General features: G+C 49.4%; 2 protein-coding genes and 1 long non-coding RNA gene across 4 annotated transcripts; 1 reads left to right on the top strand and 2 right to left on the bottom strand.

Moving 5' to 3' along the window:
* Positions 1 to 82,639: 82,639 nt before the first annotated feature.
* On the top strand, positions 82,640 to 114,125 carry LOC121004295 (5E5 antigen-like). The gene is made up of 2 exons (XM_040436459.1): positions 82,640 to 82,911; positions 112,508 to 114,125. The coding sequence occupies exons 1-2, from the start codon at positions 82,640 to 82,642 to the stop codon at positions 114,123 to 114,125; spliced, it is 1,890 nt and encodes a 629-aa protein (XP_040292393.1).
* A 398-nt stretch (positions 114,126 to 114,523) lies between these two features.
* On the bottom strand, positions 114,524 to 140,846 carry CACUL1 (CDK2 associated cullin domain 1). 2 transcript variants are annotated; one of them, XM_040434607.1, is made up of 9 exons: positions 140,657 to 140,846; positions 134,474 to 134,600; positions 134,308 to 134,410; positions 132,006 to 132,101; positions 124,398 to 124,500; positions 118,437 to 118,526; positions 117,539 to 117,677; positions 117,083 to 117,126; positions 114,524 to 114,831 (listed from the first exon to the last, which is right to left on the bottom strand). In XM_040434607.1, exons 1-9 carry the CDS (start codon positions 140,796 to 140,798, stop codon positions 114,797 to 114,799), a joined length of 879 nt encoding a protein of 292 aa, XP_040290541.1. In that variant the 5' UTR covers positions 140,799 to 140,846; the 3' UTR covers positions 114,524 to 114,796. The 2 variants fall into 2 exon arrangements, with proteins under 2 accessions (XP_040290541.1, XP_040290542.1); XM_040434608.1 differs by having other exon boundaries at positions 140,662 to 140,797.
* LOC121003053 lies at positions 124,509 to 125,621 on the bottom strand. The gene is made up of 3 exons (XR_005779407.1): positions 125,404 to 125,621; positions 124,861 to 125,373; positions 124,509 to 124,787 (listed from the first exon to the last, which is right to left on the bottom strand). It is a non-coding gene; the product is annotated as an uncharacterized LOC121003053 (long non-coding RNA).
* Positions 140,847 to 144,179: the final 3,333 nt, after the last annotated feature.

Below are 144,179 nucleotides of genomic sequence, written 5' to 3'. Positions count from 1 at the left end.
TACACTCAAGATATACCATGCTCAGGGGGGCACTTCCATCTATGACTCACCCACTGCGGCAGAGGAGGCTCTTCGATCTGCTCCCAAACCTGAGCCACCTGAACACACCGGCTCGTCACGGAGGTCGCCGCTGCGATCTCAGAGGAAATTCACTGGGCGCCAAAGGAGGGGCCGCTCGCTGAGAAAATCAGAAGGAAGATCCAGAAGCGTCAGAAGACGGGAGTCAGATCCACAGGAAAGATCCCCTCATAGATGAACTGCTTCTCCCTAATATTATAGGGGATGTTGTGCCGGGTTAGTGGGCGAGGGTGAGCGGGGAAAATGAGAAGGTTTGATGCCGTGCTTTGTATTTATGTTCTGTACTGTTGGATGTTAATGGGTGAGAAGTTTAGTTAGACCTGGGCCACAAGGTTTAGTGGTATGCCGAGGAGCTCACCATGGTAGAAAAAAGAGAAGTCCTTACCTAGATAGGGAAAAGACTCTATATACCTGGCCTGTATATCCACGTTCTCATCCTTAATCTCGCTTAGTCAAGGTATTCGTAGTTACTGGTTTCCCCCTGTTTTTGTTCCTTCCTCCCCTTCCCTGCCCTATCTCTTGGGGGTTTTTGTGTAAGGAATAGTGACAACCCAGAGCTGCGATGTAGATACTCTCCTGGAATGTGAAGGGGATGCGATCTCCCCAAAAGCGTTCAAAATTGTTGAGACACCTGATGTAGTCCTACTTCAGGAAACTCATTTAGAGGAAAAATATTTTTTCTGACTGCAGAAGCTCTGGGTTGGACAAATATATGGTTCCTCAGCCAAAGATCACAAAGCTGGTGTACTTACATTGCTTCATAAGAATTTTTCTGGGAAAATACTATCTGAGGCGCATGATGAGGTTGGTAGATGGCATAGGCTGTTAATAGAACATGAGGGCTCTCAGTATAGTATACACAATGTTTATGCCCCAAATGGAGATAACAAGTCATTTTATGCTCTCCTAGAGAAAAGGTTGCACTTAGATGGGGCTCCCAATCTTGGGAGGGGATCTTAACACGGTAGCTTCCATTCAGGAAGATCGCAGGAGAGCAGACGGACAGTAAGCGATCAGAGAACCTCGGATATGATCCTGCAACCATTCTGTAACGGTCACGTACACACACACACACAGGGGGGAGGATAGTGACCACTGCGCTCCACCCTCACCCCTGACCCTGCCTACTTGCCTCACAAGTCCTGAGGACAGGGGACAACTGGACGGCAGTCTCTAACTTAGGATACGTGCGGGAAGGACAGACAAGACAAATAACGGATAGTGAACGGACCGGGTCAAAACCAAGAGGACAATGCAGTACAGAGGGATAAGCAAAGAAAGGTCAGGAGAAGTCGGGGTCATAAATACCAGGAGAGTCGAGAAGTACCAAAGGAGTCCGCAAAGAATAGTCAGGTGGAAGCCGAGGTCAATATACCAGGAAGGATGCGCAGTACAGGAGGAGCAGGCAAAGGATCGTCAGGGAACAGGATCAGGTAAGTACACAGGTATCCAACAACTGCCAGGAACCTAAATTAACAGGCAACCTGTGGCCAGCAGGCTGCCTGTATTTATAGTGGGGAGTGAGGGTCATGTGACGTGGCCAGTGTCACATGACCGACAGACCAACCAGTTGAGCACCAAGTGATCAGCTCGGCGCCCAAGGCAGACCTAGGAGCAGGGAGCCTCCCAGCTAGCAAAGCCGCCCTGGGAACGAGGTCAAACACAGATCCTCGCTCCCGAAGCTAAGCAGCAGGTCTGCGGCTGATGAGAGACACATTTCTCTTGCTTAGCGGATAGCTGATTCTCCCTCAACACCTCTAATACTTGTTTAACATGAGACACATGGGATTCGAAGTCAGGAGAAAATATCAAAATGTCGTCAAGATAGACAATAACAAATTTACCTAAGAACTCCCTAAGAATGTCATTCTTGAAGTTTTGGAACACAGCTGGGGCATTGCTGAGTCCAAAAGGCATCACTTGATATTCAAAGTGTCCTACCGGAGTATTGAACGCCGTCTTCCATTCGTCTCCCTCCTTGATTCGGATTAGATGGTATGCCCCTTTCAGGTCAATCTTAGAAAACCAGGTTGCCCCCAGAACCTGGTTAAATAAATCCGGAATCAATGGGAGGGAGTATCTATTCTGGATAGTGATCTTATTCAATTTCCGATAATCGATACAAGGCCTAAGACCACCATCTTTTTTCTTAACGAAGAAAACCCCCGCCCCCATAGGAGAGACAGAAGGTCTAATATGCCCTTTACCAAGGCTCTCCTTAATATAATCTTCCATGGCCTTGCATTCGGGCTTAGAAAGATTATAAATTCGCCCCTTAGGAAACGTGGCCCCCTCTACTAGCTCTATAGTACAATCATAAGGTCTATGGGGCGGTAGAACCTCCGGGGTTGGTGATGAGAATACATCAGAATATTCCCTAACAACAGTGGGTAAAGTATCAGACTTTACTGAGATCCCAGCCTGTACCATGGACAAGCACGAGTCACACTTAGGCCCCCATCTCACCAACTCCCCCTTGGACCAATCAATTGTGGGGTTATGTAGTCAGAGCCAAGGCAACCCTAGTACCACCTCAGCCGGTAGGTTCTCCAGGACTAAAAGGGAACATCTCTCTGAGTGGCACACACCCACGGTTAGAGAAATCTCCGAGGTACATGAGCTCACCGTACCACCAATAAGAGGAGTAGCATCAATAGCCATGACATGGATAGGAGTTGGTAAAGCAAACATTGGAATACCCAATCTTACAGCGTACTCAGAGTCAATAAAGCTGGCCGCTGAGCCAGAATCAATCAAGGCCTTACCCGGCCATTTATCTACCCCCAGAGAAATCGTAATGGGTACCGAAAGCTTACATTTAGAAAAATCAGGGTGTACCTGGTCTTTAGGTTGCCTTGCCTTAGGAGACTTGACAGAGAGGACCTTCTTAGGACACTGGTTGATCCAATGGTCAGGATCTCCACAGTATAAGCATTCTCCACGTCTGCGGCGAAGATTCCCTCGGGTCATGCCAACCTGCATTGGTTCCTTGGTGGTGACCTCAGCATTGTCTCTGGGATAGGCCTCTGGCTGGACCACCATCTGGGAAAAGAACTGTTGTTCCTGTCGTCTCTCTCTAACCCGTCGGTCAAGTCGGACAACAAGGGTCATCATCTCCTCTAAAGTCTCTGGAAGTTGATAACTGACTAGAAGATCCTTTAAATTATCAGACAGACCTGACCTGAACTGACTCTTCAGGGCTTGTTCGTTCCATCCTGAGGGGACACACCACCTTCTGAATTGGGTGCAATAATCCTCCGCAGGTAGATTGCCCTAAACCAGTGCCTTTAGAGCCGTCTCGGCTACTAGAGCCTTGTCTGGTTCATCATAGAGGGTACCCAGGGCCTGAAAGAACCCCTCCACAGAAGTTAAACAACTGGCGCCAGCAGGTAAAGAGAACGCCCAGTCCTGGGGATCACCCTGTAGTCGTGAAATGATAATGCCCACGCGTTGACTCTCGGGGCCAGAGGACACAGGGCACAAACGGAAGTAAAGTTTGCAACTCTCCTTAAAAGAGATAAACTTCTTCCGGTCTCCAGAAAAGGGTTCTGGGAGCTTAATCTGGGGCTTAAAATGCGGACTGGAGGCCTGAGGAGTGGAAGAGCCTTGCCCTAACTCAAAAGAACAGAGTTTTTCCCCTAGTTCCTGCACCATCTGCGTCAGATTAGAGACATGGTCAGTCCGGGTTACCAGAGGATTCATTATACAGTGGTTATTGGGCCTGTTAATCTGTAACGGTCACGTACACACACACACACACACAGGGGGGAGGATAGTGACCACTGCGCTCCACCCTCACCCCTGGCCCTGCCTACTTGCCTCATGAGTCCTGATGACAGGGGACAACTGGACGGCAGTCCCTAACTTAGGATACGTGCGGGAAGGACAGACAAGACAAATAACGAATAGTGAACGGACCGGGTCAAAACCAAGAGGACAACGCAGTACAGAGGGATAAGCAAAGAATGGTCAGGAGAAGCCGGGGTCATAAATACCAGGAGAGTCGAGAAGTACCAAAGGAGTCCGCAAAGAATAGTCAGATGGAAGCCGAGGTCAATATACCAGGAAGGATGCGCAGTACAGGAGGAGCAGGCAAAGGATCGTCAGGGAACAGGATCAGGTAAGTACACAGGTATCCAACAACTGCCAGGAACCTAAATTAACAGGCAACCTGTGGCCAGCAGGCTGCCTGTATTTATAGTGGGGCGTGAGGGTCATGTGACGTGGCCAGCGTCACATGACCGACAGACCAACCAGTTGAGCACCAAGTTATCAGCTCGGCGCTCAAGGCAGACCTAGGATCATGGAGCCTCCCAGCTAGCAAAGCCGCCCTGGGAATGAGGTCAAACACAGATCCTCGCTCCCGAAGCTAAGCAGCAGTTCTGCGGCTGATGGGAGACCAAGTGCGCCTTCAGCACCCCGTTACACATTCATGTCCTCCACTCGACTACGGGATATCTGGCGCTTATTACACCCGGGTGACAGGGAATAAACTCATTTTTCACACGCCCATCAGGCATGGTCTCGAATTGACTATTTACTTACCTGTACAAGTACAACATGTAGGGTCCCCGCAGCAGAGATACACGAGTTGGTTATCTCTGATCACTCACCCATTTCTATATGTTTGCAGAATTCCTACCCAAGGGGAGCGGATTTTATCTGGCGTTTTCCTTTGTTCCTGGCTAGAGTTGAGTGGACACCTGGATGTTCGGGTTCGACGAGTTCGACCAAACTTGAAAAGAAAGTTCGGGTTCGGGACCCGAACTTGACCTGAACTTGACCCCGAACCCCATTGAAGTCAATGGGGACCCGAACTTTTGGGCACTAAAATGGCTCTAAAATAGTACTGGAAAGGGCTAGAGGCAAAAGGCATCGAAATGTGGTTAAGAGCATGACAACTGTTCTGCAAACAAATGTGGATAGGGAAATGACTTAAAATAACATAAAATACAGAAAAATTAAAAATAACAATCTGGATCTAGGAGTAGGAGGTTGAGGAGGCGGTGGATGGGTGGATGTGGCGGTGTAGGTTGACGTGGCGGTGTAGGTGGAAGCGGCGGTGAAGGAGGAATAGGTAGCCAACACTGATTTGTGTTATTTTTTATTTTTAAATTGGGGAATCCCCCAAAATATTGGGACATATAACAAAATAAAACAAGGAATAAGTGCACTTGACTTGAGTACAAGGATGGATGGTTGAGGCCGGTATAAATGTCTATTCTGCACAAGGTACGGACAAGTCCTGTGGGATCCAGGCCTGGTTCATTATAATAAACGTGAGCTTGTCCACATTGGCTGCGGCCTGTGATAACGCTCTCTGCTAAACACACGTTCACACTATACACTGGCTGCAGGGCAGGTCAGCACCTCCAAGGCTGACAAAGCTTCTCCACATGTTGGCCATGCTAACCCTGCCTTCTCAGGTGCTGGCGGTGCCCCAGCTGCGTTGGCGACCTCTTCCTCCTCCTCTGCCTTCGCCTTGTGCTTCCACTGTGCCCCCGCTGTCAGGTGGGAATGCCATCATCAGCGTGCGCTTGTAGTCGTGCATCTTCCCATCAGTAACAGATATTTTCACTAAATTTAGTTCCCTGTCAGCAATGCAGAGCAGGGGTTCATTCACGGCAAAAGGGGGTTCATGTCACCCAGCAATAGAACAGAGGATTCTGAGAGATTTAGGCCCCTGTCACCCAGGCACAGCAGGGGTTCATTCACGGCAAAAGGGGGTTCATGTCACCCAGCAATACAACAGAGGATTTGGAGAGATTTAGGCCCCTGTCACCCAGGCACAGCAGGGGTTTGTATACGCCAAAAATGGTAAAATGTCACCCGACAATTGAAAATAAGATTTTTTTCAGTTTAGGGCACTAAAATTGGCACTTTTTTGCATTAAAATGGCTCTAAAATAGTCCTTGAAGAGTCTAGAGGGATGTAAAAGGCAGTAAGATGTGCTTAAGAGCATGGAAACTGCCTGCAAACAAATGTGGAAAGGGAAATAACTTAAAATGAAATAAAATAACAAAAAATTACAAATTATTGACCTGCAACTCGGAGGTTGAGGAGGCGGTGAATGTGGTATTGTTGGTGGAGGAGGAGGAGGCAGCCAACATTGTTTTTTTTATTGGGGTAGGTAGCCCCCAAAATATTGGGGCAAATAAAAAAAAAGAAAACAAAGAATCATTGCACTTGACTTGAGTACAAGAATGTATGTTTGATGGTGGTATAAATGTCTATTCTGCACAAGGTACGAACAAGTCCTGTGGGATCCAGGCCTGGTACATTTTAATGGACGTGAGCTTGTCCACGTTGGCTGTGGACAGGCGGCTGCGCTTGTCTGTGATGACGCCCCTGTCGTGCTGAATACACGTTCAGAGAGTACACTGGCTGCAGGGCAGGCCAGAACCTCCAAGGCATACAGGGCAAGCTCTGGCCATGTGGACAATTTGGAGACCCAGAAGTTGAAGGGGGCAGACCCGTCATTCAGTACGTGTAGGCGTGTGCACACATACTGCTCCACCATGTTGGTGAAATGCTGCCTCCTGCTAAGACGTTCCATATCAGCCGGTGGTGCTGGTTGTTGTGCTGACAAAGCTTTTCCACATGTCGGCCATGCTAACCCTGCCTTCTGAGGTGCTGGAGGTGCCCCAGCTGCGTTGGCGACCTCTTCCTCGTCCTCTGCCTTCGCCTTGTGCTTCCACTGTGCCCCCGCTGCCAGGTGGGAATGCCACCAGCGTGCGCTTGTACTCGCGCATCTCACGATCACGCTCCAGTGAGGGAATTAAGGACGGTACGTTGTCCGTGTAACGGGGATCCAGCAGCGTGGCCACCCAGGAATCAGCACAAGTTAGAATGTGGGCAACTCGGCGGTCGTTGCGGAGACACTGCAGCATGTAATCGCTCATGTGTGCCAGGCTGCCCAGAGGCAATGACAAGCTGTCCTCTGTGGGAGGTGTATCGTCTGTGTCCTCTGTATCCCCCCAGCCACGCACCAGTGATGGCCATGAGCTGGTCTGGGTGCCACCCTGCTGTGAACATGGTTCCTCCTCCTCCATCTCCTCCTCATCCTCCACCTCGTCATCCTCCAGAACTGTGCCCTGGCTGGACAATTGTGTACCTTGGGGTTGTGGGTGCAGGAACCCACCCTCGGAGCCACTTGGGAATGACTGGCCAGAAACCCTATGAAATGATCCCTCTTCCTCTTCCTCCTCCTGTGCCACATCCTCTTCCATCATCGCCTGCAGCGTTTTCTCAAGGAGACATAGAAGTGGTATTGTAACGCTGATAACGGCGTCATCGCCACTGGCCATGTTGGTGGAGTACTCGAAACAGTGCAACAGGGCACACAGGTCTCGCATGGAGGCCCAGTCATTGGTGGTGAAGTGTTGCTGTTCTGCAGAGCGACTGACCCGTGCGTGCTGCAGCTGAAACTCCACTATGGCCTGCTGCTGCTCGCACAGTCTGTCCAGCATGTGCAAGGTGGAGTTCCATCTGGTGGGCACGTCGCATATGAGGCGGTGAGCGGGAAGGCCGAAGTTACGCTGCAGCGCTGACAGGCGAGCAGCAGCAGGGTGAGAACGCCAAAAGCGCGCACAGACGGCCCGCACTTTATGCAGCAGCTCTGACATGTCGGGGTAGTTTTTAAGGAATCTCTGCACCACCAAATTCAGCACATGCGCCAGGCAAGGGATGTGCGTCAAACCGGCTAGTCCCAGAGCTGCTACGAGATTTCGCCCATTATCGCACACCACCAGGCCGGGCTTGAGGCTGACTGGCACAAACCACTCGTCGGTCTGTTGTTCAAGGCCCGTCCACAGCTCCTGTGCGGTGTGGGGTTTGTCCCCCAAACAGATACGTTTTAACACTGCCTGCTGTCGTTTCCCCCTGGCTGTGCTGAAGTTGGTGGTGAAGGGGTTACGCTGACCGGATGAGGAGCCGGTAGAGGATGAGGAAGCGGAGTAGGAGGAGGAAGCAACAGGAGGCAAACTGAAGCGCCCTGCAATCCTCGGTGGTGGAAGGACATGCGCCAAACTGCTATCCGCCTCAGGCCCAGCCGCCACTGCATTTACCCAGTGTGCTGTTATGGAGATATAGCGGCCCTGACCGTGCTTACTGGTCCACGTATCCGTAGTCAGGTGCACCTTGCCACAGATGGCGTTGCGCAGTGCACACCTGATTTTGTCCCCCACTTGGTTGTGCAGGGAAGGGATGGCTCTCCTGGAAAAGTAGTGGCGGCTGGGCACGACGTACTGTGGGACAGCCACCGCCATAAGGCCGTTAAAACTCTCCGTCTCCACCAGACGGAATGACAGCATTTTAAAGGCCAGTAATTTAGAAATGCTGGCATTCAGGGCCAGGGATCGCGGGTGGGTAGGGGGTACTTCCTCTTCCTCTCCAGCGTTTGGGAGATGGAGAGCTGAACGCTTCCGTGGGACATTGTGGAGATGCTTGGTGACCCAGGTGGTGGTGGTGGCAGATCCTCTGCGGGGTGGCAGGTGGCACTGTCACTCCAGAGGTGGAGGAAGAGGCCACGACTGCAGCAGAAGAGGAAGCAGGAGGAGTCAGAGACCTTTCTTGGTTTTTGAGGTGTCTTCTCCACTGCAGCTCATGCTTTGCACTTAGATGCCTGGTCATGCAGGTTGTGATCAGGTTGAGAACGTTTATGTCTCGCTTCAGGCTCCGATTGCACAGCGTGCAAACCACTCGTGTCTTGTCGTCAGCACATTGTCTGAAGAACTGCCACGCCAGGGAACTCCTTGGAGCTGGCTTTGGTGTGCTCGGTCCCTTGCTGCGGTGGGCAGTAGCAGGCGTACTGTCTAGAGGACGGCCGCTCCGCTTTTGCACCCTGCTCCCTCTTCTGCTGTGCTGGTGGCTCTGTGCGACCACCGCCTCTTCCTCCGAACTACATAGGTCACTCGCATGACCTTGATTCCATGTGGGCTCGAGGACCTCATCGTCCTCCACATCATCTTCCACCCAGTCTTCACCCCTGACTTCCTTGTCGGTCCGCACACTGCAGAAAGCCCCAGCAGTTGGCACCTGTGTTTCGTCATCATCCGAGACGTGCTGCGATGGTCCTCCCATGTACTCATCCTGAAAGATAAGTGGTTGGCCATCGGTGCACTCAATCTCTTCCACTTCTGGGGCAGGGCTAGGTGGACGGCCCTGGAAAACCCTGCTCACAGAGTCATCAAAAAGCAGAAGAGACTGCTGCATGACTTGGGGCTCAGACTGCTTGGCTGATGTGCAAGGGGGCGAGGTTAAAGACTGATGGACATCGGCTGCAGGTGCCAACTGTGGTCTTTCAGCAGGAGACTGGGTGGGAGACAATGTGAAGGAACTGGATCCACTGTCAGCCACCCAATCTACTATCGCCTGTACTTGTTCAGGCCTCACCATTCGTAGAGCCGCATTAGGCCCGACCAAATGTAGTGTCCCACTAGGTAAATGTGGGCACTGCACAAGGGTCAATTGGGTCACGTTGTTCTCCACCTCCTGTGGAACAGTGGCATTGTATTTTACATCACATTTTAATGTGTATTGCTATGTTTTATGTGCATTTTTCCTGTTTATCTGTGTATCAGGCCTGTTAGGGTGTAGTTCCACCTCCAAGACAGTAGAGGGAGCTAGGGAACCCCTAATATAAATAGTCAGGTCCTGTTCAGGGAGAGGGTGTAGAGTCAGAAGTGAGTGTGGACTTTAGCTAGGCAGCAGCTGAAGTGAGCTTCTGACATGCAGCTAGACAGCCCAGGCTTCTAGTTGTCACCAGGAGAAGAGTTACCTCCTGAGAAACCTGCAGTTCCTACCAAGTACAGTACAGAGCAGAGCAGAAGTGTTTCCAGCCAGACAAGAGAGCTGAAGGGCAGAAGGATCTATCTAATGCAAGGAGATATATACCTGAGGAAGTTTATTTACCAAGGATAAAGCCACCAATAGGGCATACAGGCCTTGGGATCAAGACAGACAGAAGTTCTGAGGAATAGTGCACAGGATTTCTGAGGAAAAGGTGCAGCCTGATCTGTGAGTGTGTTTAACCCTCTGAGTATCTTGCAAGAACATTGTGCCTGCCATATATAAAAGCCTGCTTGTGATTTGCTACTGCCATATGGAACCTTGCTAAAAGACTGTAAATAGTTGAATGTTCCAGTAAAAGAAAGTTTTGGTTCACTACAACATCGTGTTTCTCAATTATTCCTATCATCAATCGGTGTGCCACCGTTACCGGCACTGGCTTCACGAATCTTAAAGGGATCTTGCCACTGGCACATTAAAACCTGCAACACCCAGGGCACCTCACCTACCACCGGCCTGGTCCCTATACACTGAGAGTGCCCCAGAGGACATCTGTGCCAGCCTCTCCATCACTGCTGTACGTTTGCCCAGGGTTCTTCATAAACTGTGAGTAACCAAGAGCAACCCTCGTTTGCCTATTAACCGTGACCTCACCATCGCAATACCCTGCAGGACTGCGTACTGCACAAATACCGCTGCAGGTTCTGTCGCCTACTCGCTCCTGAGGAAGGGGTTTCACTTGTGCGTGTAGCTGGTACAGATCGACCACGTCCTCTCCCTGCAACAGGAGCTCCACCAGCAGCACCACGACCGGGGCCACGTCCCTTATTTGACGCTCTCCTCATTCTTTGCATTCACCCACCAAACTAACAGATTGTTTATGTCAGGCAACAATGTAACCGCCAATAGTCAACAATTAAGTTCACTGAGAGTAAGGCAGTGACGGGGTCATAAAGAGGAAACATTTCTTGAGGTCACACAGTGTGACAGGCGAATTTTATACAATTACTTCACGTTCACAAAAAATGTTAATTTGTCAACCAACAATGTAACTGCAGTATTGCCTGGTTGTATTGGACTGTCAGAAATGCAGCAAATGCCCCAGATGTAGTATCTTGCCCAAAATGGGTGTTTTTTTTAAACCCAGAATATAACTGCAGTATTTAAGGCTTGTATTTGACTCTTCACAAATGCACATATGCTGTGCTGGTGCACAGATGCAGTGCTGGTGCACTGAGCTTGCATAAAATGGCCGCCGCCGCCCACCTAACTAACAGACGGATAAAAGTTATTTTTCTCTGTCACTGGGCTCAGGGCAGGGTAAAAAGATTGTGCCCTGCACCCACACAACTAAATCTATGTAGATCGCTGAGTTCAATTGGAGTTCTGATAACAGATTCTGTCCTATTCTCTCCCTCACAGCAGCAGCATCCTCTCCCTACACTTGTATCAGCGGAGTGACGTGCAGCGCTACGTGACTGCAGCTTATATAGAGCCCGGGTCACATGCTGCTCTGGCCAATCACAGCCGTGCCAATAGTAGGTATGGCTGTGATGGCTTCTAAGGGCACAAGAGTTAAACGCTTGTTGTTTTCAAAAAGTGCCATTAACTCGCCGAACACCGAACCCCAACTTTTACTTAAAAGTTCGGGTTCGGGTCCGGGGTCCAAAAATCCCAAAGTTCAATACGAACCCAAACTTTAAAGTTCGGGTTCGCTCAAACCTATTCATAATCCCTCCAGCATAGCTCTGTCAGATTACTAGTTTGGCTCTGGAAAATGCTTAGTCATTCCCATTGACTTGTATTGAAGCACAATTTCAGTTTATAGCAGCCATAACCAGCAACATTGTTCCTTTAAGGCACAATTTGTTAGCTTCCTCCTTCCGGGACATCCTAAAACATTTAATGTGAAAATGGCTTAATGTAGCTTAATATACCATAATGTGCCTAAACATCAATCAGTTGCCTTGAAACTTTGCACAACCTAAGATTTCAGCTTCCTAAACCTATCCTGGAAGTTTCATGGATTTTGGCTACCCAAAAGGCAAATGAGTGACATTAAGCTTGTTTTTTTGGGGAGCTTAATGTGGCTTAACGTACAAAAAACAACTCAGATGTTAACCAATTTTCCCCAGACTTCCCATCCTACTAGACTCTCTCTATGCCAACATATTCTGAAGATTTGGGGTTATTTGATAAAAACATACCAAAAGTTAATCACATGAAACTATTTTATTCCTGGACTGGACGTGGTCAAGCATTCCAACGCTTTGTCAGCTGTTCGAGGGCAGATCGCTATTGCAAATCGTACGTGCAGGAGAACTGATCTGCCCTGGAGCAGCTGTTCGGTCCTAAAATGTCAGGTCTATCCGACTTTGTTAGTGGAAAGTGAGATCGCACTCAGAGTAAAGTACAGGTGACATTGCAGGACCGATCAAGTAGAGGTATATTGGTTTTGGACACTATTTTCTCGATGATAGGAATGTGCATACTTATCATACTTATTACCCCCACTGCCTCCTCTGCAATGGATTTCTCATGAATTCTTCATTCCAGATGGTGCTTTCTATCATCTACAGGGACATGCCGAAAGGTTATGGATACGGACTGAAGTTTTCCTCCAAGATCCACTATTGTGTTTTGGTTTATATAGTTTAATAAATAAAAAAAAATTGTCTTCTTGTAAAACTGAGTTATTGCAATATGAAGGTAACGACAGAAAACAAGGGATATGAAGTCATGTCCCCAAAGTCATATTTAAAAAAAGTAATAAATAAAGTGTGCTATGTTTTTACTAGAAGCACAGATTTTTTCAGGATTTATTTAAATAGATAAGAGTCTTATATTATGTAAAGTTTGGGGGAAATTGGTTAACATCTAAGTTGTTTTTTTTTGTACGTTAAGCCACATTAAGCTCCCCAAAAAACAAGCTTAATGTCACTCATTTGCCTTTTGGGTAACAAATATCCATGAAACTTCCAGGATAGGTTTGGGAAGCTGAAATCTTAATTTGTGCAAAGTTTCAAGGCAAGTGATTGAGGTTTAGGCACATTATGGTATATTAAGGAACCAGTGCTTAGTAGGAGAGACTCTGCCAGTCTGCAGATAGGGACCAGTGCTTAGTAGGAGAGACTCTGCCAGTCTACAGATAGGGACCAGTGCTTAGTAGGAGAGACTCTGCCAGTCTGCAGATAGGGACCAGTGCTTAGTAGAAGAGACTCTGCCAGTTTACAGATAGGGACCAGTGCTTAGTAGGAAAGACTATGCCAGTCTGCAGATAGTGATCAGTGCTTAGTAGAAGAGACTCTGCCAGTCTGCAGATAGTGACCAGTGCTTAGTAGGAGAGACTCTGCCAGTCTGCAGATAGGGACCAGTGCTTAGTAGGAGAGACTCTGCCAGTCTGTAGATAGGGACAAGTGCTCAGTAGGAGAGACTCTGCCAGTCTGCAGATAGGGACCAGTGCTTAGTAGGAGAGACTCTGCCAGTCTGCAGATAGGGACCAGTGCTCAGTAGGAGAGACTCTGCCAGTTTACAGATAGGGACCAGTGCTTAGTAGGAAAGACTATGCCAGTCTGCAGATAGTGATCAGTGCTTAGTAGAAGAGACTCTGCCAGTCTGCAGATAGTGATCAGTGCTTAGTAGGAGAGACTCTGCCAGTCTGTAGATAGGGACCAGTGCTTAGTAGGAGAGACTCTGCCAGTCTGCAGATAGTGATCAGTGCTTAGTAGAAGACACTCTGCCAGTCTGCAGATAGGGACCAGTGCTTAGTAGATAAGACTCTGCCAGTCTGCAGATAGGGACCAGTGCTTAGTAGAAGAGACTCTGCCAATCTGCAGATAGGAACCAGTGCTTAGTAGAAGACACTCTGCCAGTCTGCAGATAGGGACCAGTGCTTAGTAGGAGAGACTCTGCCAGTCTGCAGATAGTGACCAGTGCTTAGTAGGAGAGACTCTGCCAGTCTGCAGATAGTGATCAGTGCTTAGTAGGAGAGACTCTGCCAGTCTGTAGATAGGGACCAGTGCTTAGTAGGAAAGACTATGCCAGTCTGCAGATAGTGATCAGTGCTTAGTAGGAGAGACTCTGCCAGTCTGCAGATAGGGACCAGTGCTTAGTAGAAGAGACTCTGCCAGTCTGCAGATAGGGACCAGTGCTTAATAGCAAAGACTCTGCCAGTCTGTAGATAGGGACCAGTGCTTAGTAGAAGAGACTCTGCCAGTCTGCAGATAGGGACCAGTGCTTAGTAGGAGAGACTCTGCCAGTCTGCAGATACCGACCAGTGCTTAGTAGGAGAGACTCTGCCAGTCTGCAGATAGTGATCAGTGCTTAGTAGGAGAGACTCTGCCAGTCTGTAGATAGGGACCAGTGCTTAGTAGGAAAGACTATGCCAGTCTGCAGATAGTGATCAGTGCTTAGTAGGAGAGACTCTGCCAGTCTGCAGATAGTGATCAGTGCTTAGTAGGATAGACTCTGCCAGTCTGCAGATAGGGACTAGTGCTTAGTAGAAGAGACTCTGCCAGTCTGCAGATAAGGACCAGTGCTTAGTAGAAGAGACTCTGCCAGTCTGCAGATAGTGACCAGTGCTTAGTAGAAGAGACTCTGCCAGTCTGCAGATAGGGACCAGTGCTTAGTAGAAGAGACTCTGCCAGTCTGCAGATAGGGACCAGTGCTTAATAGCAAAGACTCTGCCAGTCTGTAGATAGGGACCAGTGCTTAGTAGAAGAGACTCTGCCAGTCTGCAGATAGGGACCAGTGCTTAGTAGGATAGACTCTGCCAGTCTGTATATAGGGACCAGTGCTTAGTAGATAAGACTCTGCCAGTCTGCAGATAGAAACCAGTGCTTAGTGGAAGAGACTCTGCCAGTCTGCAGATAAGGACCAGTGCTTAGTAGAAGAGACTCTGCCAGTCTGCAGATAGGGACCAGTGCTTAGTAGGAGAGACTCTGCCAGTCTGCAGATAGGGACTAGTGCTTAGTAGAAGAGACTCTGCCAGTCTTAATATAGGAACCAGTGCTTAGTAGAAGAGACTCTGCCAGTCTGCAGATAGGGACTAGTGCTTAGTAGGAGAGACTCTGCCAGTCTGTAGATAGTGACCAGAACTTAGTAGGAGAGACTCTGCCAGTCTGCAGATAGGACCAGTGCTTAGTAGAAGAGACTCTGCCAGTCTGCAGATAGGGACCAGTGCTTACAAGGAGAGACTCTGCCAGTCTACAGATAGGGACCAGTGCTTAGTAGGAGATATTCTGCCAGTCTGCAGATAGAGAACAGTGCTTAATAGAAGAGACTCTGCCAGTCTGTAGATATGGAACAGGGCTTAGTAGAGGAGACTCTGCCAGTCTGCAGATAGGGACCAGTGCTTAGTAGAAGAGACTCTGCCAGTCTGCAGATAGGGACCAGTGCTTAGTAGAAGAGACTCTGCCAGTCTGTAGATAGGGACCAGTGCTTAGTAGGAGAGACTCTGCCAGTCTGCAGATAGGGACTAGTGTTTAGTAGAAGAGACTCTGCCTGTCTGTAGATAGGGACCAGTGCTTAGTAGAAGAGACTCTGCCAGTCTGCAGATAGGGATCAGTGCTTAATAGAAGAGACTCTGCCAGTCTACAGATAGGGACCAGTGCTTAGTAGATAAGACTCTGCCAGTCTGCAGATAGGGACCAGTGCTTAGTAGAAGAGACTCTGCCAGTCTGCATATAGGGACCAGTGTTTAGTAGAAGACACTCTGCCAGTCTACAGATAGGGACCAGTGCTTAGTAGAAGAGACTCTGCCAGTCTGCAGATAGGGACCAGTGCTCAGTAGGAGAGACTCTGCCAGTCTGCAGATAGTGACCAGTGCTCAGTAGGAGAGACTCTGCCAGTCTGCAGATAGGGACCAGTGCTTAGTAGGAAAGGCTCTGCCAGTCTTCAGATAGTGACCAGTGCTTAGTAGAAAAGACTCTGCCAGTCTTCAGATAGTGACCAGTGCTTAGTAGAAAAGACTCTGCCAGTCTTCAGATAGTGACCAGTGCTTATTAGGAGAGACTCTGCCAGTCTGTAGATAAGGACCAGTGCTTAGTAGAGGAGACTGCCAGTCTGCAGATAGGGACCAGTGCTTAGTAGAAGAGACTCTGCTAGTCTGTAGATAGAGAACAGTGCTTAATAGAAGACACTCTGCCAGTCTGTAGATAGGGACCAGTGCTTAATAGAAGACACTCTGCCAGTCTGTAGATAGGGACCAGTGCTTAGTAGGAGAGACTCTGCCAATCTGCAGATAGGGACCAGTGCTTAGTAGGAGAGACTCTGCCAGTCTGCAGATAGGGACCAGTGCTTATTAGGAGAGACTCTGCCAGTCTGTAGATAGGGACCAGTGCTTAATAGGAGAGACTCTGCCAGTCTGCAGATAGGGACCACTGCTTAGTAGATAAGACTCTGCCAGTCTGCAGATAGGGACCAGTGCTTAGTAGATAAGACTCTGCCAGTCTGCAGATAGAGAACAGTGCTTAATAGAAGACACTCTGCCAGTCTGCAGATAGGGACCAGTGCTTAGTAGGAGAGACTCTGCCAGTCTGTAGATAGAGAACAGTGCTTAATAGAAGAGACTCTGCCAGTCTGCAGATAAGACCAGTGCTTAGTAGAAGAGACTCTGCCAGTCTACAGATAGGGACCAGTGCTTAGTAGAAGACACTCTGCCAGTCTGCAGATAGGGACCAGTGCTTAGTAGAAGACACTCTGCCAGTCTGCAGATAGGGACCAGTGCTTAGTAGGAGAGACTCTGCCAGTCTGCAGATAGGGACCAGTGCTTAGTAGGAGAGACTCTGCCAATCTGCAGATAGGGACCAGTGCTTAGTAGGAGAGACTCTGCCAGTCTACAGATAGGGACCAGTGCTTAGTAGAAGAGACTCTGCCAGTCTACAGATAGGGACCAGTGCTTAGTAGGAGAGACTCTGCCAATCTGCAGATAGGGACCAGTGCTTAGTAGAAGAGACTCTGCCAGTCTGCAGATAGGGACCAGTGCTTAGAAGGAGAGACTCTGCCAGTCTGTAGATAGGGACTAGTGCTTATTAGGAGAGACTCTGCCAATCTGCAGATAGGGACCACTGCTTATTAGATAAGACTCTGCCAGTCTGCAGATAGGGACCAGTGCTTAGTAGGAGAGACTCTGCCAGTCTGTATATAGGGACCAGTGCTTAGTAGAAGAGACTCTGCCAGTCTGCAGATAGTGATCAGTGCTTAGTAGGAGAGACTCTGCCAGTCTGCAGATAGTGACCAGTGCTTAGTAGTAGAGACTCTGCCAGTCTGCAGATAGGGACCAGTGCTTAGTAGATAAGACTCTGCCAGTCTGCATATAGGGACCAGTGCTTAGTAGAAGAGACTCTGCCAGTCTGCAGATAGGGACCAGTGCTTAGTAGGAGAGACTCTGCCAGTCTGTAGATAGGGATCAGTGTTTAGTAGGAGAAACTCTGCCAGTCTGTAGATAGGGACCAGTGCTTAGTAGAGGAGACTCTGCCAGTCTGCAGATAGTGACCAGTGCTTAGTAGAAGAGACTCTGCCAGTCTGCAGATAGGGACCAGTGCTTAGTAGATAAGACTCTGCCAGTCTGCAGATAGGGACTAGTGCTTAGTAGATAAGACTCTGCCAGTCTGCAGATAGGGACCAGTGCTTAGTAGAAGAGACTCTGCCAATCTGCAGATAGGAACCAGTGCTTAGTAGAAGACACTCTGCCAGTCTGCAGATAGGGACCAGTGCTTAGTAGGAGAGACTCTGCCAGTCTGTAGATAGGGACCAGTGCTTAGTAGAAGAGACTCTGCCAGTCTGCAGATAGGGACCAGTGCTTAGTAGAGGAGACTCTGCCAGTCTGCAGATAGGGACCAGTGCTTAGTAGGAGAGACTCTGCCAGTCTGTAGATAGGGACCAGTGCTTAATAGGAGAGACTCTGCCAGTCTGCAGATAGGGACCAGAGCTTAGTAGAGGAGACTCTGCCAGTCTGCAGATAGGGACCAGAGCTTAGTAGAAGAGACTCGGCCAGTCTGCAGATAGAGAACAGTGCTTAATAGAAGAGACTCTGCCAGTCTACAGATAGGGACCAGTGCTTAGTAGATAAGACTCTGCCAGTCTGCAGATAGGGACCAGTGCTTAGTAGAAGACACTCTGCCAGTCTGCAGATAAGGACCACTGCTGAGTAGATAAGACTCTGCCAGTCTGCAGATAGGGACCAGTGCTTAGTAGAGGAGACTCTGCCAGTCTGTAGATAGGGACCAGAACTTAGTAGGAGAGACTCTGCCAGTCTGCAGATAGGGACCAGAGCTTAGTAGGAGAGACACTGCCAGTCTGTAGATAGGGACCAGTGCTTAGTAGGAGAGACTCTGCCAGTCTACAGATAGGGACCAATGATTAGTAGGAGAGACTCTGCCAGTCTGCAGATAGGGACCAGTGCTTAGTAGGAGAGACTCTGCCAGTCTGCTGATAGGGACCACTGCTTAGTAGGAGAGACTCTGCCAGTCTGCTGATAGGGACCAGTGCTTAGTAGATAAGACTCTGCCAGTCTGCATATAGGGACCAGTGTTTAGTAGAAGACACTCTGCCAGTCTGCAGATAGGGACCAGTGCTTAGTAGAAGAGACTCTGCCAGTCTGCAGATAGGGACTAGTGCTTAGTAGAAGAGACTCTGACAGTCTGCAGATAGGACCAGTGCTTAGTAGAAGAGACTCTGCCAGTTTGCAGATAGGAACCAGTGCTTAGTAGGAGAGACTCTGCCAGTCTGCAGATAGGGACCAGTGCTTAGTAGGAGAGACTCTGCCAGTCTGCAGATAGGGACCAGTGCTTAGTAGGAGAGACTCTGCCAGTCTGTAGATAGGGACCAGTGCTTAGTAGAAGACACTCTGCCAGTCTGCAGATAGGGACCAGTGCTTAGTAGGAGAGACTCTGCCAGTCTACAGATAGGAACCAGTGCTTAGTAGAAGAGACTCTGCCAGTCTGCAGATAGGACCAGTGCTTAGTAGGAGAGACTCTGCCAGTCTGCAGATAGGAACCAGTGCTTAGTAGAAGAGACTCTGCCAGTCTGCAGATAGGACCAGTGCTTAGTAGAAGAGACTCTGCCAGTCTGCAGATAGGGACCAGTGCTTAGTAGGAGAGACTCTGCCAGTCTGTAGATAGGGACAAGTGCTCAGTAGGAGAGACTCTGCCAGTCTGCAGATAGGGACCACTGCTTAGTAGGAGAGACTCTGCCAGTCTGCAGATAGGGACCAGTGCTCAGTAGGAGAGACTCTGCCAGTTTACAGATAGGGACCAGTGCTTAGTAGGAAAGACTATGCCAGTCTGCAGATAGTGATCAGTGCTTAGTAGAAGAGACTCTGCCAGTCTGCAGATAGTGATCAGTGCTTAGTAGGAGAGACTCTGCCAGTCTGTAGATAGGGACCAGTGCTTAGTAGGAGAGACTCTGCCAGTCTGCAGATAGTGATCAGTGCTTAGTAGGAGAGACTCTGCCAGTCTGCAGATAGTGATCAGTGCTTAGTAGAAGAGACTCTGCCAGTCTGCAGATAGTGATCAGTGCTTAGTAGAAGAGACTCTGCCAGTCTGCAGATAGGGACCAGTGCTTAGTAGAAGAGACTCTGCCAATCTGCAGATAGGAACCAGTGCTTAGTAGAAGACACTCTGCCAGTCTGCAGATAGGGACCAGTGCTTAGTAGGAGAGACTCTGCCAGTCTGCAGATAGTGACTAGTGCTTAGTAGGAGAGACTCTGCCAGTCTGCAGATAGTGATCAGTGCTTAGTAGGAGAGACTCTGCCAGTCTGCAGATAGTGATCAGTGCTTAGTAGGAGAGACTCTGCCAGTCTGCAGATAGTGATCAGTGCTTACTAGGAGAGACTCTGCCAGTCTGCAGATAGGGACTAGTGCTTAGTAGAAGAGACTCTGCCAGTCTGCAGATAGGGACCAGTGCTTAGTAGGAGAGACTCTGCCAGTCTGCAGATAAGGACCAGTGCTTAGTAGAAGAGACTCTGCCAGTCTGCAGATAGGGACCAGTGCTTAATAGCAAAGACTCTGCCAGTCTGTAGATAGGGACCAGTGCTTAGTGGAAGAGACTCTGCCAGTCTGCAGATAAGGACCAGTGCTTAGTAGAAGAGACTCTGCCAGTCTGCAGATAGTGACCAGTGCTTAGTAGAAGAGACTCTGCCAGTCTGCAGATAGGGACCAGTGCTTAGTAGAAGAGACTCTGCCAGTCTGCAGATAGGGACCAGTGCTTAATAGCAAAGACTCTGCCAGTCTGTAGATAGGGACCAGTGCTTAGTAGAAGAGACTCTGCCAGTCTGCAGATAGGGACCAGTGCTTAGTAGGATAGACTCTGCCAGTCTGTATATAGGGACCAGTGCTTAGTAGATAAGACTCTGCCAGTCTGCAGATAGAAACCAGTGCTTAGTGGAAGAGACTCTGCCAGTCTGCAGATAAGGACCAGTGCTTAGTAGAAGAGACTCTGCCAGTCTGCAGATAGGGACTAGTGCTTAGTAGAAGAGACTCTGCCGGTCTGCAGATAGGGACCAGTGCTTAGTAGAAGAGACTCTGCTAGTCTGCAGATAGGGACTAGTGCTTAGTAGGAGAGACTCTGCCAGTCTTAATATAGGAACCAGTGCTTAGTAGAAGAGACTCTGCCAGTCTGCAGATAGGGACTAGTGCTTAGTAGGAGAGACTCTGCCAGTCTGTAGATAGTGACCAGAACTTAGTAGGAGAGACTCTGCCAGTCTGCAGATAGGACCAGTGCTTAGTAGAAGAGACTCTGCCAGTCTGCAGATAGGGACCAGTGCTTACAAGGAGAGACTCTGCCAGTCTACAGATAGGGACCAGTGCTTAGTAGGAGATATTCTGCCAGTCTGCAGATAGAGAACAGTGCTTAATAGAAGAGACTCTGCCAGTCTGTAGATATGGAACAGGGCTTAGTAGAGGAGACTCTGCCAGTCTGAAGATAGGGACCAGTGCTTAGTAGAAGAGACTCTGCCAGTCTGTAGATAGGGACTAGTGTTTAGTAGAAGAGACTCTGCCTGTCTGTAGATAGGGACCAGTGCTTAGTAGAGGAGACTCTGCCAGTCTGCAGATAGTGACCAGTGCTTAGTAGGAGAGACTCTGCCAGTCTGCAGATAGGGACTAGTGTTTAGTAGAAGAGACTCTGCCTGTCTGTAGATAGGGACCAGTGCTTAGTAGAAGAGACTCTGCCAGTCTGCAGATAGGGATCAGTGCTTAATAGAAGAGACTCTGCCAGTCTACAGATAGGGACCAGTGCTTAGTAGATAAGACTCTGCCAGTCTGCAGATAGGGACCAGTGCTTAGTAGAAGAGACTCTGCCAGTCTGCAGATAGGGACCAGTACTCAGTAGGAGAGACTCTGCCAGTCTGCAGATAGGGACTAGTGCTTAGTAGAAGAGACTCTGCCAGTCTGCAGATAGGGACCAGTGCTTAGTAGGAGAGACTCTGCCAGTCTGCAGATAGGGACCAGTGCTTAGTAGGAAAGGCTCTGCCAGTCTTCAGATAGTGACCAGTGCTTAGTAGAAAAGACTCTGCCAGTCTTCAGATAGTGACCAGTGCTTAGTAGAAAAGACTCTGCCAGTCTGTAGATAGGGACTAGTGCTTATTAGGAGAGACTCTGCCAGTCTGTAGATAAGGACCAGTGCTTAGTAGAGGAGACTGCCAGTCTGCAGATAGGGACTAGTGCTTAGTAGAGGAGACTCTGCCAGTCTGTAGATAGGGACCAGTGCTTAGTAGAAGAGACTCTGCCAGTCTGTAGATAGAGAACAGTGCTTAATAGAAGACACTCTGCCAGTCTGTAGATAGGGACCAGTGCTTAGTAGGAGAGACTCTGCCAATCTGCAGATAGGGACCAGTGCTTAGTAGGAGAGACTCTGCCAGTCTGCAGATAGGGACCACTGCTTAGTAGATAAGACTCTGCCAGTCTGCAGATAGGGACCAGTGCTTAGTAGATAAGACTCTGCCAGTCTGCAGATAGAGAACAGTGCTTAATAGAAGACACTCTGCCAGTCTGCAGATAGGGACCAGTGCTTAGTAGGAGAGACTCTGCCAGTCTGCAGATAGGGACCAGTGCTTAGTAGAAGAGACTCTGCCAGTCTGCAGATAGGGACCAGTGCTTAGTAGAAGAGACTCTGCCAGTCTGTAGATAGAGAACAGTGCTTAATAGAAGAGACTCTGCCAGTCTACAGATAGGGACCAGTGCTTAGTAGAAGACACTCTGCCAGTCTGTAGATAGGGACCAGTGCTTAGTAGGAGAGACTCTGCCAATCTGCAGATAGGGACCAGTGCTTAGTAGGAGAGACTCTGCCAGTCTGCAGATAGGGACCAGTGCTTAGTAGGAGAGACTCTGCCAATCTGCAGATAGGGACCAGTGCTTAGTAGAAGAGACTCTGCCAGTCTGCAGATAGGGACCAGTGCTTAGAAGGAGAGACTCTGCCAGTCTGTAGATAGGGACTAGTGCTTATTAGGAGAGACTCTGCCAATCTGCAGATAGGGACCACTGCTTATTAGATAAGACTCTGCCAGTCTGCAGATAGGGACCAGTGCTTAGTAGAAGAGACTCTGCCAGTCTGCAGATTGGGACCAGTGCTTAGTAGTAGAGACTCTGCCAGTCTGCAGATAGGGACCAGTGCTTAGTAGATAAGACTCTGCCAGTCTGCATATAGGGACCAGTGCTTAGTAGAAGAGACTCTGCCAGTCTGCATATAGGGACCAGTGCTTAGTAGGAGAGACTCTGCCAGTCTGTAGATAGGGATCAGTGTTTAGTAGGAGAAACTCTGCCAGTCTGTAGATAGGGACCAGTGCTTAGTAGAGGAGACTCTGCCAGTCTGCAGATAGTGACCAGTGCTTAGTAGAAGAGACTCTGCCAGTCTGCAGATAGGGACCAGTGCTTAGTAGATAAGACTCTGCCAGTCTGCAGATAGGAACCAGTGCTTAGTAGGAGAGACTCTGCCAGTCTACAGATAGTGACCAGTGCTTAGTAGGAGAGACTCTGCCAGTCTGTAGATAGGGACCAGTGCTTAGTAGAAGAGACTCTGCCAATCTGCAGATAGGAACCAGTGCTTAGTAGAAGACACTCTGCCAGTCTGCAGATAGGGACCAGTGCTTAGTAGGAGAGACTCTGCCAGTCTGTAGATAGGGACCAGTGCTTAGTAGAAGAGACTCTGCCAGTCTGCAGATAGGGACCAGTGCTTAGTAGAGGAGACTCTGCCAGTCTGCAGATAGGGACCAGTGCTTAGTAGGAGAGACTCTGCCAGTCTGCAGATAGGGACCAGTGCTTAGTAGGAGAGACTCTGCCAGTCTGTAGATAGGGACCAGTGCTTAGTAGAGGAGACTCTGCCAGTCTGCAGATAGGGACCAGTGCTTAGTAGAAGAGACTCTGCCAGTCTGCAGATAGAGAACAGTGCTTAATAGAAGACACTCTGCCAGTCTGCAGATAGGGACCAGTGCTTAGTAGGAGAGACTCTGCCAGTCTGCAGATAGGGACCAGTGCTTAGTAGAAGAGACTCTGCCAGTCTGCAGATAGGGACCAGTGCTTAGTAGAAGAGACTCTGCCAGTCTGTAGGTAGAGAACAGTGCTTAATAGAAGAGACTCTGCCAGTCTACAGATAGGGACCAGTGCTTAGTAGAAGACACTCTGCCAGTCTGTAGATAGGGACCAGTGCTTAGTAGGAGAGACTCTGCCAATCTGCAGATAGGGACCAGTGCTTAGTAGGAGAGACTCTGCCAGTCTGCAGATAGGGACCAGTGCTTAGTAGGAGAGACTCTGCCAATCTGCAGATAGGGACCAGTGCTTAGTAGAAGAGACTCTGCCAGTCTGCAGATAGGGACCAGTGCTTAGAAGGAGAGACTCTGCCAGTCTGTAGATAGGGACTAGTGCTTATTAGGAGAGACTCTGCCAATCTGCAGATAGGGACCACTGCTTATTAGATAAGACTCTGCCAGTCTGCAGATAGGGACCAGTGCTTAGTAGAAGAGACTCTGCCAGTCTGCAGATTGGGACCAGTGCTTAGTAGTAGAGACTCTGCCAGTCTGCAGATAGGGACCAGTGCTTAGTAGATAAGACTCTGCCAGTCTGCATATAGGGACCAGTGCTTAGTAGAAGAGACTCTGCCAGTCTGCATATAGGGACCAGTGCTTAGTAGAAGAGACTCTGCCAGTCTGCAGATAGGGATCAGTGTTTAGTAGGAGAAACTCTGCCAGTCTGTAGATAGGGACCAGTGCTTAGTAGAGGAGACTCTGCCAGTCTGCAGATAGTGACCAGTGCTTAGTAGAAGAGACTCTGCCAGTCTGCAGATAGGGACCAGTGCTTAGTAGATAAGACTCTGCCAGTCTGCAGATAGGGACCAGTGCTTAGTAGAAGAGACTCTGCCAATCTGCAGATAGGAACCAGTGCTTAGTAGAAGACACTCTGCCAGTCTGCAGATAGGGACCAGTGCTTAGTAGGAGAGACTCTGCCAGTCTGTAGATAGGGACCAGTGCTTAGTAGAAGAGACTCTGCCAGTCTGCAGATAGGGACCAGTGCTTAGTAGAGGAGACTCTGCCAGTCTGCAGATAGGGACCAGTGCTTAGTAGGAGAGACTCTGCCAGTCTGTAGATAGGGACCAGTGCTTAATAGGAGAGACTCTGCCAGTCTGCAGATAGGGACCAGTGCTTAGTAGAAGAGACTCTGCCAGTCTGCAGATAGGGACCAGAGCTTAGTAGAGGAGACTCTGCCAGTCTGCAGATAGGGACCAGTGCTTAGTAGAAGACACTCTGCCAGTCTGTAGATAGGGACCAGTGCTTAGTAGGAGAGACTCTGCCAATCTGCAGATAGGGACCAGTGCTTAGTAGGAGAGACTCTGCCAGTCTGCAGATAGGGACCAGTGCTTAGTAGGAGAGACTCTGCCAATCTGCAGATAGGGACCAGTGCTTAGTAGAAGAGACTCTGCCAGTCTGCAGATAGGGACCAGTGCTTAGTAGGAGAGACTCTGCCAATCTGCAGATAGGGACTAGTGCTTATTAGGAGAGACTCTGCCAATCTGCAGATAGGGACCACTGCTTATTAGATAAGACTCTGCCAGTCTGCAGATAGGGACCAGTGCTTAGTAGAAGAGACTCTGCCAGTCTGCAGATTGGGACCAGTGCTTAGTAGTAGAGACTCTGCCAGTCTGCAGATAGGGACCAGTGCTTAGTAGATAAGACTCTGCCAGTCTGCATATAGGGACCAGTGCTTAGTAGAAGAGACTCTGCCAGTCTGCATATAGGGACCAGTGCTTAGTAGGAGAGACTCTGCCAGTCTGTAGATAGGGATCAGTGTTTAGTAGGAGAAACTCTGCCAGTCTGTAGATAGGGACCAGTGCTTAGTAGAGGAGACTCTGCCAGTCTGCAGATAGTGACCAGTGCTTAGTAGAAGAGACTCTGCCAGTCTGCAGATAGGGACCAGTGCTTAGTAGATAAGACTCTGCCAGTCTGCAGATAGGGACCAGTGCTTAGTAGAAGAGACTCTGCCAATCTGCAGATAGGAACCAGTGCTTAGTAGAAGACACTCTGCCAGTCTGCAGATAGGGACCAGTGCTTAGTAGAAGAGACTCTGCCAGTCTGTAGATAGGGACCAGTGCTTAGTAGAAGAGACTCTGCCAGTCTGCAGATAGGGACCAGTGCTTAGTAGAGGAGACTCTGCCAGTCTGCAGATAGGGACCAGTGCTTAGTAGGAGAGACTCTGCCAGTCTGTAGATAGGGACCAGTGCTTAATAGGAGAGACTCTGCCAGTCTGCAGATAGGGACCAGTGCTTAGTAGAAGAGACTCTGCCAGTCTGCAGATAGGGACCAGTGCTTAGTAGAAGAGACTCTGCCAGTCTGCAGATAGAGAACAGTGCTTAATAGAAGAGACTCTGCCAGTCTACAGATAGGGACCAGTGCTTAGTAGATAAGACTCTGCCAGTCTGCAGATAGGGACCAGTGCTTAGTAGAAGACACTCTGCCAGTCTGTAGATAGGGACCAGTGCTTAGTAGGAGAGACTCTGCCAGTCTACAGATAGGGACCAATGCTTAGTAGGAGAGACACTGCCAGTCTGTAGATAGGGACCAGTGCTTAGTAGGAGAGACTCTGCCAGTCTACAGATAGGGACCAATGATTAGTAGGAGAGACTCTGCCAGTCTGCAGATAGGGACCAGAGCTTAGTAGGAGAGACACTGCCAGTCTGTAGATAGGGACCAGTGCTTAGTAGGAGAGACTCTGCCAGTCTACAGATAGGGACCAATGATTAGTAGGAGAGACTCTGCCAGTCTGCAGATAGGGACCAGTGCTTAGTAGGAGAGACTCTGCCAGTCTGCTGATAGGGACCACTGCTTAGTAGGAGAGACTCTGCCAGTCTGCTGATAGGGACCAGTGCTTAGTAGATAAGACTCTGCCAGTCTGCATATAGGGACCAGTGTTTAGTAGAAGACACTCTGCCAGTCTGCAGATAGGGACCAGTGCTTAGTAGAAGAGACTCTGCCAGTCTGCAGATAGTGACCAGTGCTTAGTAGGAGAGACTCTGCCAGTCTGCAGATAGGGACCAGTGCTTAGTAGGAGAGACTCTGCCAGTCTGCAGATAGGGACCAGTGCTTAGTAGGAGAGACTCTGCCAGTCTGCAGATAGGGACCACTGCTTAGTAGATAAGACTCTGCCAGTCTGCAGATAGGGACCAGTGTTTAGTAGAAGACACTCTGCCAGTCTGTAGATAGGGACCAGTGCTTAGTAGGAGAGACTCTGCCAGTCTGCAGATATGGACAAGTGTTTAGTAGGAGAGACTCTGCCAGTCTGTAGATAGGGACCAGTGCTTAGTAGGAGAGACTCTGCCAATCTGCAGATAGGGACCAGTGCTTAGTAGATAAGACTCTGCCAGTCTGCAGATAGGGACCAGTGCTTAGTAGGAGAGACTCTGCCAATCTGCAGATAGGGACCAGTGCTTACAAGGAGAGACTCTGCCAGTCTGTAGATAGGGACCAGAGCTTAGTAGGAGAGACTCTGCCAGTCTGCAGATAGGGACCAGTGCTTAGTAGGAGAGACTCTGCCAGTCTGCAGATGGGGACCACTGCTGAGTAGATAAGACTCTGCCAGTCTGCAGATAGGGACCAGTGCTTAGTAGGAGAGACTCTGCCAGTCTGCAGATAGGGACCATTGCTTAGTAGATAAGACTCTGCCAGTCTGTAGATAGGGACCAGTGCTTAGTAGAAGAGACTCTGCCAGTCTGCAGATAGGGACCAGTGCTTAGTAGATAAGACTCTGCCAGTCTGCAGATAGGGACCAGTGCTTAGTAGGAGAGACTCTGCCAGTCTGTAGATAGGGACCAGTGCTTAGAGGGAGAGACTCTGCCAGTCTGCAGATAGGGACCAGTGCTCAGTAGGAGAGACTCTGCCAGTCTGCAGATAGGGACCAGTGCTTAGTAGAAGAGACTCTGCCAGTCTGCAGATAGGGACCAGTGTTTAGAAGGATAGACTCTGCCAGTCTGCAGATAGGGACCAGTGTTTAGAAGGAGAGACTCTGCCAATCTGCAGATAGGGACCAGTGCTTACAAGGAGAGACTCTGCCAGTCTGCAGATAGGGACCAGTGCTTAGTAGGAGAGAATATGCCAGTCTGCAGATAGGGACCAGTGCTTAGTAGGAGAGACTCTGCCAGTCTGCAGATAGGGACCATTGCATAGTAGATAAGACTCTGCCAGTCTGCAGATAGGGACCAGTGTTTAGTAGTAGAGACTCTGCCAGTCTACAGATAGGGACCAGTGCTTAATAGGAGAGACTCTGCCAGTCTGCAGATAGGGACCAGTGCTTAGTAGGAGAGACTGTGCCAGTCTACAGATAGTGACCACTGCTTAGTAGATAAGATTCCCAGTCTACAGATAGGGACCAGTGCTTAGTAGGAGAGACTGCCAGTCTGCAGATAGGGACCAGTGCTTAGTAGAAGAGACTCTGCCAGTCTACAGATAGGGACCAGTGCTTAGTAGGAGAGACTGCCAGTCTGCAGATAGGGACCAGTGCTCAGTAGGAGAGACTCTGCCAGTCTGCAGATAGGGACCAGTGTTTAGAAGGATAGACTCTGCCAGTCTGCAGATAGGGACCAGTGCTTAGTAGGAGAGACTCTGCCAGTCTGCAGATAGGAACCAGTGCTTAGTAGAAGAGACTCTGCCAGTCTGCAGATAGGGACCAGTGCTTAGTAGGAGAGACTCTGCCAGTCTGTAGATAGGGACCAGTGCTTAGTAGGAGAGACTCTGCCAGTCTGCAGATAGGGACCAGTGTTTAGAAGGATAGACTCTGCCAGTCTGCAGATAGGGACCAGTGCTTAGTAGGAGAGACTCTGCCAGTCTGCAGATAGGGACCAGTGCTTAGTAGGAGAGACTCTGCCAGTCTGCAGATAGGAACCAGTGCTTAGTAGGAGAGACTCTGCCAGTCTGCAGATAGGGACCAGTGTTTAGTAGGAGAGACTCTGCCGGTCTGCAGATAGGGACCAGTGCTTAGTAAGAGAGACTCTGCCAGTCTGCAGATAGTGACCAGTGCTTAGTAGAAGAGACTCTGCCAGTCTGCAGATAGGGACCAGTGTTTAGTAGAAGAGACTCTGCCAGTCTGTAGATAGGGACCAGTGCTTAGTAGGAGAGACTCTGCCAGTCTGCAGATAGGGACCAGTGCTTAGTAGAAGAGACTCTGCCAGTCTGCAGATAGGGACTAGTGCTTAGTAGAAGAGACTCTGCCAGTCTGCAGATAGGGACCAGTTCTCCATAGGAGAGACTCTGCCAGTCTGCAGATAGGGACCAGTGTTTAGAAGGATAGACTCTGCCAGTCTGCAGATAGGGACCAGTGCTTAGTAGGAGAGACTCTGCCAGTCTGCAGATAGGGACCAGTGCTTAGTAGGAAAGATGTGAACCGAGAGCAAGGCAAGTGGTTTGACTCTGCCACCAGAAAAGAGTGTGTACGCAGAAGTCAAGATTAAGAAAACTGCATTTACTATAAATTAATAAAAGCAGGTTAACAGTAAAGTTACAGAGGTAAAGACAAGCAAAATCTTCAAAACAGTATAAACAATACAAGTTAAACACTGCAACAATTTTCACCTTTGTTGTGTCCGTATTCGCAGTGCGGACAATAAGAAATAATAGTTCCAGAAACTGTTCCTAACTGACCCTAACTTTCAAGCGGGTGCGCACCCCCCTTATCCCAGTGGTCCAAGTTTACCGCTTACAGTTTGTGGAAGTGCACGGTGGGGCCCGATGTCGTCCTTTTCCTTTAACCAGCGCAGGATCCGCAACAAAGAAGTCCTCCTCAGCAGGCCGGAGAACCAATTGAATATAATCCAGGGTTATTACAGTTACTGTCCGGTACCTCGACAGCACTCTGAGTCTCTTTACTGTTTGGGGCAATCCACACAGCCCAATGTCGGCTCCATAGGTTAGTTGCTGCACACAGTCCTTTCAACTTGGAATTACTAAATGCACTGTTTCTTTATACTCCATCCGTCTCTAGACTGAAGTTCACACAGCTTGGCCACACAGGGAAGTCCTTTAGTATCTCCACACTCGTCTTACACAACACAGAACTTGTTTTCTATCTTGCCGATATGGCGGCAGCTGCAGTTCAAGTCACTCTTCCTCCTTCTTCCTGCTCACACTGAGGCAGGGTGACATCATAAGGGGCGTGTCACTTCAACACTTTGCTGCTGCGTTAAAGAACTAGTATCACAGTAATACACTTTCTCTATGGTAAATTCCAATTGTAATTGGTCCTATGCTGCCATCTATTGACCAAACGAATACTGTAGACATTTTACATAAAATTTTAACACAGTTTACCAGGATAATGAAACTTAGAGACATTACATGACTGTTTCTTATATATTCCCCCCCCCCCCCCCCCCACTTTAAGATTGGCAGTCCCTGCCAATGACTGAATATCCAGAGGGCTGTACTCTTATACACTGCGTGCAGAATTATTAGGCAAATGAGTATTTTGACCACATCATCCTCTTTATGCATGTTGTCTTACTCCAAGCTGTATAGGCTCGAAAGCCTACTACCAATTAAGCATATTAGGTGATGTGCATCTCTGTAATGAGAAGGGGTGTGGTCTAATGACATCAACACCCTATATTAGGTGTGCATAATTATTAGGCAACTTCCTTTCCTTTGGCAAAATGGGTCAAAAGAAGGACTTGACAGGCTCAGAAAAGTCAAAAATAGTGAGATATCTTGCTGAGGGATGCAGCACTCTTAAAATTGCAAAGCTTCTGAAGCGTGATCATCGAACAATCAAGCGTTTCATTCAAAATAGTCAACGGGGTCGCAAGAAGCGTGTGGAAAAACCAAGGCGCAAAATAACTGCCCATGAACTGAGAAAAGTCAAGCGTGCAGCTGCCAAGATGCCACTTGCCACCAGTTTGGCCATATTTCAGAGCTGCAACATCACTGGAGTGCCCAAAAGCACAAGGTGTGCAATACTCAGAGACATGGCCAAGGTAAGAAAGGCTGAAAGACGACCACCACTGAACAAGACACACAAGCTGAAACGTCAAGACTGGGCCAAGAAATATCTCAAGACTGATTTTTCTAAGGTTTTATGGACTGATGAAATGAGAGTGAGTCTTGATGGGCCAGATGGATGGGCCCGTGGCTGGATTGGTAAAGGGCAGAGAGCTCCAGTCCGACTCAGACGACAGCAAGGTGGAGGTGGAGTACTGGTTTGGGCTGGTATCATCAAAGATGAGCTTGTGGGGCCTTTTCGGGTTGAGGATGGAGTCAAGCTCAACTCCCAGTCCTACTGCCAGTTTCTGGAAGACACCTTCTTCAAGCAGTGGTACAGGAAGAAGTCTGCATCCTTCAAGAAAAACATGATTTTCATGCAGGACAATGCTCCATCACACGCGTCCAAGTACTCCACAGCGTGGCTGGCAAGAAAGGGTATAAAAGAAGAAAATCTAATGACATGGCCTCCTTGTTCACCTGATCTGAACCCCATTGAGAACCTGTGGTCCATCATCAAATGTGAGATTTACAAGGAGGGAAAACAGTACACCTCTCTGAACAGTGTCTGGGAGGCTGTGGTTGCTGCTGCACGCAATGTTGATGGTGAACAGATCAAAACACTGACAGAATCCATGGATGGCAGGCTTTTGAGTGTCCTTGCAAAGAAAGGTGGCTATATTGGTCACTGATTTGTTTTTGTTTTGTTTTTGAATGTCAGAAATGTATATTTGTGAATGTTGAGATGCTATATTGGTTTCACTGGTAAAAATAAATAATTGAAATGGGTATATATTTGTTTTTCGTTAAGTTGCCTAATAATTATGCACAGTAATAGTCACCTGCACACACAGATATCCCCCTAAAATAGCTAAAACTAAAAACAAACTAAAAACTACTTCCAAAAATATTCAGCTTTGATATTAATGAGTTTTTTGGGTTCATTGAGAACATGGTTGTTGTTCTATAATAAAATTAATCCTAAAAAATACAACTTGCCTAATAATTCTGCACTCCCTGTACGTAGAGTGGTAATGTACCGTTGTATGGCAGGCCAAATAAACTCATCCTGCGCATACCGAACAGGGGGAGTGCCAGCATTTGGTCTAGTGGTGCGTCTTAGAACCACTGGTATACTCTGGGGTGCTGTAGCCATAGGCTGAGAAGGACCAGCAGACTCCGCACCAGAGGGGGCACAGGCTGGGGGCACAGTAGTCACAGGTGGAACATCCTCAGGAGTAGGGATTGGCCAACAATCATCCTCATCATCGTAAGCCCATTCCACACCACCAGTCTCTGACTGTGGGACCTTGTTGACATTATCAGTTCCATCACAATTTGCTTCTTTAGATTGACACAGGCGCAACATATTTCTGTGAAGTACTCGGACACAATCAGTTCCTTCCTTCTGGATTTCGTACACTGGCCCATTTGCATACTTGCGGGCAACTACATGATACGGCACAGCCTCCCACCTGCTTTCCAATTTTCCTTGAGGCTTCTTGACACGTACCAGCACCAGGTCACCTGTCTACAATGGTGCCCTTTGCACCGGGGTCTTATCAGGATGAGAATTTTCTTGCAGACGCTGCCGCACCAATCGATGAACTGTCTCAAGTCTTTGCCAGTGTGCCCGCACCCAGGAGGCTGGATCTCTTGGAGGGAACCCATCCACATAATTTAACTGTAACTCTCCGACACTTCGCCCAGATCGTCCAAAGAGGAAAGTATAAGGAGAATACCCTGTTGTAGAATAGACCTGATTGTTATAGGCCCACACCATCTCAGACAAGAACTGAGGCCACTGTAACTTCTTGTCCTCCTCCAAAGTCCGCACCATCTGTAGCAGAGTTCTATTGAATTGTTTGCAGGCTCAGTTTCCTTGGGGATGGTATGGAGTCGTGTGCGACTTCTTTATCCCGTAGATACGTTGAACCTCTTTCATCACATGTCCCTCAAAGCAAGCCCCTTGGTCAGAGTGGATGCGTTGTGGACACCCGTACACTCGGATGAAATCTTGGCATAGGGCTCGAGCTGCCGACTCAGCAGTCTGGTCCTTGGTGGCGGACACCACCGCAAATTTGGTGAAGTGGTCGACCATTACGAGACAGTACTGGTGCCTACTGTTGGATGGGCCCACCATTAGGTAGTCTATCATGACGATCTCCAAAGGTTCCTGGGTCACTATGGTTTGCAGGGGAGCTCTTTGTTTTATCGCCTTATGGATCTCACAAGTTCGACATCTATGACATACTTCTTCGACCATTTGACGGAGGCCTGGGCAGTAAATCAGTCGCTGTAGCCAACGAAAGGTCTTCTCATGACCAAAATGTCCATTCTTATTATGAGCCTCAAGAGCCAATGATTGAGCCAGTTCACTAGGCACTACGATTTGGTAACGAATGTCGATTTCAGAAGGTAGATATACCTTTCGGCATAGCACTCCATTTTTCATCTCTAACTTTTCCCACTGACTCAGGACTGATAGCATTTCATGTGTCAGTCGTTCTCTTTCCTCTTTACAGGGCTTCTTGCATTTCTCAACACACTTGATCATTTTCGCCAGCCCCTCATGGGCCTGCTGTATTTGCACCCATTCCTGTCGTGAGGGGCCAAAGAAAGGAGCCGTTTCGGTCCCTTCCACTGCACACTGCATAGCAATGACCAAGGCTTGTGAAAATCTGCTGAAGTCAGGCACCTCCACATGCTCTAATTTATGATCCACGTCTCCGCTGGGGGCCTGGGTAGTCACCCTAGAAAGTCCATCGGCATTTTGGTTCTCTGTTTTGGACCGATACTTAATGCGGTAATTGAACTTAGACATTCGGGCTATCCACCTCTGCTCCAAAGTCCCGAGCTTGGCATTTTCCAGGTGAGATAATGGGTTGTTATCAGTCAGTACTAACACTTCAGCTCCGGTCAGATACTCAGAGAATTTCTCAGTCATGGCCCATACCAGTGACAACAGTTCTAACTTAAATGAACTATAATTGTCAGGATTTCTCTCATAATCTCGCAAAGATCGGCTGGCATACGCTATGACACGCTCTTGGCCATCCTGGAACTGAGAAAGCACCGCTCCGAGACCATACAGGCTTGCATCCGTATATAGCTGGAAGGGCAAGTGGTAATCAGCATACGCCAAGATTGGGGCCGTTGTCAGAGCATCCTTCAATGCCTGGAAGGCGTGTTCTTGTTCAGGGCCCCATTTCACGGACTGGTTCTTCGGACCCCCGGAGGTGCCTCGTAGGAGAGCATTAAGTGGTGCTGCTACCCTAGCAAAGTCCTTAATAAACTGTCAATAGTAGCCGGCTACTCCCAGGAACGCTCTCACCTCTCACAGGGTAGTCGGTGTCGGCCAATCTTGAACAGCCGCTATCTTGTCCCTCGACGGCCTTACCCCTTCTCCTGATACACGATGACCCAAGTAATCAATTTCAGATTGGAACAACCGACATTTACTGGGTTTCAGTTTGAGCCCATGTTCCTGCAATCGTTGAAATACTTGTCCCAACTGGTGGAGATGGTCCTCAAAGGTTGCAGAGTACACTATAATGTCATCCAAGTAGATGAGAGTGAACTCAAAGTTGAAGTCACCAAGACATTTCTTTATCAATCGTTGAAACGTTCCAGGTGCATTTGTCAACCCAAAGGTCATCTGGTTAAATTCGTATAGTCCCATGGGTAAGATAAAGGCTGTCTTTTCCTTATCTTTCTCGGCCATTGGCACCTGCCAATACCCACTAGCCAGATCTAGCGAGGAGAAGTACCGGGCTCTTCCTAGTGCCGAAAGGGACTCCTCAATCCGAGGTAAGGGGTAGGAATCTCGTACGGTGCAGGTGTTCAACTTTCGATAGTCTACGCAAAACCGAATGGATCCATCTTTCTTCCTTCCATCTTTCTAGTACCACTGGAGCTGCCCAGGGACTTTAGCTTTCTTGAATGATCCCACTCTGCAGCATCTGGGTCAACAGTTCTTTCACCTCCTGATACATCTGTGGAGGAATTTGTCGGTAGCGCTCTCTGATTGGAGGGGTGTCTCCTGTGGGAATCTCATGGTAGATCCCTGTTGTACATCCAAAATCTTCAGCATGACGTGCAAAGGTTGTGCGGTTTTCCCATAACAGTTCATCTACCTTCTGTAACATCCTGAAGTATGTCACTAAACTTCTGTTCCCCTGCTTCATAATGTTAATGTACATGTGTCTTACCATCTTGTGTAATTTAACTGTGTATGGGCCAAAATGTATATTTTTATGCCTGTTATATATATATATATATATATATGCTGTAATTCTTAATGTACACCAGCAGGTGGCAGCAGTATGCAGCAGGTCAGAGTTAGTATCTAGCCTGGAACAGTCCATTCCAGTCTAGTCTCCCCTACATAAGCAGAAGTGGGATGTCCCATGTGAGCCAGGATACAGGAGTCCAGCCGTACTATAGGTAGGAGACTACACAGAGACATTATCCCCCTCTGGCATTCCTCACCTGGTACGTGAGCCTATAACATCTTAAAGGGCCCTGCTACAGTACCTGCGCAAGCTGCAACTGGCGTCACAAACCTTTTACATATATAAACTGACCCACTGCATAGCATTCCCACTGACCCAGTGTCCTGCTCATTGCACTTCCGGATCTGTTCCAGAGAACACGAAGAAGTCTCTATCTTCATCTGTTCTCGAATTGCACCGCCATTCCATTTAGGGGTGGGGTTCTCGCCTTCCCCCATAGACACGGTTACGGTCCATTCACCTCGTTCAGCCGGCCTCAACTGCATCGGGGTCGCTTTCCTCACTTCCTCCGGAGTCACATAGAGGTTAGCCAGCAGCCTTCCTGGGGCTAGGTCTACACTCTGATCCTGGGTGTTCACACATCGGAGGGGTACTCTCCCATTGGACTACTGCCAAGGAACGGGCTACTAGTGGATCAACACTTCTTCCGGCTGTTGGCAGTGGCTCTATCAACACAGCTATGCCCTCTAGTTTCCTACAGGTGCCTACAGGCATGGACACTATCATCTCCCGTCTGGGTGGCAACGTAACTTTTGTATGCAGAGGGACTGAAACTCGAGCAAGAGGACACTGTGCATCTGAACTTTTCTGTAAGCCACATGTTCGGACCAGCCGCTGGAAGGCCGTTTGAGTAGGCCGATGGCTAGTGGTTTCTCTCCAATAAACGTGACCTTTCTTTTCAAAGAGAATCTGATCCAATTCTTTTAACACATTCATCCCCAAGATGACAGGGACCTTTACTACATGCGACTCCTGTACCACCACAATGCCTTTCTTGCCTAGCTCTTGGCCACATAATCTGACATTCATCCCTTCCACTCCCACCACCGGGACTGGTAACTGGTTAGCTGCGACCACTCGTATGAATGTATGGGGATCATATTTCACATGTTGCTGAAAGTACCGTTCGTAACAGTCTCTACTCAGGGTCGTTACTTGGGAACCCGTGTCAATCATCCCGGTAACCGGAATACCTTCCAATTCTATCTGTATGATGGGACTTGCAGCGATCAGGTCCTCTTCAGGGCATTCTCCCCTCATAGTCTCCTTCTCAGTTTCCCCTACATGGGGCTTACCGAAGGGGCCCAAACCGATGGCCAGAGCGACGGGAAATACGCTGCTGGGAGTGTGGACGCGTGGGCCACATTGCTGCTAGATGTCCAGAGCAGCGACAGGCTTATGACAAGCTTATCAGTTTAACGGCGGTCTCTCATAAGCTTGTCGCTGCTCTGGACATCTAGCAGCAATGTGGCCCACGCGTCCACACTCCCAGCAGCGTATTTCCCGTCGCTCTGGCCATCGGTTTGTGCCCCTTCGGTAAGCCCCGTCGGTCTCTCCTGAGAGTTGTACTACATTATTGGGACCCCTTCGGTAGGTCCTATCCTCATCCCTCCAGCGGGGTTGTGGGTGATTCTGACCTTCTTGGTGTGAACGGCCCACCCCTTCGTCTCTAGTTGTCTGGAGGCCTGCAATTCTCATAGAATTCTCATTACAACTGGTTTGTAGGTGTTCCATTTGCTTTTGCAATTTCTGCATTACTGTAAGTATCTCTTTAACTGTCCCTTTTTCCACTGTTTTTGGGCCAGAGCTACGACAATGCCCCCTGCGACAATGTAACTCCAACTGCGGTCTGAGGCTTCTGAGCCATACTATTGGCACGTGAGATGGCCTCTACCTGTACGTCATGAAATTTAGCATCAGTCTCCCGTCGTATAAAGTCCTGCATAGCAACAGTCAAACTGCCATCACGGATCCCCAGAATAAACTGGTCACAGAGTGTCCGATCAGGGTTACAGAAGGCTGGTGAGCCCCCTCTTTCCTTCCCTTGAATATCTCGGAGCAGTTCTTGTCGGGCATTTGCATACTGAGGGAGACTTTCATTCTCCTTTTGTACCCTCTGGAAGAACCGGGCCTGCAGGGACCCCAGCAATGCGGTTTCTCCATGGATAGTTTATAGAATCTGGACAACTTGCTCAAATGTCTGTCTTTGTTCAAATGGCCGCAATATCACTGTAGTCTTAGCATCTCCTTGTAACGTCAATATGGCTAGCGCTACTAGTACTTCTGGTGCGGTCTGGTACATGCGCTGTACCATTCGTATCTGCTCTGCCCACACACTCACAGACATATTATTGCCATCAAACTTTGCTAACTGACTCATTACAGCCCCTGCTGGCATTCTTCCTCCAGCACCATCCCTCCTAACGGGTGCGTCGCCGTCCATTCTGGTAGGCGGATCCTGCCGACTACGCCAATTTGTGAACCGAGAGCAAGGAAGGTAGTTTGACTCCGCCACCAGAAAAGAGCGCGTACGCAGAAGTCAAGATTAAGAAAACTGCATTTACTATAAATTAATGAAAGCAGGTTAACAGTGAAGTTACAGAGGTAAAGACAAGCAAAATATTCAAAACAGTATAAACAATACAAGTTAAACACTGCAACAATTTTCACCTTTGCTGTGTCCGTATTCGCAGTGCGGACACTAAGAAATAATAGTCCCAGAAACTGTCCCTAACTGACCCTAACGTTCAAGCGGGTGCGCACCCCCCTTATCCCAGTGGTCCAGGTGGACCTCTTACAGTTTGTGGAAGTGCACGGTGGGGCCCGATGTCGTCCTTTTCCTTTAACCAGCGCAGGATCCTCAACAAAGAAGTCCTCCTCAGCAGGCCGGAGAACCAGTAGAATATAATCCAGGATTATTACAGTTACTGTCCGGTACCTCGACAGCACTGTGAGTCTCTTTACTGTTTGGGGCAATCCACTCAGCCCAATGTCGGCTCCACAGGTTAGTTGCTGCACACAGTCCTTTTAACTTGGCTTCACTAAATGCACGGTCTCTTTGTACTCCATCCGTCTCTAGACCGAAGTTCACACAGCTTGGCCACACAGGGAAGTCCTTTAGTATCTCCACACTCGTCTTATACAACTAGGGTGGCCAGACGTCCGGTTTTAGGCTGGACAGTCCGGTTTTCTGGCTCCCTGTCCTCCGTCCGGCGCAGTGCCTGGACGGACACAGGGATGTCCTCCTTTTCAGTAGCTCATGTCTCAGACAGCAGCAGTGCAGCACTGTGCTGTCTGAGCGTGAGCTGCAGCAACTGACCGAGGCTTCTCTCACCCCCAGCCAGTCACTAGAGCCGCAGATATGACTCCCTGTGGATGACTGAGGGGGAGAGAAGCACCCTGGCTGCCCCCGCTCACCTTCCATTCACAAACTTCTTCCCTCTCCTCCCCCGTATTTTTTCCCCAGCCGATGGTGGGGGCATGGCTTCATGGGCACAGGGCGTGGCTTTGTGGTTTGGAGGCATGGTTTGTGTCATTGTGGGAGTGGTTTGGGACATTGTGGGTGTGGTTTGTGCCGGTCCGGCTTTCTAGGTTGAAGCCAGTGGCCACCCTATATACAACACAGAACTTGTTTTCTATCTTGCCAATATGGCGGCAGTTGTAATTCAAGTCTCTCTTCCTCCTTCTTCCTGCTCACACTGAGGCAGGGTGACATCATAAGGGGCGTGTCACTTCAACACTTAGCTGCTGCGTTAAAGAACTAGTATCACAGTAATACACTTTCTCTATGGTAAATTCCAATGCAAATTGGTCCTATGCGGCCATCTATTGACCAAACGAATACTGCAGGCATGTTACATTAAATTTTAACACAGTTTACCAGGATAATGAAACTTAGAGACATTATATGACTGTTTCTTACATATTCTCTGCCAATCTACAAATAGGGACCAGTGCTTAGTAGCAGAGACTCTGCCAATCTGCAGATAGGGACCAATTCTTATCAGAAGAGACTCTGCCAGTCTGCAGATAGGGACCAGTGCTTAGTAGGAGAGACTCTGCCAGTCTGCAGATACCGACCAGTGCTTAGTAGAAGACACTCTGCCCGTCTGCAGATAGGGACCAGTGCTTAGTAGAGGAGACTCTGCCAGTCTGCAGATAGGGACCAGTGCTTAGTAGGAGAGACTCTGCCAGTCTGCAGATACCGACCAGTGCTTAGTAGGAGAGACTCTGCCAGTCTGCAGATAGGGACCAGTGCTTAGTAGGATAGACTCTGCCAGTCTGCAGATAGGGACCAGTGCTTAGTAGAAGAGACTCTGCCAGTCTGCAGATACCGACCAGTGCTTAGTAGGAGAGACTCTGCCAGTCTGCAGATAGGGACCAGTGCTTAGTAGGAGAGACTCTGCCAGTTTACAGATAGTGACCAGTGCTTAGTAGAAGAGACTCTGCCAGTCTGCAGATAGGGACCAGAGCTTAGTAGAAGAGACTCTGCCAGTCTGCAGATAGGGACCAGTGCTTAGTAGAAGACACTCTGCCCGTCTGCAGATAGGGACCAGTGCTTAGTAGAAGAGACTATGCCAGTCTGCAGATACCGACCAGTGCTTAGTAGGAGAGACTCTGCCAGTCTGCAGATAGGGACCAGAGCTTAGTAGAAGACACTCTGCCCGTCTGCAGATAGGGACCAGTGCTTAGTAGGAAAGACTCTGCCAGTCTGCAGATAGGGACCAGTGCTTAGTAGAGGAGACTCTGCCAGTCTGTAGATAGTGACCAGTGCTTAGTAGAAGAGACTCTGCCAGTCTGCAGATAGGTACCAGAGCTTAGTGGAAGAGACTCTGCCAGTCTGCAGATAGGGACCAGTGCTTAGTAGAAGAGACTGCCAGTCTGTAGATAGGGACCAGTGCTTAGCAGGAGAGACTCTGCCAGTCTGTAGATAGGGACCAGTGCTTAGTAGGAGAGACTCTGCCAGTCTGCAGATAGGGACCAGTGCTTAGTAGGAGAGACTCTGCCAGTCTGTAGATAGGGACCAGTGCTTAGTAGGAGAGACTCTGCCAGTCTGTAGATAGGGACCAGTGCTTAGTAGGAGAGACTCTGCCAGTCTGTAGATAGGGACCAGTGCTTAGTAGGAGAGACTCTGCCAGTCTGCAGATAGGGACCAGTGCTTAGTAGGAGAGACTCTGCCAGTCTGCAGATAGGGACCAGTGCTTAGTAGGAGAGACTCTGCCAGTCTGTAGATAGGGACCAGTGCTTAGTAGGAGAGACTCTGCCAGTCTGCAGATAGGGACCAGTGTTTAGTAGGAGAGACTCTGCCAGTCTGCAGATAGGGACCAGTGCTTTGTAGAAGAGACTCTGCCAGTCTGTAGATAGGGACCAGTGCTTAGTAGGAGAGACTCTGCCAGTCTGTAGATAGGGACCAGTGCTTAGTAGGAGAGACTCTGCCAGTCTGCAGATAGGGACCAGTGTTTAGTAGGAGAGACTCTGCCAGTCTGCAGATAGGGACCAGTGCTTAGTAGAGGAGACTCTGCCAGTCTGCAGATAGGGACCAGTGCTTAGTAGGAGAGACTCTGCCAGTCTGCAGATAGGGACCAGTGCTTAGTAGAAGAGACTGCCAGTCTGCAGATAGGGACCAGTGCTTAGTAGGAGAGACTCTGCCAGTCTGCAGATAGGGACCAGTGCTTAGTAGATAAGACTCTGCCAGTCTGCAGATAGGGACCAGTGCTTACTAGGAGAGACTCTGCCAGTCTGCAGATAGGGACCAGTGCTTAGTAGATAAGACTCTGCCAGTCTGCAGATAGGGACCAGTGCTTAGTAGATAAGATTCTGCCAGTCTGTAGATAGTGACCAGTGCTTAGTAGGAGAGACTCTGCCAGTCTGCAGATAGGGACCAGTGCTTAGTAGATAAGACTCTGCCAGTCTGCAGATAGGGACCAGTGCTTAGTAGGAGAGACTCTGCCAGTCTGCAGATAGGGACCAGTGCTTAGTAGGAGAGACTCTGCCAGTCTGTAGATAGGGACCAGTGCTTAGTAGATAAGACTCTGCCAGTCTGCAGATAGGGACCAGTGCTTCGTAAGAGATACTGTGCCAGTCTGTAGATAGGGACTAGTAAAGAGCGTCCCCAGACTATCTTGTTCGTGACCGTACCGGACATTTTGATGTCCGTCTACCGAACCTGAACACAGATTTTGGCGCCAAAGTCTTTTTCCGGGTTCGTTGTTTGTACTTACTTTGTACATAAAGCTTTTTTAAAGGCTGCAGCTAGGCCTGAAACTATTACTCGATTGAATCGAGTAATTCGACACCAAAAAATCATCAATGGACATTTTTAGCATCGAGGATTTCTTTGTGTCATGTGACCACGGAGCGGGAGTGAAGCGCTTGCTATTACTTACTGCTGAGTGGTCACCCGCCGACACGTACCGCGCTGCACTGGATCCTGAAACATCGTCAGTTCATAGTCCACGTAAGCTTGCACTATGACCTGACGCAGTGTGATCTCAGGATCCAGTGCAGCGCCCGGAGAAGGAGGCGCTGTGGAGCGTCGCCCCTACAGGAAAGGTAAGTATTTTATTTCACTGGCGCTGGGGACATGGCACTGAAGGGGGACAGCCGGCAATGGAAGGCATGGACGGGCAGATGGGAGTGGGGGACATGGAGGGGCTGATCTGATGGGAGTGGGCGACATGGAGGGGCTGATCTGATGGGAGTGGGCGACATGGAGGGGCTGATCTGATGGGAGTGGGCGACATGGAGGGGCTGATCTGATGGGAGTAGGCGACATGGAGGGGCTGATCTGATGGGAGTAGGCGACATGGAGGGGCTGATCTGATGGGAGTGGGCGACATGGAGGGGCTGATCTGATGGGAGTGGGCGACATGGAGGGGCTGATCTGATGGGAGTGGGCGACATGGAGGGGCTGATCTGATGGGAGTGGGCGACATGGAGGGGCTGATCTGATGGGAGTGGGCGACATGGAGGGGCTGATCTGATGGGAGTGGGCGACATGGAGGGGCTGATCTGATGGGAGTGGGCGACATGGAGGGGCTGATCTGATGGGAGTAGGCAACATGGAGGGGCTGATCTGATGGGAGTGGGCGACATGGAGGGGCTGATCTGATGGGAGTAGGCGACATGGAGGGGCTGATCTGATGGGAGTGGGCGACATGGAGGGGCTGATCTGATGGGAGTAGGCGACATGGAGGGGCTGATCTGATGGGAGTGGGCGACATGGAGGGGCTGATCTGATGGGAGTGGGCGACATGGAGGGGCTGATCTGATGGGAGTGGGCGACATGGAGGGGCTGATCTGATGGGAGTGGGCGACATGGAGGGGCTGATCTGATGGGAGTGGGCGACATGGAGGGGCTGATCTGATGGGAGTGGGCGACATGGAGGGGCTGATCTGATGGGAGTGGGCGACATGGAGGGGCTGATCTGATGGGAGTGGGCGACATGGAGGGGCTGATCTGATGGGAGTGGGCGACATGGAGGGGCTGATCTGATGGCACTGGGCGACATGGAGGGGCTGATCTGATGGGAGTGGGCGACATGGAGGGGCTGATCTGATGGCACTGGGGGAGTGAAGCTGAAGGCACCAGAGAACAGATGCACTTGGGCTGATCGCACAGGGGGGAAGAAAGGGTGTTGGGGACTGATGGCAGGCGTCTAATAAGTTTTTATACTCCAACGGCTGATTGCCAGTTACCAATATTATCACATTCTGATGACACATACAGTATTTTTGGGGCCAGAAGGCTATTAAGATTACAACATTATTTGCCAAAAAGGCTCTGCCTAAAGAGCAGGAAAAAGTGGCCGGTATTAATTGGCGCGGCCGATGGCGGCTATTGAGCTATAAATCAGAGAATGGCAGTAACTATCACAATGCACAAAGTTACACTACAAGCCACCGCCGATAAAATCCACTAAAACCAATACCGATTGTTGTCATACGTAGTGAGTATTGCGGGGGATTAGCTCTCTTCAGGGGTCATTCTCACAGATATCTTCGCCAGACACCAAGTTTAAGGTCCAAACACGGTGCTTTATTGCGGCACATCCGCGTAAACATAAACAGTTATACAAAATAATAAACACTCGCCCGGCTGGGCCCTAACTAAACATAACCTGACTCACCTAAAGCACCGTTCACACACGGTCAGAACATATGGCTTTCCCAGCCCAATGTCCATCAGCCTCCTGGCTGTACAGAGCACCGTTCACACACGGTCTCAAGTCCAGTACCTTTATGGGGGAGTGTGACCCGGTAGTCCTCCCGACTCCGGCCTCGTGACCCTTGTTGAGGGTCTGAACGTGGGCATAGCAGTATAGGGAGAGCTGTTAGGGATTGTCAGGAGGTGACCTTGATCCCCAGCTTCTCGCCTAGACACTTGTTTGTTTATTTTCTGTTTATCTGGTATCCTGTCCCCCGTGACATTATAACCCGCTAATACTTTGACTGCCATTTCTCAGCGGTTTTGAGATGGAGTCAATTGATGCGCTAGTTGATTGCATGCAGGGATTATCTCTAGAGGTTGCAGATCTGCGTAGTTCGGTCACACGGTGTCAGAATGCTCTGGCATCTGGTGCAAGTCAAATTTATGGGGAGCCTAAGGTCGCTCTCCCTGATAGATTTGCAGGGGGTGTGGATGACTTTATCCGCTTTAAAGAGTCATGCAAGTTGTATTTTCGGCTGCGTCCAGCTTCGTCTGGTGATGAGAGTCAGAGGGTAGGGATAATCATTTATCTGCTTAAAGGGGACGCGCAATCCTGGGCCTTTTCTCTGCCGTCCGGTTCTCTGGCCCTCCGGTCGGTGGAGGAATTTTTTAAAGCCTTGGGATTAATTTCTGATGACCCAGATCGGGTCTCGATGGCGGAATCTAAATTGCGTAATTTATTACAAGGTGAACATACTGCAGAGGCTTACTGTGTTGAGTTTAGGAAATGGGCTACCGAGTCAGAGTGGAATGACCCCGCGTTACGTAGTCAGTTTTGTCAGGGGTTATCTGAGAGATTGAAAGATGCCCTAGCCTTTCATGAGTACCCGGATACATTGGAGAATGCTATGTCTTTGGCAGTACGGTTAGATGGACGTATTAGAGAGAGGTGTAAAGTTCCATCCGCACAAGGGATCCCTTCGGTGAGTGGTTTCGTCTCACCTGCTCCCCAGGGTAATATGACATGTAACTCTGGGGTAGGGGAGGAACCCATGCAGCTGGGTCAGGTATCTTTCCGTTCTGGTAGTAGAGACTTTAGGAGGTTGCATAAACTATGTTATTACTGTGGAAAAAGTGGTCATTTTATTTTTGCTTGTCCTTTAGTTAAACCGCAGGTTGATGAGAAAGAATCACAAAGAGGTTTACTTAAAGAAAAAAAAAAAAAAAAAAAAACATCCCTGACTCTTGGTAGTGTGAATCGAGTGGTGGAGCAAGCAGGTATGCAAGCTCCCTGTAATACTCGTTTTCTCCTTCCAGCTATGGTGGCGCTAGACTCAGGAATTTTTTGTTGTTGAAGTATTCATTGACTGTGGTGCTGCGGTAAACCTTATTGATTTTCTTTTTCTTCAAAATCTGGGTCTAAGTACTTGCACTTTAGAAAGAGAGATTCCGGTTTTCGCAATTGATTCTTCCCCTCTTTCTCAAAGGAGTCTCACTCATATTGCTCATGGTATTATGTTAAGGGTGGGTGATTTACATGTTGAGATCATGTCTTGTTTTGTCATGAAGGACTTGCCCGCTCCTATAGTCTTAGGGTTACCGTGGTTGACAAAACATAACCCAATTATATTATGTAGTATGAGACTGGCACTCCCTCGCATGGAAATAGAGCAATAGTAATAGTGCCAATTAAAAATTCCCTATCATGGAAGAGGCTAAAGACGACTGTCAGTCTCCCTCGGACTGGGGCTTCATGCAAGACCTCACCTCGTGGGGTATCACTGATGATAAGAAAGGTGAGGAATCAGCCCAGAACTACCAGAGAGGAGCTGGTCAATGACATGAAGAGAGCTGGGACCACAGCTTCAGAGGTCACTGTCGGTAGAACACTACTCCGCCATGGTTTCAAATAATGCATTGCACGGAAGGTTCCCCTGCTCCAGTCATCACATGTCCAGGCCCGTCTGAAGTTTGCCAATGACCATCTGGATGATCCAGAGGAGGCCGGGGAGAAAGTCATGTGGTCAGATGAGACCAAAGTAGAACTTTTTGGTCTAAACTTTACTTGTGTTTGGAGGAAAAAGAAGGATGAGTTGCATCCCAAGAACACCATCCCTACTTTGAAGCATCATGCTTTGGGAGGGGGCTTTTCTACGAAGGGGACAGGACGACTGCACTGTATTAAGGAGAGGATGAATGGGGCCATTTATTGTGAGATTTTGAGCAACAACCTCCTTCCCTCAGTCAGAGCATTGAAGATGGGTCGTGGCTGGGTCTTCCAACATGACAACGACCCGAAGCACACAGCCAGAATGACCAAGGAGCGGCTCCGTAAGAAGCATATCAAGGATCTGGAGTGGCCTAGCCAGTCTCCAGACCTAAATCCAATAGAACATCTTTGGAGGGAGCTGAAACTCTGTGTTGCTCAGCGACAGCCCCGAAACCTGACAGATCTAGAGGAGATCTGTGTGGAGGAGCGGGCCAAAATCCCTGCTGCAGTGTCTGCAAACCTGGTCCAGAACTACAGGAGACGTTTGACCTCTGGAACTGCAAACAAAGGCTTCTGGACCAAATATTAACACGGATTGTCTCAGGTGTTCAAATTCTTATGTTCAGCAGTGAAAGATAAATACACTGCTCAAAAAAATAAAGGGAACACTTAAACAACACAATGTAACTCCAAGTCAATCGCACTTCTGTGAAATCAAACTGTCCACTTAGGAAGCAACACTGAGTGACAATCAATTTCACATGCTGTTGTGCAAATGGGATAGACAACAGGTGGAAATTATAGGCAATTAGCAAGACACCCCCAATAAAGGAGTGGTTCTGCAGGTGGTGACCACAGACCACTTCTCAGTTCCTAGGCTTCCTGGCTGATGGTTTGGTCACTTTTGAATGCTGGCGGTGCTTTCACTCTAGTGGTAGCATGAGACGGAGTCTACAACCCACACAAGTGGCTCAGGTAGTACAGCTTATCCAGGATGGCACATCAATGCGAGCTGTGGCAAGAAGGTTTGCTGTGTCTGTCAGCGTAGTGTCCAGAGCATGGAGGCGCTACCAGGAGACAGGCCAGTACATCAGGAGACGTCGAGGAGGCCGTAGGAGGGCAACAACCCAGCAGCAGGACCGCTACCTCCGCCTTTGTGCAAGGAGGAACAGGAGGAGCACTGCCAGAGCCCTGCAAAATGACCTCCAGCAGGCCACAAATGTGCATGTGTCTGCTCAAACGGTCAGAAACAGACTCCATGAGGGTGATATGAGGGCCCGACGTCCACAGGACGTTTGGCATTTGCCAGAAAACACCAAGATTGGCAAATTCGCAACTGGCGCCCTGTGCTCTTCACAGATGAAAGCAGGTTCACACTGAGCACATGTGACAGACGTGACAGAGTCTGGAGACGCCGTGGAGAACGTTCTGCTGCCTGCAACATCCTCCAGCATGACCGGTTTGGCATTGGGTCAGTAATGGTGTGGGGTGGCATTTCTTTGGAGGGCCGCACAGCCCTCCATGTGCTCGCCAGAGGTAGCCTGACTGCCATTAGGTACCGAGATGAGATCCTCAGACCCTTGTGAGACCATATGCTGGTGCGGTTGGCCCTGGGTTCCTCCTAATGCAAGACAATGCTAGACCTCATGTGGCTGGAGTGTGTCAGCAGTTCCTGCAAGACGAAGGCATTGATGCTATGGACTGGCCCGCCCGTTCCCCAGACCTGAATCCAATTGAGCACATCTGGGACATCATGTCTCGCTCTATCCACCAACGTCACGTTGCACCACAGACTGTCCAGGAGTTGGCAGATGCTTTAGTCCAGGTCTGGGAGGAGATCCCTCAGGAGACCGTCCGCCACCTCATCAGGAGCATGCACAGGCGTTGTAGGGAGGTCATACAGGCACGTGGAGGCCACACACACTACTGAGCCTCATTTTGACTTGTTTTAAGGACATTACATCAAAGTTGGATCAGCCTGTAGTGTGTTTTTCCACTTTAATTTTGAGGGTGACTCCAAATCCAGACCTACATGGGTTAAAAAATTTGATTTCCATTTTTTTATTTTTGTGTGATTTTGTTGTCAGCACATTCAACTATGTAAAGAACAAAGGATTTCAGAAGAATATTTAATTAACTCAGATCTAGGATGTGTTATTTTTGTGTTCCCTTTATTTTTTTGAGCAGTGTACATTCTTTATAAATCATACAATGTGATTTCCTGATTTTTTTTTCCGTAAATTGTGTCTCTCAGATGGGAATGCACCTACAATGTGAATGTCAGACCCTCTATGATTTCTAAGTGGGAGAACTTGCAAAATCGCAGGGTATTCACATACTGACTTAATAGGATGGAAGAATTTCCTCCGTCTACTGATACCTACCCAAATCCCCTTTAAATAATCACGCCAACACCTACTTGCTTGGTAAAATGACCATGACGGCCAAACTTTATTATTCCACACATTAAAGCAACATCTTTCACCATATAACATGAATAATAATAACAATAATAACAGCAGGCACTTCTTAAACATCCCTCAACATTATCACCTACTGCACCGTACCAAGGATCCTGGAGGGCTACCCAAACTAGCAGTATCCTCCTTCACCGCCTCACCTCGTACTTCAAGCTTACCCTTGGCCGCACTCACCGACCCAAGGGCACCAACTCCTTGAAGTATACCAGTATCCCTCCTGTAGGCCTTGTAGCCCAAACAGGAGCCCCATCCTCGGTATTAACAAACCATATGAGATGCAGGCTCCAACATGTCCTGCATCTCTTAACCATTGAATTGCTCCCCCAGGATCCCATATCAAGCAGCCACAAAACGACCACCGGTGACACCTCACCTGTGGGCGTCCCGCCATACCTTAAGGGCAGTCTCCAAACCCTCCTGAATACCCAATGCCCACATGTCTATGCCAACGTCATTCAGGTGCACACCATCCTCTCTCAAGAATTGAGGCGACGCCGCCTCCAATTCCCGGTGACGCACTACCAAACCACCTTGCCTGCGAACAAAACGCCCCACCTCCTTATTCAATTTTGCCCGGGCTTTATTGATACGCTCCACCGACCTGGCCAACCGCCAGCTACGTCTCGCAACCACCTCTGACCAAACAATCAACAAATCCGGAAAATCCGACAATAAGCGCAGCACATCCAACTTAATGTCCCGGATCACATCCCGAGATCGCCTAACACCCAGATCGTTGCCCCCAACATGGAGCACTAAGATATCCGGCGGCCGATCTAAAGTGGCATTAACCTGAATTTCAGGCAACACCCGACCCCAAAGTAGCCCCCTCAACCCAATCCACCTGATTACCAACTCATCTGCCGGGAAACCCAATTGGCGTCCGTTCCGCCTGACATCCGCACGTAAGGCCCCCCAATGGACGTACGAGTGCCCGAAAATCCATGCCAGACAAGGCGCTGCCCCTGTAACAAAAAATAAACATATCATAACAGATCCATAACACCAACATGTTTCACTCACAGAAGACCCGCCCAACAGTCCTTCATAAAAGATGAGGTCGAATATATGATTGAAAACAATCCGACTCCCAGCGACCAATTCGCTTGATAACATCTTCACCCAGCCCCCACCTGGCCGCTTCAGTTGCTGCCCCAATCCGAAAGGAGTGGGAAGCATAATCATTAACAGGCAAACCCGCCGCCAACAAACACTTCCTAAAAACAGATATGAATTGAAAGCGAGACAACCGCAACCCGTCCTGATGAACCAACAATGCACCCGATACATCCGGCCGCACTCCCAGATATTCCTCAACGCAGCGCACTGGACAAAGTACCGACCCCACCAATTGCCGAAGCCACAAAACCACACCTCTACCTTCCTGATCAGTTTTAGACTTGCGTATTACGCACCACAAACTGCCTTCCAACAACCGTACATCTTCCAACAACAAACCTCCACCACCCGAGCGACTAGCTGCCACCAATTCAGAAATACGAAACGCTCCAAAAAAGGCTAGCGAAAAAGCAGCCCTAAACAACAACACCTCAAATGCCGACACACAAACCGACTCTGCCCTCCCCCACAACAACTGCAACACCGCAAAAGACACTGGCCTTCTAGTGTCCCTCCGAATCAACCCACGACGGTAACCCTTCAATGCCTGCCGAACCCCAAAACACTTAGAAACATCCGCCAGACCCCGCCAACGCAACCAGAAAGCCACAGCCGCAACCCTCTTTGACACCACCGAGAAAGACAGACCTGCCGCATAACACGAACCCACCCAAAAAACCAATAACGTCCGGAAATCATCATCCGAACTACAACCACCTACCTGCTCTATCAATTCCTCCCACAAAACCCACACCGCCGAGTAAGCCGCCCACGTACCTCTACTGAGCGACTGCCTAATCAGGTCTGCTGACACCCCAAGGCCACGCTCCAGAGCCACCGGGGACAGGGTAACCCCCGAACTTCGGCACCCGGCGCCAGGCTGCGAAAGCGATCCCACTGGAAACGAGAAAGGGAATCAGCAAGTGAGTTATCTACCCCAGGAACATGCACGGCAACAAAACAGGCATTCAGCCGCAAACCCCTCAACACCAAATGCCTTAATAAATTCAACACCGGCGGAGAGTTGGCTGTCTGACTATTAATCGCCTGCACCACACCCATATTATCACAGTAGAAACGCACCCGCCGATTCCTAAGCCATTCCCCCCACAACTCCGTAGCCAAAACAATAGGGAAAAGCTCCAACAATACCAAGTTGCCGAGGACACCAGCCCGTCTCCACTCTTCCGGCCATGCCTCCGCACTCCATTGCCCCTGACAAAAAACACCATATCCACCCGAACCTGCCGCATCCGAAAACAATTTCAAATCCACACTACTAATCGCCTCTTCCATCCACATAGACCGCCCATTATACTCCCCAAGAAAGCTCTCCCAAACCGCCAAGTCCTCCTTTACCTCAGCCGGTAACCGTAAATAATGAAACGGTGCAACAACACCCGCCGTAGCCAACGCCAGCCGCCGACAAAAAACCCGTCCCATCGGCAAAATACGACAAGCGAAATTCAGTTTGCCCAAGACCGACTGCACCCGCTTGAGCTGGACCTTTTTGGCCCTTCGTAGGAAGACAACCTCAGCCAACAAATCAGACACCTTGTTGTCAGGTAGCCGACACTCCATGGCCATACTGTCAATCTCAATCCCCAAAAACGTCAATACAGTGGAAGGACCCTCTGTTTTGTCACCCGCTAAAGGGATCCCAAACCTAGCCGCCACACGCTCCATCGTATGCAACAGAACAGCACACACCCTAGATTCAGCCGGACCTAAGAACAAAAAATCGTCCAGGTAATGCAATACTGAATTCCACCCAGACTCCTGTTTCACTACCCACTCCAAAAACGAACTGAACGATTCAAACAATGAACAAGAAATTGCGCAGCCCATCGGCAAACAACAATCCACATAAAAACAACCCTCCCATTGGAAACCAAGTAAATGCAAGCTATCCGGGTGGATGGGCAACAACCGAAAAGCAGCCTCAATGTCCGTTTTAGCGAGCAAGGCGCCCTGCCCGAAACGCCTAACCCAACGCACCGCCGCATCAAACGACGTGTAGGACACCGAACACAACTCATCAGCAATCCCATCATTCACAGACCCCCCTTGCGGATATGACAAATGATGAATCAACCTAAACTTATTGGGCTCCTTCTTAGGCACCAAACCCAACGGGGAGACCCACAAATCAGGCAAAGGACGCTCCTTGAAGGGGCCTACAACCCTGCCCGCCACAACCTCCTTCTCAATCTTCTCCCTTACCACACCCGGATGGCGCAATGCCGAGTTCAAATTCCTATCCGATACACTCGGCCCAACTAAACTACACGGAATCACGAAACCTTCCGTAAACCCTGCCAACAACAACCGAGCCACCTCCCTATTTGGATACTTCCTTAAATAGGGGGCCATCTCTTCCACCCTCACCGGCGTCACCCCTCTTCTGCGTAGCCTCGGGTCCCTTACCCCTCCCTCGCCGGAAACACCGCGACAAACTGTGGGAGCCACCGCAACCGGAGCACTCATGCTTGTACCGGCAGTCTGACAAGAACCTGCAATGTCCTTCATTATACTGCCAGCAACAACCCTTTCTACTTCCTCCTTGCACCTCCGAGGCCGAGGGACCCCCGGCCGCTCCCCGAAAGGGCTGCGAACCTCCCCTAGGCGCCGCCATCAGCCGCATCCAAAGACCAATGTCCTTATGATCCCATCGTATGCTGGGCCTGACCGCCTTCCGCTGCCGGAACTGCTCATCATACCTGAGCCACGCCACACCCCCATACGTCCGATGAGCCTCCCCTATCGCATCCATATAGCAGAACAGTGCAGAGCAATGTTCTGGCGATTTCTCCCCAACCACGCTGGCCAGAATCGCAAAGGCCTGAAGCCAGTTCTGAAACGAACGCGGAATCAATCTATACCGCCTCCGTTCTTCCTCCTCTTTCTTACTCTCATCAGGTTTACCCCTATCTAAATTAAATTTCTCCAACGGAAGCAATGAGAATATTTCCACATATTCATCCTTCCAAATCTTGTCCCTAATTTCCTGCTTCAGGTGAGCCCCCAGCGGCCCCTCAAAACACACATATATCTCCCCCTTCGCGGCATCCGCCAACCGAACTCCATCCCCCGCATCACTACTAACACCCGCCACCGCCCCTGAACCTGAGGCCTGCGAACCAACAGCGGATACATTCACCCCGGAACCACCATCACCCTGCACCGTCCCCTGATCCGACGCCCCCAACGCCTGAGCGGACCCCCAAACTGACGCCGGAGAGACAGGAGCCCCGATCCCCAGCCGTGAAAGCAAAGACAGCATACCCGACAGTACCTCCCGAGCTAAAACATCCGCCCCCCCCCCCCACACTATGCTGTACTGGACCCCCAACCAGCATCTGACACGACGTCATCTCACCTGGCCGTCCCCGGATGAATCCTCCGGCAGCCGCGGATCCGCTCAAAGACACTCCCACCGGCGTGCTTGCTCCGCAGGGCACGGCGACATCCAGACTGGAAATATCTCTCCCGCCTGCCGTGACGTCCGCTCCCGGATCCAGTTCTCCCTCCTCCAACTGCGACGCCTCCCCCTCCAGCAGATGACTAGAGGGGAGGGTAATGCTCCTACTCTTTGATGTATGGGCCCGATCACTCGGCCGCAGGCTGTCCATTCTTCCTGCTTGCAACAGAAGAGGCTCTGCAGCAGCTGCACTGCAAGCCGTCTCTCCCTGCCCCTGCTCCAGGGGCAGAGCCACAGTATTCCCTTCATTAACAATTAGGGTGCAATGACGCCGACCCACCACTAGGGGTCGCGACGCATCCACTTCAACACCGGCTCCTGCGCTCTCCCTGGACACCTCACACATCAGCTGCCGGCCTGTATCCATCCGCCGCAGCGCCGACACCTCAGACAATGCAGCCGCACGAAGGCCCGAACCGGAAGACGGCCCGGCCGCACTGCTTCCTCCAGGATCAGGTAAGGCCCTCCTGGCTCGCTCCCCGCGCGGAGCATCTCGCGGGGATGCCGCCGCAGGCGATGCCACTCTCCCCCGTGTAACATGGGAAACAGGCCTGGGACGAACCCGGCCCTCTCCCGCCGGCCCGCCACGCGATCCCGGATTCCTCCCGCTGCGCCTGAGGGCCAGACCGGCTACAGACACCTCAGACCGCAGCGGAGGGTCCCTGGCGGGGCTCCTAATACGTCGGCGGACCCGAGGGGTGGATTCAGGGCTCAAGCGCTCAGGGGGGACAGATCTCCTGGCCCTGACAGCGCGAGCGGACGCGACCGGAGGCGGAGGGGGGGGGTTAAGAGCAGCCTGGATGGTCTGCTGAAGAAAATCCATACCGTGTAACTCCACCGCAGCCCTCACCGACGCCAAAAGCTCATCCATGGAGGCCATGACCACAAAAACTCGCTGGCTCAAGCAGGCAACTGACCAGTAGCCCCTCCCTCAGTTATTTATATACAGCCCGCGAAATTACCAGCTCCCCCCACTCCGTCCAGCAGACCAGCCCCCAACCATACACCAACCCAGCATCATTAACCCCTTACTAGCCTACAGTCTTCCCCCTAAGTCAGTACGCCCTGCGCTATGTCTGCGCCTCGCTCCGTTGCTATTATTCTGTTCCTCACTGTATTAACGGTGACTCTAGAGTATACACCACCAGGCGCTCCTAGCCATCAGCCAGTGCACCATGTATATGTATAGTCCCCTTGCACGCCAAGTAACAACACGTAACTTTATGGTTCACCTCGGGTTTATCCTGGGAAGAGGATGTAGCTCCTGCAGTGATGATGTTCCAGGTGTATCACGTCTCTGTGTGTAGGCTGCACTTGTTGGAGGAGGCTTGTCTTCTCACAGCAGATGATCAGCTCTCTGCTTCTCCGACTCTCCACCAGAACTTTTCCTCTTCCTACGATTAATGTCCAAAATGGATGCAAGGTCTTGCCCCTAGATGGCAGCAGAGCACCAGTAATGGCGTTGGAATGCACAAGTCAATAAGGTTTTGAAGGGGGTTTGCCACTATGGAACTTGTACCCCTTACAAACTGTCACACCGTGGCCCATAGCGACCAGACACAGAACTGACGGACACGTGGAAAAAACAAACAGAAACAGTGTTGGCTTCTTCCCCCGCCGCCTCTTCCACCTACACCACCACGTCCACAGCCTCCTCAACTTCCTACTCCACTAGCTTGTGTGCTACTCACTACTCTGGCCACCACAGGTACATGCTCTCTCTCCATGGCAGCTTGGTAGACACTGGAGAATGTCATGTCGACTGCCATTCGGGTCATCTCTTGCAGCTTGTCCTGTAGGGGCTTGTCGGAGAGCCCCACTATGAACTGGTCTCTCAGTAGCTGGTCCACTTCCCGGAAGGCTTCCATGGCCTCTGGATCTCGCCGCTGTATTTCATTTAATGTCTTCTGTAGGGCATTGGAGAACTGCATCAGGGTCTCGCCCTCTGGCTGTGGTCGGTTGAACTGCACTACTTTAGCACGCCCCCCTGGGCTCTCTAGCAGGGAGAATATTTTCTCTAGGATGTCTCTCTTGGATACGGGCCTCACGACCACTGTCCGTCTGACGTCACCCTCTAGAGTACCCAACGCAACCTCTGCCCGCAGCTCGGGGGTCAAATTACACATTTAACCGCACTTTGCACCCTTTCTGTCCAGCCCTGCAACGTCATGTTTTTACCGTCAAATTTTGGCAGATGACGCAACAGCGCCCCCACGGGAATGTATCCTACTGGGGCGGGCATGGCGTTGGGGGCAAGCTCGTCTTGCGCAGGCGCACCCTGAGCTGGGTCCTGATCCGGTGACATTGGTGCCGGGGGAAGGTCTCCCTCCGCGTTCCCGTCCATAATGGTCGCTGTATCCTGCCGATTACACCAAATTATAAGCCGTGTACCGGGGTCGGCTCCCCAAGATACAGCAAAGTCACGAACGAAAAAAGAAACTCTGACAACAGCTTTTTAAAACAGACTTTTTACTGTAACAGGATATCAAACACAACCCAAAATGCAGTGAACATAAGTTTAGATTACATACACTCAGCCCGGAGGCTGAGACCCGTTTGTTGCACAGAACAGCGCCCTCCGATGGTAGCCGGGAAACACTTAAACAATCTACCTACTGAGAGCACAGCTAACTGTCACGGCGGACAGGAACTCAGATACACAGACAACCAAATTCACAAGTGTCTAGGCTAGATGATGGGGACATCCCTGAGATGGTAAAAGGGGAGAAGGGGCAGAAGACACACAAATAGCCTAGACCGCAAACAACACAAACAGAAATCAAACTTATCTGAGCTGGAACAGACAATCCTTCCTTCCTTGAATCCAAGGCCAGACTGAAAGCTATAACCCGCACGGCCCTCTGGGATTGAAGGCAATTTAAGCCAATGACCCCACCCAGAGCACCTGAAGGAAGGCAGATCCAGCATGATTCCAAAACAAACAAAAGGTTAGACACGTGCTGCCAATCTGACAGACCTCCGCACACCGTCTGAACAGGGCATGACAGTACCCCCCCTTCTACGGGTGACCTCCGGGCACCCTGGACCAACCTTATCAGGGTGGGCTCTGTGAAAAGCCCTAACCAGTCGGCTGGCGTTGACCTCCAGTGCCGGAACCCACTTCGGGGCCGTATCCCCTCCAGTGTACCAGATACTGAAGGGAACCCCGAAGAACTCTAGAGTCAAGAATCCTGGAGATCTCGAACTCTAAATTCCCATCGACCAGAACAGGAGGAGGGGGCAATGGCGATGGTTCCACTGGTCTCACATATTTTTTCAATAATGAGTCCCAGAAAAGGTACCAAACTGAGGATGAAAACCATATGCGCCAAAAAATGGCGACTTACCCGTGGATTCCTGTCTACGGTTATTCAAAGCAAACTCCGCTAAGGGCAGGAATGAGGACCGGTCCTCCTGATTTTCCACGACAAAGCACCTCAAATAGGTCTCCAGGTTCTGATTAGTACGCTCCGTCTGACCATTCGACTGTGGATGGAAAGCCGAAGAGAATGAAAGTTGAATGCCAAGTCGAGAGCAGAACGCCCTCCAGAACCTGGAGACAAACTGTGTGCCCCTATCAGAAACCACATCCGAAGGAATACCATGCAATCTCACGATATTGTCAACAAAAATTTGCGCAAGAGTCTTGGCATTAGGCAGACCAGTTAACGATATAAAATGAGTCATCTTGCTAAAACGATCAACTACCACCAAAATTACTGTTTTCCCCGAGGAACTCGGCAGATCCGTAATAAAGTCCATGGACAAGTGCGTCCAAGGACGAGACGGAATAGACAAAGGAAGTTGTGAACCACCCGGTCGAGTATGAGCAACCTTAGATCGTGCACAGGTCTCACAAGCTGCCACGTAATCCTCAATGCTCCTACGTAACCCGGGCCACCAGAACCTCCGGGACACAAGGTCACAGGTGGACTTACCACCAGGATGTCTGGCAAGGACAGTATCGTGATGTTCCTTGAAAACCTTGTATCACAGTTCTTCGGGAACACCTCCATCTCCAATTCGGGGTACAGAGCGGAAACCACAACCCCGTCGGCCAAAATCGGAGCAGGATCCTCTGAATCACCTCCCCCAGGAAAACTGTGAGACAATGCATCTGCCTTGATATTTTTGACCCCCGGACGAAAAGTGACAACAAAATTGAACCTGGTAAAAAACAGTGACCATCTGGCCTGTCTAGGGTTCAGACGCTTGGCAGATTGTAGGTAAGCCAAATTCTTATGATCCGTATAAACAGTAACGGGGTGAGAAGCCCCCTCCAACCAGTGACGCCATTCCTCAAAGGCCAATTTTATAGCCAGCAACTCTCTATCTCCCACATCATAGTTCCTTTCGGCGACCGAAAGTTTCTTGGAAAAGAAAGCACACGGGACCCATTTGCCAGGAGAAGAACCCTGCGACAGTACCGCTCCCACCCCCACTTCTGATGCATCCACCTCCACCACGAATGGTTGAGACACATCGGGCTGCACCAGAATGGGAGCAGACGCAAAACACTCCTTAATAGTCGAAAAGGCCTGCAATGCCTCATCCGACCAGACAGAGACGTTGGCGCCCTTCTTTGTCATATCAGTCAGAGGTTTAACAATGGTGGAATAGTTTAGAAAAAAAATTCTATAATAGTTAGTAAACCCCAAAAATCGCATCAAAGCTTTCTGATTCTCTGGTCGGTCCCAATCCAGAACCGCCCGGACATTTTCGGGGTCCATACGAAAACCAGAGTTGGAAAGCAGATAACCCAAAAACGGAAGCTCCTGCACAGAAAACACACATTTTTCCAATTTGGCATATAATTTATTCTCCTGAAGGATCGTCAAAACCTGTCTCACATGATCCTGATGGGTCTTCAGATCAGGAGAGTAAATTAAAATGTCATCTAAGTAAACTACCACGAACCTCCCCACCAAGTGATGGAAAATGTAATTGACGAATCTCTGAAATACCGCTGGCGCGTTCGTCAACCCAAAAGGCATCACCAGGTTCTCAAAATGACCCTCGTGCGTGTTGAAGGCCGTCTTCCACTCATCCCCTTCCTTGATTCTGATCAGATTGTAGGCCCCTCTCAAATCCAACTTGGAGAACACCCTGGCACCAACAATCTGATCAAAAAGATCGGAGATCAAAGGAAGGGGATACGGATCCCGGACCGTAATACGGTTCAATTCCCGAAAATCCAAACACGGTCTCAGCGATCCATCCTTTTTCTTGACAAAGAAAAAACCTACTGCCACCGGAGACTTAGATGGTCTAATATGACCTTTTGCCAAACTCTCGGCGATATACTTTCGCATGACCTCTCTTTCAGGTTGGGAAAGATTGTAAAGTCGAGACTTTGGCAATTTAGCTCCTGGGATGAGATTAACTGGACAATCATAGTCACGATGAGGGGGCAATTCCTGAGCCCCACCCTCCGAAAAGACATCCGCAAAATCTGAGAGATACTGAGGTAAAGCCGTAGTGGACACCCCAGAGATAGATGTGCCAAGACAATTCTCCGAACAAAACTCTCCCCAACCAATGATTTGTCTTGCCTGCCAATCAATAATTGGATTATGTTTTGTCAACCAATGTAAACCTAGGACTAAAGGAGCCGGCAAATTCCTCATGACAAAACAAGAAATAATCTCAACATGTGAATCACCCAACCTCAACTGAATACCATGTGCAATATGAGTGAGACTCCTTTGAGAAAGAGGTGAAGAATCAATTGCGAAAACCGGAATCTCCCTTTCCAAAGTGCACGTACTTAGACCCAGATTTTGAAGGAAAAGAAAGTCAATAAGGTTTAGCCCAGCACCACAGTCAATGAATACCTCAACAAAGAATTTTCTTGAGTCTAGTCATGGCTGGAAGGAGAAAACGAGAATTACAGGGAGCTTGCATATTTGCTTGTTCCACTACTCCATTCAAGCTTCCAAGAGTCAGGACGGTTTCTCTTTCTTTCATATCATCACGTGATTTAACAAAAGGACAAGCAAAAACAAGATGGTCACTTTTACCACAGTAGTAACATAGTTTATGTAATCTCCTAAAGTTTCTCCTACCAGAACGAAAAGATATCTGACCCAATTGCATGGGTTCCTCCCCTACCCCAGAGTTATAAGTAATATCACCCTGGGCAGCAGGTGAGACAAAACCACATGCAGAAGGGATCCCCTGCACGGAGGAACCCTTACACCTCTCTCTGATACGTCTATTCAACCGTATAGCCAAAGACATAGCATTCTCTAGAGTATCCGGGTATTCATGAAAAGCCAGGGCATCTTTCAACCTTTCAGATAACCCCTGACAAAACTGACTACGTAACGCGGGGTCGTTCCACCCCGACTCAGTAGCCCATCTCCTAAACTCTATGCAGTAACCCTCTGCAGTATGTTTACCCTGTAGTAAGTTACGCAATTTAGATTCTGCCATCGAGACCCGATCTGGGTCATCGTAAATCAATCCCAGGGCTTTGAAAAATTCCTCCACCGACCGGAGGGCCAGAGAACCAGCAGAGAAAAAGCCCAGGATTGCGCGTCCCCTTTAAGCAGAGACATGATGATACCAACCCTCTGACTTTCATCACCTGACGAAAATGGACGCAGTCGAAAATACAATTTGCATGACTCTTTAATGCGGATGAAATCATCCGCACCTCCTGTAGATTTCTCGGGAAGAGCGACTTTAGGCTCCCCACCAATTTGACCTGCACCTGATGCCAGAACCCTCTGACACTGTGTGACCGAACTACGCAGATCAGCAACCTCTAGGGATAATCCCTGCATGCGGTCAACCAGTGCTTCAATTGACGCCATCACAAAACCGCTGAGTAATGGCAGTCACAGTATGGCGGGTTATAATGTCACGGGGGACAGGAACTCAGATACACAGACAACCAAATTCACAAGTGTCTAGGCTAGATGCTGGGGACAGGTCACCTCCTAGCACATCCCTGACTTCTCTCCCTATGCTGCTAAGCCCACATTCAGACCTTAATGGTAGGAATGAAGTGTCCTCGTGCCTGGACTGCAAACACCCTAGAATCCCTGAGATGGTGAAAGGGGAGAAGGGGCAGAAGACACACAAATAGCCTAGACCGCAAACAACACAAACAGAAATCAAACTTATCTGAGCTGGAACAGACAATCCTTCCTTCCTTGAATCCAAGGCCAGACTGAAAGCTATAACCCGCACGGCCCTCTGGGATTGAAGGCAATTTAAGCCAATGACCCCACCCAGAGCACCTGAAGGAAGGCAGATCCAGCATGATTCCAAAACAAACAAAAGGTTAGACACGTGCTGCCAATCTGACAGACCTCCGCACACCGTCTGAACAGGGCATGACACTAACTCTGCCTCGCCAAACCTGTTATTACCGTAAAGAAAATGCAAGTAACTGTTTGGGTGCGTAGGATGGGTTATCCTGCGGTGCAACACAAGAGCTTACAATCTTGCAACATTACACAGAATTCCACCCTTTCCGTTAACTGATAAAGTAGCACGTGCCTAAGAATCACTCGTGGGCAAACACATTAAACTGGCTGGAGTTCCTGGGATGAATGATAACAACACTTTCGGCCTGATACAAGATAGAGGCCCTAACTAGCTAACTACAGGTCGTAACTCAGTCTCTAGGCACCAAAACTTCTATGAGGTGCGTGCACGAATTTACTGACCCGGGTCTGCACTGTATCCGCTGGTGGCTCCGGACCAAACAACAAGTCCCTGCGATAACATGCGATCCTGCAGGGTTTGAAACTTTGCTCCTCCGTTCTAATCATCTTCCTGAAATCGATGCTCATTCCCAGGAATAGAATCTGGTTTTGAAACAAACGGTTAGGTCACTCGACTCCAGATCTGATTGCTGAAGAAAGCTCCAAACCTGAATGCAGACAGATCCTCTTTCTCCGAACGGACTTTGGGACTTGGACTGCGATCAGCCTCATTAAACTGCAACTCCGGTCACTCCAGGACTCCTTGATTCCTGGTTGCGGCCGGATTCTGTTCTTCAGCCCCTCTGCCTCCCTCCTAAGATGTCTGCTGCTTTGCTTTCTGCTTCTTCTCCAGACCAAGAGAGTCTCCACCTACAATTGAATATTCAAATACTTGCATGATGTTAGCTGTGTTAACAAACAGCGGCATCTAGTGGCCAGAACACAGAATGACAGTACTAAATAATCAGTATTCATATAAACAGTATTCAGACAATGGTGACTGTTTCTCCATCTCACACTCCAGCACTGATATAACCTCCAGAGACATTACATCACATGTGACTGATATCAGCCGCTCCTCTTATAACGCTCCAGTACTGATATAACCTCCAGAGACATTACATCATATGTGACTGATATCAGCCGCTCCTCTTCTAACGCTCCAGCGCTAATATAACCTCCAGACATTACATCATATGTGACTGATATCAGCCGCTCCTCTTATAACGCTCCAGTACTGATATAACCTCCAGACATTACATCATGTGACTGATATCAGCCGCTACTCTTATAACGCTCCAGTACTGATATAACCTCCAGAGACATTACATCATGTGACTGATATCAGCCGCTACTCTTATAACGCTCCAGTACTGATATAACCTCCAGACATTACATCATGTGACTGATATCAGCCGCTACTCTTATAACGCTCCAGCGCTGATATAACCTCCAGAGACATTACATCTAGGGTTGTCCCGATACCACTTTTTTAGGACCGAGTACAAGTACCGATACTTTTTTTCAAGTAGTCACCGATACCGAATACCGATACTTTTTTTAAATGTCATGTGACCGTTTTGGGGGATCTGTGGATCTGTGGATGACGCACTGTCATGTGGGGGATCTGTGGATGGCACTGTTATGGGGGACCTGTGGATGGCACTGTTATGGGGATCTGTGGATGGCACTGTTATGGGGGATCTGTGGATGGCACTGTTATGGGGGATCTGTGGATGGCACTGTTATGGGGGATCTGTGGATGGCACTGTTATGGGGGATCTGTGGATGGCACTGTTATGGGGGATCTGTGGATGGCACTGTTATGGGGGATCTGTGGATGGCACTGTTATGGGGGATCTGTGGATGGCACTGTTATGGGGGATCTGTGGATGGCACTGTTATGGGGGATCTGTGGATGGCACTGTTATGGGGGATCTGTGGATGGCGCTGTTATGGGGGATCTGTGGATGGTGCTGTTATGGGGGATCTGTGGATGGCACTGTTATGGGGATCTGTGGATGGCACTGTTATGGGGATCTGTGGATGGCACTGTTATGGGGGATCTGTGGATGGCACTGTTATGGGGGATCTGTGGATGGCACTGTTATGGGGATCTGTGGATGGTGCTGTTATGGGGGATCTGTGGATGGCACTGTTATGGGGGATCTGTGGATGGCACTGTTATGGGGGATCTGTGGATGGCACTGTTATGGGGATCTGTGGATGGTACTGCTATGGGGTGGGATATCTGTGGATGGCATTGTTATTTGGTGGGGGATCTGTGGATGGTGCTGTTATAGGGGATCTGTGGATGGAACTGTTATGGGGAGGATCTGTGGATGACACTGCTATATGTCATCCACAGATCCCCCTCATAACAGTGTCCCCCAATACACCGGGCCCCGCCGCTCACCGAAGTATTTATAAACGTGAATCCTTATCCTGTTGTTAAGTTGAACTAACGCTGCCCTCTCCCATGTTCCCCTGTATCCCCCTGTAAGCTTCCATAGCAGGCAGAGCAGACGGCAGCAGTAACGTCACTCACTGACGTAGAGCGCCTGCTCCGCCCACTTTATGAGTGAAGCAGGCGGAGCAGACGCGCGACGTCAGTGAGTGACGTTACTGGTGCCGTCCGCTCTGCCTGCTATGGAAGCTTACAGGGGGATACAGGGGAACATGGGAGAGCGCAGCGTTAGTTCAACTTAACAACAGGATAAGGATTCACGTTTATAAATACTTCGGTGAGCGGCGGGGCCCGGTGTAAGAGTACAGTGACTGCACCGGGCCCCGCCCATAGTTACGCCCATAGTATTCTATTTATGTATCGGGCGGGGTATCGGCGGCTGAGTACCGCCGAGAAAACTCGGAATCGGTCCCGATACCGATACTAGTATCGGTATCGGGACAACCCTAATTACATCATATGTGACTGATATCAGCCGCTCCTCTTATAACGCTCCAGTACTGATATAACCTCCAGAAATTACATCATATGTGACTGATATCAGCCGCTCCTCTTATAACGCTCCAGTGCTGATATAACCTCCAGAGACATTACATCATATGTGACTGATATCAGCCGCTCCTCTTATAACGCTCCAGCACTGATATAACCTCCAGAAATTACATCACATGTGACTGATATCAGCCGCTCCTCTTATAACGCTCCAGCGCTGATATAACCTCCAGAGACATTGCATCATATGTGACTGATATCAGCCGCTCCTCTTATAACGCTCCAGTACTGATATAACCTCCAGAGACATTACATCATATGTGACTGATATCAGCCGCTCCTCTTATAACGCTCCAGTACTGATATAACCTCCAGAAATTACATCATATGTGACTGATATGAGCCGCTCCTCTTATAACGCTCCAGCGCTGATATAACCTCCAGAGACATTACATCATATGTGACTGATATCAGCCGCTCCTCTTATAACGCTCCAGTACTGATATAACCTCCAGAAATTACATCGTATGTGACTGATATCAGCCGCTCCTCTTATAACGCTCCAGCGCTGATATAACCTCCAGAGACATTACATCATATGTGACTGATATCAGCCGCTCCTCTTATAACGCTCCAGCACTGATATAACCTCCAGAAATTACATCACATGTGACTGATATCAGCCGCTCCTCTTATAACGCTCCAGCGCTGATATAACCTCCAGAGACATTGCATCATATGTGACTGATATCAGCCGCTCCTCTTATAACGCTCCAGTACTGATATAACCTCCAGAGACATTACATCATATGTGACTGATATCAGCCGCTCCTCTTATAACGCTCCAGCGCTGATATAACCTCCAGAGACATTACATTATATGTGACTGATATCAGCCGCTCCTCTTATAACGCTCCAGTACTGATATAACCTCCAGACATTACATCATGTGACTGATATCAGCCGCTCCTCTTATAACGCTCCAGCACTGATATAACCTCCAGAGACATTACATCACATGTGACTGATATCAGCCGCTCCTCTTATAACTCTCCAGCGCTGATATAACCTCCAGAGACATTGCATCATATGTGACTGATATCAGCCGCTCCTCTTATAACGCTCCAGCACTGATATAACCTCCAGAGACATTACATCATATGTGACTGATATCAGCCGCTCCTCTTATAACGCTCTAGCACTGATATAACCTCTAGACATTACATCATATGTGACTGATATCGGCCGCTCCTCTTATAACGCTCCAGTGCTGATATAACCTCCAGAGACATTACATCATATGTGACTGATATCAGCCGCTCCTCTTATAACGCTCCAGCGCTGATATAACCTCCAGACATTACATCACATGTGACTGATATCAGCCGCTCCTCTTATAACGCTCCAGTGCTGATATAACCTCCAGAGACATTACATCATATGTGACTGATATCAGCCGCTCCTCTTATAACGCTCCAGTGCTGATATAACCTCCAGAGACATTACATTATATGTGACTGATATCAGCCGCTCCTCTTATAACGCTCCAGTGCTGATATAACCTCCAGAGACATTACATTATATGTGACTGATATCAGCCGCTCCTCTTATAACGCTCCAGTGCTGATATAACCTCCAGAGACATTACATTATATGTGACTGATATCAGCCGCTCCTCTTATAACGCTCCAGCACTGATATAACCTCCAGAGACATTACATCATATGTGACTGATATCAGCCGCTCCTCTTATAACGCTCCAGTGCTGATATAACCTCCAGAGACATTACATCATATGTGACTGATATCAGCCGCTCCTCTTATAACGCTCCAGCGCTGATATAACCTCCAGACATTACATCCTATGTGACTGATTTCAGCCGCTCCTCTTATAACGCTCCAGCACTGATATAACCTCCAGAGACATTACATCATATGTGACTGATATCAGCCGCTCCTCTTATAACGCTCCAGCCCTGATATAACCTCCAGAGACATTACATCATATGTGACTGATATCAGCCGCCCCTCTTATAACGCTCCAGCACTGATATAACCTCCAGAGACATTGCATCATATGTGACTGATATCAGCCGCTCCTCTTATAACGCTCCAGCGCTGATATAACCTCCAGAGACATTACATCACAGGTGACTGATATCAGCTGCTCCTCTTATAACGCTCCAGTACTGATATAACCACCAGAGACATTACATCACATGTGACTGATATCAGCCGCTCCTCTTATAACGCTCCAGCCCTGATATAACCTCCAGAGACATTACATCACATGTGACTGATATCAGCCGCTCCTCTTATAACGCTCCAGCCCTGATATAACCTCCAGAGACATTACATCACATGTGACTGATATCAGCCGCTCCTCTTATAACGCTCCAGTACTGATATAACCTCTAGAGACATTACATCACATGTGACTGATATCAGCCGCCCCTCTTATAACGCTCCAGTACTGATATAACCTCCAGAGACATTACATCCTATGTGACTGATATCAGCCGCTCCTCTTATAATGCTCCAGTGCTGATATAACCTCCAGATACATTACATCATATGTGACAGATATCAGCCGCTCCTCTTATAACGCTCCAGCACTGATATAACCTCCAGAGACATTACATCACATGTGACTGATATCAGCCGCTCCTCTTATAACGCTCCAGCGCTGATATAAGCTCCAGAGACATTACATCATATGTGACTGATATCAGCCGCTCCTCTTATAACGCTCCAGCGCTGATATAACCTCCAGAGACATTACATCATATGTGACTGATATCAGCCGCCCCTCTTATAACGCTCCAGCACTGATATAACCTCCAGAGACATTACATCCTATGTGACTGATATCAGCCGCTCCTCTTATAACGCTCCAGCACTGATATAACCTCCAGATATTACATCACATGTGACTGATATCACCTGCTCCTCTTATAACGCTCCAGCACTGATATAACCTCCAGAGACATTACATCATATGTGACTGATATCAGCTGCTCCTCTTATAACGCTCCAGTACTGATATAACCACCAGAGACATTACATCCTATGTGACTGATATCAGCTGCTCCTCTTATAACGCTCCAGTACTGATATAACCACCAGAGACATTACATCACATGTGACTGATATCAGCCGCTCCTCTTATAACGCTCCAGCCCTGATATAACCTCCAGAGACATTACATCACATGTGACTGATATCAGCCGCTCCTCTTATAACGCTCCAGCCCTGATATAACCTCCAGAGACATTACATCACATGTGACTGATATCAGCCGCTCCTCTTATAACGCTCCAGTACTGATATAACCTCTAGAGACATTACATCACATGTGACTGATATCAGCCGCCCCTCTTATAACGCTCCAGTACTGATATAACCTCCAGAGACATTACATCCTATGTGACTGATATCAGCCGCTCCTCTTATAATGCTCCAGTGCTGATATAACCTCCAGATACATTACATCATATGTGACAGATATCAGCCGCTCCTCTTATAACGCTCCAGCACTGATATAACCTCCAGAGACATTACATCACATGTGACTGATATCAGCCGCTCCTCTTATAACGCTCCAGCGCTGATATAAGCTCCAGAGACATTACATCATATGTGACTGATATCAGCCGCTCCTCTTATAACGCTCCAGCGCTGATATAACCTCCAGAGACATTACATCATATGTGACTGATATCAGCCGCCCCTCTTATAACGCTCCAGCACTGATATAACCTCCAGAGACATTACATCCTATGTGACTGATATCAGCCGCTCCTCTTATAACGCTCCAGCACTGATATAACCTCCAGATATTACATCACATGTGACTGATATCACCTGCTCCTCTTATAACGCTCCAGCACTGATATAACCTCCAGAGACATTACATCATATGTGACTGATATCAGCTGCTCCTCTTATAACGCTCCAGTACTGATATAACCACCAGAGACATTACATCACATGTGACTGATATCAGCCGCTCCTCTTATAACGCTCCAGCCCTGATATAACCTCCAGAGACATTACATCACATGTGACTGATATCAGCCGCTCCTCTTATAACGCTCCAGCACTGATATAACCTCCAGAGACATTACATCACATGTGACTGATATCAGCCGCTCCTCTTATAACACTCCAATACTGATATAACCTCCAGAGACATTACATCATATATGACAGATATCAGCCGCTCTTTTTATAACACTCCAGCGCTGATATAACCTACAGAGACATTACATCACATGTGACTGATATCAGCCGCTCCTCTTATAACGCTCCAGCGCTGATATAACCTCCAGAGACATTACATCACATGTGACTGATATCAGCCGCTCCTCTTATAACGCTCCAGTACTGATATAACCTCCAGACATTACATCACATGTGACTGATATCAGCCGCTCCTCTTATAACGCTCCAGTACTGATATAACCACCAGAGACATTACATCATATGTGACTGATATCAGCCGCTCCTCTTATAACGCTCCAGCCCTGATATAACCTCTAGAGACATTACAACACATGTGACTGATATCAGCTGCTCCTCTTATAACGCTCCAGCCCTGATATAACCTCCAGAGACATTACATAATATATGACAGATATCAGCCGCTCCTCTTATAACACTCCAGCGCTGATATAACCTCCAGAGACATTACATCATATGTGACTGATATCAGCCGCTCCTCTTATAACGCTCCAGCGCTGATATAACCTCCAGAGACATTACATCATATGTGACTGATATCAGCCGCTCCTCTTATAACGCTCCAATACTGATATAACCTCCAGAGACATTACATCATATGTGACTGATATCAGCCGCTCCTCTTATAACGCTCCAGCACTGATATAACCTCCAGAGACATTACATCATATGTGACTGATATCAGCCGCTCCTCTTATAACGCTCCAGCCCTGATATAACCTCCAGAGACATTACATCATATGTGACTGATATCAGCCGCTCCTCTTATAACGCTCCAGTACTGATATAACCACCAGAGACATTACATCACATGTGACTGATATCAGCCGCTCCTCTTATAACGCTCCAGCCCTGATATAACCTCCAGAGACATTACATCCTATGTGACTGATATCAGCCGCTCCTCTTATAACGCTCCAGCACTGATATAACCTCCAGAGACATTACATCACATGTGACTGATATCAGCCGCTCCTCTTATAACGCTCCAGTACTGATATAACCTCCAGAGACATTACATCATATATGACAGATATCAGCCGCTCCTCTTATAACGCTCCAGTACTGATATAACCTCCAGAGACATTACATCCTATGTGACTGATATCAGCCGCTCCTCTTATAACGCTCCAGCACTGATATAACCTCCAGAGACATTACATCCTATGTGACTGATATCAGCCGCTCCTCTTATAACGCTCCAGCACTGATATAACCTCCAGAGACATTACATCATATATGACAGATATCAGCCGCTCCTCTTATAACGCTCCAGTACTGATATAACCTCCAGACATTACATCACATGTGACTGATATCAGTCGCTCCTCTTATAACGCTCCAGCGCTGATATAACCTCCAGAGACATTACATCATATGTGACTGATATCAGCCGCTCCTCTTATAACGCTCCAGCACTGATATAACCTCCAGAGACATTACATCATATGTGACTGATATCAGCCGCTCCTCTTATATCGCTCCAGTACTGATATAACCTACAGAGACATTACATCATATGTGACTGATATCAGCAGCTCCTCTTATAACGCTCCAGCGCTGATATAATCTCCGGAGACATTACATCACATGTGACTGATATCAGCCGCTCCTCTTATAACGCTCCAGTACTGATATAACCTCCAGAGACATTACATCATATGTGACTGATATCAGCCGCTCCTCTTATATCGCTCCAGTACTGATATAACCTACAGAGACATTACATCATATGTGACTGATATCAGCAGCTCCTCTTATAACGCTCCAGCGCTGATATAATCTCCGGAGACATTACATCACATGTGACTGATATCAGCCGCTCCTCTTATAACGCTCCAGTACTGATATAACCTCCAGAGACATTACATCCTATGTGACTGATATCAGCCGCTCCTCTTATAACGCTCCAGTACTGATATAACCTCCAGAGACATTACATCATATATGACAGATATCAGCCGCTCCTCTTATAACGCTCCAGCACTGATATAACCTCCAGAGACATTACATCCTATGTGACTGATATCAGCCGCTCCTCTTATAACGCTCCAGTACTGATATAACCTCCAGAGACATTACATCCTCTGTGACTGATATAGCCGCTCCTCTTATAACGCTCCAGTACTGATATAACCTCCAGAGACATTACATCATATGTGACTGATATCAGCCGCTCCTCTTATAACGCTCCATCACTGATATAACCTCCAGAGACATTACATCCTATGTGACTGATATCAGCCGCTCCTCTTATAATGCTCCAGTACTGATATAACCTCCAGAGACATTACATCATATGTGACTGATATCAGCCGCTCCTCTTATAACGCTCCAGTACTGATATAACCTCCAGAGACATTACATCATATGTGACCGATATCAGCCGCTCCTCTTATAACGCTCCAGTACTGATATAACCCCCAGACATTACATCCTATGTGACTGATATCAGCCGCTCCTCTTATAACGCTCCAGAGCTGATATAACCTCCAGAGACATTACATCATTTGTGACCGATATCAGCCGCTCCTCTTATAACGCTCCAGTACTGATATAACCTCCAGAGACATTACATCACATGTGACTGATATCAGCCGCTCCTCTTATAACGCTCCAGTACTGATATAACCTCCAGAGACATTACATCATATATGACAGATATCAGCCGCTCCTCTTATAACGCTCCAGCACTGATATAACCTCCAGAGACATTACATCATATGTGACTGATATCAGCCGCTCCTCTTATAACGCTCCAGTACTGATATAACCTCCAGAGACATTACATCATATGTGACTGATATCAGCCGCTCTTCTTATAATGCTCCAGCGCTGATATAACCTCCAGAGACATTACATTATATGTGACTGATATCAGCCGCTCCTCTTATAACGCTCCAGCCCTGATGTAAAGTCTTATATGTTGCAGTTCGGCTTCCATCCCTTTTCTCTGGTCTGTGTCTCCCTCTTGTGGTCACTGTCAGGATTTCTGCGGCCGGACCTTGTGCTCACCTTCAGTGTTTGTTCTCCCTAGTTCACTGATCTGATGCAGCAGAGATGGAGGAGGACAGATGTAGCAGAGTTGCAGAACCAGTGTATTATATTAGGTGATCTGACGTAGCAGAGCTGAATGTTAGACTGAGGTAGTAACGTTGTAGCAGAATTAACTGGAGGCTGGTGCGGTGAACAGAACACAAACTGGCGGAGCTGCGCAGCCTGTGCGTTCGGAGGCCATACCGTCTCTATACGTGAAAAACCTTGCAGTCCACCCTCGCTGTGAGGCTGATGCTTCTCTCAGTCCGGCCGCCGCCTCGTCTCCCCTCTGTTTACAGTCTGGGCAGCTCAATACGGGAAGGGCTGATGCCAGCGCAGCGAATGACGCCATCGCTTGGACACATGGCTCCCGTCACACCATCGCTCCCTCCGATTATCACTGCTGCTGTTGAGGCCTAAGCTGTGCCTGAATCTTACAAGGGCCCCAGCAAGCTCCTTGGAGAGCAGCAGTGTTCTGGGCAGCCCCTTCTCCTGCCCAAACAGCGACTGTTGTTTTGGTCCGCATCCGAGCCAGTTTTTGCGGCTCGGATGCGGACCCATTCACTCCAATGGGGCCGCAAAAGATGCAGACAGCACTCCGTGTGCTGTCCGCATCCGTGGCTCCGTTCCGTGGTCCGAAAAACAAAATAACCTGTCCTATTCTTGTCCGTTTTGCGGACAAGAATAGGCAGTTATTTTAATGGCTGTCCGTGCCGTTCCACAAATTGCGGAAGGCACACGGACGCCATCCGTGTTTTACAGATCCGCAATTTGTGGATCGCAAAACACACAACAGTCGTGTGCAGATAGCCTTTAACTGCTGCCCTGACAAGCTCAACAGACAGGTGACTGGAGGGGGAGGGGCTTACACAGGGAGGGGCGTAGCTTACATGGGAGGAGGGGTAGAAAGTTTTATGGATAAAAGGGGAGGGGATTACTTGGGAGGAGGATGCGCCTCTTAAATGGGGGATTACCAGGCAGGGGGGCTCCTTACATGGGAAGAGGGGTAGGAGCGGCTTACATGGCAAATAAGTCCAGAGAGTCAGGGTCTGCAGTAACCAGGGGGCTTCTTTACTAAAGGAATTCAGGTGCAAAACAATACAGGCGAGGCATAGGGCTGGCTTCTCCAGTCTCCTTCCTGAGACGAGGCATAGGGCTGGCTTCTCCAGTCTCCTTCCTGAGACGAGGCATAGGGCTGGCCTTTCCAGTCTCCTCCCTGAGATGAGACATAGGGCTGGCTTCTCCAGTCTTCTTCCTGAGATGAGGCATAGGGCTGGCTTCTCCAGTCTCCTCTCTGAGATGAGGCATAGGGCTGGCTTCTCCAGTCTCCTCCCTGAGATGAGGCATAAGGCTGGCTTCTCCAGTCTTCTCCCTGAGATGAGACATAGGGCTGGCTTCTCCAGTCTCCTTCCTGAGACGAGGCATAGGGCTGGCTTCTCCAGTCTCCTCCTTGAGATGAGGCATAGGGCTGACTTCTCCAGTCTCCTCCCTGAGATGAGGCATAGGGCTGGCTTCTCCAGTCTCCTCCTTGAGATGAGGCATAGGGCTGGCTTCTCCAGTCTCCTCCTTGAGATGAGGCATAGGGCTGGCTTCTCCAGTCTCCTTCCTGAGACGAGGCATAGGGCTGGCTTCTCCAGTCTCCTCCTTGAGATGAGGCATAGGGCTGGCTTCTCCAGTCTCCTCCCTGGGATGAGGCATAGGGCCAGGGCCGGTACAAGGCAGGGGCCGAAGGAGCGGGTGCCCTGGGCGCTACCATTTGCGGACAGGAGGGGGGCGCAGGTGAAGTGCCAGCCACGGCCCCCCCTACATCATGCTGTGCCCCCCCAACTAAAATTACCCCCCCCCCCCCCCCCCCAAGTGAGCAGCCGCCGCCGGGCACAGGGAGATGAGCGCTTCCATTGCGCTCATCTCCATTGTAAACTGTCTGTGCCAGCGGAGGTGCAGGGGAGGGAGAGGCGTGTCCCTTCCCTTTCCTCTGATAGGCTGCAGGCAGGCACCGAAGTGGAGGAGAGGCCCCGCCCCCTAATTACTCCTGTTTACCTTTCTAAAGCTAAAGGACCTTTGATGATGTCATCACAGGTCCTGTAAGGGAACTGCACAGTGTAAAGTGTAGTTCCCAGGTTAGAACAGTGCATCTGCCAGGACCTGTGATGACATCATCTTCAACATCACAGGTCCTGCAGAATCTAGCAAAGGAACTGCACCAAAAATGGTGTAGTTCCTAGGTTTCAAAGGTACATCTGCCAGGACCTGTGATGACATCATCACAGGTCCTTCAACCCCTAACAGCAAGTATTAAAAGTTCACAAGCAGCTCTGTATTGATCCATACAGACTGGAATGGAGAGGTAAGAGGAGGTCCTCCACTTTTCATCATTTACCCCCCCCCCCCTCCATGCCCTGTTTTTACTCATTGCTCACTCATGTATACTACTTCAGACAGTTACCACTACCTCATGTACCTCACAGTGACTATAATGCATAACTGACCACATATTTCTATAAACACTGCATCTACAGTATTATACCTTCTATGTGTCACATCAATACACTGCTCTGTATATATATATATATATATATATATATATATATACACACACATACATGCACACACACTGCATATATTACACAGTATTATACATGCAATATGTACAGATATATAGTATATACCGCAGTGTACTGATATGTGAGGTATAAGGTATAATAGATGCAGTGTGTACAGATATATAGTATATACAGCAGTGTACTGATATGTGAGGTATGAGGTATAATAGATGCAGTGTGTACAGATATATAGTATATACAGCAGTGTACTGATAGATGAGGTATGAGGTATAATAGATGCAGTGTGTACAGGTATATAGTATATACAGCAGTGTACTGATATGGGAGGTACGAGGTATAATAGATGCAGTGTGTACAGATATATAGTATATACAGCAGTGTACTGATATGTGAGGTATGAGGTATAATAGATGCTGTGTGTACAGATATCAGTACACTTCTGTATATACTATATATGTGAGGTACGAGGTATAATAGATGCAGTGTGTACAGATATATAGTATATACAGCAGTGTACTGATATCTGAGGTACGAGGTGTCAATACACTGCTGTATTTACTATATATCTGTACACACTGCATCTATTATACCTCGTACCTCACATATTACACTACTGTATATACTGTATACACTGCATATATTATACCCCGTACCTCACATATCAGTACACTGCTGTATATACTATATACCTGTACACACTGCATCTATTATACCTCGTACCTCACATATCAGTACACTGCTGTATATACTATATATCTGTACACTGCATCTATTATATCTCATACCTCACATATCAGTACACTGCTGTATATACTATATATCTGTACACACTGCATCTATTATACCTCCTACCTCACATATCAGTATACTGCTGTATATACTATATATCTGTACACATCTATTATACCTCATACCTCAGTACACTGCTGTATATACTATATACCTGTACACACTGCATCTATTATACCCTGTACCTCACATATCAGTACACTGCTGTATATACTATATACCTGTACACACTGCATCTATTATACCGCGTACCTCACATATCAGAACACTAGGGAATATACTATATACTTGTACACACTGCATCTATTATACCCCGTACCTCACATATCAGTACACTGCTGTATATACTATATACCTGTATACACTGCATCTATTATACCCCGTACCTCACATATCAGAACACTAGGGAATATACTATATACCTGTACACACTGCATCTATTATACCCTGTACCTCACATATCAGAACACTAGGGAATATACTATATACCTGTACACACTGCATCTATTATACCTCGTACCTCACATAACTGTACACTGCTGTATATAATATACATCTGCATCTATTATACCTCTTTTGTGTGCCAGGGCTGTTTTGTAATCCCATTCCGGCCCTGATGGCATAAATTATAAAACGCAGCAGCAAGAATAGTTCATGGAACAAAGGGAGGGGCTATAAAAGGGGAATGGGGGCCCAATTTAGATTCCTGCTATGGGGCCCAGTGATTTTTATGTACGCCCCTGGCTGCAGGCACTAGGCCGGCAGCCTATCAGAGGCCGGCGCAATGACGTCATCGTGCCGCCTGAGCCTTACATTACAGCGTGGGACACAGGAAGAGGCTGCATCGCATCGCTGACACTTAGGTAAGTATAAGTGTTTTTTTTTTGTTTTTTTTTACAATAGTGTTACTGGCACATTGGGGGGGCTTATTACAAAACTGGCACATGATGATGGGGGGGACTTTATACTGGCACATGATGATGGGGGGGACTTTATAGTGTCTGTGACTTTCAAAGTCCCACAGTCCTTTGTTCTATTGCTTTAAGTATATTCTTGTTTTGAAACAACATTGATTCTTTCTTAAAAACGGGGGGGGGGGGGGGGGGGGCGCAGTTTGCCATCTTCGCCCTGGGCACCAAATGGCCTTGTCCCAGCCCTGGGCATAGGGCTGACTTCTCCAGTCTCCTCCTTGAGATGAGGTATAGGGCTGGCTTCTCCAGTCTCCTCCCTGAGATGAGGCATAAGTCTGGCTCATCCAGTCTCCTCCTTGAGATGAGGCATAGGGCTGGCTTCTCCAGTCTTCTTCCTGAGATGAGGCATAGGGCTGGCTTCTCCAGTCTCCTCCCTGAGATGAGGCATAGGGCCGGCTTCTCCAGTCTCCTCCCTGAGATGAGGCATAGGGCTGACTTCTCCAGTCTCCTCCCTGAGATGAGGCATAGGGCTGGCTTCTCCAGTCTCCTCCCTGAGATGAGGCATAGGGCTGGCTCATCCAGTCTCCTCCTTGAGATGAGGCATAGGGCTGGCTTCTCCAGTCTTCTTCCTGAGATGAGGCATAGGGCTGGCTTCTCCAGTCTCCTCCCTGAGATGAGGCATAGGGCCGGCTTCTCCAGTCTCCTCCCTGAGATGAGGCATAGGGCTGACTTCTCCAGTCTCCTCCCTGAGATGAGGCATAGGGCTGACTTCTCCAGTCTCCTCCCTGAGATGAGGCATAGGGCTAGCTTCTCCAGTCTCCTCCCTGAGATGAGGCATAGGGCTGGCTTCTCCAGTCTCCTCCCTGAGATGAGGCATAGGGCTGGCTTTTCCAGTCTCCTCCCTGAGATGAGGCATAGGGCTGGCTTCTCCAGTCTCCTCCCTGAGATGAGGCATAGGGCTGACTTCTCCAGTCTCCTCCCTGAGATGAGGCATAGGGCTGACTTCTCCAGTCTCCTCCCTGAGATGAGGCATAGGGCTGGCTTCTCCAGTCTCCTCCCTGAGATGAGGCATAGGGCTGGCTTCTCCAGTCTCCTCCCTGAGATGAGGCATAGGGCTGGCTTCTCCAGTCTCCTCCCTGAGATGAGGTATAGGGCTGGCTTCTCCAGTCTCCTCCCTGAGACGAGGCATAGGGTTGGCTTCTCCAGTCTCCTCCCTGAGACGAGGCATAGGGTTGGCTTCTCCAGTCTCCTCCCTGAGACGAGGCATAGGGACGGCTTCTCCAGTCTACTCCCTGAGATGAGGCATAGGGCTGGCTTCTCCAGTCTCCTCCCTGAGATGAGGCATAGGGCTGACTTCTCCAGTCTCCTCCCTGAGATGAGGCATAGGGCTGGCTTCTCCAGTCTCCTCCCTGAGATGAGGCATAGGGCCGGCTTCTCCAGTCTCCTCCTTGAGACGAGGTATAGGACTGGCTTCTCCAGTCTCCTCCTTGAGATGAGGCATAGGGCTGACTTCTCCAGTCTCCTCCTTGAGATGAGGCATAGGGCTGACTTCTCCAGTCTCCTCCTTGAGATGAGGCATAGGGCTGGCTTCTCCAGTCTCCTCCCTGAGATGAGGCATAGGGCTGGCTTCTCCAGTCTCCTCCCTGAGATGAGGCATAGGGCTGGCTTCTCCAGTCTCCTCCCTGAGATGAGGCATAGGGCCGGCTTCTCCAGTCTCCTCCTTGAGACAAGGTATAGGACTGGCTTCTCCAGTCTCCTCCTTGAGATGAGGCATAGGGCTGACTTCTCCAGTCTCCTCCTTGAGATGAGGCATAGGGCTGACTTCTCCAGTCTCCTCCTTGAGATGAGGCATAGGGCTGGCTTCTCCAGTCTCCTCCCTGAGATGAGGCATAGGGCTGGCTTCTCCAGTCTCCTCCCTGAGATGAGGCATAGGGCTGGCTTCTCCAGTCTCCTCCCTGAGATGAGGCATAGGGCTGACTTCTCCAGTCTCCTCCCTGAGACGAGGCATAGGGCTGACTTCTCCAGTCTCCTCCCTGAGATGAGGCATAGGGCTGGCTTATTTATAAAGTGAGATGCTTGGCCAATGCATTTTGTACAAAACCCTCTCAGCCCGTCTGCCGGACGTCAAGGCGATCTCTGTTAGACGGGTCCTAACACTAAATACTACCTGTTATGCGCCATAAAGTTCAGGGAGTGCTGGATCCACTCTGCCTTTTACCATTTTTGGTGCCAAAATGGACTCCATTACTTACAAGGGATGCAGGTACCAACATGCATGCCGGGCCCACTCAATACCTTCCCTTGTGCCAGACGGCTTCCAATGAATGCAGTGCCTGCAGCCGCAGCTTTATACTGAGACTAATTATAATCAGCCAATGGGGCAGACAGGCTGATCAGGAGCGCACGACCCGCCGGAGCGCCACATCTCCAGCGCTGTAAATCTGCAAAGAATAGGGGGTCAGTGAGCACCTCCCAATGCGCAGGTGCACGCCGCCATGGCTGGAAACAGAGAGGAAAAACACAAAACATATCTTTTGAAATTATGGCCAAAAAGTTCCACCTTGGTTTCATCAGACCATAACACCTTTCCCCACATGCTTCTGTGAGACTTCAGATGTGTTTTTGCAGAATGTAGCCTGACTTGGATGTTTCTCTTGGTAAGAGGCTTTCGTCTTGTCCATCTACCCCATAGCCCAGACATATGAAGAATACGGGAGATTGTTGTCACATGGACCACACGGCCAGGACTGGCCAGATATTCCTGCAGCTCCTTTAATGTTGCTGTCGACCTCTTGGTCGCTCCCAGACCAGTTTTCTTCTCGTCTTTTTATCAGTTTTGGAGGGACGTCCAGTTCTTGGTGAGGTCACTGTTGGGCCATATTTCCTCCACTTGATGATGACGGTCTCCACTGTGTTCCATGGTAGATCTAATGTCTTGGAAATTCTTCTGTCCCCTTCTCCTGACTGAAGTTCTGAAATGATTTATTCATTTTTTTTACATCACAGAAACCTGACATTATAACAGGGGTGTGTAGACTTTTTATATCCACTTCCAGGACCTGAGTGCGGACCTGGTGTAGACAGATATAAGAACCTGCCCTGCCTACTAAAGGACAATCTTAAGAAACCCATGGTCAAGCCTGTTACCAGGATTACAGCTGAGATATTATATGGATCATCATCTTTACCATAGAAATGACCAGCGCTGATGACTCTGAGGCAAGTGATTAGGTAAAGGTTATGTTCAGATGTAATGTGCCTGGTTCACCAGAGGTGGCAGCAAACATGGCAGTGCTACTCTGTAGAGGATGGAACCCTTCTTTCCATTCTAAGGAGAAGAGGAGACTAGTTGGAGGGAGTGCAGTTTACCCCCTCCCAAGGGAGGAAGCAGGTCCACATCATCCCTGCTGGACATGTCCTGCCTAAGCCAGCTAGAGCACCTTCAGCTCTGCTGGATATGAAGGCCACCGCTTGGAGCCTCATCAGCCGAAGGAAAAGTTCCCTGGATTCATCTAGAGTCGGACTACAGAGAGAGAAGTTGCAGCATAAAGTAAGAAGCACAGCAGAGCCAGAGAGCAACAGATGTAGCAGAGACGAGTTTGCCTACTAACACCTGCTGGAACCAAGATAAAGTCTGTAACCCGTTTGGAGAAACGTTTATTCAAGTAAAGCTGCCATTGAACTTCACACAAGGTGTGGACCTTAAGGTGCTGGCGTCACGAACACCAGGGACCCTGCCGCCAAGGCACCTTAACAAAAACCCATTCCACTCAGGGCACCTTGAACACCATCTGGCGGGATTTCCTGGACAGAGAGTGCCCCGAAGGAACTGGTGCCGTCCTTCCCATCACTGCACACCGGCCCAGGGAGGCTCCGCTAAACATGAGTAAATCAACTACCATCGGCCCACCGTGCCTCATGTGTTGCCCCTGCGGACCCTAAATAAACACTGCATAAGTAAGGAAGTGCCGGAGCCGTGGATGCAGGATTATGGCTCCGTACGGTCAGCGAGGGGCCCCTGTCTTTAGGTTTTGTCAAAATATCTGAAAAATGGAATAAACTTCATTTAACAAATCTATATTTCTCTCAGTATAAAGAGTGTAAAGTCATGTCTGTGTAATAGGCCCGGCGGTCACACGGCGATTTAGAAGCAACGACACCGGCTAGTCTATACCACCACTGTACTCACAATTAGGACCCGCAGTACTGACAAATGGCCACAAGGGGTCAGGGAAGTCCTGCGGGGGGGAAATGAAGAATGCAGTAAAAAAGCCAATATCCAAATCTGATGGAAAACGAATAAGTGGCGTACATTATAGTCACATCCTCAGTGTCTCCGCAACCGGCTGTACCTCCAGTGAGGATGGGCGTGAAGGGGATGAGCGAAGGCACAACGTCGGGATACGCCACGGTAAGTGATCCGAGTGATGTGTTATTACCAGCAGCACTGGATCCATAGCCATCACGTGCCGCCGGCCCCCGCACTCTGGCGGTCTCTGAAGGTAACGATATCATCTGCGGAGAACTCAACCTCTTCCATTTCCACTTCTGCGTTTTCATTTTTCGCTCCCTGCCTTCCTGGAGCGATAACTTTTTTATTTTTCTGGCTGGTTCCGGCAGGACACGTTGCACTTTCTAACGCCACCATTTAATATTGCATACAATGTAGTGGGAAGCAGGAAAAAAATCCAAATCGGGTGCAATAAAAAAAAAAAAGCTATTCCGCCACAGATTTACTGATCGCTGATAGTAAGAGGCGCAGTACATAACCAGACGTGAGTATTACGATGATTGCGATTTTATTTCAGGTTCGGGTATGTGGGACCCCTTTATCAAGTCTGTAAATGGCGCAGGCGCCAGATGTACCGCTAAGAATCGTGGTCCGACTATGCTGCAGAGGCGTCTGGGATTGTCAGCAATTGAAAAATGTATAGGCTCAGGATTACTTTCAAGGAACGCCTTCCCTGATCTCTGCTGGGGGAGGCTTTGCGGACCCTAAGGCTACATGCACACGAACGTTGTTTGTTTCCGTGTCAGTTTTGTTTTTTTGCGGATAGGATGCAGACCCATTCATTTCAATGGGTCCACAAAAAATGCGGACAGCACACCGTGTGCTGTCCGCATCAGTATGTCCGTTCCGTAGCCTTGCAAAAAAAAATAGAACATGTCCTATTCTTGTCCATTTTAGGCATTGTTACAACGGATCCTCCAAAAAAAAAAAAGCGGATGTCATCCGTTTTATTTGCAGACCGCAAAACACATACAGTCGTGTGCATGTAGCCTAAAGTGCACGCTTCCAAGTTTCCAGCTTCTAAGATGATGTGGTCGCATTACCACCAGTCACGGACATGAGGCGAGGGTGTCTGCTGCTTGCTTCGCTCTTTAACCCCTTAATGACCATGAAATTTTCAATTTTTGTTTTTTTACTACCAGTCTTACCAAAATCATAACTTTTTTTTTTTTCTATTTATATAACTGTGTGAGGGCTTGTTCTCTGTGTGAAAAGTTGTACTTTCTAATGGCACCATTTATGGTTGCATACATTGTAGTGGGAAGAGTGAAAAAAATTCCAAATGGGGTGGTGTTATAAAAAAAAAAAATTCTGCCACAGTTTTATAGGTTTTGTTTTTACAGCGTTCCATATGAGATAAAACTGACCTGTTCCCTTCATTCTCCGGTCAGTACGATTACAGTGATACCACATTTATATAGTTTTATGGGTTTTGTGTTTACAGTGTTCCCTATGAGATAAAACTGTCCTGTTCTCTTCATTCTCCGGGTCAGTACGATTACAGTGATACCACATTTATATAGTTTTATGGGTTTTGTATTTACAGCGTTCCCTATGAGATAAAACTGACCTGTTCTCTTCATTCTCCGGTCAGTACGATTACAGTGATACCACATTTATATAGTTTTATGGGTTTTGTATTTACAGCGTTCCCTATGAGATAAAACTGACCTGTTCTCTTCATTCTCCGGGTCAGTACGATTACAGTGATACCACATTTATATAGTTTATGGGTTTTGTATTTGCAGTGTTCTCTATGAGATAAAACTGACCTGTTCTCTTCATTCTCCGGGTCAGTACGATTACAGTGATACCACATTTATATAGTTTTATGGGTTTTGTGTTTACAGTGTTCCCTATGAGATAAAACTGACCTGTTCCCTTCATTCTCCGGTCAGTACGATTACAGTGATACCACATTTATATAGTTTTATGGGTTTTGTATTTACAGTGTTCCCTATGAGATAAAACTGTCCTGTTCTCTTCATTCTCCGGGTCAGTACGATTACAGTGATACCACATTTATATAGTTTTATGGGTTTTGTATTTACAGCGTTCCCTATGAGATAAAACTGACCTGTTCTCTTCATTCTCCGGGTCAGTACGATTACAGTGATACCACATTTATATAGTTTATGGGTTTTGTATTTGCAGTGTTCTCTATGAGATAAAACTGACCTGTTCTCTTCATTCTCTGGGTCAGTACGATTACAGTGATACCACATTTATATAGTTTTATGGGTTTTGTGTTTACAGTGTTCCCTATGAGATAAAACTGACCTGTTCTCTTCATTCTCCAGGTCAGTACGATTACAGTGATACCACATTTATATAGTTTTATGGGTTTTGTATTTACAGCGTTCCCTATTAGATAAAACTGACCTGTTCTCTTCATTCTCCGGTCAGTACGATTACAGTGATACCACATTTATATAGTTTTATGGGTTTTGTATTTACGGCGTTCCCTATGAGATAAAACTGACCTGTTCTCCTCATTCTCCGGTCAGTACGATTACAGAGATACCACATTTATATAGTTTTATGGGTTTTGTATTTACAGCGTTCCCTATTAGATAAAACTGACCTGTTCTCTTCATTCTCCGGTCAGTACGATTACAGTGATACCACATTTATATAGTTTTATGGGTTTTGTATTTACGGCGTTCCCTATGAGATAAAACTGACCTGTTCTCCTCATTCTCCGGTCAGTACGATTACAGAGATACCACATTTATATAGTTTTATGGGTTTTGTGTTTACAGCGTTCTCTATGAGATAAAACTGACCTGTTCTCTTCATTCTCCGGTCAGTACGATTACAGTGATACCACATTTATATAGTTTTATGGGTTTTGTGTTTACAGCGTTCCCTATGAGATAAAACTGACCTGTTCTCTTCATTCTCCGGGTCAGTACGATTACAGTGATACCACATTTATATAGTTTATGGGTTTTGTATTTGCAGTGTTCTCTATGAGATAAAACTGACCTGTTCTCTTCATTCTCTGGGTCAGTACGATTACAGTGATACCACATTTATATAGTTTTATGGGTTTTGTGTTTACAGTGTTCCCTATGAGATAAAACTGACCTGTTCTCTTCATTCTCCGGTCAGTACGATTACAGTGATACCACATTTATATAGTTTTATGGGTTTTGTATTTACGGCGTTCCCTATGAGATAAAACTGACCTGTTCTCCTCATTCTCCGGTCAGTACGATTACAGAGATACCACATTTATATAGTTTTATGGGTTTTGTATTTACAGCGTTCCCTATTAGATAAAACTGACCTGTTCTCTTCATTCTCCGGTCAGTACGATTACAGTGATACCACATTTATATAGTTTTATGGGTTTTGTATTTACGGCGTTCCCTATGAGATAAAACTGACCTGTTCTCCTCATTCTCCGGTCAGTACGATTACAGAGATACCACATTTATATAGTTTTATGGGTTTTGTGTTTACAGCGTTCTCTATGAGATAAAACTGACCTGTTCTCTTCATTCTCCGGTCAGTACGATTACAGTGATACCACATTTATATAGTTTTATGGGTTTTGTGTTTACAGCGTTCCCTATGAGATAAAACTGACCTGTTCTCCTCATTCTCCGGTCAGTACGATTACAGAGATACCACATTTATATAGTTTTATGGGTTTTGTTTTTACAGCGTTCCCTATGAGATAAAACTGACCTGTTCTCTTCATTCTCCGGGTCAGTACGATTACAGTGATACTACACTTGTATAATTTTTTGTGTGTTTCAATACTGAAAAAAAAAATATAAGCTTTTGAAAAAAAAGTTGTTTTTTCTTTATCACCATATTTCGACCCCTATAACTTTTTGTAGTTATGTGTACGGAGTGGTGTGAAGGCACATTTTTTGCGGGGCGATCTGTACTTTTCAGTGATACCATTATGAATTGTGTGTGACTTTTTGATCACTTTTTGTAAAAAAAAAATCTTGGGGAGTTGAAGTGACCAAAAACGGTGAATTGGCTGTTTTTATTTTTATTCCCGTTACGCCATTTTCCATACGACATTATTATTGTTATATTTTATTTGTATGGGCATTTTTGCACGCAGCGATGCCCATGATGTTTATTTTATTTTTTATTGGTAAAGTATTTTTATTTTAAGGAAAGGAGGGATGATTTGAATATATATATATATATATATATATAAATATAAATAAAAAAAAGAGATGGCAGCACCGTCACAGATAAAAGTAGATGAAGGGTGCAAAAAGCCCAATGTGGATATAAGCCAATCCAATGTAATATAAACGATGAAAAGAAGGGCAGCACTCCAATAGATAAAAAATGAAAAACTTTATTTACCCATAAGGCTGTAGCGACGTTTCGGCTCTTACACAGGAAGGATCCTGTGTAAGAGCCGAAACGTCGCTACAGCCTTATGGGTAAATAAAGTTTTTCATTTTTTTATCTATTGGAGTGCTGCCCTTCTTTTCATCGTTTATATATATATATATTTTTTTTTTCTTTTATTTTCAAAAACTTTTTTGAACTTTTTTATTTATGTCACAACTGGCAATCACTGTATTGCCTATTGTGTTCATTGATGGCTATATAGCTATAATTGAACACTTCATTTTCAATATAACAATACAGCACTGCCAACTAGTGGCCTGTATTGGTATATTCCACTAATAGCCGCTAAAGCCTGCTTGAGGCTTCGGGGTATTAGTGCACTGTAACAGGTTCCCTCATCTCAGCCGGGGAACTCTGTTTCCGGAGCGGGGGCGCGGCCTCTGAGGGGGAAAATGTCTGATCGGCCTTATGGCTTTGGTGCCCGCTGCTTGTTCGAGTGGGTACCATGTCAGCAGGAAGATAAAGGAAGCCGTCAGCAGGGAGATAAAGGAAGCCGTCAGCAGCAAGATAAAGGAAGCCGTCAGCAGGAAGATAAAGGAAGCCGTCAGCAGGGAGATAAAGGAAGCCGTCAGCAGGGAGATAAAGGAAGCCGTCAGCAGGAAGATAAAGGAAGCCGTCAGCAGGAAGATAAAGGAAGCCGTCAGCAGGAAGATAAAGGAAACCGTCGATACCATAAAAATGTACTCGATACCACACGAAAAAAAATAAAACAAAACCAAAAAAGCCGGATGCATTCCGCATTTTCTGGAACGTCCGGCCCATAATTGAACAGTCCGATCCTATTTTTTGGGGGGAAACAAGGTGACTAAAAAATGGCGAATTGTTCATAGAAGATATTTTTTTTATATTTTAAAAGTTTGGACTTTTCAGAGGTGGCAATAGGTTTATTTATTGTTTATATATTATATATGTAAAACTGGGAGAGGGGGCGATTTATACTTAATATTTTGGTGTTTTTTTTATTTAATAACTATTGCCCTTAGGGGCGAGATACCCTGATAGAGCTCTATGATAGTGACCAGGAACTCACACTCTGCATAGTGCACACAGCAGCAGGGGGCTGACTATGGAGGGCTTCAGTAGCGTCCTGGCTGCCATGGTAACCGATCGGAGACCCAGGATTACACTGCTGGGGCTCCGATCAGAAGCTGCCACTGCCACCAATGAGAAAGAGGGGACCCTGTGGCCACTGCCACCAATGAGGAGGAGGGGACCCTGTGGCCACTGCCACCAATAATTTAATTCTGGGGGAGTTGAGGGGCAATTCCCACCCTCTCCACGCTGTCGCTGGGCCACTCTGCTGACTCCTCATGCTGTTCCCACCTCTCCACGCTGGAGCTGGGCCACTCTGCTGACTCCTCATGCTGTTCCCACCTCTCCACGCTGGAGCTGGGCCACTCTGCTGACTCCTCATGCTGTTCCCACCTCTCCACGCTGGAGCTGGGCCACTCTGCTGACTCCTCATGCTGTTCCCAACCTCTCCACTCTGTCGGGGGCTCTACTTGTATAAGGGGTTAATAGAACAGGTTCTGTAGACATCTATGTGGAATCAGCTGACGGCGGTGTAAAAGGAGCGCGCTTCTTCTTGGCGCTAACATCGACCTGTAAGGCTGAGTTCACACTGGAGTTATTTGGTCAGTTTTGGCCCTGTGACTGCCCCAATAAGTGAGGTGTGCAGTGATTGTAAGAGCGACGCCTGTCATCTGCATGTCATACGGACTCACAGTATTATTACACTGCCACAGCAGACTCCCTATGAGTGTTACTGCAAGGCACAGTGTTCTACACCGCTATACAGGCACCGTGTTCTACACCGCCATACAGGCACCGTGTTCTACACCGCCATACAGGCACAGTGTTCTACACCGCCATACAGGCACAGTGTTCTACACCGCCATACAGGCACAGTGTTCTACACCGCCATACAGGCACAGTGTTCTACACCGCCATACAGGCACAGTGTTCTACACCGCCATACAGGCACAGTGTTCTACACCGCCATACAGGCACAGTGTTCTACACCGCCATACAGGCACAGTGTTCTACACCGCCATACAGGCACAATGTTCTACACCGCTATACAGGCACAGTGCTCTACACCGCTATACAGGCACAGTGTTCTACACCGCTATACAGGCACAGTGTTCTACACCGCTATACAGGCACAGTGTTCTACACCGCTATACAGGCACAGTGTTCTACACCGCTATACAGGCACAGTGTTCTACACCGCTATACAGGCACAGTGTTCTACACCGCTATACAGGCACAGTGTTCTACACCGCTATACAGGCACAGTGTTCTACACCGCTATACAGGCACAGTGTTCTACACCGCTATACAGGCACAGTGTTCTACACCACTATACAGGCACAGTGTTCTACACCACTATACAGGCACAGTGCTCTACACCACTATACAGGCACAGTGTTCTACACCACTATACAGGCACAGTGTTCTACACCGCTATACAGGCACAGTGCTCTACACCGCTATACAGGCACCGTGTTCTACACCGCCATACAGGCACAGTGCTCTACACCACTATACAGGCACAGTGTTTTACACCACTATACAGGCACAGTGTTCTACACCACTATACAGGCACAGTGTTCTACACCGCTATACAGGCACAGTGTTCTACACCGCTATACAGGCACAGTGTTCTACACCACTATACAGGCACAGTGTTCTACACCACTATACAGGCACAGTGTTCTACACCGCTATACAGGCACAGTGTTCTACACCGCTATACAGGCACAGTGTTCTACACCGCTATACAGGCACAGTGTTCTACACCGCTATACAGGCACAGTGTTCTACACCACTATACAGGCACAGTGTTCTACACCACTATACAGGCACAGTGTTCTACACCACTATACAGGCACAGTGTATTACACCGCTATACAGGCACAGTGTTCTACACCGCTATACAGGCACAGTGTTCTACACCGCTATACAGGCACAGTGTTCTACACCGCTATACAGGCACAGTGTTCTACACCCCTATACAGGCACAGTGTTCTACACCCCTATACAGGCACAGTGTTCTACACCGCTATACAGGCACAGTGTTCTACACCACTATACAGGCACAGTGTACTACACCGCTATACAGGCAAAGTGTTCTACACCGCTATACAGGCACTGTGTTCTACACCATTATACAGGCACAGTGTTCTACACCACTATACAGGCACAGTGTTCTACACCACTATACAGGCACAGTGTTCTACACCACTATACAGGCACAGTGTTCTACACCACTATACAGGCACAGTGTTCTACACCCCTATACAGGCACAGTGTTCTACACCGCTATACAGGCACAGTGTTCTACACCACTATACAGGCACAGTGTACTACACCGCTATACAGGCACAGTGTTCTACACCGCTATACAGGCACTGTGTTCTACACCATTATACAGGCACAGTGTTCTACACCACTATACAGGCACAGTGCTCTACACCGCTATACAGGCACAGTGTTCTACACCGCTATACAGGCACAGTGTTCTACACCGCTACACAGGCACAGTGTTCTACACCACTACACAGGCACAGCGTTCTACACCGCTATACAGGCACAGTGTACTACACCGCTATACAGGCAAAGTGTTCTACACCGCTATACAGGCACAGTGTTCTACACCGCTATACAGGCACAGTGTTCTACACCGCTATACAGGCACAGTGTTCTACACCGCTATACAGGCACAGTGTTCTACACCGCTATACAGGCACCGTGTTCTACACCGCTATACAGGCACAGTGTTCTACACCGCCATACAGGCACAGTGTTCTACACCGCCATACAGGCACAGTGTTCTACACCGCCATACAGGCACAGTGTTCTACACCGCCATACAGGCACAGTGTTCTACACCGCCATACAGGCACAGTGTTCTACACCGCCATACAGGCACAGTGTTCTACACCGCCATACAGGCACAGTGTTCTACACCGCCATACAGGCACAGTGTTCTACACCGCCATACAGGCACAATGTTCTACACCGCCATACAGGCACAGTGCTCTACACCGCTATACAGGCACAGTGTTCTACACCGCTATACAGGCACAGTGTTCTACACCGCTATACAGGCACAGTGTTCTACACCGCTATACAGGCACAGTGTTCTACACCGCTATACAGGCACAGTGTTCTACACCGCTATACAGGCACAGTGTTCTACACCGCTATACAGGCACAGTGTTCTACACCGCTATACAGGCACAGTGTTCTACACCGCTATACAGGCACAGTGTTCTACACCGCTATACAGGCACAGTGTTCTACACCACTATACAGGCACAGTGTTCTACACCACTATACAGGCACAGTGCTCTACACCACTATACAGGCACAGTGTTCTACACCACTATACAGGCACAGTGTTCTACACCGCTATACAGGCACAGTGCTCTACACCGCTATACAGGCACCGTGTTCTACACCGCCATACAGGCACAGTGCTCTACACCACTATACAGGCACAGTGTTTTACACCACTATACAGGCACAGTGTTCTACACCACTATACAGGCACAGTGTTCTACACCGCTATACAGGCACAGTGTTCTACACCGCTATACAGGCACAGTGTTCTACACCACTATACAGGCACAGTGTTCTACACCACTATACAGGCACAGTGTTCTACACCGCTATACAGGCACAGTGTTCTACACCGCTATACAGGCACAGTGTTCTACACCGCTATACAGGCACAGTGTTCTACACCGCTATACAGGCACAGTGTTCTACACCACTATACAGGCACAGTGTTCTACACCACTATACAGGCACAGTGTTCTACACCACTATACAGGCACAGTGTATTACACCGCTATACAGGCACAGTGTTCTACACCGCTATACAGGCACAGTGTTCTACACCGCTATACAGGCACAGTGTTCTACACCGCTATACAGGCACAGTGTTCTACACCCCTATACAGGCACAGTGTTCTACACCCCTATACAGGCACAGTGTTCTACACCGCTATACAGGCACAGTGTTCTACACCACTATACAGGCACAGTGTACTACACCGCTATACAGGCAAAGTGTTCTACACCGCTATACAGGCACTGTGTTCTACACCATTATACAGGCACAGTGTTCTACACCACTATACAGGCACAGTGTTCTACACCACTATACAGGCACAGTGTTCTACACCACTATACAGGCACAGTGTTCTACACCACTATACAGGCACAGTGTTCTACACCCCTATACAGGCACAGTGTTCTACACCCCTATACAGGCACAGTGTTCTACACCGCTATACAGGCACAGTGTTCTACACCACTATACAGGCACAGTGTACTACACCGCTATACAGGCACAGTGTTCTACACCGCTATACAGGCACTGTGTTCTACACCATTATACAGGCACAGTGTTCTACACCACTATACAGGCACAGTGCTCTACACCGCTATACAGGCACAGTGTTCTACACCGCTATACAGGCACAGTGTTCTACACCGCTACACAGGCACAGTGTTCTACACCACTATACAGGCACAGCGTTCTACACCGCTATACAGGCACAGTGTACTACACCGCTATACAGGCAAAGTGTTCTACACCGCTATACAGGCACAGTGTTCTACACCGCTATACAGGCACAGTGTTCTACACCGCTATACAGGCCAGTGTTCTACACCGCTATACAGGCACAGTGTTCTACACCGCTATACAGGCACAGTGTTCTACACCGCTATACAGGCACAGTGTTCTACACTGCTATACAGGCACCGTGTTCTACACCGCTATACAGGCTCTCTGCAGACAGGAAATAGACATTTAACAACACGATTCATCACATATAAATTCAGACCAAATCTTTTTGTGAAATACAGCAAAACATCCAAATAAAATTTTTGAAAAATTCACTCATCTCTAGCAGTCAGCAGGAAGATGAAGGAATCAGCCTCAAGACGTCTCCTCTCCGTTCTATGTCTGCAGGACGTCACACAGCAGATATACGGACAGTACGACACGTGAAGACGTCTCCCCTCCGTTCTATGTCTGCAGGACGTCACACAGCAGATATACAGACAGTACGACACGTGAAGACGTCTCCTCTCCGTTCTATGTCTGCAGGACGTCACACAGCAGATATACGGAGAGTACGACACGTGAAGACGTCTCCTCTCCGTTCTATGTCTGCAGGACGTCACACAGCAGATATACGGACATTACGACACGTGAAGACGTCTCCTCTCCGTTCTATGTCTGCAGGACGTCACACAGCAGATATACGGAGAGTACGACACGTGAAGACGTCTCCTCTCCGTTCTATGTCTGCAGGACGTCACACAGCAGATATACGGACATTACGATACGTGAAGACGTCTCCTCTCCGTTCTATGTCTGCAGGACGTCACACAGCAGACATACGGACAGTACGATACGTGAAGACGTCTCCCCTCCGTTCTATGTCTGCAGGACGTCACACAGCAGATATACGGACAGTACGACACGTGAAGACGTCTGTTCTATGTCTGCAGGACGTCACACAGCAGATATACGGACAGTACGACACGTGAAGACGTCTCCCCTCCGTTCTATGTCTGCAGGACGTCACACAGCAGATATACGGACAGTACGACACGTGAAGACGTCTCCTCTCCGTTCTATGTCTGCAGGACGTCACACAGCAGATATACAGACAGTACGACACGTGAAGACGTCTCCCCTCCGTTCTATGTCTGCAGGACGTCACACAGCAGATATACGGACAGTACGATACGTGAAGACGTCTCCCCTCCGTTCTATGTCTGCAGGACGTCACACAGCAGATATACGGACAGTACGACACGTGAAGACGTCTCCTCTCCGTTCTATGTCTGCAGGACGTCACACAGCAGATATACGGACAGTACGACACGTGAAGACGTCTCCTCTCCGTTCTATGTCTGCAGGACGTCACACAGCAGATATACGGACAGTACGATACGTGAAGACGTCTCCCCTCCGTTCTATGTCTGCAGGACGTCACACAGCAGATATACGGACAGTACGACACGTGAAGACGTCTCCTCTCCGTTCTATGTCTGCAGGACGTCACACAGCAGATATACGGACAGTACGACACGTGAAGACGTCTCCCCTCCGTTCTATGTCTGCAGGACGTCACACAGCAGATATACGGACAGTACGACACGTGAAGACGTCTCCACTCCGTTCTATGTCTGCAGGACGTCACACAGCAGATATACGGACAGTACGACACGTGAAGACATCTCCTCTCCGTTCTATGTCTGCAGGACGTCACACAGCAGATATACGGACAGTACGACACGTGAAGACGTCTCCACTCCGTTCTATGTCTGCAGGACTTCACACAGCAGATATACGGACAGTACGACACGTGAAGACGTCTCCACTCCGTTCTATGTCTGCAGGACGTCACACAGCAGATATACGGACAGTACGACACGTGAAGACATCTCCTCTCCGTTCTATGTCTGCAGGACGTCACACAGCAGATACAGTGGGGGAAATAATTATTTGACCCCTCACTGATTTTGTAAGTTTGTCCAATGACAAAGAAATGAAAAGTCTCAGAACAGTATCATTTCAATGGTAGGTTTATTGTAACAGTGGCAGATAGCACATCAAAAGGAAAATCGAAAAAATAACTTTAAATAAAAGATAGCAACTGATTTGCATTTCATTGAGTGAAATAAGTATTTGAACCCCTACCAACCATTAAGAGTTCTGGCTCCCACAGAGTGGTTAGACACTTCTACTCAATTAGTCACCCTCATTAAGGACACCTGTCTTAACTAGTCACCTGTATAAAAGACACCTGTCCACAGAATCAATCAATCAAGCAGACTCCAAACTCTCCAACATGGGAAAGACCAAAGAGCTGTCCAAGGATGTCAGAGACAAAATTGTAGACCTGCACAAGGCTGGAATGGGCTACAAAACCATTAGCAAGAAGCTGGGAGAGAAGGTGACAACTGTTGGTGCGATTGTTCGAAAATGGAAGGAGCACAAAATGACCATCAATCGACCTCGCTCTGGGGCTCCACGCAAGATCTCACCTCGTGGGGTGTCAATGGTTCTGAGAAAGGTGAAAAAGCATCCTAGAACTACACGGGAGGAGTTAGTTAATGACCTCATTAGCAGGGACCACAGTCACCAAGAAAACCATTGGAAACACATTACACCGCAATGGATTAAAATCCTGCAGGGCTCGCAAGGTCCCCCTGCTCAGGAAGGCACATGTGCAGGCCCGTCTGAAGTTTGCCAATGAACACCTGAATGATTCAGAGAGTGACTGGGAGAAGGTGCTGTGGTCTGATGAGACCAAAATAGAGCTCTTTGGCATTAACTCAACTCGCTGTGTTTGGAGGAAGAAAAATGCTGCCTATGACCCCCAAAACACCGTCCCCACCGTCAAGCATGGGGGTGGAAACATTTTGCTTTGGGGGTGTTTTTCTGCTAAGGGCACAGGACAACTTATTCGCATAAACGGGAAAATGGACGGAGCCATGTATCGTGAAATCCTGAGCGACAACCTCCTTCCCTCTGCCAGGAAACTGAAAATGGGTCGTGGATGGGTGTTCCAGCACGACAATGACCCAAAACATACAGCAAAGGCAACAAAGGAGTGGCTCAAGAAGAAGCACATTAAGGTCATGGAGTGGCCTAGTCAGTCTCCGGACCTTAATCCAATCGAAAACCTATGGAGGGAGCTCAAGCTCAGAGTTGCACAGAGACAGCCTCGAAACCTTAGGGATTTAGAGATGATCTGCAAAGAGGAGTGGACCAACATTCCTCCTAAAATGTGCGCAAACTTGGTCATCAATTACAAGAAACGTTTGACCTCTGTGCTTGCAAACAAGGGTTTTTCCACCAAGTATTAAGTCTTTTTTTGTTAGAGGGTTCAAATACTTATTTCACTCAATGAAATGCAAATCAGTTGCTATCTTTTATTTAAAGTTATTTTTTCGATTTTCCTTTTGATGTGCTATCTGCCACTGTTACAATAAACCTACCATTGAAATGATACTGTTCTGAGACTTTTCATTTCTTTGTCATTGGACAAACTTACAAAATCAGTGAGGGGTCAAATAATTATTTCCCCCACTGTATACGGACATTACGATACGTGAAGACGTCTGTTCTATGTCTGCAGGACGTCACACAGCAGATATACGGACAGTACGACACGTGAAGACGTCTCCCCTCCGTTCTATGTCTGCAGGACGTCACACAGCAGATATACGGACAGTACGACACGTGAAGACGTCTCCCCTCCGTTCTATGTCTGCAGGACGTCACACAGCAGATATACGGACAGTACGACACGTGAAGACGTCTCCCCTCCGTTCTATGTCTGCAGGACGTCACACAGCAGATATACGGACAGTACGACACGTGAAGACGTCTCCCCTCCGTTCTATGTCTGCAGGACGTCACACAACAGATATACGGACAGTACGACACGTGAAGACGTCTCCCCTCCGTTCTATGTCTGCAGGACGTCACACAGCAGATATACGGACAGTACGACACGTGAAGACGTCTCCTCTCCGTTCTATGTCTGCAGGACGTCACACAGCAGATATACGGACAGTACGACACGTGAAGACATCTCCTCTCCGTTCTATGTCTGCAGGACGTCACACAGCAGATATACAGACAGTACGACACGTGAAGACGTCTCCCCTCCGTTCTATGTCTGCAGGACGTCACACAGCAGATATACGGACAGTACGACACGTGAAGACGTCTCCCCTCCGTTCTATGTCTGCAGGACGTTACACAGCAGATATACGGACAGTACGACACGTGAAGACGTCTCCCCTCCGTTCTATGTCTGCAGGACGTTACACAGCAGATATACAGACAGTACGACACGTGAAGACGTCTCCTCTCCGTTCTATGTCTGCAGGACGTCACACAGCAGATATACGGACAGTACGACACGTGAAGACGTCTCCCCTCCGTTCTGTCTGCAGGACGTCACACAGCAGATATACGGGCAGAACGACACGTGAAGACGTCTCCCCTCCGTTCTATGTCTGCAGGACTTCACACAGCAGATATACAGACAGTACGACACGTGAAGACGTCTCCTCTCCGTTCTATGTCTGCAGGACGTCACACAGCAGATATACGGACAGTACGACACGTGAAGACGTCTCCTCTCCGTTCTATGTCTGCAGGACGTCACACAGCAGATATACGGACAGTACGACACGTGAAGACGTCTGTTCTATGTCTGCAGGACGTCACACAGCAGATATACGGACAGTACGACACGTGAAGACGTCTCCTCTCCGTTCTATGTCTGCAGGACGTCACACAGCAGATATACAGACAGTACAACACGTGAAGACGTCTCCCCTCCGTTCTATGTCTGCAGGACGTCACACAGCAGATATACGGACATTACGATACGTGAAGACGTCTCCCCTCCGTTCTGTCTGCAGGACGTCACACAGCAGATATACGGGCAGAACGACACGTGAAGACGTCTCCCCTCCGTTCTATGTCTGCAGGACGTCACACAGCAGATATACAGACAGTACGACACGTGAAGACGTCTCCTCTCCGTTCTATGTCTGCAGGACGTCACACAGCAGATATACGGACAGTACGACACGTGAAGACGTCTCCCCTCCGTTCTATGTCTGCAGGACGTCACACAGCAGATATACGGACAGTACGACACGTGAAGACGTCTCCTCTCCGTTCTATGTCTGCAGGACTTCACACAGCAGATATACGGACAGTACGACACGTGAAGACGTCTCCCCTCCATTCTATGTCTGCAGGACGTCACACAGCAGATATACGGACAGTACGACACGTGAAGACGTCTCCCCTCCGTTCTATGTCTGCAGGACGTCACACAGCAGATATACGGACAGTACGACACGTGAAGACGACTGTTCTATGTCTGCAGGACGTCACACAGCAGATATACGGACAGTACGACACGTGAAGACGTCTCCTCTCCGTTCTATGTCTGCAGGACGTCACACAGCAGATATACGGACAGTACGACACGTGAAGACGTCTGTTCTATGTCTGCAGGACGTCACACAGCAGATATACGGACATTACGATACGTGAAGACGTCTCCCCTCCGTTCTATGTCTGCAGGACGTCACACAGCAGATATACGGACAGTACGACACGTGAAGACGTCTCCTCTCCGTTCTATGTCTGCAGGACGTCACACAGCAGATATACGGACATTACGATACGTGAAGACGTCTGTTCTATGTCTGCAGGACGTCACACAGCAGATATACGGACAGTACGACACGTGAAGACGTCTCCCCTCTGTTCTATGTCTGCAGGACGTCACACAGCAGATATACGGACAGTACGACACGTGAAGACGACTGTTCTATGTCTGCAGGACGTCACACAGCAGATATACGGACAGTACGACACGTGAAGACGTCTGTTCTATGTCTGCAGGACGTCACACAGCAGATATACGGACAGGACGACACGTGAAGACGTCTCCTCTCCGTTCTATGTCTGCAGGACGTCACACAGCAGATATACGGACAGTACGACACGTGAAGACGTCTGTTCTATGTCTGCAGGACGTCACACAGCAGATATACGGACATTACGACACGTGAAGACGTCTCCCCTCCGTTCTATGTCTGCAGGACGTCACACAGCAGATATACGGACAGTACGATACGTGAAGACGTCTCCTCTCCGTTCTATGTCTGCAGGACGTCACACAGCAGATATACGGACAGTACGACACGTGAAGACGTCTCCCCTCCGTTCTGTCTGCAGGACGTCACACAGCAGATATACGGACATTACGACACGTGAAGACGTCTCCCCTCCGTTCTATGTCTGCAGGACGTCACACAGCAGATATACGGACAGTACGACACGTGAAGACGTCTCCTCTCCGTTCTATGTCTGCAGGACGTCACACAGCAGATATACGGACAGTACGACACGTGAAGACGACTGTTCTATGTCTGCAGGACGTCACACAGCAGATATACGGACAGTACGACACGTGAAGACGTCTGTTCTATGTCTGCAGGACGTCACACAGCAGATATACGGACAGGACGACACGTGAAGACGTCTCCTCTCCGTTCTATGTCTGCAGGACGTCACACAGCAGATATACGGACAGTACGACACGTGAAGACGTCTGTTCTATGTCTGCAGGACGTCACACAGCAGATATACGGACAGTACGACACGTGAAGACGTCTCCCCTCCGTTCTATGTCTGCAGGACGTCACACAGCAGATATACGGACAGTACGATACGTGAAGACGTCTCCTCTCCGTTCTATGTCTGCAGGACGTCACACAGCAGATATACGGACAGTACGACACGTGAAGACGTCTCCCCTCCGTTCTATGTCTGCAGGACGTCACACAGCAGATATACGGACAGTACGACACGTGAAGACGTCTCCTCTCCGTTCTATGTCTGCAGGACGTCACACAGCAGATATACGGACAGTACGACACGTGAAGACGTCTGTTCTATGTCTGCAGGACGTCACACAGCAGATATACGGACATTACGATACGTGAAGACGTCTCCCCTCCGTTCTATGTCTGCAGGACGTCACACAGCAGATATACGGACAGTACGACACGTGAAGACGTCTCCTCTCCGTTCTATGTCTGCAGGACGTCACACAGCAGATATACGGACAGTACGACACGTGAAGACGTCTCCTCTCCGTTCTATGTCTGCAGGACGTCACACAGCAGATATACGGACAGTACGACACGTGAAGACGTCTCCCCTCCGTTCTATGTCTGCAGGACGTCACACAGCAGATATACGGACAGTACGACACGTGAAGACGTCTCCTCTCCGTTCTATGTCTGCAGGACGTCACACAGCAGATATACGGACAGTACGACACGTGAAGACGTCTCCTCTCCGTTCTATGTCTGCAGGACGTCACACAGCAGATATACAGACAGTACGACACGTGAAGACGTCTCCTCTCTGTTCTATGTCTGCAGGACGTCACACAGCAGATATACGGACAGTACGACACGTGAAGACGTCTCCCCTCCGTTCTATGTCTGCAGGACGTCACACAGCAGATATACGGACAGTACGACACGTGAAGACGACTGTTCTATGTCTGCAGGACGTCACACAGCAGATATACGGACAGTACGACACGTGAAGACGTCTGTTCTATGTCTGCAGGACGTCACACAGCAGATATACGGACAGGACGACACGTGAAGACGTCTCCTCTCCGTTCTATGTCTGCAGGACGTCACACAGCAGATATACGGACAGTACGATACGTGAAGACGTCTCCTCTCCGTTCTATGTCTGCAGGACGTCACACAGCAGATATACGGACAGTACGACACGTGAAGACGTCTCCCCTCCGTTCTATGTCTGCAGGACGTCACACAGCAGATATACGGACAGTACGACACGTGAAGACGTCTGTTCTTTGTCTGCAGGACGTCACACAGCAGATATACGGACAGTACGACACGTGAAGACGTCTGTTCTATGTCTGCAGGACGTCACACAGCAGATATACGGAGAGTACGACACGTGAAGACGTCTCCCCTCCGTTCTATGTCTGCAGGACGTCACACAGCAGATATACGGACAGTACGACACGTGAAGACGTCTCCCCTCTGTTCTATGTCTGCAGGACGTCACACAGCAGATATACGGACAGTACGACACGTGAAGACGTCTCCTCTCTGTTCTATGTCTGCAGGACGTCACACAGCAGATATACGGACAGTACGACACGTGAAGACGTCTCCCCTCCGTTCTATGTCTGCAGGACGTCACACAGCAGATATACGGACAGTACGACACGTGAAGACGACTGTTCTATGTCTGCAGGACGTCACACAGCAGATATACGGACAGTACGACACGTGAAGACGTCTGTTCTATGTCTGCAGGACGTCACACAGCAGATATACGGACAGGACGACACGTGAAGACGTCTCCTCTCCGTTCTATGTCTGCAGGACGTCACACAGCAGATATACGGACAGTACGACACGTGAAGACGTCTCCTCTCCGTTCTATGTCTGCAGGACGTCACACATCAGATATACGGACAGTACGACACGTGAAGACGTCTCCCCTCCGTTCTATGTCTGCAGGACGTCACACAGCAGATATACGGACAGTACGACACGTGAAGACGTCTGTTCTTTGTCTGCAGGACGTCACACAGCAGATATACGGACAGTACGACACGTGAAGACGTCTGTTCTATGTCTGCAGGACGTCACACAGCAGATATACGGAGAGTACGACACGTGAAGACGTCTCCCCTCCGTTCTATGTCTGCAGGACGTCACACAGCAGATATACGGACAGTACGACACGTGAAGACGTCTCCTCTCCGTTCTATGTCTGCAGGACGTCACACAGCAGATATACGGACATTACGATACGTGAAGACGTCAGTTCTATGTCTGCAGGACGTCACACAGCAGATATACGAACAGTACGACACGTGAAGACGTCTCCCCTCCGTTCTATGTCTGCAGGACGTCACACAGCAGATATACGGACAGTACGACACGTGAAGACGTCTCCCCTCCGTTCTATGTCTGCAGGACGTCACACAGCAGATATACGGACAGTACGACACGTGAAGACGTCTCCCCTCCGTTCTATGTCTGCAGGACGTCACACAGCAGATATACGGACAGTACGACACGTGAAGACGTCTCCTCTCCGTTCTATGTCTGCAGGACGTCACACAGCAGATATACGGACAGTACGACACGTGAAGACGTCTCCCCTCCGTTCTATGTCTGCAGGACGTCACACAGCAGATATACGGACAGTACGACACGTGAAGACGTCTCCCCTCCGTTCTATGTCTGCAGGACGTCACACAGCAGATATACGGACAGTACGACACGTGAAGACGTCTCCACTCCGTTCTATGTCTGCAGGACGTCACACAGCAGATATACGGACAGTACGACACGTGAAGACGTCTGTTCTATGTCTGCAGGACGTCACACAGCAGATATACGGACAGTACGACACGTGAAGACGTCTCCTCTCCGTTCTATGTCTGCAGGACGTCACACAGCAGATATACGGACAGTACGACACGTGAAGACGTCTCCTCTCCGTTCTATGTCTGCAGGACGTCACACAGCAGATATACGGACAGTACAACACGTGAAGACGTCTCCTCTCCGTTCTATGTCTGCAGGACGTCACACAGCAGATATACGGACAGTACGACACGTGAAGACGTCTCCTCTCCGTTCTATGTCTGCAGGACGTCACACAGCAGATATACGGACATTACCACACGTGAAGACGTCTCCTCTCCGTTCTATGTCTGCAGGACGTCACACAGCAGATATACGGACAGTACGACACGTGAAGACGTCTACACTCCGTTCTATGTCTGCAGGACGTCACACAGCAGATATACGGACAGTACGACACGTGAAGACGTCTGTTCTATGTCTGCAGGACGTCACACAGCAGATATACGGACAGTACGACACGTGAAGACGTCTCCTCTCCGTTCTATGTCTGCAGGACGTCACACAGCAGATATACGGACAGTACGACACGTGAAGACGTCTCCCCTCCGTTCTATGTCTGCAGGACGTCACACAGCAGATATACGGACAGTACGATACGTGAAGACGTCTCCTCTCCGTTCTATGTCTGCAGGACGTCAAACAGCAGATATACGGACAGTACGACACGTGAAGACGTCTCCCCTCCGTTCTATGTCTGCAGGACGTCACACAGCAGATATACGGACAGTACGACACGTGAAGACGTCTCCTCTCCGTTCTATGTCTGCAGGACGTCACACAGCAGATATACGGACAGTACGACACGTGAAGACGTCTCCTCTCCGTTCTATGTCTGCAGGACGTCACACAGCAGATATACGGACAGTACGACACGTGAAGACGTCTCCTCTCCGTTCTATGTCTGCAGGACGTCACACAGCAGATATACAGACAGTACGACACGTGAAGACGTCTCCTCTCCGTTCTATGTCTGCAGGACGTCACACAGCAGATATACGGACAGTACGACACGTGAAGACGTCTCCCCTCCGTTCTATGTCTGCAGGACGTCACACAGCAGATATACGGACAGTACGACACGTGAAGACGACTGTTCTATGTCTGCAGGACGTCACACAGCAGATATACGGACAGTACGACACGTGAAGACGTCTCCTCTCCGTTCTATGTCTGCAGGACGTCACACAGCAGATATACGGACAGTACGACACGTGAAGACGTCTGTTCTATGTCTGCAGGACGTCACACAGCAGATATACGGACATTACGATACGTGAAGACGTCTCCCCTCCGTTCTATGTCTGCAGGACGTCACACAGCAGATATACGGACAGTACGACACGTGAAGACGTCTCCTCTCCGTTCTATGTCTGCAGGACGTCACACAGCAGATATACGGACATTACGATACGTGAAGACGTCTGTTCTATGTCTGCAGGACGTCACACAGCAGATATACGGACAGTACGACACGTGAAGACGTCTCCCCTCTGTTCTATGTCTGCAGGACGTCACACAGCAGATATACGGACAGTACGACACGTGAAGACGTCTCCCCTCCGTTCTATGTCTGCAGGACGTCACACAGCAGATATACGGACAGTACGACACGTGAAGACGTCTCCTCTCTGTTCTATGTCTGCAGGACGTCACACAGCAGATATACGGACAGTACGACACGTGAAGACGTCTCCCCTCCGTTCTATGTCTGCAGGACGTCACACAGCAGATATACGGACAGTACGACACGTGAAGACGACTGTTCTATGTCTGCAGGACGTCACACAGCAGATATACGGACAGTACGACACGTGAAGACGTCTGTTCTATGTCTGCAGGACGTCACACAGCAGATATACGGACAGGACGACACGTGAAGACGTCTCCTCTCCGTTCTATGTCTGCAGGACGTCACACAGCAGATATACGGACAGTACGACACGTGAAGACGTCTCCTCTCCGTTCTATGTCTGCAGGACGTCACACAGCAGATATACGGACAGTACGACACGTGAAGACGTCTGTTCTATGTCTGCAGGACGTCACACAGCAGATATACGGACATTACGATACGTGAAGACGTCTCCCCTCCGTTCTATGTCTGCAGGACGTCACACAGCAGATATACGGACAGTACGACACGTGAAGACGTCTCCTCTCCGTTCTATGTCTGCAGGACGTCACACAGCAGATATACGGACATTACGATACGTGAAGACGTCTGTTCTATGTCTGCAGGACGTCACACAGCAGATATACGGACAGTACGACACGTGAAGACGTCTCCCCTCTGTTCTATGTCTGCAGGACGTCACACAGCAGATATACGGACAGTACGACACGTGAAGACGTCTCCTCTCTGTTCTATGTCTGCAGGACGTCACACAGCAGATATACGGACAGTACGACACGTGAAGACGTCTCCCCTCCGTTCTATGTCTGCAGGACGTCACACAGCAGATATACGGACAGTACGACACGTGAAGACGTCTGTTCTATGTCTGCAGGACGTCACACAGCAGATATACGGACAGTACGACACGTGAAGACGTCTCCCCTCCGTTCTATGTCTGCAGGACGTCACACAGCAGATATACGGACAGTACGACACGTGAAGACGACTGTTCTATGTCTGCAGGACGTCACACAGCAGATATACGGACAGGACGACACGTGAAGACGTCTCCTCTCCGTTCTATGTCTGCAGGACGTCACACAGCAGATATACGGACAGTACGATACGTGAAGACGTCTCCTCTCCGTTCTATGTCTGCAGGACGTCACACAGCAGATATACGGACAGTACGACACGTGAAGACGTCTCCTCTCCGTTCTATGTCTGCAGGACGTCACACATCAGATATACGGACAGTACGACACGTGAAGACGTCTCCCCTCCGTTCTATGTCTGCAGGACGTCACACAGCAGATATACGGACAGTACGACACGTGAAGACGTCTGTTCTTTGTCTGCAGGACGTCACACAGCAGATATACGGACAGTACGACACGTGAAGACGTCTGTTCTATGTCTGCAGGACGTCACACAGCAGATATACGGAGAGTACGACACGTGAAGACGTCTCCCCTCCGTTCTATGTCTGCAGGACGTCACACAGCAGATATACGGACAGTACGACACGTGAAGACGTCTCCTCTCCGTTCTATGTCTGCAGGACGTCACACAGCAGATATACGGACAGTACGATACGTGAAGACGTCAGTTCTATGTCTGCAGGACGTCACACAGCAGATATACGAACAGTACGACACGTGAAGACGTCTCCCCTCCGTTCTATGTCTGCAGGACGTCACACAGCAGATATACGGACAGTACGACACGTGAAGACGTCTCCCCTCCGTTCTATGTCTGCAGGACGTCACACAGCAGATATACGGACAGTACGACACGTGAAGACGTCTCCCCTCCGTTCTATGTCTGCAGGACGTCACACAGCAGATATACGGACAGTACGACACGTGAAGACGTCTCCTCTCCGTTCTATGTCTGCAGGACGTCACACAGCAGATATACGGACAGTACGACACGTGAAGACGTCTCCCCTCCGTTCTATGTCTGCAGGACGTCACACAGCAGATATACGGACAGTACGACACGTGAAGACGTCTGTTCTATGTCTGCAGGACGTCACACAGCAGATATACGGACAGTACGACACGTGAAGACGTCTGTTCTTTGTCTGCAGGACGTCACACAGCAGATATACGGACAGTACGACACGTGAAGACGTCTGTTCTATGTCTGCAGGACGTCACACAGCAGATATACGGAGAGTACGACACGTGAAGACGTCTCCCCTCCGTTCTATGTCTGCAGGACGTCACACAGCAGATATACGGAGAGTACGACACGTGAAGACGTCTCCTCTCCGTTCTATGTCTGCAGGACGTCACACAGCAGATATACGGACAGTACGACACGTGAAGACGTCTCCTCTCCGTTCTATGTCTGCAGGACGTCACACAGCAGATATACGGACAGTACGACACGTGAAGACGTCTCCTCTCCGTTCTATGTCTGCAGGACGTCACACAGCAGATATACGGACATTACCACACGTGAAGACGTCTCCTCTCCGTTCTATGTCTGCAGGACGTCACACAGCAGATATACGGACAGTACGACACGTGAAGACGTCTACACTCCGTTCTATGTCTGCAGGACGTCACACAGCAGATATACGGACAGTACGACACGTGAAGACGTCTGTTCTATGTCTGCAGGACGTCACACAGCAGATATACGGACAGTACGACACGTGAAGACGTCTCCTCTCCGTTCTATGTCTGCAGGACGTCACACAGCAGATATACGGACAGTACGACACGTGAAGACGTCTCCCCTCCGTTCTATGTCTGCAGGACGTCACACAGCAGATATACGGACAGTACGATACGTGAAGACGTCTCCTCTCCGTTCTATGTCTGCAGGACGTCACACAGCAGATATACGGACAGTACGACACGTGAAGACGTCTCCCCTCCGTTCTATGTCTGCAGGACGTCACACAGCAGATATACGGACAGTACGACACGTGAAGACGTCTCCTCTCCGTTCTATGTCTGCAGGACGTCACACAGCAGATATACGGACAGTACGACACGTGAAGACGTCTCCTCTCCGTTCTATGTCTGCAGGACGTCACACAGCAGATATACGGACAGTACGACACGTGAAGACGTCTCCTCTCCGTTCTATGTCTGCAGGACGTCACACAGCAGATATACGGACAGTACGACACGTGAAGACGTCTCCCCTCCGTTCTATGTCTGCAGGACGTCACACAGCAGATATACGGACAGTACGACACGTGAAGACGTCTCCCCTCCGTTCTATGTCTGCAGGACGTCACACAGCAGATATACGGACAGTACGACACGTGAAGACGTCTGTTCTATGTCTGCAGGACGTCACACAGCAGATATACGGACAGTACGACACGTGAAGACGTCTGTTCTATGTCTGCAGGACGTCACACAGCAGATATACGGGCAGAACGACACGTGAAGACGTCTCCTCTCCGTTCTATGTCTGCAGGACGTCACACAGCAGATATACGGACAGTACGACACGTGAAGACGTCTCCCCTCCGTTCTATGTCTGCAGGACGTCACACAGCAGATATACGGACAGTACGACACGTGAAGACGTCTCCTCTCCGTTCTATGTCTGCAGGACGTCACACAGCAGATATACAGACAGTACGACACGTGAAGACGTCTCCTCTCCGTTCTATGTCTGCAGGACGTCACACAGCAGATATACGGACAGTACGACACGTGAAGACGTCTCCTCTCCGTTCTATGTCTTCAGGACGTCACACAGCAGATATACGGACAGTACGACACGTGAAGACGTCTCCTCTCCGTTCTATGTCTTCAGGACGTCACACAGCAGATATACGGACAGTACGACACGTGAAGACGTCTCCTCTCCGTTCTATGTCTGCAGGACGTCACACAGCAGATATACGGACAGTACGACACGTGAAGACGTCTCCTCTCCGTTCTATGTCTGCAGGACGTCACACAGCAGATATACGGACAGTACGACACGTGAAGACGTCTGTTCTATGTCTGCAGGACGTCACACAGCAGATATACGGACAGTACGACACGTGAAGACGTCTCCCCTCCGTTCTATGTCTGCAGGACGTCACACAGCAGATATACGGACAGTACGACACGTGAAGACGTCTCCCCTCCGTTCTATGTCTGCAGGACGTCACACAGCAGATATACGGACAGTACGACACGTGAAGACGTCTGTTCTATGTCTGCAGGACGTCACACAGCAGATATACGGACAGTACGACACGTGAAGACGTCTCCTCTCCGTTCTATGTCTGCAGGATGTCACACAGCAGATATACGGACAGTACGACACGTGAAGACGTCTCCTCTCCGTTCTATGTCTGCAGGACGTCACACAGCAGATATACGGACAGTACGACACGTGAAGACGTCTGTTCTATGTCTGCAGGATGTCACACAGCAGATATACGGACAGTACGACACGTGAAGACGTCTCCTCTCCGTTCTATGTCTGCAGGACGTCACACAGCAGATATACGGACATTACGATACGTGAAGACGTCTCCCCTCCGTTCTATGTCTGCAGGACGTCACACAGCAGATATACGGACAGTACGACACGTGAAGACGTCTCCTCTCCGTTCTATGTCTGCAGGACGTCACACAGCAGTTATACGGACATTACGATACGTGAAGACGTCTGTTCTATGTCTGCAGGACGTCACACAGCAGATATACGGACAGTACGACACGTGAAGACGTCTCCTCTCTGTTCTATGTCTGCAGGACGTCACACAGCAGATATACGGACAGTACGACACGTGAAGACGTCTGTTCTATGTCTGCAGGATGTCACACAGTAGATATACGGACATTACGATACGTGAAGACGTCTGTTCTATGTCTGCAGGACGTCACACAGCAGATATACGGACAGTACGACACGTGAAGACGTCTCCTCTCCGTTCTATGTCTGCAGGACGTCACACAGCGGATATACGGACAGTACGACACGTGAAGACATCTCCCCTCAGTTCTATGTCTGCAGGACGTCACACAGCAGATATACGGACAGTACGACACGTGAAGACGTCTCCTCTCCGTTCTATGTCTGCAGGACGTCACACAGCAGATATACGGACAGTACGACACGTGAAGACGTCTCCTCTCCGTTCTATGTCTGCAGGACGTCACACAGCAGATATACAGACAGTACGACATGTAAAGACGTCTCCCCTCCGTTCTATGTCTGCAGGACGTCACACAGCAGATATACGGACAGTACGACACGTGAAGACGTCTCCTCTCCGTTCTATGTCTGCAGGACGTCACACAGCAGATATACGGACATTACGATACGTGAAGACGTCTCCCCTCCGTTCTGTCTGCAGGACGTCACACAGCAGATATACGGGCAGAACGACACGTGAAGACGTCTCCCCTCCGTTCTATGTCTGCAGGACGTCACACAGCAGATATACAGACAGTACGACACGTGAAGACGTCTCCTCTCCGTTCTATGTCTGCAGGACGTCACACAGCAGATATACGGACAGTACGACACGTGAAGACGTCTGTTCTATGTCTGCAGGACGTCACACAGCAGATATACGGACATTACGATACGTGAATACGTCTCCCCTCCGTTCTATGTCTGCAGGACGTCACACAGCAGATATACGGACAGTACGACACGTGAAGACGTCTCCTCTCCGTTCTATGTCTGCAGGACGTCACACAGCAGATATACGGACATTACGATACGTGAAGACGTCTGTTCTATGTCTGCAGGACGTCACACAGCAGATATACGGACAGTACGACACGTGAAGACGTCTCCTCTCTGTTCTATGTCTGCAGGACGTCACACAGCGGATATACGGACAGTACGACACGTGAAGACATCTCCCCTCAGTTCTATGTCTGCAGGACGTCACACAGCAGATATACGGACAGTACGACACGTGAAGACGTCTCCTCTCCGTTCTATGTCTGCAGGACGTCACACAGCAGATATACGGACAGTACGACACGTGAAGACGTCTCCTCTCCGTTCTATGTCTGCAGGACGTCACACAGCAGATATACGGACATTACGATACGTGAAGACGTCTCCCCTCCGTTCTGTCTGCAGGACGTCACACAGCAGATATACGGACATTACGATACGTGAAGACGTCTCCCCTCCGTTCTGTCTGCAGGACGTCACACAGCAGATATACGGGCAGAACGACACGTGAAGACGTCTCCCCTCCGTTCTATGTCTGCAGGACGTCACACAGCAGATATACAGACAGTACGACACGTGAAGACGTCTCCTCTCCGTTCTATGTCTGCAGGACGTTACACAGCAGATATACGGACAGTACGACACGTGAAGACGTCTCCTCTCCGTTCTATGTCTGCAGGACGTCACACAGCAGATATACGGACAGTACGATACGTGAAGACGTCTGTTCTATGTCTGCAGGACGTCACACAGCAGATATACGGACAGTACGACACGTGAAGACGTCTCCTCTCTGTTCTATGTCTGCAGGACGTCACACAGCAGATATACGGACAGTACGACACGTAAAGACGTCTCCTCTCCGTTCTATGTCTGCAGGACGTCACACAGCAGATATACGGGCAGAACGACACGTGAAGACGTCTCCCCTCCGTTCTATGTCTGCAGGACGTCACACAGCAGATATACAGAAAGTACGACACGTGAAGACGTCTCCTCTCCGTTCTATGTCTGCAGGACGTCACACAGCAGATATACGGACAGTACGACACGTGAAGACGTCTGTTCTATGTCTGCAGGACGTCACACAGCAGATATACGGACATTACGATACGTGAATACGTCTCCCCTCCGTTCTATGTCTGCAGGACGTCACACAGCAGATATACGGACAGTACGACACGTGAAGACGTCTCCTCTCCGTTCTATGTCTGCAGGACGTCACACAGCAGATATACGGACATTACGATACGTGAAGACGTCTGTTCTATGTCTGCAGGACGTCACACAGCAGATATACGGACAGTACGACACGTGAAGACGTCTGTTCTATGTCTGCAGGACGTCACACAGCAGATATACGGACAGTACGACACATGAAGACGTCTCCTCTCCGTTCTATATCTGCAGGACGTCACACAGCAGATATACGGACAGTACGACACGTGAAGACGTCTCCCCTCCGTTCTATGTCTGCAGGACGTCACACAGCAGATATACGGACAGTACGACACGTGAAGACGTCTGTTCTATGTCTGCAGGACGTCACACAGCAGATATACGGACAGTACGACACGTGAAGACGTCTGTTCTATGTCTGCAGGACGTCACACAGCAGATATACGGACAGTAAGACACGTGAAGACGTCTCCTCTCCGTTCTATGTCTGCAGGACGTCACACAGCAGATATACGGACAGTACGATACGTGAAGACGTCTCCTCTCCGTTCTATGTCTGCAGGACGTCACACAGCAGATATATGGACAGTACCACACGTGAAGACGTCTCCTCTCCGTTCTATGTCTGCAGGACGTCACACATCAGATATACGGACAGTACGACACGTGAAGACGTCTCCCCTCCGTTCTATGTCTGCAGGACGTCACACAGCAGATATACGGACAGTACGATACGTGAAGACGTCTCCTCTCTGTTCTATGTCTGCAGGACGTCACACAGCAGATATACGGACAGTACGACACGTGAAGACGTCTGTTCTATGTCTGCAGGACGTCACACAGCAGATATACGGACAGTACGATACGTGAAGACGTCTCCTCTCCGTTCTATGTCTGCAGGACGTCACACAGCAGATATACGGACATTACGACACGTGAAGACGTCTCCCCTCTGTTCTATGTCTGCAGGACGTCACACAGCAGATATACGGACAGTACGACACGTGAAGACGTCTGTTCTATGTGTGCAGGACGTCACACAGCAGATATACGGACAGTACGACACGTGAAGACGTCTCCTCTCCGTTCTATGTCTGCAGGACGTCACACAGCAGATATACGGACAGTACGACACGTGAAGACATCTCCTCTCCGTTCTATGTCTGCAGGACGTCACACAGCAGATAACCGGAGAGTACGACGCGTGAAGACGTCTCCTCTCCGTTCTATGTCTGCAGGACGTCACACAGCAGATATACGGACAGTACGATACGTGAACACGTCTCCTCTCCGTTCTATGTCTGCAGGACGTCACACAGCAGATATATGGACAGTACCACACGTGAAGACGTCTCCTCTCCGTTCTATGTCTGCAGGACGTCACACATCAGATATACGGACAGTACGACACGTGAAGACGTCTCCCCTCCGTTCTATGTCTGCAGGACGTCACACAGCAGATATACGGACAGTACGACACGTGAAGACGTCTCCCCTCCGTTCTGTCTGCAGGACGTCACACAGCAGATATACGGACAGTACGACACGTGAAGACGTCTGTTCTATGTCTGCAGGACGTCACACAGCAGATATACGGACAGTACGACACGTGAAGACGTCTCCTCTCCGTTCTATGTCTGCAGGACGTCACAAAGCAGATATACGGACATTACGATACGTGAAGACGTCTCCCCTCCGTTCTATGTCTGCAGGACGTCACACAGCAGATATACGGACAGTACGACACGTGAAGACGTCTCCCCTCCGTTCTATGTCTGCAGGACGTCACACAGCAGATATACGGACAGTACGATACGTGAAGACGTCTCCTCTCCGTTCTATGTCTGCAGGACGTCACACAGCAGATATACGGACAGTACGACACGTGAAGACGTCTCCTCTCCGTTCTATGTCTGCAGGACGTCACACAGCAGATATACGGACATTACGATACGTGAAGACGTCAGTTCTATGTCTGCAGGACGTCACACAGCAGATATACGGACAGTACGACACGTGAAGACGTCTCCCCTCTGTTCTATGTCTGCAGGACGTCACACAGCAGATATACGGACAGTACGACACATGAAGACGTCTCCCCTCCGTTCTATGTCTGCAGGACGTCACACAGCAGATATACGGACAGTACGACACGTGAAGACGTCTCCCCTCCGTTCTATGTCTGCAGGACGTCACACAGCAGATATACGGACAGTACGACATGTGAAGACGTCTCCTCTCAGTTCTATGTCTGCAGGACGTCACACAGCAGATATACGGACAGTACGACACGTGAAGACGTCTCCTCTCCGTTCTATGTCTGCAGGACGTCACACAGCAGATATACGGACAGTACGACACGTGAAGACGTCTGTTCTATGTCTGCAGGACGTCACACAGCAGATATACGGACAGTACGACACGTGAAGACGTCTCCCCTCCGTTCTATGTCTGCAGGACGTCACACAGCAGATATACGGACAGTACGACACGTGAAGACGTCTGTTCTATGTCTGCAGGACGTCACACAGCAGATATACGGACAGTACGACACGTGAAGACGTCTCCTCTCCGTTCTATGTCTGCAGGACGTCACACAGCAGATATACGGACATTACGATACGTGAAGACGTCTCCCCTCCGTTCTATGTCTGCAGGACGTCACACAGCAGATATACGGACAGTACGACACGTGAAGACGTCTCCTCTCCGTTCTATGTCTGCAGGACGTCACACAGCAGATATGCGGACATTACGATACGTGAAGACGTCAGTTCTATGTCTGCAGGACGTCACACAGCAGATATACGGACAGTACGACACGTGAAGACGTCTCCCCTCTGTTCTATGTCTGCAGGACGTCACACAGCAGATATACGGACAGTACGACACATGAAGACGTCTCCCCTCCGTTCTATGTCTGCAGGACGTCACACAGCAGATATACGGACAGTACGACACGTGAAGACGTCTCCCCTCCGTTCTATGTCTGCAGGACGTCACACAGCAGATATACGGACAGTACGACACGTGAAGAAGTCTCCTCTCAGTTCTATGTCTGCAGGACGTCACACAGCAGATATACGGACAGTACGACACGTGAAGACGTCTCCCCTCCGTTCTATGTCTGCAGGACGTCACACAGCAGATATACAGAGAGTACGACACGTGAAGACGTCTCCTCTCCGTTCTATGTCTGCAGGACGTCACACAGCAGATATACGGACAGTACGACACGTGAAGACGTCTCCCCTCCGTTCTATGTCTGCAGGACGTCACACAGCAGATATACGGACAGTACGACACGTGAAGACGTCTCCCCTCCGTTCTATGTCTGCAGGACGTCACACAGCAGATATACGGACAGTACGACACGTGAAGACGTCTCCCCTCCGTTCTATGTCTGCAGGACGTCACACAGCAGATATACGGACATTACGATACGTGAAGACATCTCCTCTCCGTTCTATGTCTGCAGGACGTCACACAGCAGATATACGGACAGTACGATACGTGAAGACGTCTCCTCTCCGTTCTATGTCTGCAGGACATCACACAGCAGATATACGGACAGTACGACACGTGAAGACGTCTCCCCTCCGTTCTATGTCTGCAGGACGTCACACAGCAGATATACGGACAGTACGACACGTGAAGACGTCTCCCCTCCGTTCTATGTCTGCAGGACGTCACACAGCAGATATACGGACAGTACGACACGTGAAGACGTCTGTTCTATGTCTGCAGGACGTCACACAGCAGATATACGGACAGTACGACACGTGAAGACGTCTCCCCTCCGTTCTATGTCTGCAGGACGTCACACAGCAGATATACGGACAGTACGACACGTGAAGACGTCTCCCCTCCGTTCTATGTCTGCAGGACGTCACACAGCAGATATACGGACAGTACGACACGTGAAGACGTCTCCCCTCCGTTCTATGTCTGCAGGACGTCACACAGCAGATATACGGACAGTACGACACATGAAGACGTCTCCCCTCCGTTCTATGTCTGCAGGACGTCACACAGCAGATATACGGACAGTACGACACGTGAAGACGTCTCCCCTCCGTTCTATGTCTGCAGGACGTCACACAGCAGATATACGGACAGTACGACACGTGAAGACGTCTCCCCTCCGTTCTATGTCTGCAGGACGTCACACAGCAGATATACAGACAGTACGACACGTAAAGACGTCTCCCCTCCGTTCTATGTCTGCAGGACGTCACACAGCAGATATACGGACAGTACGACACGTGAAGACGTCTCCTCTCCGTTCTATGTCTGCAGGACGTCACACAGCAGATATACGGACAGTACGACACGTGAAGACGTCTCCCCTCCGTTCTATGTCTGCAGGACGTCACACAGCAGATATACGGACAGTACGACACGTGAAGACGTCTCCCCTCCGTTCTATGTCTGCAGGACGTCACACAGCAGATATACAGACAGTACGACACGTGAAGACGTCTCCCCTCCGTTCTATGTCTGCAGGACGTCACACAGCAGATATACAGACAGTACGACACGTAAAGACGTCTCCCCTCCGTTCTATGTCTGCAGGACGTCACACATCAGATATACGGACAGTACGACACGTGAAGACGTCTGTTCTATGTCTGCAGGACGTCACACAGCAGATATACGGACAGTACGACACGTAAAGACATCTCCTCTCCGTTCTATGTCTGCAGGACGTCACAGAGCAGATATACGGACATTACGACACGTGAAGACGTCTCCTCTCCGTTCTATGTCTGCAGGACGTCACACAGCAGATATACGGACAGTACGATACGTGAAGACGTCTCCTCTCCGTTCTATGTCTGCAGGACGTCACACAGCAGATATACGGACAGTACGACACGTGAAGACGTCTCCCCTCCGTTCTATGTCTGCAGGACGTCACACAGCAGATATACGGACATTACGACACGTGAAGACGTCTCCTCTCCGTTCTATGTCTGCAGGACGTCACACAGCAGATATACGGACAGTACGACACGTGAAGACGTCTCCCCTCCGTTCTATGTCTGCAGGACGTCACAGCAGATATACGGACAGTACGACACGTGAAGACGTCTCCCCTCCGTTCTGTGTCTGCAGGACGTCACACAGCAGATATACGGACAGTACGACACGTGAAGACGTCTCCCCTCCGTTCTATGTCTGCAGGACGTCACACAGCAGATATACGGACATTACGACACGTGAAGACGTCTCCTCTCAGTTCTATGTCTGCAGGACGTCACACAGCAGATATACGGACAGTACGATACGTGAAGACGTCTCCTCTCCGTTCTATGTCTGCAGGACGTCACACAGCAGATATACGGACAGTACGACACGTGAAGACGTCTCCCCTCCGTTCTATGTCTGCAGGACGTCACACAGCAGATATACGGACAGTACGACACGTGAAGACGTCTCCCCTCCGTTCTATGTCTGCAGGACGTCACAGCAGATATACGGACAGTACGACACGTGAATACGTCTCCCCTCCGTTCTGTGTCTGCAGGACGTCACACAGCAGATATACGGACAGTACGACACGTGAAGACGTCTCCTCTCCGTTCTATGTCTGCAGGACGTCACACAGCAGATATACAGACAGTACGACACGTGAAGACGTCTCCCCTCCGTTCTATGTCTGCAGGACGTCACACAGCAGATATACGGACAGTACGACACGTGAAGACGTCTCCCCTCCGTTCCATGTCTGCAGGACGTCACACAGCAGATATACAGACAGTACGACACGTGAAGACGTCTCCTCTCCGTTCTATGTCTGCAGGACGTCACACAGCAGATATACGGACAGTACGACACGTGAAGACATCTCCTCTCCGTTCTATGTCTGCAGGACGTCACACAGCAGATATACGGACAGTACGACACGTGAAGACGTCTCCTCTCCGTTCTATGTCTGCAGGACGTCACACAGCAGATATACGGACAGTACGACACGTGAAGACGTCTGTTCTATGTCTGCAGGACGTCACACAGCAGATATAATGCCGGTGGCTGCAGTAGCCAGTACTGACTGTTGCAGAATGTCACAGCCGGCCGGCTCGCCCGCCTTCTTCCACGCCCAAGCCATCCTTTTTTAGAATCCGTTCAGGTGACGGCAATCCAGTATTACTGGGCATTGTAACAAAACCTCAGCTGTTTGCAGCAGGAATAGGTCTGGATGGGTTTTCAGCCTCTGGGTATAAACAAGAATGTGTGACAGCAAGCAGAGATCTAAAAAATAGTTAGGTCCATCTTTATTAATGTAAATATTCAGACCACCATGGAGGTCGTCAAATAATGCAACATATCTGTCACAGCGGCGCGCAGGGTGGTGGACGTGGCACAGCTTTCAAGAAGTGGAATCCTTTTCTGCCACTTACACTATCTCCTGCCCGGCTTATTCGTGGCTCACAGCGCAATAAATCTGCTGACAATGGACTTGGCGCAAAAAGAATTCTGCGCCAACGACTCTGTTACACAGTCCTTCTATGACTGACCCTATGACCGTGCTCCCCTTATCAGTCACGTAGACGTCCTCTGCTGCTTGCCAACTTGCTATAGTTCAAGAGCCTGTGGGCTGCTGCATGGCCTCTTCTGTCCGGACAGATGACTGCGGCTCCACACTGAATAACCCACTTCAATTTTGGTCCACAGAGAGAACAAAGTGATAAATACTGAACCTGATCAAACTTAGGAAAAAAACGCACAAGAACGGGAGAGGAAGTACCAGCCCAGACCTCCAGCTGCAAGGAGCACAGAGGAGAGGGGAGGAAGTACCAGCCCAGACCTCCAGCTGCAGATAGCACAGAGGAGAGGAAGTACCAGCCCAGACCTCCAGCTGCAGGGAGCACAGAGGAGAGGAAGTACCAGCCAAGACCTCCAGCTGCAAGGAGCACAGAGGAGAGGGGAGGAAGTACCAGCCCAGACCTCCAGCTGCAGATAGCACAGAGGAGAGGAAGTACCAGCCCAGACCTCCAGCTGCAGGGAGCACAGAGGAGAGGAAGTACCAGCCAAGACCTCCAGCTGCAAGGAGCACAGAGGAGAGGGGAGGAAGTACCAGCCCAGACCTCCAGCTGCAGGGAGCACAGAGGAGAGGAAGTACCAGCCCAGACCTCCAGCTGCAGGGAGCACAGAGGAGAGGGGAGGAAGTACCAGCCCAGACCTCCAGCTGCAGATAGCACAGAGGAGAGGAAGTACCAGCCCAGACCTCCAGCTGCAGGGAGCACAGAGGAGAGGAAGTACCAGCCAAGACCTCCAGCTGCAAGGAGCACAGAGGAGAGGGGAGGAAGTACCAGCCAAGACCTCCAGCTGCAAGGAGCACAGAGGAGAGGGGAGGAAGTACCAGCCCAGACCTCCAGCTGCAGGGAGCACAGAGGAGAGGAAGTACCAGCCAAGACCGCCAGCTGCAGGGAGCACAGAGGAGAGGAGAGGAAGTACCAGCCCAGACCTCCAGCTGCAAGGAGCACAGAGGAGAGGGGAGGAAGTACCAGCCCAGACCTCCAGCTGCAAGGAGCACAGAGGAGAGGGGAGGAAGTACCAGCCCAGACCTCTAGCTGCAGGGAGCACAGAGGAGAGAGGAGGAAGTACCAGCCCACACCTCCAGCTGCAGGGAGCACAGAGGAGAGGGGAGGAAGTACCAGCCAAGACCGCCAGCTGCAGGGAGCACAGAGGAGAGGGGAGGAAGTACCAGCCCAGACCGCCAGCTGCAGGGAGCACAGAGCAGAGGGGAGGAAGTACCAGCCCAGACCTCCGGCTTCAGGGAGCACAAAGGAGAGGGGAGGAAGTACCAGCCTAGACCGCCAGCTGCAGGGAGCAGAGGAGAGCGGAGGAAGTACCAGCCCAGACCTCCGGCTGCAGGGAGCACAGAGCAGAGGGGAGGAAGTACCAGCCCAGACCGCCAGCTGCAGGGAGCACAGAGGAGAGGGGAGGAAGTACCAGCCCAGACCTCCGGCTTCAGGGAGCACAAAGGAGAGGGGAGGAAGTACCAGCCTAGACCGCCAGCTGCAGGGAGCAGAGGAGAGCGGAGGAAGTACCAGCCCAGACCTCCGGCTTCAGGGAGCACAAAGGAGAGGGGAGGAAGTACCAGCCAAGACCACCAGCTGCAGGGAGCACAGAGGAGAGGGGAGGAAGTACCAGCCAAGACCGCCAGCTGCAGGGAGCACAGAGGAGAGGGGAGGAAGTACCAGCCCAGACCTCCGGCTTCAGGGAGCACAAAGGAGAGGGGAGGAAGTACCAGCCAAGACCGCCAGCTGCAGGGAGCACAGAGGAGAGGGTAGGAAGTACCAGCCCAGACCTCTAGCTGCAGGGAGCACAAAGGAGAGGAACTAGTGGCCCAGATCTTGAGCTGCAGGGTACACTCAGGAGAGGGGAGGAATTACTGGTACAAACCTCGATCTGTAGGGAAAACACAAAAACTGGAGTACGGAGGAAGTACAGGTCCTAACCTCAAGCTGCAGCAAACAAACAAGAAAGGGACAGAGGAGTAAATACTAGCCCAAACTTCAAGCTGCAGGCAACACATCAGAATAGGAGAGGGGAGGAAGTACCAACCAAGACCTTGAGTAGCAGAAAACACATGAGAAAGTGAGAACTACTGACGCAAACCTCAAGCTGCAGGGAACACATGAGAATAGGGGAGTAAATAACAAGCGAGACCTTCAGTAGCAGGACAATAACAGACCAGGGCTCGGGGGTCGCTTTTCTTTCCTTTTTTTTTTTCTTTCTTAAATTTTTATACAAATGAAATAGCTGGTGAAATGAGCCAGGTATCAGGAGTACGGAACGGTGGGTCGGGAGATCACAGGCTCACAGTTTTTCACCCTTCTGTTAGCAGCAAGAGTTCAAGTCTTAAAAATATATATATATATGAATATGTTCCTATGTATATACAGCCAGAAAAGCCTAATGCTCGTCAACAGTCCGCATGGCTCCACAGAAGCCTCAGCACTCAGTCCAGTAGGTTCAACCACTGCTGCGCAGGAGGAGTAGAAGAATCCAGCTCATCTGTAACTCTGAGAACTGCTGCTCGAGCCGTCTGGAAAAGACAGGGAGACGACAGTAAGGAGGCAGCGCAATGACACGGATGAAAACTAATGGAAGGGCACGTTAGAAAACCACCACGATTCTAAGACTGAGGGTTTATTCAGACCTCCGTATGCTGTCCGCAAAAATGCGGATCCGTTTTTTTGCAGATTAGATGCTGTCCTATTCACTTCTATGGGGCCCTTTTCTTCCATTGCGCGGCTCAGCAAAAAAATGAAACATGCCCTATACTGTCAGTGAAAATCAGGACACGGCCCTATTGAAGTCTATGGATCAGCAAAAAAACGGAAGGCAATCCTTTTTGTGGACATGCTGAACTGTCCGCAAAAAAATGGATCCACATTTTTGTAGACAGCATGCAGCCGTCTGAATGAGTCCTTATTCAGCAGTAACCAATGTGTTCATGTGGGGTGGGGAGACTCAGCAACTACTCGCCTGCCCCCACACAGGCTGCCCCTCCTCCAGCTGCTCCGCCCCCCCCCCCTCCCCCGCCTCCAGCTGCTTCGCCCCCCTCCTGCCCCGCCTCCAGCTGCTTCGCCCCCCTCCTGCCCCTCCTCCAGCTGCTTCGCCCCCCTCCTGCCCCTCCTCCAGCTGCTTCGCCCCCCTCCTGCCCCTCCTCCAGCTGCTTCGCCCCCCTCCTGCCCTCCTCCAGCTGCTTCGCCCCCCTCCTGCCCCTCCTCCAGCTGCTTCGCCCCCCTCCTGCCCCTCCTCCAGCTGCTTCGCCCCCCTCCTGCCCCTCCTCCAGCTGCTTCGCCCCCCTCCTGCCCCTCCTCCAGCTGCTTCGCCCCCCTCCTGCCCCTCCTCCAGCTGCTTCGCCCCCCTCCTGCCCCTCCTCCAGCTGCTTCGCCCCCCTCCTGCCCCTCCTCCAGCTGCTTCGCCCCCCTCCTGCCCCTCCTCCAGCTGCTTCGCCCCCCTCCTGCCCCTCCTCCAGCTGCTTCGCCCCCCTCCTGCCCCTCCTCCAGCTGCTTCGCCCCCCTCCTGCCCCTCCTCCAGCTGCTTCGCCCCCCTCCTGCCCCTCCTCCAGCTGCTTCGCCCCCCTCCTGCCCCTCCTCCAGCTGCTTCGCCCCCCTCCCGCCCCTCCTCCAGCTGCTTCGCCCCCCTCCTGCCCCTCCTCCAGCTGCTTCGCCCCCCTCCTGCCCCTCCTCCAGCTGCTTCGCCCCCCCTCCTGCCCCTCCTCCAGCTGCTTCGCCCCCCTCCTGCCCCTCCTCCAGCTGCTTCGCCCCCCTCCTGCCCCTCCTCCAGCTGCTTCGCCCCCCTCCTGCCCCTCCTCCAGCTGCTTCGCCCCCCTCCTGCCCCTCCTCCAGCTGCTTCGCCCCCCTCCTGCCCCTCCTCCAGCTGCTTCGCCCCCCCTCCTGCCCCTCCTCCAGCTGCTTCGCCCCCCTCCTGCCCCTCCTCCAGCTGCTTCGCCCCCCTCCTGCCCCTCCTCCAGCTGCTTCGCCCCCCTCCTGCCCCTCCTCCAGCTGCTTCGCCCCCCTCCTGCCCCTCCTCCAGCTGCTTCGCCCCCCTCCTGCCCCTCCTCCAGCTGCTTCGCCCCCCTCCTGCCCCTCCTCCAGCTGCTTCGCCCCCCTCCTGCCCCTCCTCCAGCTGCTTCGCCCCCCTCCTGCAGCTGCTTCTCCCCCCTCCTGCCCCTCCTCCAGCTGCTTCTCCCCCCTCCTGCCCCTCCTCCAGCTGCTTCGCCCCCCTCCTGCCCCTCCTCCAGCTGCTTCGCCCCCCTCCTGCCCCTCCTCCAGCTGCTTCGCCCCCCTCCTGCCCCTCCTCCAGCTGCTTCGCCCCCCTCCTGCCCCTCCTCCAGCTGCTTCGCCCCCCTCCTGCCCCTCCTCCAGCTGCTTCGCCTCCCTCCTGCCCCTCCTCCAGCTGCTTCGCCCCCCTCCTGCCCCTCCTCCAGCTGCTTCGCCCCCCTCCTGCCCCTCCTCCAGCTGCTTCGCCCCCCTCCTGCCCCTCCTCCAGCTGCTTCGCCCCCCTCCTGCCCCTCCTCCAGCTGCTTCGCCCCCCTCCTGCCCCTCCTCCAGCTGCTTCGCCCCCCTCCTGCCCCTCCTCCAGCTGCTTAGTCCGCCCCTGCCCCGCCTCCAGCTGCTCCGCCCCGCCTCCCCCGCTGAAAAACTCTGAAAAGGACACAGTGCTAAAAAAAAAAAAAGAAAAAAAAAAAAAGGCCGACACCCTTCATTCTCAGGATCAGCAAACTCCCACCCACCAGGAAGTGATCTTAAAACTCCGCCTACGAGGATCCACAGCCCGATACTTACTATAGGCCAACTCATCACCCGCTCTTTTCCGGGACTGGTCACCTCTGAGGAGAGGAAGGAAGAGAAGGTGAGATCAGAAGGCAGCCCCCCCACACTGGTGGTATCTACTTATCGGGAGGAAAGAGACCCCCAGAAACAAGCCTCCTCTCCACCCATCCTCCCAATGTAAGCACGCTCAGCACCCCAGTATGGTTAGCCGCTCCCCAGCGGTTGCATTCAGCTGCGGCACAAACACTGGTTAAAGGGATGAGGAGAGGTTCTGCAGCGGCTGTGGGCGCTCCACTAGGATGTCTACTATGGAGTGCAATCACCCCATAAAAGGAGCAAAAAGATGTAAGGGAATCACCCGCCATCATCAGCCCTCGCATCAAGCAAAGCCGCGTGTACAGGGGCCTCCTCGTCTCCTGGTCCTAGGGATGGGAGGAGCTCGCACTGACCCCTCCCCCAGTCACCGACCTGTTGAATCCATTCTGCATGAGGTCTCGCTGCAGCTTCTGGTCTTGCGCTGCGTAGTCCTGCAGCTCGGACTCCATGGCCGCTGGCAGAATATTGGGGATGAACTTGGAGAAAAGCGCTGGAGCGAGCTGGACCCATTCTGGAAGAGAGAGAGCCAACAGTAACAGTGCCCTACTGAGGGGCGCCAATACTAATGCAGCGGACCCCAACACACAAAGATCACAGGGCCAAACACCCCTGAGCACTGCCAGCTACACCCAGGAGGACCCCCGGCTCTGGTAACACAGGGGCCCAGCATCCAGAACACTCCACCCAAGAGGACCCCCGGCTCCGCTAACACAGGGGCCCAGCATCCAGAGCACTCCACACAGGAGGACCCCCGGCTCCGGTAACACAGGGGCCCAGCATCCAGAGCACTGCACACAGGAGGACCCCCAGCTCCGGTAACACAGGGGCCCAGCATCCAGAGCACTCCACACAGGAGGACCCCCGACTCCGGTAACACAGGGGCCCAGCATCCAGAGCACTGCACACAGGAGGACCCCCGGCTCCGGTAACACAGGGGCCCAGCATCCAGAGCACTCCACACAGGAGGACCCCCGGCTCCGGTAACACAGGGGCCCAGCATCCAGAGCACTCCACACAGGAGGACCCCCGGCTCCGGTAACACAGGGGCCCAGCATCCAGAACACTCCACCCAAGAGGAGCCCTGGCTCCGGTAACACAGGGGCCCAGCATCCAGAGAACTCCACACAGAAGGACCCCCGGCTCCGGTAACACAGGGGCCCAGCATCCAGAGCACTCCACACAGAAGGACCCCCGGCTCCGGTAACACAGGGGCCCAGCATCCAGAGCACACCACCCAGTAGGACCCCCTGGCCCCTGAGCTTACAGTTACCTGGCCGCAGGGTGTACAGCCCCTTCACGATGCTCGCCATGGTGGACGGAGTGATCTGGAACGGTGTGGACTGCGCCTCCAGTAACAGTGCTGGAAAAGAAAGGATTGGATCCGCCTGTGATATCTGCAGGGTGACCGCCGGCAGCCGGCATCTCTTCTTTCTGCAGGACCTGGGTAAAGGACCTTTGATGACGTCACTGCGCTCATCACATGGTCCATCACATGATCTTTTACCATGGTGATGGATCAGGTGACGGACCATGTGATGAGCGCAGTGACGTCACCACCGGTCCTTTTCCTGCGCACAGCAAAGATGAAGACAGAAGAGATGCCGGCTGCGCGAACAAGTGGATTAAGGTGTTAAATTATTTTTTATATTTTTTTAACCCCTCCAGCCCTATTATACTATGCATTCTGTATTAAGAATGCTATTATTTTCTTGTGTAACCATGTTATAAGGGAAAATAATAAAGATCGGGTCCCCATAGTCTCCTAGCAACCGTGCATGAAAATCGCACCGCATCCGCAGTTGCTTGCGATTTTCACACAGCCCCATTCATTTCTATGGGGCCTGTGTTGCATGGAAAACGCACAAAGAGGAGCATGCTGCGATTTTCACACAACGCAGAAATGATGCGTAAAAATCACCGCTCGTGTGCACAGCCCCATAGAAATGAATGGGTCCTGATAACCTCACGCATTGTACCCGCGCGGAAATCTCGCCCGTGTGAAAGGGGCGTAATGGGGGTGGGGTCAGGGTGAGGCGGGTGACATGAATGGAGGGGGGACAACAAGACATTTGGACAAATGTCTCTGAGTAGTCTGTGCGGCCGGAAGGGAAAAATGTGGATGGAGGGAGGGGAGAGAAATGTGACAACGTGGATGGAGGGAGGGGAGAGAAATGTGACAACGTGGATGGAGGGAGGGGAGAGAAATGTGACAACGTGGATGGAGGGAGGGGAGAGAAATGTGACAACGTGGATGGAGGGAGGGGAGAGAAATGTGACAACGTGGATGGAGGGAGGGGAGAGAAATGTGACAACGTGGATGGAGGGAGGGGAGAGAAATGTGACAACGTGGAGGGAGGGGAGAGAAATGTGACAACGTGGAGGGAGGGAGGGGAGAGAAATGTGACAACGTGGATGGAGGGGGGAGAGAAATGTGACAACGTGGATGGAGGGGGGAGAGAAATGTGACAACGTGGATGGAGGGAGGGGAGAGAAATGTGACAACGTGGATGGAGGGAGGGGAGAGAAATGTGACAACGTGGATGGAGGGAGGGGAGAGAAATGTGACAACGTGGAGGGAGGGAGGGGAGAGAAATGTGACAACGTGGATGGAGGGAGGGGAGAGAAATGTGACAACGTGGATGGAGGGGGGAGAGAAATGTGACAACGTGGATGGAGGGGGGAGAGAAATGTGACAACGTGGATGGAGGGAGGGGAGAGAAATGTGACAACGTGGATGGAGGGGGGAGAGAAATGTGACAACGTGGATGGAGGGTGGAAATGTGACAACGTGGATGGAGGGAGAGAAATGTGACAACGTGGATGGAGGGAGGGGAGAGAAATGTGACAACGTGGATGGAGGGTGGAAATGTGACAACGTGGATGGAGGGGGGGGGAATGTGACAACGTGGATAGAGGGAGGGGAGATGTGACAACGTGGATGGAGGGAGGAAAGAAATGTGACAACGTGGATGGAGGGAGGAAAGAAATGTGACAACGTGGATGGAGGGAGGAAAGAAATGTGACAACGTGGATGGAGGGAGGAAAGAAATGTGACAACGTGGATGGAGGGAGGAAAGAAATGTGACAACGTGGATGGAGGGAGGAAAGAAATGTGACAACGTGGATGGAGGGAGGAAAGAAATGTGACAACGTGGATGGAGGGAGGAAAGAAATGTGACAACGTGGATGGAGGGAGGAAAGAAATGTGACAACGTGGATGGAGGGAGGAAAGAAATGTGACAACGTGGATGGAGGGAGGAAAGAAATGTGACAACGTGGATGGAGGGAGGAAAGAAATGTGACAACGTGGATGGAGGGAGGAAAGAAATGTGACAACGTGGATGGAGGGAGGAAAGAAATGTGACAACGTGGATGGAGGGAGGAAAGAAATGTGACAACGTGGATGGAGGGAGGAAAGAAATGTGACAACGTGGATGGAGGGAGGAAAGAAATGTGACAACGTGGATGGAGGGAGGAAAGAAATGTGACACCGTGGATGGAGGGAGGAAAGAAATGTGACAACGTGGATGGAGGGAGGAAAGAAATGTGACAACGTGGATGGAGGGAGGAAAGAAATGTGACAACGTGGATGGAGGGAGGAAAGAAATGTGACAACGTGGATGGAGGGAGGAAAGAAATGTGACAACGTGGATGGAGGGAGGAAAGAAATGTGACAACGTGGATGGAGGGAGGAAAGAAATGTGACAACGTGGATGGAGGGAGGAAAGAAATGTGACAACGTGGATGGAGGGAGGAAAGAAATGTGACAACGTGGATGGAGGGAGGAAAGAAATGTGACAACGTGGATGGAGGGAGGAAAGAAATGTGACAACGTGGATGGAGGGAGGAAAGAAATGTGACAACGTGGATGGAGGGAGGAAAGAAATGTGACAACGTGGATGGAGGGAGGAAAGAAATGTGACAACGTGGATGGAGGGAGGAAAGAAATGTGACAACGTGGATGGAGGGAGGAAAGAAATGTGACAACGTGGATGGAGGGAGGAAAGAAATGTGACAACGTGGATGGAGGGAGGAAAGAAATGTGACAACGTGGATGGAGGGAGGAAAGAAATGTGACAACGTGGATGGAGGGAGGAAAGAAATGTGACAACGTGGATGGAGGGAGGGAAGAAATGTGACAACGTGGATGGAGGGAGGAAAGAAATGTGACAACGTGGATGGAGGGAGGAAAGAAATGTGACAACGTGGATGGAGGGAGGAAAGAAATGTGACAACGTGGATGGAGGGAGGAAAGAAATGTGACAACGTGGATGGAGGGAGGAAAGAAATGTGACAACGTGGATGGAGGGAGGAAAGAAATGTGACAACGTGGATGGAGGGAGGAAAGAAATGTGACAACGTGGATGGAGGGAGGAAAGAAATGTGACAACGTGGATGGAGGGAGTGGAGAAATGTGACAACGTGGATGGAGGGGGGGGGGGAGAGAAATGTGACAACGTGGATGGAGGGAGGAAAGAAATGTGACAACGTGGATGGAGGGTGGAAATGTGACAACGTGGATGGAGGGAGGAAAGAAATGTGACAACGTGGATGGAGGGAGTGGAGAAATGTGACAACGTGGATGGAGGGAGGGGAGAGAAATGTGACAACGTGGATGGAGGGTGGAAATGTGACAACGTGGATGGAGGGAGGAAAGAAATGTGACAACGTGGATGGAGGGAGTGGAGAAATGTGACAACGTGGATGGAGGGGGGGGGAATGTGACAACGTGGATGGAGGGAGGGAGAGAAATGTGACAACGTGGATGGAGGGTGGAAATGTGACAACGTGGATGGAGGGAGGAAAGAAATGTGACAACGTGGATGGAGGGAGTGGAGAAATGTGACAACGTGGATGGAGGGGGGGGGGATGTGACAACGTGGATGGAGGGAGGGAGAGAAATGTGACAACGTGGATGGAGGGTGGAAATGTGACAACGTGGATGGAGGGAGGAAAGAAATGTGACAACGTGGATGGAGGGAGGAAAGAAATGTGACAACGTGGATGGAGGGAGGAAAGAAATGTGACAACGTGGATGGAGGGTGGAAATGTGACAACGTGGATGGAGGGTGGAAAGAAATGTGACAACGTGGATGGAGGGTGGAAAGAAATGTGACAACGTGGATGGAGGGAGTGGAGAAATGTGACAACGTGGATGGAGGGAGGAAAGAAATGTGACAACGTGGATGGAGGGAGGAAAGAAATGTGACAACGTGGATGGAGGGAGGAAAGAAATGTGACAACGTGGATGGAGGGAGGAAAGAAATGTGACAACGTGGATGGAGGGAGGGGAGAGAAATGTGACAACGTGGATGGAGGGTGGAAATGTGACAACGTGGATGGAGGGAGGAAAGAAATGTGACAACGTGGATGGAGGGAGTGGAGAAATGTGACAACGTGGATGGAGGGAGTGGAGAAATGTGACAACGTGGATGGAGGGGGGGGGGAATGTGACAACGTGGATAGGGGGAGGGAGAGAAATGTGACAACGTGGATGGAGGGTGGAAATGTGACAACGTGGATGGAGGGAGGAAAGAAATGTGACAACGTGGATGGAGGGAGGAAAGAAATGTGACAACGTGGATGGAGGGAGTGGAGAAATGTGACAACGTGGATGGAGGGGGGGGGAATGTGACAACGTGGATGGAGGGGGGGGGAATGTGACAACGTGGATGGAGGGGGGGGGAATGTGACAACGTGGATGGAGGGGGGGGGGATGTGACAACGTGGATGGAGGGAGGGAGAGAAATGTGACAACGTGGATGGAGGGAGAGAAATGTGACAACGTGGATGGAGGGAGGGAGAGAAATGTGACAACGTGGATGGAGGGAGAGAAATGTGACAACGTGGATGGAGGGAGGGGAGAAATGTGACAACGTGGATGGAGGGAGGAAAGAAATGTGACAACGTGGATGGAGGGTGGAAATGTGACAACGTGGATGGAGGGAGGAAAGAAATGTGACAACGTGGATGGAGGGTGGAAAGAAATGTGACAACGTGGATGGAGGGAGTGGAGAAATGTGACAACGTGGATGGAGGGAGGGGAGAGAAATGTGACAACGTGGATGGAGGGTGGAAATGTGACAACGTGGATGGAGGGTGGAAATGTGACAACGTGGATGGAGGGAGGAAAGAAATGTGACAACGTGGATGGAGGGAGTGGAGAAATGTGACAACGTGGATGGAGGGAGTGGAGAAATGTGACAACGTGGATGGAGGGGGGGGGAATGTGACAACGTGGATAGGGGGAGGGAGAGAAATGTGACAACGTGGATGGAGGGTGGAAATGTGACAACGTGGATGGAGGGAGGAAAGAAATGTGACAACGTGGATGGAGGGAGTGGAGAAATGTGACAACGTGGATGGAGGGGGGGGAATGTGACAACGTGGATGGAGGGAGGGAGAGAAATGTGACAACGTGGATGGAGGGAGAGAAATGTGACAACGTGGATGGAGGGAGAGAAATGTGACAACGTGGATGGAGGGAGAGAAATGTGACAACGTGGATGGAGGGAGAGAAATGTGACAACGTGGATGGAGGGAGGGAGAGAAATGTGACAACGTGGATGGAGGGAGAGAAATGTGACAACGTGGATGGAGGGAGGGAGAGAAATGTGACAACGTGGATGGAGGGAGAGAAATGTGACAACGTGGATGGAGGGGGGAGAGAAATGTGCCATGGAGGGGGCATAATGAGGGGCATAATGGGGGGGCTGACGCGAGGGGCATAATGGCTGACACAGGGGGCTGATCTGAGGCATTGGGGGCTGATTGCTGATCTGACCTGAGGTGTAAAGCAAAAATATTTTTTTCTTATTATCCTCCTCTAAAACCTAGGTGCGTCTTAAGGGCCGATGCGTCTTAGAGGGCGAAAAATACGGTCCTCAAACCAGCGATTGTCTGAAGCAGAGAGAAGATACCAGGACCACACAGAGGAGAAGCCAGCTGCTGCAGACGTGACCAGGGCCAGGTGACCAGCATGACCCCGCCCCCCGAAGACCAGCATGACCCCGCCCCCCCATGTTACCAGCATGCCCCCGTCCCCTCATGGCCAGCACGATCCCCCAAATGCCCCCCCCCCCACCACCACTCCACGACCAGCAGGACCCCCCCCACCACCACTCCACGACCAGCAGGACCCCCCCACTACCACCAGCAGGACCCCCCCACTACCACCAGCAGGACCCCCCCCACCACCACTCCACGACCAGCAGGACCCCCAGGGACGTACGCAGCAGGCTGTAGATGTGTTTCTCGGCCACGTGGGTGGTGAAGAGCCGCAGGAGGTCGTCCTTCAGGTCTCGGTTCAGTTTGGTTTCGATGTAAAACTTGTTCTGGAAAATCAGATAAAACAGGATGAGACGGCAACAGATGGGGCCCCCGAGCTCTGCCGGTAATATAAAACTCCACTGAGACTGGCTTTTCTGACTCGGAACGGGAGACAGGCCCCAAGAGTAACAGGCACCCGAGACGGGGGTCGCTCTTGGGGCTCCTATCGGGGACGTGACACACGTTTTTTAGGGCAACCCAATCAGACCCTAGAATATCCACTCCGCAGCCGTACACAACTGCCTCCCACATAACCCCTGGTCCACAGGTGGTTAATCTGTCTTCACGTCCTCTCAACCAAGACGAAATCTAAACCTTAGAACCAGGTCTGTCCTTTGTTCCCACCCTAAATTTGATAAGTTCACTGTAGTTAAAGATCTTAATCTCTTTGTCGGCAAAGTGAGTCGGTACAAACATTTCAAACACATGGACAGACGCCAATGTCTTGAACTAGGGATTCCTATGGACCTATTAGCTGAGGTACAACTGCTACACTCCTTGGACACGGAGGATAACTCCACTTCGGGCCATGGCCCTGTTACCAATCTAAAACTGAAAAGTACCAAAATGGCACCAAGCTCTGGTGAAGTGTCTTGTATTGACCTCTTCCTGAATATGGTCACCAAAGACCTGGAAGACCTCAGATTATCGGTGACCACTGCCATGTCAACAGTCTAATGACCCCTCTATCACAGTCAAACCGGCGGATAAGGGGGGTAATATTGTGGTCATGGACTCGGAGCAATATAAGAATGTGTGTCAATCTTTGCTATCTGACCGCGAGACTTATGAGATTCTTGGTAGGGACCCCACGGATGTATATAGGCGTGAACTTAAATCTATTTTGGATGAGGCTAGAGATTCTCATGTAATTTCACCTGAGGATTATACTTTCCTACTTCCTTTACATCCTCGTAGGTCCACGTTTTACTGTCTCTCCAAAATCCGTGAGGGGCTTTCGCCCCTGAAGGGGAGACTGATGGTGTCCGGCATAGGTCACTTGTGTCAAAATCTTGGTATCTACACTGATCACATTTTGGCCCCCTTCGTCACTGCCCTACCATCTTACACGAGGGACACTACCGACCTAAAACGTTTGGAAGGTCTTCAATTAGAGGAAACCTGTCTCCATCTACATCATTCAGGCAGTGGACCATTTCCTCCAGTCTCGTGGTTGCCAATATCGCGCCCACAGCCAGTTCGTCCTCCGCATCCTTGAATTCACCCTGACCAGGAATTTTTCCTCCTTTGATAATAATAAGATCTACCACCAGCTCAGGGGTACAGCGATGGGGAACCCGTGTGCTCCCTCTTATGCCAGCCTATTCCTGGGCTGGTGGGAGGAGACCCTGGTGTTCAGGGACGAGGAGTCGGAGGATATATCTAGAATTGGCTTGTGGGCGCGTTATATTGATGATATCTTCATCTTAAGGAATGGCAACAAGATGCAGTTTGAATCCTTTGACAATTAAATCTTAATCAGATAGGCATGCGCTTTACCTGTGAATCACATCCTCTAAGTTTGCAAACTAGATACTTCCATTCACAGGAAACCCAACTCCACTAATTCCCTCCTGAGGCGGGAGAGTAGTCATCCTCTCCCACTCAGGAGAGGTATTCCCAGGGGCCAATATCTCCGCCTGAGGAGAAATTGTTCTAACAAGCAGGACTTTGTCACCCAAGCGGGAGATCTGAGGACACGGTTTCAACAAGGTAGATACCCAGACCAAGTCCTTAGACCCGCATATAAAGCAGCTCTGTCTCAACATAGGCCCTCTCTGCTTACCCCCAATCGGTCCAGAAACCAAGTTGCCAAAGTGTTACACATCATCACAACCTTTAACAGGGAATCAAAACAAGTGAGACAAATATTCCAACGCCATTGGGAGATTCTTAAAATGGACCCCGACCTAGGGCAGATAGTAGGGGACTATCCCCAGATCACATATAGACGTTACAGCCCCCCGCCAATCCCGTCGTACTATGCCACAGTTGCCATACAGGTCTCGTCATCCACTAGAGACTTCTGGAGGTGAATGCACTGTGAGCACAGCAGACGCTTAAGATTGGTTGGTGGGCCCAGACATTGTACATACAATCACGATTGTACCATCGGTAAAATAAAATGATTGATTTCTCGTTGGAAATCAGTTTAATTTGCTGCCACCACTCTTCGTATTGAATCGGGTAAAGAGACCCCCCGGCTAGCTAATCCTAAAGGGAAGGAACGGTTATTTGCAGCCCAGCTAACCAATCCGCAATGTATAGGAATCAGACAATGCGGTAGTATGTCTCCTCCGAGGACAGAGCTCTCAGCATAGACCCGATCATCAGGGAACAAGGGCAGAACTGGAACCATGAAATCGTTAAGTTTATTCTAAAAACTACACACAGAAATCTACATTATAACTGACAGATAAATCTACCGTCCGGCCGAACAGATTGGTTGGATAGAAATAGGTAAGAGGTGGAAGGGAATAGAATTGTAATGACCGGCGTCACGCACAGGGAGGGAAAAGGGAAAGCCCTGCCCAAGGGAGAGGGAAAGGTGGTGACCCCTGACTCACCTTGCGGCTGGCACCTGACTGCCCTGACGTCCCTAGACGGGTTCCTCACCCGTGCGGCGATCACGTGCCTAAACCCTGGCTTTCCCTAGAATGAGCCCTAGATAGTGAACGGGCCGGTGGGATCACTAGTCCGCACCACTGACACTAAGAGGAAAACACCAGGGAGAGGACAGACAATACAGACAAACACATACACCCAGGTGGGCGACAACAGCAGACCACAAAGGTCCAACAGGGATCCGGAGGGTAACGTTCTGGAACAACAACCAGGGAACACAGCTACTCAGCTCCAGTGGGTCAGTATAGATGTCCAGGCAGGAAGCTCTATATCTGGCAACCAGAGAAAAGTGAGAGGGGAATATAAGGAGGTTTGGGAGTCCTGGAAAAGGAACAGCTGAGGAGAAGGAGCTACGGATCCCTGAGTGAGCCAAATAGGGTTGCAAAGCAAACCCAGAAAGCTACCATAAGGAAACAGCCCTATCTTACATAGAGCGCGCAGCCAACCGCTGTGACTTCCTGACCCCGGGTATAACGGAGTCAGGCGTGGGTCTTGACACCCTCGTGACAAGAATGTCTGTAAGTTCAGAATTACCGCGGTAAAGTCCAGTAAAAGATAAAGTCTTTGAAGCAATAATCCAAGATGGCGGGTGCCCGAGTCCAGCTGGCGGTCGTGATGTTAGTCGACGTCAGAGGGTAGGTGAAGGACCCGGACCGGAGTGGGTTGCTGTGTTTTACCCCCTCTGGAGCTGGTAGTGGCTGTGACACGCACAAGTCCAGCCTTGGGTAATTGGAAGAGGGGCAGTCCTTGCCCTGAGAGGGAGAAAATCTGGCAGAATCTCGGCTTTGCCAGTTTCTCCGTACCCGTAGGTCAAATTAAGAAATAGAGTCTATATTTATAATCAGGACAATTTTACACATCATCTGATACCAAATATGACTGGAAGACCATACAGAGAGCCTTAGAACCGCCATCTCTCAGTGCGGGAATCTGCGATTTGTTTGCGGATTTCCAGGAAGGTGGGTTAGAAGAGCCCGAACAACCTCTGAAGAGATGGTTCCTTCCATATTTCCCTAACCCATGAAATATGAGGAAAATATGGGAAAAATATGAAGTCTATGGATTGGAGGTGACTTTCAGGTCATCTTCCTTCTTGTATAAAGAGTATGGTGGCTCTCTATCGCCTATAACTATGAATGGGTGCTACTAAGCCCGATGACTCACCCAGTCAAAAGGAATTGTAATATGTATAGAGAGGCTGAGCACTCTCCCAATGGACCACACAAAGACTATTCAAAAATTGTATTTATTACACCAATATATAGATCTAACAATATTACAATAACAAAATACACAATAAAAATACACGTTAAAAAATGTTAAAATTATTCAGATTAAGAGCATAAATAATTGGATTGCGGTGGCGTGCAAAAGAATACTATATGCAACTTGGATAAAAGAATATGTCCTGATTAGAAAAAAAGAAAATCGATGCCAATTCGATATTTAAATATTCGACAATGTGAAGATAAATTTTCGAATAAGTGTCCAGACTGAAATTCGATATTTGCTTTTGATTCAGTCTGAATAATTTTAACATTTTTTAACGTGTATTTTTATTGTGTATTTTGTTATTGTAATATTGTTTGTTAGATCTATATATTGGTGTAATAAATACAATTTTTGAATAGTCTTTGTGTGGTCCATTGGGAGAGTGCTCAGCCTCTCGATACATATTACATCTTCCTTCTTGTACCAACCAGCGGTGTGATGAGGATCTGTCCTTTTCTTCTGAAGCTCGCTGCCCAGGCTACAGGGGTGAGACCTCCTGCGATGTGCGAGACCTCCTGCGATGTGCGAGACCTCCTGCGATGTGCGAGACCTCCTGCGATGTGCGAGACCTCCTGCGATGTGCGAGACCTCCTGCGATGTGCGAGACCTCCTGCGATGTGCGAGACCTCCTGCGATGTGCGAGACCTCCTGCGATGTGCGAGACCCCCTGCGATGTGTGAGACCTCCTGCGATGCCGGAGCCACAGACTGGGGAGATGCACTTTTTATGAGGTTTTGTCATGATGATATCAGAGTGATGGATGTATAACCTGGCAGGGGGGCTCCTCTGTCCTGATCTGTGCTAGCAAGGTGAATTACTTCTGGGTTAAAAAAAAAAAGATTTTAACTCTTTGTGTGCAGGAGAAGGCTCTTGCGATTTTAAAACCGGATGCATTCGCGATTTCTTCGTATTGCTGAGATCTCACACGTGACAGTTTGCTCCACAGTCATTTCACTTCCATCCGCACACAGTCAACTTTGGCTGCGTTCCAATGTTATAGGATGTCACAGGTGCTTACCAAACCTTTCACCAGCTCCATCACCGGTACCATTGACCTACTCCATTTCACTAACTGTAAATCCAGGGGTCCATCGCATCTCCTGTGAATGTGGCTGGAGTACTCCGGGGGAGGGCGGGCAAGCATCTTGGGGACATTTTACACAAAAGAGACACTGCCGTAGCTAAACATGTGCACCAAACGCATGAAGGCCGGGCCAACTCCGATTCACGGGTACTGATCTCGTCAAACCCCCACCCTGAGGGGGCGACTGGGAGAGGAACCCTCGGGTGTCAATGAGAGACTTCACTATGGCTGCTTTATGTGAGATAACGCCGAGCTGTGACCATATGGGGGGGGACACACTGGTAACCAGACTGTTATTGGCGCCCATCTAAGTTACATTCAGTTACGAGCATAGATTAGCCGGCGTCACCTTCCTGTCCTGTCGCCCCATTATTTTGCCAATTAATGTCTGCTATAATTATCTCTGGTTGTTATTACCAGGTTACCACGGACGCACATCATCTGCGCGTCCCCTTTCATTTTCGGCTTACTGCGGTATCCAGGCAACTACTGAGCGCAACCTCCCCGTATCCTTCTATTGGCCGCCTTTACCACGCGATTGCGGCGCTGGCATCTGATGTCACACACTGACGCCGCACGTGGGAAGGCGGTCCGGACTGAGAAGCGCGCGGGTATACTTTAAAAAATCCACTGGCCAGGTGCATTACTGCTGCTGGTAGTTTTTGTCCCCCAACCATAGGGGACCCTGCACGGCGTAGGATCATCGTATCCTCCGGACTTACGCCTCCTCTCGCTGGAGGGGCATTTATTCATTTTTTACCCATAGACCGCTGCCGGCTGCACACCGGCGGCGCTCTTCTGCCGGCTGCACACCGGCGGCGCTCTTCTGCCGGCTGCACACCGGCGGCGCTCTTTTTCCTTTTTGTACGAATTCCCCTGAAGAGTCGACACGGACAGAAACGTCGGGACGTCATCAGGAGAGCATACAGCTGGTCATTTTTAAACATGAAGCATTGGGGATCAGGCCCGAGTAGGACAGGTATCCGGACGGGGTCGCCTCTGTCGGGGTGGGTGCGCTGTATAGATCGGCAGAATGGAACTAGCCCCCGTCCCCTTGAGTAGGGCATATTAGGGCACAGATCCCCTTGGCTACCCATTGGACCCACATCTGATGTCCTCCGGATTCGCCTCCCTTGAAACCTCCCCTGGTCCCATCAGACGTACTGGTCCGGTAAGACTGCGCGCACCTTCCTCCAGGTGGAGCAGGATGGTTCTGTATCTAGCAGTGTTGGGGTACCGGGCTTGGACCCCTTATTGTAGAGCTCTGCGGGGCCCCAGGGAAGGGGCGACGACTCACAGAAGGATCTCTGCGGGGCCCCAGGGAAGGGCCGACGACTCACAGAAGGATCTCTGCGGGGCCCCAGGGAAGGGCCGACGACTCACAGAAGGATCTCTGCGGGGCCCCAGGGAAGGGCCGACGACTCACAGAAGGATCTCTGCGGGGCCCCAGGGAAGGGCCGACGACTCACAGAAGGATCTCTGCGGGGCCCCAGGGAAGGGCCGACGACTCACAGAAGGATCTCTGCGGGGCCCCAGGGAAGGGCCGACGACTCACAGAAGGATCTCTGCGGGGCCCCAGGGAAGGGCCGACGACTCACAGAAGGATCTCTGCGGGGCCCCAGGGAAGGGCCGACGACTCACAGAAGGATCTCTGCGGGGCCCCAGGGAAGGGCCGACGACTCACAGAAGGATCTCTGCGGGGCCCCAGGGAAGGGCCGACGACTCACAGAAGGATCTCTGCGGGGCCCCAGGGAAGGGCCGACGACTCACAGAAGGATCTCTGCGGGGCCCCAGGGAAGGGCCGACGACTCACAGAAGGATCTCTGCGGGGCCCCAGGGAAGGGCCGACGACTCACAGAAGGATCTCTGCGGGGCCCCAGGGAAGGGCCGACGACTCACAGAAGGATCTCTGCGGGGCCCCAGGGAAGGGCCGACGACTCACAGAAGGATCTCTGCGGGGCCCCAGGGAAGGGCCGACGACTCACAGAAGGATCTCTGCGGGGCCCCAGGGAAGGGCCGACGACTCACAGAAGGATCTCTGCGGGGCCCCAGGGAAGGGCCGACGACTCACAGAAGGATCTCTGCGGGGCCCCAGGGAAGGGCCGACGACTCACAGAAGGATCTCTGCGGGGCCCCAGGGAAGGGCCGACGACTCACAGAAGGATCTCTGCGGGGCCCCAGGGAAGGGCCGACGACTCACAGAAGGATCTCTGCGGGGCCCCAGGGAAGGGCCGACGACTCACAGAAGGATCTCTGCGGGGCCCCAGGGAAGGGCCGACGACTCACAGAAGGATCTCTGCGGGGCCCCAGGGAAGGGCCGACGACTCACAGAAGGATCTCTGCGGGGCACCAGGGAAGGGCCGACGACTCACAGAAGGATCTCTGCGGGGCCCCAGGGAAGGGCCGACGACTCACAGAAGGATCTCTGCGGGGCCCCAGGGAAGGGCCGACGACTCACAGAAGGATCTCTGCGGGGCCCCAGGGAAGGGGCGACGACTCACAGAAGGATCTCTGCGGGGCCTCACTTACCATGTAGATGAAAAGGGGGACGATGCTGTGCAGAGCCCCCATATACTGGTCGAGGGCGAGGCTGAACCTCTCCACGTACTGCTCCGGGGGGGCCGCCTGCAAGACAGGGAGGAAAGGGTTACTCCTAAGATCAGCGGTGCCATCAGCATCCAGCACTAGACATGATGAGCGGTGCCATCAGCATCCAGCACTAGACATGATGAGCGGTGCCATCAGCATCCAGCACTAGACATGATGAGCGGTGCCATCAGCATCCAGCACTAGACATGATGAGCGGTGCCATCAGCATCCAGCACTAGACATGATGAGCGGTGCCATCAGCATCCAGCACTAGACATGATGAGCGGTGCCATCAGCATCCAGCACTAGACATGATGAGCGGTGCCATCAGCATCCAGCACTAGACATGATGAGCGGTGCCATCAGCATCCAGCACTAGACATGATGAGCGGTGCCATCAGCATCCAGCACTAGACATGATGAGCGGTGCCATCAGCATCCAGCACTAGAGATGATGAGCGGTGCCATCAGCATCCAGCACTAGAGATGATGAGCGGTGCCATCAGCATCCAGCACTAGACATGATGAGCGGTGCCATCAGCATCCAGCACTAGACATGATGAGCGGTGCCATCAGCATCCAGCACTAGAGATGATGAGCGGTGCCATCAGCATCCAGCACTAGACATGATGAGCGGTGCCATCAGCATCCAGCACTAGACATGATGAGCGGTGCCATCAGCATCCAGCACTAGACATGATGAGCGGTGCCATCAGCATCCAGCACTAGACATGATGAGCGGTGCCATCAGCATCCAGCACTAGACATGATGAGCGGTGCCATCAGCATCCAGCACTAGACATGATGAGCGGTGCCATCAGCATCCAGCACTAGACATGATGAGCGGTGCCATCAGCATCCAGCACTAGACATGATGAGCGGTGCCATCAGCATCCAGCACTAGACATGATGAGCGGTGCCATCAGCATCCAGCACTAGACATGATGAGCGGTGCCATCAGCATCCAGCACTAGACATGATGAGCGGTGCCATCAGCATCCAGCACTAGACATGATGAGCGGTGCCATCAGCATCCAGCACTAGACATGATGAGCGGTGCCATCAGCATCCAGCACTAGACATGATGAGCGGTGCCATCAGCATCCAGCACTAGACATGATGAGCGGTGCCATCAGCATCCAGCACTAGACATGATGAGCGGTGCCATCAGCATCCAGCACTAGACATGATGAGCGGTGCCATCAGCATCCAGCACTAGACATGATGAGCGGTGCCATCAGCATCCAGCACTAGACATGATGAGCGGTGCCATCAGCATCCAGCACTAGACATGATGAGCGGTGCCATCAGCATCCAGCACTAGACATGATGAGCGGTGCCATCAGCATCCAGCACTAGACATGATGAGCGGTGCCATCAGCATCCAGCACTAGACATGATGAGCGGTGCCATCAGCATCCAGCACTAGACATGATGAGCGGTGCCATCAGCATCCAGCACTAGACATGATGAGCGGTGCCATCAGCATCCAGCACTAGACATGATGAGCGGTGCCATCAGCATCCAGCACTAGACATGATGAGCGGTGCCATCAGCATCCAGCACTAGACATGATGAGCGGTGCCATCAGCATCCAGCACTAGACATGATGAGCGGTGCCATCAGCATCCAGCACTAGACATGATGAGCGGTGCCATCAGCATCCAGCACTAGACATGATGAGCGGTGCCATCAGCATCCAGCACTAGAGATGATGAGCGGTGCCATCAGCATCCAGCACTAGAGATGATGAGCGGTGCCATCAGCATCCAGCACTAGAGATGATGAGCGGTGCCATCAGCATCCAGCACTAGAGATGATGAGCGGTGCCATCAGCATCCAGCACTAGAGATGATGAGCGGTGCCATCAGCATCCAGCACTAGAGATGATGAGCGGTGCCATCAGCATCCAGCACTAGAGATGATGAGCGGTGCCATCAGCATCCAGCACTAGAGATGATGAGCGGTGCCATCAGCATCCAGCACTAGAGATGATGAGCGGTGCCATCAGCATCCAGCACTAGAGATGATGAGCGGTGCCATCAGCATCCAGCACTAGAGATGATGAGCGGTGCCATCAGCATCCAGCACTAGAGATGATGAGCGGTGCCATCACTATTGAGCACTAGACATGATGAGCGGTGCAATCACTAGAGATGAGCAATGCCATCAATGAGAATTCAATCTATTCACTAGAGATCAGCGGTGCCAGCACTAATGGCAGTAGGTGGGTGTGACTTACCTGCAACACCAAGGACACGGTCTCCAGGTGGCGGGTGATCTTGCACATGAGGTCGCTGTACATCTGCTCGGAGTGCTGTTGGCACACACACTTGTAGACGCAGCTGGAAGGAGGAGACACAGATGAGGGGCTGCCCTGCCCGACCCCGGACCCCACATGCCCTTACCTGTAGATCTGCTCGTAGGAGATGGGAATATAGTCGCCAGGACTCTGCGTCAGCAGCTGATCGATGGCGCTCTCCAGCTTCGGCCAATACGTCTTCTTATAGTCATCAACCGTGATAACGTTCATCACTGAAAGAGGAGGAGATCGCCATCAGGGGGCGGCGGGCAAGTGATGAGAATGTCTGTACAGCGCTGTGTACTATGTCAGTGATATATAAGTGATGGGAATGTCTGTACAGCGCTGTGGAATATGTCAGTGATATATAAGGGATGAGAATGTCTGTACAGCGCTGTGGAATATGTCAGTGATATATAAGTGATGAGAATGTCTGTACAGCGCTGTGGAATATGTCAGTGATATATAAGTGATGAGAATGTCTGTACAGCGCTGTGTACTATGTCAGTGATATATAAGGGATGAGAATGTCTGTACAGCGCTGTGGAATATGTCAGTGATATATAAGTGATGAGAATGTCTGTACAGCGCTGTGGAATATGTCAGTGATATATAAGTGATGAGAATGTCTGTACAGCGCTGTGGAATATGTCAGTGATATATAAGTGATGAGAATGTCTGTACAGCGCTGTGGAATATGTCAGTGATATATAAGTGATGAGAATGTCTGTACAGCGCTGTGGAATATGTCAGTGATATATAAGTGATGAGAATGTCTGTACAGCTCTGTGGAATATGTCAGTGATATATAAGTGATGAGAATGTCTGTACAGCGCTGTGGAATATGTCAGTGATATATAAGTGATGAGAATGTCTGTACAGCGCTGTGGAATATGTCAGTGATATATAAGAGATGAGAATGTCTGTACAGCGCTGTGGAATATGTCAGTGATATATAAGTGATGAGAATGTCTGTACAGCGCTGTGGAATATGTCAGTGATATATAAGTGATGAGAATGTCTGTACAGCGCTGTGGAATATGTCAGTGATATATAAGTGATGAGAATGTCTGTACAGCGCTGTGGAATATGTCAGTGATATATAAGTGATGAGAATGTCTGTACAGCGCTGTGGAATATGTCAGTGATATATCAGTGATGAGAATGTCTGTACAGCGCTGTGGAATATGTCAGTGATATATAAGGGATGAGAATGTCTGTACAGCGCTGTGGAATATGTCAGTGATATATATGTGATGAGAATGTCTGTACAGCGCTGTGGAATATGTCAGTGATATATGTGATGAGAATGTCTGTACAGCGCTGTGGAATATGTCAGTGATATATGTGATGAGAATGTCTGTACAGAGCTGTGGAATATGTCAGTGATATATAAGTGATGAGAATGTCTGTACAGCGCTGTGGAATATGTCAGTGATATATAAGTGATGGGAATGTCTGTACAGCGCTGTGGTATATGTCAGTGATATATAAGTGATGAGAATGTCTGTACAGCGCTGTGGTATATGTCAGTGATATATAAGTGATGAGAATGTCTGTACAGCTCTGTAGAATATGTCAGTGATATATAAGTGATGTCTGTACAGCGCTGTAGAATATGTCAGTGATATATAAGTGATGAGAATGTCTGTACAGCGCTGTGGAATATGTCAGTGATATATAAGTGATGAGACTGTCTGTACAGCGCTGTGGAATATGTCAGTGATATATAAGGGATGAGAATGTCTGTACAGCGCTGTGGAATATGTCAGTGATATATAAGTGATGAGAATGTCTGTACAGCGCTGTGGAATATGTCAGTGATATATAAGTGATGAGAATGTCTGTACAGCGCTGTGGAATATGTCAGTGATATATAAGTGATGAGAATGTCTGTACAGCGCTGTGGAATATGTCAGTGATATATAAGTGATGAGAATGTCTGTACAGCGCTGTGGAATATGTCAGTGATGTACAGATATTCTCATCACTTATATAGCGCTGTGGAATATGTCAGTGATATATAAGGGATGAGAATGTCTGTACAGCGCTGTGGAATATGTCAGTGATGTACAGATATTCTCATCACTTATATAGCGCTGTGGAATATGTCAGTGATATATAAGGGATGAGAATGTCTGTACAGCGCTGTGGAATATGTCAGTGATATATAAGGGATGAGAATGTCTGTACAGCGCTGTGGAATATGTCAGTGATATATAAGTGATGAGAATGTCTGTACAGCGCTGTGGAATATGTCAGTGATATATAAGTGATGAGAATGTCTGTACAGCGCTGTGGAATATGTCAGTGATATATAAGTGATGGGAATGTCTGTACATCGCTGTGGAATATGTCAGTGATATATAAGTGATGAGAATATCTGTACAGCGCTGTGGAATATGTCAGTGATATATAAGTGATGAGAATATCTGTACAGAGCTGTGGAATATGTCAGTGATATATAAGTGATGAGAATGTCTGTACAGCGCTGTGGAATATGTCAGTGATATATAAGTGATGAGAATGTCTGTACAGCGCTGTGGAATATGTCAGTGATATAGAAGTGATGAGAATGTCTGTACAGCGCTGTGGAATATGTCAGTGATATAGAAGTGATGAGAATGTCTGTACAGCGCTGTGGAATATGTCAGTGATAGATAAGTGATGAGAATGTCTGTACAGCGCTGTGGAATATGTCAGTGATATATAAGGGATGAGAATGTCTGTACAGCGCTGTGGAATATGTCAGTGATAGATAAGTGATGAGAATGTCTGTACAGCGCTGTGGAATATGTCAGTGATATAGAAGTGATGAGAATGTCTGTACAGCGCTGTGGAATATGTCAGTGATATATAAGGGATGAGAATGTCTGTACAGCGCTGTGGAATATGTCAGTGATATATAAGGGATGAGAATGTCTGTACAGCGCTGTGGAATATGTCAGTGATATATAAGTGATGAGAATGTCTGTACAACGCTGTGGAATATGTCAGTGATATATAGTGATGAGAATGTCTGTACAGAGCTGTGGAATATGTCAGTGATATATAAGTGATGAGAATGTCTGTACAGCGCTGTGGAATATGTCAGTGATATATAGTGATGAGAATGTCTGTACAGCGCTGTGGAATATGTCAGTGATATATAGGTGATGAGAATGTCTGTACAGCGCTGTGGAATATGTCAGTGATATATAAGTGATGAGAATGTCTGTACAGCGCTGTGGAATATGTCAGTGATATATAGTGATGAGAATGTCTGTACAGCGCTGTGGAATATGTCAGTGATATATAAGGGATGAGAATGTCTGTACAGCGCTGTGGAATATGTCAGTGATATATAAGTGATGAGACTGTCTGTACAGCGCTGTGGAATATGTCAGTGATATATAAGTGAGGAGAATGTCTGTACAGCGCTGTGGAATCTGTCAGTGATATATAAGTGATGAGAATGTCTGTACAGCGCTGTGGAATATGTCAGTGATATATAAGGGATGAGAATGTCTGTACAGCGCTGTGGAATATGTCAGTGATATATAAGGGATGAGAATGTCTGTACAGTGCTGTGGAATATGTCAGTGATATATAAGTGATGAGAATGTCTGTACAGCGCTGTGGAATATGTCAGTGATATATAAGTGATGAGAATGTCTGTACAGCGCTGTGGAATATGTCAGTGATATATAAGTGATGAGAATGTCTGTACAGCGCTGTGGAATATGTCAGTGATATATAAGTGATGAGAATGTCTGTACAGCGCTGTGGAATATGTCAGTGATATATAAGTGATGAGAATGTCTGTACAGCGCTGTGGAATATGTCAGTGATATATAAGTGATGAGAATGTCTGTACAGCGCTGTGGAATATGTCAGTGATATATAAGAGATGAGAATGTCTGTACAGCGCTGTGGAATATGTCAGTGATATATAAGGGATGGGAATGTCTGTACAGCGCTGTGGAATATGTCAGTGATATATAAGTGATGAGAATGTCTGTACAGCGCTGTGGAATATGTCAGTGATATATCAGTGATGAGAATGTCTGTACAGCGCTGTGGAATATGTCAGTGATATATCAGTGATGAGAATGTCTGTACAGCGCTGTGGAATATGTCAGTGATATATAAGGGATGGGAATGTCTGTACAGCGCTGTGGAATATGTCAGTGATATATAAGTGATGAGAATGTCTGTACAGCGCTGTGGAATATGTCAGTGATATATCAGTGATGAGAATGTCTGTACAGCGCTGTGGAATATGTCAGTGATATATCAGTGATGAGAATGTCTGTACAGCGCTGTGGAATATGTCAGTGATATATAAGGGATGGGAATGTCTGTACAGCGCTGTGGAATATGTCAGTGATATATAAGTGATGGGAATGTCTGTACAGCGCTGTGGAATATGTCAGTGATATATAAGTGATGAGAATGTCTGTACAGCTCTGTGGAATATGTCAGTGATATATCAGTGATGAGAATGTCTGTACAGCGCTGTGGAATATGTCAGTGATATATAAGGGATGAGAATGTCTGTACAGCGCTGTGGAATATGTCAGTGATATATAAGGGATGAGAATGTCTGTACAGCGCTGTGGAATATGTCAGTGATATATAAGTGATGAGAATGTCTGTACAACGCTGTGGAATATGTCAGTGATATATAGTGATGAGAATGTCTGTACAGAGCTGTGGAATATGTCAGTGATATATAAGTGATGAGAATGTCTGTACAGCGCTGTGGAATATGTCAGTGATATATAGTGATGAGAATGTCTGTACAGCGCTGTGGAATATGTCAGTGATATATAGGTGATGAGAATGTCTGTACAGCGCTGTGGAATATGTCAGTGATATATAAGTGATGAGAATGTCTGTACAGCGCTGTGGAATATGTCAGTGATATATAGTGATGAGAATGTCTGTACAGCGCTGTGGAATATGTCAGTGATATATAAGGGATGAGAATGTCTGTACAGCGCTGTGGAATATGTCAGTGATATATAAGTGATGAGACTGTCTGTACAGCGCTGTGGAATATGTCAGTGATATATAAGTGAGGAGAATGTCTGTACAGCGCTGTGGAATATGTCAGTGATATATAAGGGATGAGAATGTCTGTACAGCGCTGTGGAATATGTCAGTGATATATAAGTGATGAGACTGTCTGTACAGCGCTGTGGAATATGTCAGTGATATATAAGTGATGAGAATGTCTGTACAGCGCTGTGGAATATGTCAGCGATATATAAGTGATGAGAATGTCTGTACAGCGCTGTGGAATATGTCAGTGATATATAAGTGATGAGAATGTCTGTACAGCGCTGTGGAATATGTCAGTGATATATAAGGGATGAGAATGTCTGTACAGCGCTGTGGAATATGTCAGTGATATATAAGTGATGAGAATGTCTGTACAGCGCTGTGGAATATGTCAGTGATATATAAGGGATAGGAATGTCTGTACAGCGCTGTGGAATATGTCAGTGATATATAAGTGATGGGAATGTCTGTACAGCGCTGTGGAATATGTCAGTGATATATAAGTGATGAGAATGTCTGTACAGCGCTGTGGAATATGTCAGTGATATATAAGTGATGAGAATGTCTGTACAGCGCTGTGGAATATGTCAGTGATATATAAGGGATGAGAATGTCTGTACAGCGCTGTGGAACACTATATACTCATCACCTCCTACATGCATATTCACCCCCCCCCCCGCATATATATTCACCCCCCCATATATATTCACCCCCCCCCCACATATATATTCACCCCCCCCCCACATATATATTCACCCCCCCACATATATATTCACCCCCCCCCCCACATACACACATATATATATATTCACCCCCCCCCCACATACACACATATATATATTCACCCCCCCCCCCCACATACACACATATATATATTCACCCCCCCATATATATTCACCCCCCCCCATATATATATTCACCCCCCCCCCCCATATATATTCACCCCCCCCATATATATTCACCCCCCCCATATATATTCACCCCCCCCCATATATATTCACCCCCCCCATATATATATATATATTCACCGCCCCCCATATATATATATATATATATATATATATATTCACCCCCCCCACATACACACACACATATATATATTTACCCCCCCCCCCACATATATATATTCACCCCCCACATACACACACACACACATATATATATATTCACCCACACACATACATATATATTCACACCCCCCACATACACACATACATATATATATACAGATATTGACACTGACGGAACTTGTTGGCGCTGGAGCTGATCCCGGGGAGGCCGCTGCTCCTCGCACCCCCGTTCCGTCCTCTCCGGCAGAGCTCCGGGGCCGGGGAGCAGTCGGGCCGCAGCTGCCAGTGATTGTGATTGGGATCCTCCTCCTCCATGTATCCGGCACCGTCCGACCATCCTCAGCACTGAGGCACACACTTCCGGTCCGGCCGCACTGCACCATGGGACGTGTAGTCTTCTGACGTATCGGAGAGCCGCCGGCCAATCAGCGCCCGCTCCGCCGGAAACTGCTGCCAGGAGGATCACCCTCATCATTGTCAGGATGTGGAGATCATAGTCAGAGACCTAATCACCAGAACTATCACCACTATCAGAGCTATAATCACTAGGACTATCACCACTATCAGAGCTATAATCACCAGGGCTATCACTACTATCAGAGCTATAATCACCAGGACAATCACTACTATCAGAGCTATAATCACCAGAACTATCACCACTATCAGAGCTATAATCACCAGGACTATCACTACTATCAGAGCTATAATCACCAGGACTATCACCACTATCAGAGCTATAATCACCAGGACTATCACCACTATCAGAGCTATAATCACCAGGACTATCACTACTATCAGAGCTATAATCACCAGGACTATCACTACTATCAGAGATATAATCACCAGAACTATCACCACTATCAGAGCTATAATCACCAGGACTATCACTACTATCAGAGCTATAATCACCAGGACTATCACCACTATCAGAGCTATAATCACCAGGACTATCACTACTATCAGAGCTATAATCACCAGGACTATCACTACTATCAGAGCTATAATCACTAGGACTATCACTACTATCAGAGCTATAATCACCAGGACTATCACCACTATCAGAGCTATAATCACTAGGACTATCACCACTATCAGAGCTATAATCACTAGGACTATCACTACTATCAGAGCTATAATCACCAGGACTATCACCACTATCAGAGCTATAATCACCAGTACTATCACCACTATCAGAGCTATAATCACCAGGACTATCACCACTATCAGAGCTATAATCACCAGGAATATCACTAGTATCAGAGCTATTATCACCAGGACTATCACCACTATCAGATCTATAATCACCAGGACTATCACTACTATCAGAGCTATAATCACCAGTACTATCACCACTATCAGAGCTATAATCACCAGAACTATCACTACTATCAGAGCTATAATCACTAGGACTATCACTACTATCAGAGCTATAATCACCAGGACTATCACCACTATCAGAGCTATAATCACTAGGACTATCACCACTATCAGAGCTATAATCACTAGGACTATCACTACTATCAGAGCTATAATCACCAGGACTATCACCACTATCAGAGCTATAATCACCAGTACTATCACCACTATCAGAGCTATAATCACCAGGACTATCACCACTATCAGAGCTATAATCACCAGGAATATCACTAGTATCAGAGCTATTATCACCAGGACTATCACTAGTATCAGAGCTATAATCACCAGGACTATCACTAGTATCAGAGCTATAATCTCCAGAACTATCACTAGTATCAGAGCTATTATCACCAGGACTATCACTAGTATCAGAGCTATAATCACCAGGACTATCACCACTATCAGAGCTATAATCACTAAGACTATCACTACTATCAGAGCTATAATCACCAGGACTATCACCACTATCAGAGCTATAATCACCAGGACTATCACTAGTATCAGAGCTATTATCACCAGGACTATCACTACTATCAGAGCTATAATCACCAGGACTATCACCACTATCAGAGCTATAATCACCAGGACTATCACTAGTATCAGAGCTATCATCACCAGGACTATCACTACTATCAGAGCTATAATTACCAGGACTATCAATAGAATCAGAGCTATAATCACCAGGACTATCATTAGTATCAGAGCTATAATCACCAGGACTATCACTAGTATCAGAGCTATAATAACCAGGACTATCACTAGTATCAGAGCTATAATAACCAAGACTTTCACTACTATCAGAGCTATAATCACCAGGACTATCACTAGTATCAGAGCTATAATCACCATGACTTTCACTACTATCAGAGCTATAATCACCAGGACTATCACTACTATCAGAGCTATTATCACCATGACTTTCACTAGTATCAGAGCTATAATCACCAGGACTATCACTACTATCAGAGCTATAATCACCAGGACTATCACTACTATCAGAGCTATAATCACCAGGACTATCACCACTATCAGAGCTATAATCACCAGGACTATCACCACTATCAGAGCTGTTATAACAAAGGACTATCAATAGTATCATAGCTATAATCACCAGGATTATCACTACTATCAGAGCTATTATAACAAAGGACTATCAATAGTATCATAGCTATAATCACCAGGATTATCACCACTATCAGAGCTGTTATAACAAAGGACTATCAATAGTATCATAGCTATAATCAACAGTATTATCGCTACTATCAGAGCTATTATAACAAAGGACTATCAAAAGAATCATAGGTATAATCACCAGGACTATCACTACTATCAGAGCTATAATCACCAGGACTATCACTGTTATCAGAGCTATAATCACCAGGACTATCACCACTATCAGAGCAATAATCACCAGGACTATCACCACTATCAGAGCTATAATCACCAGGACTATCACTGTTATCAGAGCTATAATCACCAGGACTATCACTGTTATCAGAGCTATAATCACCAGGACTATCACTGTTATCAGAGCTATAATCACCAGGACTATCACTGTTATCAGAGCTATAATCACCAGGACTATCACTGTTATCAGAGCTATAATCACCAGGACTATCGCTACTATCAGAGCTATAATCACCAGGACTATCACCAGTATCAGAGCTATAATCACCAGGACAATCACTAGTATCAGAGATATAATCACCAGAACTATCACTACTATCAGAGCTATAATCACCAGGACTATCAGTAGTATCAGAGCTATAATCACCAGGGCTATCACTACTATCAGATCTATAATCACCCTGACTATCACTAGTATCAGAGCTATAATTGCCAGGACTATCACTACTATCAGCGCTATAATCACCAGAACAATCACTACTATCAGAGCTATAATCACCATGACTTTCACTAGTATCAGAGCTATAATCACCAGGACTATAACTACTATTAGAGCTATAATCACCAGGACTACCACTACCATCAGAGCTATAATCACCAGGACTATCACTACGATCAGAGCTATAATCACCAGGACTATCACTACTATCAGAGCTATAATCACCAGGACTATCACCACTATCAGAGCTATAATCACCAGGACTATTACTACTATCAGAGCTATAATCACCAGGACTATAACTGGTAACAGAGCTATAATCACCAGGACTATCACTAGTATCAGAGCTATAATCACCAGGACTATTACTACTATCAGAGCTATAATCACCAGGACTATTACTACTATCAGAGCTATAATCACCAGGACTATCA

Source organism: Bufo bufo, chromosome 6, assembly GCF_905171765.1.
Source record: "Bufo bufo chromosome 6, aBufBuf1.1, whole genome shotgun sequence".
Lineage (NCBI taxonomy): Eukaryota > Metazoa > Chordata > Amphibia > Anura > Bufonidae > Bufo > Bufo bufo.
The sequence above is the reverse complement of the archived record's forward strand: the minus strand, read 5'-3'. Positions and strand labels throughout refer to the sequence as shown.

Coding starts and splice junctions, on each gene's coding strand:
- LOC121004295 (XM_040436459.1), top strand. CDS start 82,640: ATGGCTTTGGTGCCCGCTGCTTGTTCGAGTGGGTACCATGTCAGCAGG. Junction 82,912..112,507: donor ACCGTCGATACCATAAAAAT/GTACTCGATACC, acceptor AAAACGCACAAG/AACGGGAGAGGAAGTACCAG.
- CACUL1 (XM_040434607.1), bottom strand. CDS start 140,798: ATGGAGGAGGAGGATCCCAATCACAATCACTGGCAGCTGCGGCCCGAC. Junction 132,102..134,307: donor CCGTGTCCTTGGTGTTGCAG/GTAAGTCACACC, acceptor CCTGTCTTGCAG/GCGGCCCCCCCGGAGCAGTA. Junction 118,527..124,397: donor ACACATCTACAGCCTGCTGC/GTACGTCCCTGG, acceptor TTTCTTTTCCAG/CACTGTTACTGGAGGCGCAG.